Raw genomic sequence first — 136,386 nt, forward strand, 5'->3', positions numbered from 1 at the left:
TATGTATTTCGTAAACGCAAAAAAATTAACTTAACTAGCCTACTAATATCCGCCGTGTGAATATGTAGACCATCCTAGCCGCATCCATTGAGCTATCATAGAAATTATCTATATCTACTTACCTACATAGGCTACATAATATAATAAATCTGTAGAAGGGTCAATTCTGTACATTGAAAATATTGAAAAAATAAATAGCAGGGGGGTGTTACTGGATCGATACCAAGCCCAAATATGTGTTTAAAAAAATTTTTGTCTGTCTGTCTGTCTGTCTGTCTGTCTGTATGTTCAGGCATCACGTGAAAACTAACGGTTCGATTTCGATGAAACTTGGTATAATTATACCTTATTATCCTGGGCATAAAATGGGATACTTTTTATCCCGGAAAAATACGTAGAAAAAAAAATCTTAATTTTTGCGCGGATGGAGTCGCAGGCGGAAGCTAGTATTAAATAATCAAGTTTAATGAGGGTGTGCCCTGTACATCCGGATTAAATATTATACATGATTCTTATAAGAATTAAACCAAGGCTTTTTTAAACAGCTAGTCGCTTATAGTATCTAATTAAAATATGGTACCGTCAGAAACATAAGTCAGTAAACGTTCCATAATTATTAATAATCTTTACGATAAAAATTCTAATTATTCTACTTTAAATAGCTTTATAAGAAATTCAATAAAAAAGATAACTAAAACAATAAGTGTTTTTTGTTTGATATTAATTTTTACTACTCCACTAACCAATAAATACAGACATTATAAACTTCTAGACACTATTAAGACTTAGGTACCTAAATTAGGTAGTTACTTTTCGAATTGTGAATTATTAATTACCTTTCCTTTTCCTTTGCTGTCTGTACAAATCACCAATCGCCAAAAAAATCGGTTACGCAGATCCGATCAACGAAATTAAATAACGGAACCTAGGTGCCTTTGATAAGAAAATAATCAGAATAGGCGTAGCGACAACGTATTGAACTAATTAAAGAGAAAGAAGAAAATGAATAAAAAACAACATTAAAGCTTCAATTTAAGTTAAATTTAGGTTTACTTATATCTGTGCGAATGCAAAAAAAAAAAATTGACGAATAAAAATTGGTAATCATTGTAGGTACAGTGTAATTTAGGCTTTGGAATATGAAGAATGTTTGATAACGAGATGTTTGTAAAACTAGATTTTTCGGCACGTGCTCGCTTGCGTGTTGTTGTGCTAATACAGTAACTGTTGTACATAATACGTTGATACCGTGAGAATGGATTATTGATACACAAACTAGCTTACCGGTGCAACTACAATAATTATTCATTTCTACCTACTTTGTAGGATCGTAATCAATTTGCCCGCTGCCTAATAAAATTATACATCAATTATTAATCAAAATTAGATTGTCGGATTGATCAAATAGTAGGTACATGCAAAATATTGTATGATTTAACCCTAGATTACTACCCTTCGTCGATTCGACGACGCGTCACCAAAAAAATCGCTTTAACTTTTAGGTACGCGCGCGACCGTATGGTTTTCTGAATTCAGCTAATCTCGTAATCGTTGCGCTTGCGATGGACGGTAGTGCTTTGTGCGTGGAAGGTCCACACGCGCTGTTCCAGCCACCAGTAGTGATACATCTCCCCACGTTCTATTGAAGACGAGACCCCTAGTACTTCAGCTGACCCTAGCAATTACAAGACCATCGCATACCATTCTTCTTGGGAAAGACAAACACATATTATGGTCATCACAACAGTGAAGGTCAAAAAGCAGAAGACCTTCAAAGAACATAGATACATAGCAATGTACGCCTGTACGCTTTTTTCAAGATATTTTAGATCCTCTTCAATGTTTTTCAGGTATACTGGTGACATTACTGATACTCTGTGGGACTCAATTACATAAATCTTAATCATGCCAGGAAGAAATAATGTGAAAGTTATAAATGAGACTGAGCAAAGTAATGCTGCTAATGTGCCTCCATAGCAAACTAAAATAAACATATATGCTATATGTCCCTCCGTAAAGCAAAGGTAGACCTAAAAATAGGTGTACTAGGTGCAAAAATCGTTGTGTGGGGAACACAAACTTGATTTGAGTCACAAATGTTTTAGATCCTAAGCTACAAAATTATATTTTTAATTATATTTTCATAAATTATTTTTGTAATTAATAGTTTATTTCGAGCAATTTAGAGGTATATATTATATGTACGAAATTGTTCAAAAAATTTAAGAATGTTCATAAAGCGTGTAAACTGTGATCTCATTTTGATGACTGTTTGAATTAAAACTATGTTAAAATAAATATTTTAATGTTTTTATATGTAGATTATTACCTTGTCCTTAAAATAAAAACATAACTACAACTATATTTTTTTAATTAAACCCCTAAATCCCCTTCAATAAACAGTGTAGTCGAAACGACGAAGGTTAGTATTAAACGTCGAAAAATAAGGTTAGTGTTCTAGGGTTAATTCTTACCAGTGAGAGACTGCTTTGAAATAGGCATGACGACAGTATCCATAAATGATCATATTAGTGTTTTCAAGGGAAAATGTATACTAAATAAATTAAATATAGTGACTTAAAAATCTAAAAAACATTAAGATTAATGAGATTATCAATAAAATAAAACATTAAAATTCTGCAGTTGGCCATTTTGACTAAAACACGCGTGACGTCACGTTTAAATAAACAACTCACGTCAGATGTATTTTGTTGTTATGAATATGTTGAGAATACGCATTTTTATTTATTTTCTTTTGTTTCACGTATGCTTTATCGACTCAGAACAGAAATATAATTGCGAATTCACAATACGTGGTTTCGGGGTTCTCCGCGCCTACTTTATACAATCATTTCTTATTATTTTCTCGCTTGAAATAATTACTTACACATATTTGAGCATTATTTTTATGTGGATTCACACTGCAATACTGCACACCACTTATAAACTTTGAAATTCGTTTCTATAACACATATTAAATAAATATTTATTTAATTTTCTTCGCAATGCGTACAAATAATTACGTATTTACTAAAGAGTGACGTCACACCTACGCCATGACACCTGTGAGCTGTTTTGGCACAGTTTATAAATATTTTTTGAAAAATGGCTTTTATCTTCGTTAAATTTAAGTATATTACCGAAATATAGTTTTTCTTGTATAGTAAACGTATACACACATTATGGAAGAGGATTTCAAAATCTTTCGTCATGCCTATTGTCTCGGTATAATTAATTTAACTAACTATAAATTTGTAAACATTGAAAATTTCATTAACAGTTTTACAGACATTTTTATTAGGTATACTACAGTAGACACTATTTTATAATTAGGTACTAGGTATGATACTTTAAAATGTCCCCGTCCAACTTTGCTCTAAAATATTTACAGGCACGTAGTAAGTTATTTGGAAATCATAAATGAAGAAGAAATAAATGTTAACACGTTTCTTCGTAATGGTATTAGGTATTTTTATTATAAAAAAAAATTAAATGTGTTGAATATGAGTTATGTTATTATCTGTTCTAAGTTCATAGATATACCTGTTTCTATGTTAATCTGTAAGCTTCGTTTCTGAACGAACACCCTTACGTCAAATGTCAATATCATACGTCTTATTGTTTTCGATTTTTGAACGAACCAAAATCGAGTAGGTTTGTTCGCGGACAGGGTTTCGCAATAATTAATTAAATTATTATAACTAATAATCATGTTGTCCAGCCTAAGGTCTGGAGTTAGCAACTTGGTACGTGTAGACAAATTACCATAAAGTTTATCCATGTTAGTGTATTACATAATTATAGTGTGACAGTTTCATATCTTCAATACCTACTTGTTTTGTTGTAGTGGAGAGTGTCTTCCAGAGCCCTGCAGACATCATCTACCCTTCAACATGATAGCTTGTTCGTGCACAGAGATACCCCCGAGGACAACCCTAATATTCCATTCGAATTCACATCGGAAAACAAACAGGTGATTTTGACATTTGTAGTTTGTATTTAGAATGTTCACAGAATTCTTAATTCCTTCCAATTTTAAAACAAAAAACAGCAATTGCTTTTAAATTTGATATGTACCAATTGTACCATAGATAAATAATGAGAATAGTTGTATCTTGAAGAGCAAAAATATTCTATCTTTTTTAATAATTTTGTTGGTTATATTTTTCAGCGAATTGATGCTCTTTTAGCAATTTACCCTGAGGGCCACAAGCGTGGTGCGATGATTCCTCTATTGGATTTGGCTCAACGTCAAAATGGTGGTTGGCTACCTATATCTGCTATGCACAAGGTTGCTGAAATACTGAACCTCCCTCGCATGAGAGTGTATGAAGTCGCTACCTTCTATACAATGTTTATCAGGTAAAGTAATACCTGTATACTCTTATCAGCATTAACACTAAAATAAAAGAAAATGTAACATTTTTTATCAGAAATTCTTACAAGTGCTTGTAGAATATCTGCTTAAACTGAACCTGTATTTTAAATACGGCCAATAAATACTATTCTTATTCCCACAAAATGTAACATAGAACTATGTATACCTATATGAATTAATATATAATAATCATTTTGGAATTTTTAGCACTTTATAACTGAAACTTCAATGTCAGTTTGTGTAAATATAAATTTTAAACTAAAGAACAAGCTATATGCATATTTTATAAAAAAATATTCAACTAATTTCAGGAGGCCGATCGGCAAGTACCATGTTCAAGTCTGTACGACCACTCCCTGCTGGTTGAGGGGCTCTGATGCTGTGTTGAACGCAATTAAAGAAGCTACAGGCTGTGAGGTTGGTGGAAACAGCCCTTGCGGCAAGTTCTCACTGTCTGAGGTTTGTACACTATAATATCTATATTCTATACTAATTTTATAAAGCTGAAGAGTTAGTTTGTGGTTTTGGATAGCCCATTTATCGAGGAAGGCTATAGACTATATATCACACCGCTAAGAGCAATATGAGCGGATCCACAGGGGTGAAACTGCGAGGCGCAGCTAGTGTAGGACAAAGAACAAATAGGTTGATGGTAAACTACAAAGTTTAAGATTAATCAAGGATAATTTTTCATACTTATGCTTTAAATAAACTAGCTTTCATAAAATAAAAATAATTGATTAATTAAATTTTGTGTAAGTAGATAACAGTATGTAAATTACAAAGGACCTTAATATATTTATTTACTTTCATTTTGTATAATAGCACAGATTGTGACAAATTTCTTAAAATTTGCATTGTTTTTGTGTCAATTATTATATTATAAATGTCAAACACAATACGCATGTTGTTAATTTTAATGTTGTTGTTAAAAAAATGAAAATCGCTCTAATAATGACTGTTGTCCTTGAAACTTCTTTATCGGGGTTGGAAAAAAATTTAGTGTAACATTTTTTCGTTACGCGTGACATTTTTCCGTAAGTTTTTCCGTTACGCGCCATCGTTTTCTTATCCCTATAGTATTTTTTTTTAAATAAGGTCATAAAGAAGTTTCACTTCTTACGTGTGTACACTAGTACACGCCCACATCTTTTTAATGCATTACTATATGTCTTAATAGAAAACACTCAATTCTATTTCAGGTGGAGTGCTTAGGAGCATGTGTAAATGCACCAATGGTACAAATCAATGATGACTACTATGTAAGTATATTAAGTTATTATTGTTAATTAATCTTGCTATAGAGTTCAACTTAAAAGTTATGTTTAACTACAAAACTATAATGATAATAGACTTGGTTGTTAATCTGCCAATAAAATTATATTATCATGTTCATAAGTTTTCACAGGGCATGGCATGTAATAAATTTTTAGTTAAGATATTTTAATGCTCGATTCAAACAATAATACATATAATGTTCTATTTACAGGAGGATCTCTCAATCGACGATACTAAAGAAATTATCGAAAAACTCAAGAAGGATGAAAAACCAAAACCTGGACCAAGGTAAACAATCAGTTTTTTTTACTGTTTAGTATAAAATATTTACTTTGAATTAAAAACCTTATACTAAACAGTGAAACAACTTACTTGACTTTTATTAAACTTGCTTTAATCCCTCAGCCCCCGGAATCACAGACACATAGAAAATCTATTGTGTTGTGGTCTCATTGGGCCGCTCGGTGGTCAATGGGTTAATAAAGTTTTATTAACTAGCGGTTTGTAAATTCTACGGAAATACACTTAAGAGCGTGTATGCCGAGCACACGTGTCAAAAGTGAAACTTTGGCAAGATTCAAAATTAACGCGCCTAAAGAATTTTCACTTCAAAAATTAATAGAAATAGACCGAGTCTTTACGTCAAAGACTGTAAATAGCGTCAGGAGATTTTTATCTATATGAATATCATAATTAAGAGGAACAAATTGTTCTGTTGTCTTAACGTCGGTTTGCTGGTTGCGGTTGATTTTTACATACAATTTTTGATTTTTAAATATCTTAATATCATATTATAAAGGCGAAAGTTTGTAAGTATGGATGAAAGTAAGTAACAAACATCCATACGGATGTTTGTTACTTACTTTTTCACGTAAAAACTACTGAACCGATTACAATAAAATTTACACATATAGAGGGTAACTTGGATTAACACATAGGATAGTTTTTATCCAGGAAATCCCACGGGAACGGGAACTATGCGGGTTTTCCTTTGCAAACGCGGGTGAAGCCGCGGGCGGAAATCTAGTACCTAATATTTCCGATTGCAATGAATGAGCCCATTGTAATTTAAATATTTCACACATTTCCAGGCGAATGTAGAAATTATATACCTATGTAACTATACGATTATAGACACCATTATTTTTATAAAATAACTCGCGAGAATATTCTGTCATAAATCGACTTGTGAATTGTTCCAAACCATTTACAATTTAACGCATTAGTTTTCGTTGGTTAATAATCTACTGGTATTGTACAATAGTGTCATAAATAAATAAATAAATCTGTCTGATTGATGATGATTGGTCGGTTTAGCAATACCACATGACATTAGACCAATCAGCGCGCTAGGTGCGTTCCGTCGCTTGCATGTCACAATTTAACGGTTTGCTAAGGACAGATTAGAAACTAACCAAAAATAAAGCGTTACAATTTTATAATCTCGCGAGTAATAAGTAAAGCGTGTATATTCGTACGGAAACATTTACATTGCTTAGGAATTTAATAAAATGTCGGATTTCATAGATAGGTACCGTTGATATGCACACTAAAATTAAAATTAATGACCAATTCATTGACACAGGAGCGGTAGATTCGCATCAGAACCTCTTGGAGGACTCACATCCTTAACTGAAGAACCAACTGGCCCTGGCTTCGGAGTACAGGACGCGTTGAAGGCGTAAACTATTGTAAAATAAAGATATTTAAATAAATCATGTTAGATTATACTTGTTTTGTTTTATTAACACGCTTTTTATTCTAGATAAATTATTACTACGATAAGTATACAAAATATTACTACGATCTATTTTAAATCGTACTTACCTACATAAGTACATATACCTATTATTGAAGCAAAAAATTTGTACCCCTTTTTACGAAAATTGCGCGGAAGGATATTATGAAATTAAGGAAAGTATGAAATTTTGCACACATACTTTATTGCAAACTATTAATATATTTATATTATGAAGAACCCTAATATGTTATTGCCAACTCGTTAATAATTATGCATTTTTCTTAATAGCCTAACGATTCGAAAAATATATTTCAATTGATTTTAATAAAAAAAAAAGACCTAAGTATCATATACCTAGGCTACAAGCTTCTGTATTTAAAAGTATAAATAACTAGCGGTCCGCCCCGGCTTCGCCCGTGGTACATATTAACGTTTTCTCTACATAAGAACCATCCTCGTACTTCAAGGAATATAATAAAAAAAGAATTATCGAAATCGGTTCAGCCGTTCTCGAGTTATGGAATTACAACGAAAAGTGGCATTGATTTTTATATATTAGAGAAGAGATTTAATAATTATAAACAATAGAAATTAAAAAGTTAATAACGTGTTTGAGCATTGTTATTTATGTAACTGCCGGTTCGAACAGTTTCAAAATGAGCAATCTCGATTTGGAAAAAATGAGGAAACAACTGAATAGATACCTACCTACTAATAATAATAGAGACTCCTTGGCGGAAAGGTCATGTTAGAATATTATGAATAGTCAATAGACCATACTAGTAATACTAGTTACTTTGAATATTAATCTTTGTTCGTGTGTGAGAATCATCTATTTTATTTCCCGGCAGTTTATTGTTCAAAGTAATTTGATAAGCGGTTTAAATAGTAATTACAAGAACCCGGTAGTTATACTCTATTTAATACTATCAAAATAATATGTTATAAGTAAAACTACGAAATAACAACGTTTGGTACTAAAAATTAATAATAATAAATAATTAGTACCAGTACCTATCCCATATCCGGTCTTTTTTTAAACGTGCCCAAAGTTATGCGTGGGCGTTTGATAAGAGAAAAAAATCTCAGATTAAAATTACATAACGAATACAAACTTATGAAACCATCACCTATCAGTAAAACGTTTGTTGAATTCTGATAATTTAAAGACAACTCGAATGATAACGATAGTGTAAACGAGAGTCAGTGACGTTTGCATCATGAAAAGTTTTACGTTAAAAACCGACTGTTTATTTTATAAAACAGTCGATTAGAATGTGGCTGTGCGTTTTGTGGTACGTTTGTGTTTGTTGCGGAAAATGGATTTAAATGATAATTACTTAATCAAGTTTCAAATACCAAAGTGTTAATACGTGTGCTTGTGGGAAAATTATTATGTCCAAATGTTTCGTCGAACTAAAAATGAAAGTATTCAGGACTACGTACAAATCCCGTTATGGGACACAGAAACACAAAATACAACAAACAATATAAACGTGAGTACCTATATTATAAATTAACTACTTTATGTAAAGTTTAAGTTTATTTAGGTTAAGTTTATTTATTTAGGTCAAAATGATCAGAATAAATTCCGTATACTCCAAGTAGTAACTAAAAAAAAATGCAAAAAAAATGCCATTTAAATAATTTGTTTTATTTTTGAGTTATTTGCACGTGTTGAAAAAATATTATAATTTTACTTTTGCTGAAGTTTTGCTGAGACTTGCGATGAATCATGAATGCAGAATGATGCAGATGTGGAGAGCATTTCTGTGTCAAAGTCAAGTTGACTGATCTGTCAACTGTCAAGTCATGTTCCGACGGTCGACATTCCAGCATTTTCATTTCTCGTGCGTCAGTGCCTCAGTAGTCAGTGGCTTTGTGAATCTCGGTGTTCAGTGTTGCGTTTTCTATGTGAAAATGTCTTTTGTGGCTTAAAGCTTTTGAACATTTTGCGAAGATGAAAAGCAGCCCCACTCGTAAATATGAGAATTTCTCAGACCATCGAGGGAAGGAGAGCGATAAGTACTCTCTAGACAGCCAGGATACGGCGAGTTTGGTAAGCAACTGCACTTGTTACAATTATTGATTTTGTTTGTGTACCGCTCAGATGTTATTGATTTGCGTAGTCTTAGTCATTACGGGGGGTTTCTGGGATAGTTCAAAATAGCTCATTAAACAGATGTGTAATAGAAGCTGTCTAGACAGAGGCTTTATAAAATATTGTTATTACGAGATAGAGAGCGACCTAGTTTTTTTTAATTGCAGGTTGAATTCTAGATCATACTAGGTCGTGTTCCAGGCTTTTTCGTAAATGAAAAACCATACAGGTGCATATAGGGCGCGCGTAGTTATATGTTTATAGTTAGATTACAGTGTCTGACTTTATACTTTCACTGTACGTACTTTCTTTTTACCGTAAAAATCATTAATTATTAAGTCTAGAATGCTTTTGCTTTCTACCTGCATTGTATGACTAAAAAAATTAAAATAATGAACCAATTCAGGAAATATTTGTGAATATTTTTGAAGATAAGTGAAGGAATTGTACATTAAATTACTTAAGTAAATAACATAAGTGCAGCTCAATCTTTATTTCATGTACCTTGTAATAAAACTATTGATTGCTGTAAAACTATATTTATGAATAGTATTATACCTAACTATAAGGTAAAAAAGTATAGATTTTAAAATAGATTTACAATAGGATGAATTTTATTTGGTTCTTTTTACAATCACCTCATAATTCATTCATGCTATTCTAGTTATTTATTAATCAATCAATTATGTACTAAATAAAAATAATATTATTATGATGATTATAAATAAAAGAATATTATTAATTATTATAGTACTGATTTGTTTTATAATGTTAATTCCTTAAGAAATATATAATTTACATCTGGTATAAAAAATATCATATCAATCAGTTCAGTTGTTTTGGAGGAGATTTTTTGCAATAACAGTAAAACAGAAATTTTACAATCTAGCCAACTGTAAAAAAAATTTTAATCAGAGCTTTTAATATTTCATAACTGTAAAATATTTCTGATCTGATCAGTACTTCCGGAGATTACCATGCAAAGTTGAAATGGTCGAAACTTGAAACTATAACTATTATAGATGTGAAATAGAATAGATGAATTAATTACAACCACCACTACAGTTCGATTCAAACTTAATGGCCGTTCAGAAGCTAGGTGCGGGTCCCTTAAGTCCCGCTAATACCTAAAATTGTTTTCTGCGCATCAGATAGTACGATGTTGTGAGCCGCCATTAAGTTTGAATCATACTGTAATTATTATTAGATAAAAATAGGAAAACACTTTATCAAGGAGGAGTGTGAACTCTTCTCCTAGTACGGGAGCTAGCAACGTTAAAAAAAAAGTCATTTTAGTATAGTTGGGTTTTTGATATACTGTTTCTCTTGATATTTCGGTTAGAGTCCGGGCTGTCTGGCTGGCCGCAGTGGTTGCGTTTATTAGTGCGCATCTTATCTGCACAGGAAAATATCCTTAATTTAAAGTCATTTTTTAACGCGTAATTTTTAATCTTTTGCCTTTAGATAGATCCATCAGACATAATTTTTTTATTGCAAGACGTTTTTTTCGTTGTAAAATAGGTGCCATACGCAATTTTTATTTCAAACTAACTAAAATGTCATCGAAATAAGTGAAATTACATCAACATGAGTCCGCTTAAAAGGTAAGTAATAACTTTATTATTTATATTATATTATCCTTTCTTAATACTTATATTGAATAATTAGTAAACTAATATTTTTAATAGATGGTTTCATATTTATTACACTTTTGGGTATAAATATGAATTTGATGATATTTGTATTTTCTAGTGCTTGATTTTACGCGAGTATTATACATTTTGAAATTAAAGACTTGGGAAAATAATACAATGAATAAATCGCGTTTAAAATCCGTTAAAAAGTATTTAATTTCTTGATGAAATTTGGTTTTTATCAAGTTTACATTAACGTCCTATTTGAGGTTCGTTGGGAAAAAGGAGGCGATATGGTAGATTGTTGCAATAAAACTGTAAATAGTAAAATGAATATTATATATAGTATAAGTAACACAGTGATTACTTATTCTTCACTGGGACTCATGTTGATGGAATTTCACTTATTTCGATGATATTTTAATTATTTTGAAATAAAAATTGCGTCTGGCACCTATTTAACAACGAAAAAAACGTCTTGCAATAAAAAATGTATGTCTAATGGATCTATCTAAAGGCAAACGATTAAAAATTACGCGTTAAAAAATGACTTTAAATTAAGGATATTTTCCTGTGCAGATAAGATGCGCACTATTAAACGCAACCACTGCGGCCAGCCAGACAGCTCGGACTGTAACCGAAATAGCAAGAGGAACAGCATATCAAAGAACCAACTATACTAAAATGCTCACTTGTCAACGTTGCTACCTCCTAGAATACCACCATTTTCAAAGTATGTATAAAGAAAACCAAAGAGAAATAGAGCAGAATAAACATATTTATTTAATCTGTGGCTAGCTAATCAATATTGGCTACTAATGAACTATAGACTATAGAGTCATTTCAGTTTAAAATAGAGATTCAAAATTTGAGCTGATCAAGCCAACAATGACAGATTAATGTGCAATAAACAAAGAAAGAATTTAAAATCAGAATCTACTGTTGCTTTACATAAACTATGAACAATAGGCAATGTGGAAATGAAGCCTCCAATTACAAAGCAGCCTTATAAATTAACTTTCAACGAGTTTTCATCACCGCTGACAATGCTCTTTATTAAAGACTAAATAAGAGCTACAAAATTTATGTTGAAATAAGCAATCTTTGAGTTATTTATTTGTTTTTTAAACAGAAAATCTTTGTAAGGATTGAAATGTTTTCTCTAATATTTTCTCATTACTTGCTGCTTCTACTGTTGTGTTTATTTTAGATCTGTTTTAATAATCTTATCTTACTTCTTTTATCCCATTATAATAATTGTTGTTGTTTGTGTGGATGTTTGTTTTTTTTTCATGGGAAAACCACTGAACGCATTTTGACAATACTTGAAAGCAATGTAGCTTTTGTACCAGTATAACACGTCATAATCTATAGAAATACTTGCTTTTTCCCGTGGGTTCATCCGCGATAAAACGAAGCACATCACAGGTAATTATTTATTAAAAATTACGATTTTGCGCGTTATTTACATATTCAATTTATCTTACTTATTCCACGTAATCGATAATCTAAATCAGTTACCTATAAATCAATTAATAAGCAAGTGTTGATTTGATTTAAAATTCAATAGTTAATGCTGCAAAAAGTGCGTGACATTAAATTCGCTATTAGGTACTCGCGAGTCGCGAATGTTTGAATTTGTTTATTCATAAAATCGTTGTCGGCACGATTTTGCTTTACCGAAGTAGTAGGTATTAGGTGTAAAATCCCGCGGTTTCACTCGCGTCTGATTAACGTTTCACGTATGCAATTCGTTCACTATAATAAATATACACAACTAGCTTTCCGCCTGCGACTTCGTCCGTGTTTTCAAAGAAAACCCGCATAGTTCCCGATCCTGTGGGATTTCTGGGATAAAACGTATCCTATGTGTAAATCTCCGTCACCCTCTATGTTCGTGCCAAATTTCATTGTAATCGGTTCAGTAGTATTTGCGTGAAAGAGCAAACACCCATACATACTACTCACAAACTTTCGTATCTATACACAGAACAGTAAGAACATAATAGAAGTGCGATGTGGGCGTGGCCCACGTGTCACTAGTAAGGTAAGATCACCTAACTCGCTCTCAGTTGTGCGCAGAAAAATATTCGAGTCGGTTGTCAACTGTCAAACCTTATTTCCATATTTATTCATTATTTAGAGCGTGTTGTTCGGTATTAGAGTGGAAAAATGATAGAGACGAAATAATATCAGCAATCGAGGCATTTCATACCATCGGTAAGTCTTATTTTAATTTATTTTAAATATATTTTATGTTACAACTTCGCTTGTCGTAATTTGTCAAAAATTTATAAAAATATTAAGTCAAAATGAACCTTAAAATATAAGAAATAAGTACTAATATAGATTGAACGGCAAACAAGACTTTCTGGAATATTATTGCAATAAACAAACGAATGTCGGATTAGTGATGCATGTGGCGCATATCGACAGTATCGATACTTTAGAAAAGACAAACATTATAAATATTAAATTTTATTCTATTTTTCCTTAGCTTTCATTTGTCCTATTTATTTATAGATTTTCGAAAGAGGCTAATTTAAAAGAGAAATGGATAATAAATGCAACGTGACGAGTTAACTGGATGCCGAACAGCAATAAGCAGTCTAACAAAGGCCACCGATACATCAAACCTACGGCAGTTCCAAGATTTAAAATAATGCATATTTTCTGTTTGTTTTGTAAATATAGATTTATACTATTCTATTCCGTTTTTTATTTAAATATAATAATATGAAAAGACGTACTTATTAGTAATAAACATACTCCAAAATGTGACACATTATCCTATACTCATATAATAGAAAGAAAAAAAAAATGCACAAAAATATATTTATTGTGAATTATCGATAACAAGGCTGACATCCCTTAGAGCATAGCATCAGGTTAATGTCAAGTTAATGTCATTAATTTAGAATGACACAAATTTCAACCTTATCTTTATGTGTTGAGGTTCAAAGTTATATGTATTGAAAACCAACGCCCTCTGTTGTGGAATAGCTGAATGTTTTCGAATTTGGAATTTCTGAGCAAAGAGAAACAAAACAGCTAATATACCTAGGGATGTTATACTAAAATAAACCGTAACTTGGTTCGTTAGGGTACATATTGAAATGCTGAATTTATAACCTAAGTCAGTTTTTACTCAAATTAAGCTGTCCAATCAAAGGCATAGTTTACTTGTAGTGTACTGTATAACTATCGGTTTAAATGTGTGAGTTTGGCGACACTGGTTTTCATACTAATTATGACATTATAGCACTTCTATTATGTTCTTACTGTTCTGTGTATCTATAGGTACATATAATAAATCTGTAGAAGGGTCAATTCTGTACATTGAAAATATTGAAAAAATTAATAGCAGGGGGTGTTACTGGATCGATACGAAACCCAAATATGTGATTAAATAAATTTTTGTCTGTCTGTCTGTCTGTCTGTCTTTCTGTCTGTCTGTCTGTCTGTATGTGAAGGCATCACGTAAAAACTAACGGTTCGATTTCGATGAAACTTGGTATAATTATACCTTATTATCCTGGGCATAAAATAGGATACTTTTATCCCGGAAAAATACGGAGAAAAAAAAAATAAATCTTAATTTTTCTTAATTTTTCCGCGCGGACGGAGTCGCGGGCGGAAGCTAGTTTATAATAATTTTAGTAGTTAGGATTTATGGGCTTCATATTGTAAGGGAATTGATAAAGAACCACATTCAATATTAATATTAATAAAAAACAACCCAATATTCCCACTGGAAACTTATTGAATCTATTCTTTTTTAACCGACGACAAAAAAAAAGGAGGAGTTTCTTGTCTTTATTATTTTGTTCAATCAAACTTAGTCAGGCGTCTGATAATGTGCAAAATATTAGATATTAATAGTAGGTATTAATTGGGAACTCATAAAATAATGAAATGGATATTTGAAATCGTTGAATGTGTTTTTTATGTAAATGTATTGAAATTGGAAGCCTTTAATGATACTACTTTCTCCAGTTTATAGATAAGTGTGATAGTTACCAAAGGTAGCCTAAATATTATTCCAGGCAAAAAGTTGTTATAATTTATCAAATTCCAGTCGAATTTGTTAAGAATTTCCTATAATATTTTAACAACCACTGTATTGTTTAAAAAAAAATCTGAGAATCCACTTCATATGTAATTATTTCATCAGTTTATATCCGAGACTAGTTTAATAATTTTACGAATCTGGTAGGTATTTGGTCATTTTGTAATTTACGCGAACGTTACAATTTTAGTTGTTGACTGTTTCTATTACATAATATCTATTATATATATATTTAAATATAATTATATTATTTAAGTATAACATAAGGATATTTTCATAAATTGGTGTTTTGTATGGTTTCTCTGAAAATCATAAAATTTTCTGTTTGTGAATTGTCTACGTATTCTTTGCAGTATTTTTTAATTGTTTCATAAACCCTACGGTTTTCCCTATCGCGCAAATATCTATTATCTAATTTGTTTAAGTGAAAGATAAATCAAAGGCAAATAATATGGTAGTAAAGAATACAGTTTGCGATTTTTACTCAAGTTATTTTGTCCATCATATAAAAAAGATGATTTAATTTGACTCTAGTTTTGGAAGGCTTTGAATTTATATTCATATTGAGCAGGTTAATTTCCATACGATAATAAAACTATAATTATGTAATGAACTTGTATTTGAAGATACATATTTTTATCTATTTGAGACTTATATTGCTATAGCAATAGTTTCTACCAATAACTACTGCTACAGCAGATATCAACAGAAACTGGTTCCAATTTTATTACAATGATGTTTTTTTACGTTTTTAAACGACTATTCAATGTTTATTTTGAATAATTTATTTCCAGAAAAAAAAACAAACAAATAATCTACGACAATAGGAAAAAACCAAGCAAAAAGTAGACGTCGCAAAAACATTGAAATGGGAACAAAGGGAACAATACCTAGTATTGAATACTTTGCTTTCAGGTTTATTAGCATCAATGTCGTTTAATCTGATAAAAATAACACGATCTGATTTATATTATTCATTATACTGATTGCATATTATCGCTTCACATTCTAAGGTACGATAGGGAACGTCTATTAGTAAATAGAAATAACTCATAATTAAAAAACGTAATTGGTAATAACATTGTGATGTGAAGCTCTTAAACTAAGTATGTATTTGAAGTATAAGTCTTTAGTAATCTGTGCTTAAATTCTGTGTCAAGAGGTGCGTCATTTGTGTTCTAAATAGTTTAAGTTATAATTGAATCTGTGGAGTTCTTGTGGGATAGCAAGCGCCTAGATCTGTATCTGTTATAGGTAGTGATACAATTTCTGCTTCTGTTTTGCTTAAATTTTCTAAGCGCCAGCTGACTGCGACGAAGTCAGATTTTTATCTGTAGGTTTTGTTAGCTTTCTTCACAGAAGGTCTATCTTCTATTTGGAACGTTGGTGGTCAACAAAGTTTCTAGGTTCAGTCTAGATGAAGATGAAGTCGATGGTCTAACTTCTTTTCCATTATGTATTTAAATAATCCAAACATATCAGTTTTTGCTGTAATTAACAACCGAGAAGATAGATAATGATACTGGCAAGTTAATGAAAACATCTTTAGTGCAACAATTCTTTAATACATACTGTATTGTTCCAGCATTCGAGCCCTGAAGGTGGCGGGGGGAGGCGAGGCCTGAACGACGTGGGTCCTGGTGCCGGAGACATGTGGATCAGCGCTGTTGAGAGCTCCATACTGGGATGGGAGGAGGTGGGTAATAGATTATGATAATAGAAGAATCGAGAATTTGACGATGTGATAGTTTGTGGTTGCTTATATAAGAATCGAGAAATTAGTATGGAATTTGATGATGAGCAAGTCGTATTAGGGATGTTCATCATATTTTAAGCCTTGTATTATCGGCAAATATTCATTTGTTCAGCAACAGTTGATTAATAACGATACTGGAAACAATGTTAGTAAAGCCATAGATAATTTATGCTAAGGATAATCTATGAAACTTTAAAAGTACTGTTTCTAAAGGTGTTTTAAATGGACCCTAGGTTGGCAGGAGGGATGTATGTGATTTATAAATTCGCTCTGTCTGGAACGATAGCAATTATAAAATAATCAATTCCCTTACTCTAAATATTTATTATCAAAATTTATCTTTTGTAATTTAATTCTTATTGGATTTGGAAGACTTGATACGAAACAAAGCTTGAGAATAAACAAACAGGATAAATTAATAAAAGGTATTATGATTACTATATTTTCCGAAAAAATAACGTTCCAAACCAATGAACCATTATTAAAATCGCCTATATTATATTATTCGCCATATTGTGCTATTCAATTTAATCTAACGTTCTGTAGACATACTTGATACAAGTTATTGGTACAGAATACAGACAGATATACATATAAAGGCATCGTGGTGTACTTCGTCGTACATAACGCGCAATCTCACTACATATTGATTTTTATATTGTATTCTATAATTATATTTCCCTCGATCTAGTGGAACTTGACGCTGAAGAATAAATGATTTGCCGTGACTGGAACGTGTAGTTTAAAATCGATATCGTTATTATTACTATGCTCGATATTTAAAACGGGTTGTAGAGTTTTATGAGCATATAGAGGGTCAGTGGAAGTTCTGGTTCCATGTTAATAAGTAATTTAAAGGGCGATTATATGAGTTTTGGGCAGTTTATAATCGACGTTTGCAAACCCAAAAATTGTTTCGACTTTAACTGGGCGAGGGTCTATATAGCGACAGAATGTAATAAAAATATTGTTCATCGAAGCCTGCAGGAATTCAGGATTAAGACTTTAGTAAGATTCAAATTATCCTTTGAAGTTTAAGCCCCTTTTGTTAAGTTTTTAATGTACCGGGATTAAATGGGATTAATACATAATAAGGATACTTGCTTACTTATTGAACATTGAATTAAGTTAAAAAATAATATCAATTTATTATTAGATTTATTTTTATCTGTGTATAAAAAATGACCTTCAAAATATTGACCTAAAGGCTGTACACAATATACTTAAGTTTAATAACTCAATTTAATTCTAGAAAACCGTCTCGAGAATGAAAGGACAACATGTGCCTTCGTTTTTATATTTAATACAAAAAAATAGAAACTTGTTCGAGGGACAAGAAAACTAATTTTCTAAAAGAATTCTTCTATAACGAGTGTAATTTTGTTGTACGACGGAGGAGGTGGCTTACTTTGTTATTTATTGGACCAAAATTCAATTAGGAATTACCGTGGAAAATAACCATTTTAAAAAGCGTTGTGTATTTTGTTGATATACATAAAAGACTAGCTGTGCCCCACTGTTTCACTCGCGTTTATTTGCGTATCTTGGGCGACTTTTGTTGGCCGTAGTGTTATGTTATCTCCTTTCTAGGCTTTTCTAGATATTTGGACTGTGAAACACAAAATCAATTTTTTATACGAACTAGTACCTAGTTCCTGAGATAGTGGCATTCCACCAAAAAAAACAGAATAATCTTTCAGTGCTATAATATTAGTGTAGAGTGTAGACTGCAGATAGTATTGCGTTTATAATACTGGTGGTAAAATGCTGCTTTATTCAATGTTTCTGAATTTGGCATTTTGAAAGTTCAAAGGAAAATGTAAAATAGCACTTGACGATATTCGTACAAAAAGATGATGTTTGCTTTGGTAAATACCTACTAGCTTTCCGCCGGCGGCTCCGCCCGCGGTTTCAAAGAAAAACTCGCATAGTTCCCGTTCCCGTGGAATTTCCGGGATAAAACCTATCCTATATTACTCGTGAATAATGTAGCTTTCGAATGGTGAAAGAATTTTTAAAATCGGCCCAGTGGTTTATGAGCCCATTCATTGCAATCAAACAAACAAACAAAGTATTCCTCTTTATAATGTTAGTGTAGATAAACTGTACTAGAAAATACTAACGGCCAATAGTTCTTAATTTTTAACCTTTAACTTCAACCTTAACCTTTTGATTAGGTACTCAGATACCTACTCTAACAGGAGTAGGCAATCGTTATACATTTCACATATTCTAAATTACTTCTACAAAACATGTGTCCCAGCTTGTCATATACTCTATTGACTATTTCTCCATCATAGATATGAATACATAATGCTTTATGTTGGTAAATACTAAGAACATTGACCGTGACCTTGCATTGGACACGTGCGTCACTTATATTGACTGTTTTAAATTGAGTAAAAACACGCATTGTCTGTTTTTATTTATATTGTGAAAAAAGCGTGTAAAAATATCCCATTAGTATCTAGCTTTATATAAATAAAACTTTAGGTTGCTGCCAGGTAGTGGCCAGGCCTGGTAGGTACTGCTGTCGCGGAAGAATTCCAACCAATACCCGCGGCCCCATCATTAAAGCGGCTCGATGGAACACAGTGGGGTTTTAGTCGGTAAGAATCCGACATAACCCACGGCTCCTTCCCCGGGGGCCGTGGGTATCTTTGGAAGATTTCCCCACTATAAAAAAAGGCCTGGTACTGACAGCAGTAAACACAAAAGCACAAAATCGTTGTGACAGCACAAAAACGTGATATTTCACTAAAAACTAACCAAACCAAATTTTGATCATAACAATTAAGTAGAGTTATGTTTCAATAAATATTAATTGTTAGCCTTGATCACGTATTAACACGCAATTGCTTAGTTGACTTCTATCAAACTATTTAACACGAGAACAACCTTTAATGTAATGGAGTACTTAAAATTGCCATCTCGATTCTTGAGGTCATCGATCTTGACATACGCAAGATTTATTATTTCTAGTTTTTATTTCTATTGATATTCTATACTCGAGATAGCGGCATTTTTAAGGAGAAAGGAAAGTATGAGAAATGTCGAAACGAAAAGATCATTACAATGTAAGAATTTCGCGTCAATTCTGGTAAAAAGTAAAACAACAATTCTTTACAATACTAATTTACAATACTATTTTATGTAAAGACGTCCTTCGTCTTTCGTCCTTATCTAAGACTGGACTCCGTGGTACATTGGTTAAGGCATAGGTAGTCTAGCAAGACACAGAAGGCTGATCACCTATTTAGTATTTATCCCTAAAAAGAAAATCGATCAGTGAAACATGTATGCATAATGCATCTTCCCCTTACCTCCACGGGACATACTGACTTACATATCCTTCTCTAAAACACTTCCATATTCTTATATTACAACAATACCTTAAATAATCTTCTGTGCAGGTGGCTGAACGCCTACAAGTGGACGTCAGGCGCGGTCTAACATGGCGCGAGGCGAACGATCGCATGAACTTCGTGGGCGCGAACGAGTTCCAGGTGAAAGAACAGGATCCGCTCTGGAAGAAGTACATAGAGCAGTTCCAGAATCCGCTGATACTGCTTCTGTTAGGTATGTACACGATTATAGATGTTAGGTGAACGAATTAAGACGTAGAATCGTCTGACAATACTGATATTGAGAATGCAGTGTTTTGTAAGGGGGTAGAAATGATAGGTGCAGGAAATTGCGCTTTTGCGATGAATTTCTATGTCAGTAAATTCGACGTTGTCTTCGAATTGCATAGGTTGCCTCTTCATAAGATTGCTCCCTTCAGATTAAAATATAGATATAGGATAGAAGTACACGTAGAAAAACTAATAAAAGGCAGTAAAGAATTAGTTTGTTTATTCCAAGATTTATATGAATCCAAAGTTATTCTGTCACATAAATTATTCAAAGTTATGGAAAATGTAGCATAAATATACCTACGCGACCGTGATCAAATTTAATATGGTTTAATGAGCGCAACATAAAAAAAATTCTACGTTGAGGTTGCTAAATGAAAATCATAATAAAAAATTTGTTTATTCGTAGTTAATCAAATTAAATATTTAGAATTTATCTGAATTAAATGAGCTTGAATAAAAATGTTTCATTACATTCTAAAATCTAAAAGTTCATTTCTTTATTACATTTTAGTCATCTACCTATTCAATTATCGATACGAATAAAGAGAACTATTTTTACTTGTTTTTTTTTATGGTATTGTAAAATGAAGTCTTTTCATTCTTTTCTAAACGTTTATAATGACTCTTAACTTTTCTTTCATGTAAAAACGAAACCCCTTAAACCTAGTTTGATAATAATCCTAATTATACTATGTTTTTGTACCAAGTGATAGATGATTCATACCGAATACAGCACGTTCGTGTAGTTTAAATGAAAACATAATTTTCAACGGATATAAATTAAATGTATTGTGTCTCTAACTAAACGATTTGTTTCACTTTTATTTGTGTAGCTGTTGTATATTTTGTGATTTTTACTGTAAAATCATTAATGAATAATTAATATGTTAGTGTGAAATATTTTCTCTGCCATTTTGCGCCAGTAATTTAAATTTATATGAGTATTATTTTACCGATAAGATTCACAACATCATACGACCATTCCTTTGATATTTTTTTTGGTTCTATGAAAACATAACTTCACAAATACGTATAGTTAAATTGCACTGTGATATGGTGTTCTCTTTTTTATAATATTACTAGCTTACCGCCCGCGGCTTCGCCCGCTTTCTATAAAACGATTTGAGATTTAAACTATCCTATTACTCAAGTTGGATCGAACTGCACATGGTGCGCGAATTTTATTATAATCGGTTAAGTGGTTTAGGAGTCCATTGAAGACAAACATTGTGACACGAGATTTATATATATTATATACATATTAAGATTAAGATGGTCTTTACTGCCTATTGGTGTTTTGCACTATTCAAACACTCTCAGGGGTCAGCCATTCCTTGTTCTAGTATTACATACATACTAATAATATCCTCGCTTAGAAAACTGACATGTCCTCTGCGTGCATTTAAACAAGTTTTGTGACCGGTTTTTTTTCTATCCAGGCACCGTTGCACATGACAACCGCACACTGTTAACCTTACGGTACATTTTTTCTGTACGTCTGAGTAATTTGGTTTTGCATATTTTTGAATTTGAGTGTTTGTTTTAAACCATGTTTTGGGTGAACCGGTAATTGATTTTCAATCGCAATGATAAGTCGTATCATTAGTGAAAGGGCGCTGTCACCGGAAAATGCTTCTGGAAAATTCTAGACTTCAATTAATATATTACATTGAGTTTCTCTTCTTTTTAACACGCTTTTGTTACTTTCAACTGTTTGTAAGTGTGTATGTAACCGACTGCTTTAGTCTCGATTTTGACTCACTTTTAACGGATAGAATTAATTCATGCTTACAAGCATCTATGACAAGTGACAATGCAATAATTTCATGAGTTTATCTTATTACAGCATGTTTTTTTGTCAATATTTATAAATAATAGGACTTGGATTAAATAAATAAGACCTGGATTAATATTATAAACTTTGCTTAAAAACTCTATTTAAAAGATGAAGGATGTCTCAATAGATATTCTTATGTGAATGATAGACATGTAGTTCGAAATATGAGTACTAAGATTTGTTTTGATTTTGTTATCGTATATTTGTACTGTAAAGTAAATGTAGCTAGTTTATATAGTTCCCTAATTCATTATCATAATATGTGATGACATTATGTTAACAAAGTAAAGCTAAATAAGCTGTAGATTAGAACTGTATATTTTTAGAAGTGAAATTTCTTAAGAAATATCGCCCTTTCTTTCTCTCCCTTTCTGAGTCGTATTTTTCTTCTCTTTCGTTTATCGGAATATCACCAACCTGTGTCCTTAAAATGTTATCGATTTTCGTACACATGTCACGGCGGAATATCTTAATTTCGACCGCTTTCATCGACTATAAAATATGCCATTATAATCAATGTAAAAGTGACAAATAATGTATTAAATTTAGGTCATCAGGGACAGAAACAGCCCCTTATATAGGTATTGACTAGCTCCTCGTACTGGCTCTGACCGGAGTACCGGATTGATGTGGAATAAAAAGGAAATGAAATAAATTCTATGTATTTTAATTTGTGTTAACAATGCAATTTAAACGGAAATTATTGTTATTATGTTATTAACACAAATTAAGAAACAAAAAGACGTAGGTATGTACAGTGTAGGTACACGCGCTCTTTTTTAGCCATCTGGTTTTTAAACTAGTGATGCAATGCAGATAAAATTATTTTGTTTAAAACACGATTCTACGTAATGATACAATTGCGGAAGGAACGCGTAAAACAAGCAAAATCGATTATTTAAATAATCGATAAGTGAAATATCGATGTAATTCGATACGTATCTTTCTTAGAATTTGTTGCTACAATCGATGTTCAGAATTAATGCAATTACATGTGCTTCCATTTAAAAGTATCAATATTTTCAAATGGATACATAATTTAATTTATCTATCTATAAATATTTTAATAGATTTATGTGTGTTACTTAATATTTTTGTATACTCTTGGTTCGGTTAAAAATGAAATCCTACTATCATAGTAAAATTGAAAGTTTTTTACATTCAACTAGCGGTCCGCCCCGGCTTCGCCCGTGGTAGATATTTCACAATAAAAAGTAGCCTATGTCCTTTCTCGGGTATCAAAATATCTCCATGCCAAACATGCAAATTGGTTCAGTAGTTTAGGCGTGATTGAGTAACAGACAGACAGACAGACAGAGTTACTTTCGCATTTATAATATTATTAGTATATTAGTATGGAAGTATGGATTTTTTACGCAACGGATGATTTTTGAAAATGACGGCTCATTGGATCGGGATGAAATTTTAAATTTAGTATAGAATTTAGCTCAGACTACTTTAGATTATGGAACCACACGAGTGTAGGCGTGAAGTAAAGCTAGTAATCATTGAATAATTAAAATGTATAAAATAAATTCTATTTGTCTACAAACCACGCAGAGCAACACGTTCGCGGTAAACACATTATCTGTATTAAATACTAGCTGTTGCCCGCGACTTCGTCCGCGATTACGTCGTTTTTCGTCATTCGTCGTTTAAAAAAAAATACGTGACACTTTATTTTTGAATGTTCTTAATTATTGTCTCTTATAAAATTTAACTACATTAAAATTGAACACTGATAAGAAAATCTTAAAATCTAAAGACAACATGAATGAATGTGATTTAAATTCTACATTACTTAGTATTTCAAATAATAATCTAAATTAAATGTAGATTAACAGTTTGAGCGCACCATTATAGAATATGTACCTAAGTATTAATTAATTACGTCAGTATACATAGTAACTTTACTAAAAACACGATGACTTTCTTTCGCGCTCGGTACCACAAACTAAGCATGTTTGTGGTACGTGGCCCGCGTCACTTGACCCCCCGCGAGTTCCCCTCCGTTGCTATGCGAAAATACATTCGTTGCTCTACTGTAGGAAAAATTGTAATACTGTGGCCTGGGCGTTATAACACGTCCAGGGAGTTCCTGAGTGCCGATATCACCATCTTGAGGAAAAGCTTCTAATGTCGATTTAAAACTGCATACATACGAATTAACCTGTTCTAAAATAATTGTGAAATGAGTTCAGTTTTAAATTTGAGAAATATTGATTTCTTGTATTCCACTATTCGTTGTCAGTAGTCGAATACAAAATATATTTAAACAAACTTAGGTTGGCCTTCAGGCAAAAGGGATCCTATCAAATGGTAAACTTGACCTTGTATCTTAAAAGTAAGCATGAAAGGACCTTCTGATAATTATTGAGCACCAAAGGATCATTTGAAACGCACTACTATAAGAGCGAATATTGTCTAATAACAGTTTAGATTGCACAGTATGTTCCTCTAAAAGTAGTGATTTCAAAGGTTCCGGTGTATCTTCAAACGAAAGCCGTCCCCTTACTCCACTTTAAAGCATGTAAAGCATGCAAAGAACATACTACGTTAATATCGCCTATACAGAAGATGATCTGTAATAAATTGTGAGGTTATAAGCAAACCCACTTTTATATTTGTCGGACCACACCACCGAATTCGTAGATTGTTTACCTCTAAGTCATCAAGACTATGACGAAATCGTCTGCAGTAAGACGGGCCTCTCGCTATTCGTCCGTTTTCAGAGACTGAATAATTTCAATTCTTAATCTTTCATTAAACAAATATTAATCGTTCTTGTCTCAAATAATTGTAATATTCGCGTCCCTACTCTTGTCATTGCTTATGCTCATGTTCATCTTCAAGAGATCGAATAATATTATGATACACCCTATCATTTGTCAAACGGTCTTCATATTGAGTAAAGTTTCAGATTCTCGAGATAAAATATGACTGTCGTGATCAGTAGTCAGACGTAATTCCCTCTCAGTGAGGGTTTCGGTCTAACGGGATAATAGGGGAAACCGGGTTTGTTTGTCTCACGGGTTGGTTGTCACAGCGGTCTTAACACAAAACTGAACTATCGAATAAGACTGTTGAAAAGCGTGGCAAAAGCGATACAGTGACAACGCTGTCCCCACTTTGCGTCAGACCGCCCCGATCTGCCGTGAGGGCCTTTTTTTTTAGTGGGGAAATCTTGCATAGATACCCACGGCCTCCGGGGAAGAGGCCGTGGGTTATGTCGGATTCCTACCGACCAAAACCCCACTGTGTTCCGTCGAGCCGCATCAACGACAGGGCCACGGGTATGTGTAGAATTCATCCGTGACTGCCGTGAGGGCCTCACAAGTGTTTATAGTTTTCGCACAGATTTTTAATGATATGAGGACCGAATATGGTCCTCATAACATCACCATCAGAAAAAAGGAAATATTTTTAATTGTGAAAAAATATTAATATGATTAACACTATTTTAATATAAAATATTATAAGTCTGTGAGTGTGTAAAAAAAAAGACGGGTTGCACTCCGGGAGTGCCGGCAGATAGCCGGCAGAAGTGAAAACTTGATTATTAACGTTCAGCATGTTTGATATTTTGGAATGGTAGGTATCTGTCTTACGCATGGAATATAAGGGCTAAAAAAACTAACATCCGTCTTACGCTTTTTCGATGGTCACGTGTCCTGACGCGAGTTTAAGATTTTATACCCAACGCCGCTAAAAAAGTTTTCACTTCAATAAATCCAGCTAATAACACATCAAACTTATGTTTATAATTAAGTATACGACATGAAAATATATTAATTACCAAGCAATAATAATACAGATAAATACTGAACATAAGTATAATAGTTAGTATTAAGTAGTATTAGTTAAAATATACTTTGACTGTTAGTCAAAGTTTATTTTTACTAACAACATGTAAATGAAGAAGAAATAATAATTACCAACGAACTAACCTTTTCTATAATACTTAACACGGCACATTTTTCAAATTATCTTGCTCAACTCTGCTCAAAAATTTGAGGGTTTTGTTGGAACTTTAATGTGTCAAAACTATGATATATCTAAACTACGATACTACTTGAAATAACTTACATGCGGAAATGCTCATTACAATTGTGAATCTAAAGAATAACTAACAACATACTATTCAATTTTATTGAGCTGATGAATATCTTTTGCCTGGAAGAGATCACCGTCTCCTAATAAATATACTGTGTTTTCTTATAAAATCTTTACATAATTTATTTTACTTAGTAGTTTAGTTTTTGTTATTTTTATGTAAAAATGAGCTTGAGCAATGAGCTTATACATATTTGGCAAAAGTATACATAAATTTTTTTATAATTTCAGGACCGCAACTTAAATGGGGCGCTCGGAAAATATGCCTATGGGTTATTAATAGAGAAATGATACACAACAAAGTTATGTTGGATCCATTTTATTTATAAATAATGAAAATGATATATTTATAAAATATAAAACATATTAGTTATGTAAAATGATTAAAAATAAATAAATGAAGCAACTACGATTCAAAGAAAACATCTTTTTCAGTGTGAAAATGCTCTTAGCAATTCTGGATGATGAACTGTATATCATGTACTCTGATCCCAGTACGGTCGGTACCTCGATAGCCATAACGATAAATATTATAATCAGATAACCGCAAAGTCAAAATAAAAACATTACTTGTACAGTTGTGAGTGCAAAATTTACGTTTCATTTGGCAATAACATTTTTTCGGTACTAAAACGTAGTAGTTTGATATGTGGCTGGCTGCCCCTCCTCTCCTTCCTGAAAAATTTCCCGAGATACTTCCAATGATTGAACCATTATGATTAACACTATTATTGATATTGATCAATGATTGAACCATTGGACGTTGGACATTAACTTCAGTCAAAAATTAACGAAGCGGATGATTACTAATTTCCACTTAATCCTCGCTGCCACTATCTTTATCATCAAATCATCAATTTTCAAGTGGTGTTGTAAAATTGTCAGCAGAAATCGTCTTCCAAAGGCGATATAATTTTATGAGCATGGAATCTGTAAATAAAAAAATCAAAAGTTAACTGTAAATCTATAAAAAAAGCTACTTACAAATAAAATTTTATCAAAAACTACTGTTCCCAATGCACCTCAAAATCTTGTAAAAGTCATATATAAAAGAATAATACCAACAAAACACATGAATTGCTATCATTATAAAAAAATAAATACCTGTATGTAACAACTTACCTTTAGTGGGAACGCATGACGGTGAAAATTCACAAAACACTAAGATTGCATTTGATATTTTTGGTTTTATGGCATTCAACAGTCAAAAGTCGATTTCTCTGTCCCTATGTCCCTTTGTATGCTTAAATCTTTAAAACTACGCAACGGATTTTGATGCGGTTTTTTAAATAGATAGACTAATTCAAGAGCAAGGTTTTAGTATATAATTTATTAGGTTTTAGACAAAGCGGGCGAAGCCGCGGGCGGTAAGCTAGTAAATTTATAAAACACGAAGATTTTTAAAATTGTAACTAATGAACACAATCAATATTAGATTAATTACTGTAGATAATGGTGTCTAGTTTTACTTAAAATAATAAACATCTACCCTCACTTTAAAAAAATGTAGTATATATTTTATTATTTACACGAAATATACCTTATAGGGAAGGGAAGATATGGGTTAAAGAGTTAAATAAATAACATGATTATATTTAAATTATTAATTTTCAACAGTGTATTCAGTAGTGTTAACATGTAAATTGATTTGATTTTTACGAAATCTCATAGATGGCGCTGTTACAAAATTAACATTATACCTACAACTTACATTCTTTAAACTATGTTTCAAGAATGTAAGTTGTAGGTAAATAGTAAATGGCATAATTTTTATAGTTTCAATCTAGATATTGTCAAACAACATTTATATATGCATCATTTAATTATTAATTTCCAATAGTTAATGTGTGTTTGATTTTTATAACACTGGCTATAGATGGCGCTGTTTCAAATTTCTCTTTATACTGCTAAGATTCATTTAACTGTTTCTCTGCCAAAATTACATAAATGACGTAGTTTTTATAGTGTAAAGGTAGATAATAGCATGGCTTACTCAAAAACAACATTTAAACATGAGTCTTTAGATTGTACGCTGTCGTAGTACACGGAATATGTAAGAAAAATAAAGGTTCACAGCTCCTCCCCCGTAGGTGATAGCTTGATAATATGTAGCCTATAGCCTCACCCGACCTGTTAGTAATATTCATGCAAAATTTGAAGTCAATCTATGCAGTACTTTTCGAGATTAGCCCAGACAAACATACAGACAAACAGACAAACAGACAAACAGACAAAAATTCTAAAAACTATGTTTTTGGCTTCTATATCGATTATAGATCACGGCCCAAGTATTCTTTTAAAAAAATATTCAATGTACAGTTTTGACTTTCCTACGATTTTATTATATGTATAGATTAATGCGTTTTAATTACGAAATGTTATTTTATTAAATTATCCTTATTCTGTTGAAATTAACGAAGTGGAACGTGTTTTTGTTCAGAAACCTTTTGTTAGGTGTTCGAATAAATGTTTTAGTATAAATGTATTTTAAGATAGGTACAAGGTCCTTGTGTTTCTCTGGAAGGTTTATAGTAATTAATGGAATATTTTATTGTAACTAGATCGATTTAGTAGTTTTTGTAGAACGTTTGTAGGTAAGGACATGCGCAGATGTTAGCCATGTTGGTAACTCTTATACGCTTTTACACATTAGCTTTGCCTGTATGTTTGTATGTAACCGACTCATTAGGGGTCGAATTTGACTCACTTTAAACAGATTAAATGCAAACTTCGTACACTTATCAAGGATCATTGACAATCACGATTGAGATTGAGTAAAAAAGAAGAGGTTCATATTATTGCTTCTTATAAAACTTTTATTAAATATTATATACTACTGTATCCTTTTAATCTAGCTAACTAAATAACTAACATTTAAAACATGAAGTGCTAATAGACACATTGCGAAACATTTTGGCATATCTTCGCGTGTTTTCATTACATTGCCCTTTCGGTAAGATATTTTTGGTGACACTTAGCCTGTAAACGATCGACGGAATTATCTCAGGCACTGATTACTCAATAAATGTCTCAGGTGCGAATAGACTGTACTTCTAGTAAAGCTTTAAATATGATTTGGTTTTACGTCTCGTGCTGTTAAGGTTTCTTCTGATAGGATATTTTCAAGTTTCAAGTATAAGGTTGGAATCAATTGATAGTATCCTCTTTAGATGACCAATTGATAAAATATCTATACATATTATAATAAATCTGTAGAAGGATCAATTCTGTACATTGAAAATATTGAAAAAATAAATACCAGGGGGTGTTACTGGATCGACACCAAACCCAAATACGTGATTAAATAAATTTTTGTCTGTCTGTCTGTCTTTCTGTCTGTCTGTCTGTCTGTATGTGAAGGCATCACGTAAAAACTAACAGTTCGATTTCGATGAAACTTGGTATAATTATACCTTATTATCCTGGGCATAAAATAGGATACTTTTTATCCCGGAAAAATACGTAGAAAAAAAATAAATCTTAATTTTTCTTAATTTTTCCACGCGGACGGAGTCGCGGGCGGAAGCTAGTTATAAATAAATAAAGTAAAAATTCTTGTGTATCGATGTGGTTAATTTTGTTTAACATTTTTAAAATGTTAATTTTAAATTTAGAGGTAGGTAAACCAATTTTGATGAAATTTTAACTTGTAGGGTAATATTTTCATCAAAAGGCACAGTATCGCGAAAAGTCAACTGTTACGGAATGAAATAAGCAAGGGCAATCTACATGGTCTGTCAAGGAATAACGTAAATAGACAAGCGAAGCCGCGGGTGAAAACTAGTGTAGCCGTAATAAATGATTATCTAATGACATAGGAAATGGATTAAAGGAAACATCACGATAACGTCTATCGTCATTATTTATACACGCTATAAAATCGATTGTTATCAAAATAACATGCAATCAAATTCATATCATCGAAAGTAATTGCTATTGTTGTCTGTGGTATATATCGTGATAATTTATGCATATTATGTTTTATATTACTTATACGGTTTGTAGGTATATGAAAAGTCCAATGAATTTCGTCAGAAAAATGTATTTATCCTACTCATATTATAAATGCGAAACTTTATGAGGATGGATGGATATATTTGTTACTCTTTCACACAAATACTAGAAACTGTACTGATTACAATGAAATTTGGTGGTCAGCAGCTGATGACCCAGAATAAGAGATAGGCTACAACATCGACATAGGTTTTTATCCTGAAAATCCCACAGGAACGGGAACTATGCGGGATTTTCTTTGAAACGCGGGCGAAGCCGCGGGTGTAAATCTAGTATTTTTCTATATATTAAATTAATTAACTTGGTGGTCACTCATATTATACAAGTTTGAAGGGATATTTCGTTAGTTTATAAAAAACCACATCAGACTGGAACTGTCTTCGTCGGTTGCCGAATTCCCTGAGTAACCAGCAAGACCACCAGTAGACCAGCAAACAACTTGATAACCACTGAAGCAAAGCGTCAAAGCTAAAATAATTCAATTCATACTAATATTATAAATGCGAAAGTAACTGTCTGTCTGTCTGTTTCTCAATCACGCCTTAACTACTGAACCAATTTGCATGAAATTTGGTATAGAGATATTTTGATACAGGAGACAGGACATATGCTACTTTTTACCCCGGGAAATAGGATAGGTTTTATGCCGGAAATCCCACGTTAACGGGAACTATGCGGGTTTTTCTTTGTCTGCGCGGGCGAAGCTGCGGGTGGAAAGCTAGTACTTTCATAAACTAGAACAATGATATGACGCAAATACATAAAACCTTAATACAAATATATCACATAATATGCTATATTCGTTCAGTAATCCTTTCTGTAGCCCTGCTTGCGTACTATAAATAAGTATTATAATAGAATTTACGTATTATGTACGGTTAGCAAGGAAAGTAGATAGTTTTATCGTGTAATTTTAACGTTAAATAAATTTATTGACACATATGCAATGGCAGAAAAGTAATATTATAAAGAAAACATCGTTAAATTTATGTCATTACTTCAATAACAAGACGATTGGACAATAGAAATTCACGCTGAATCTTCATCGACTTTCGTTGCTTACTGTATTTATTGCATATTGTCTAATTTCAAACTAATGTAATAAAATAGTTGTACAGTAGTATTATTGCAATACAAGAAAATGCCAAGTTCTATATTACTAATTTCTTTCAGAAGATCTAATTGGCTCTCAGCTGATTGTTAAGTCCTTCGAAGTCCAATTTATTATGCTCCAAAGTCCAAAAATAATTTTCATTCCAGAAGTTGCTTTGGACACATAAAATATTGTTTTATAACTCTCTTTTTCCGGAAGAGTTAAGACTCTAACTATGGCGGCTCTAACTATAGAATTTCGTTGCTGACTCTACCAATCGTATGCGTGTATTTGTTATAAATTCAATCACTGATAGCGATAAAGTAGAGCAAATTTTTAGAATGAATTCTTAAGAATCAGCTGACGAGAAACACAACTTTTTACACGTCAATACAGGTGATAAGACACGTACGGAAATAAATTAATAAAAAATACTATCATTTCGCAATTAGTTTTAACGACACAGTTCAATAGTTTTTGTGAACGGGTTCATTAATTTATGTATAGGCTGCTATCTATGAATACTTTCTACTTTTGATTCAATACATAGAATGTTTTCACTATCAATGAAAATTCCTGATATTCTTCGTGGTCCTTGAAGTAGGGTAAATTATTTTCTACTGCTCATTGTTATTTAAAAGTAAAGACTAAGAACGAATCAGAAAACAAAATTCCAATGGCTTTGTATCAATTTCGTTAAAATTGTATGTTTCTTCTAAAGTAAGACTGCACAAATATAAAAATATTAATAAAAATCACTTTAAAATTGCCCGAATCGTTGAATATCTTGTAAAAATAAATATAATGATTTGCGAGCAGCTGATGTGGTCTAGAAGTTTCGGGCAACAACCTAGTAATAAAACCTGAACATAATATCGCGTGATCCAAAATGTTTAAAGATTTATACTTGATGCTAATACGGTAAAGTAAGCTTAATGATTATGTAAATAATGCACTAAATCGCAGATCAACTGCATTGCCACGATGTTATGGCTTGTTAAAGCTTCTGATTGTACGTAATTAGAAAACCAAGGACGTTTCCAGTGTGCTCTTTAGAAATTTCTTCGTGTTCTGTTTTAATTGAATACATTTGAAAATCATAGTTTTCAAAATAAATGTCAAATAAATATTAAATCTTAATATATATAAATCTCGTGTCACAATGTTTGTCCTCAATGGACTCCTAAACCACTTAACCGATTATAATAAAATTCGCACACCATGTGCAGTTCGATCCAACTTGAGAGATAGGATAGTTTAAATCTCAAATCGTTTTAGAGAAAGCGGGCGAAGCCGCGGGCGGTAAGCTAGTAACGCTATAATTATATAAGAGAAAATGAATACAATCGATTCAAATCTATTCCCATTTTTAGAGCTGTATGATTTTCAGAGCTTTTATCTGACCTTAAACCATTTTTTACAATGCTGTCTATTTTACTTTAATTCAATAGAAATTCTAGATTAATTTGCATATCACGCTTCCCTCTTCATTCTTCACTGCAATGTAGTCTATGCCTTTTTTCCTTCTTACCGAAGAATGAATTTCATTTCACTTTTCACTTCGAGTGTGATGAATGACAGAAAACCACATTCACGGATAAAATTGGCTCCTTTAGATATTGGAGAGTCGATTAAAGCGTTGAACAGCTCAGTTCTCCTATTTTACGAAATGCATAGTCTAGCAATTTTGTATTCTAACACAGCTTTGAAATTATGTCTTTTTCTTTAATTATTAAGTTTTTTCACATTAAGGAAAGATGAAGCCAACCGAAACCGCTCGTACTTTGTACTCATAAAAATGATAATACACATTTGTTTAAGATACAAATTACGTTATTTTAGTAATCATCAAAGTATCTTTATCAAAAAGGAATATAATTGAATAAGTATAACAACCTGGCTACGTGTATAGCGTGATAAGACCTCTTATTCACGTAAACCTACTTGGCCCGGCTTGGCGCGCACTGACCCGGGATAAGAAAAATGTCTGTCACTCTTGAGTAGTGTAACTTTCTGTTAGCGATATAATTTTCATGATCGTAAAGTACTTCAGCAGATGACCTCCTATAAACAAATGATACTTTACCTTGTAATATAAGTAAAGATTAAAATGATCACCTCTTTCCAGGTTCCGCCGTGGTCAGCATATGCATGAAGCAGTTTGACGATGCAGTGTCGATAACAGTAGCCATCATGATCGTGGTAACTGTGGCGTTCGTTCAGGAGTACCGGTCGGAGAAATCGCTGGAGGAGCTGAACAAACTCGTGCCACCTTCTTGTAACTGGTAAGGGTGATTTGGTATAGTTAGGGAAAGTAAGAATGGAATAAGTTCTATTTGCGTATGGGAAGTCGATGATAAAGTGCTTAAATTTGGTGTAGAAATCGGTTCCAGTGATGATTGAAGATCATATTTGCCTTGTAAAGATTGTTATATTATTTATCCTTATTGGAACGCTTGGCGAAAAGAAGAGTTTTTTTTAACAAATCAGTAACTTTAACGAATTAAAAACAACTTAATTACGCTTTACTATATCCAAAACAGCTTAACATAATAATTCCTTTTATTCCAGTCTTCGCGAGGGAAGCCTAGAACATTTCCTAGCCAGGAACTTAGTGCCCGGCGACATTGTTCACCTCAACGTAGGAGACAGAGTTCCAGCTGATTTGCGTCTTTATGAATCTGCAGATTTGGCTATAGACGAATCTTCCTTCACTGGGGAAACAGAACCGGCGGTTAAAAGTGTTCTGCCCAATAAAGCGTCAGCGGGCAGGGTGAATAAGGATAATATTGCGTTTATGGGGACTCTAGTGAGGTGTGGCAATGCTAAGGTGAGTGGTAGAAAAAGTTGTGTTTTTTCATAAATAGATGGTTTTGTTGGATAAGACGCAACTTTGATTGTAATGTATACTTGATTACTTAATTATTTTGAATGCGCAAAATAGGTACTGGTCCTAAAACAATTTTTTAACAATATAGATCATGTTTGTCTTCATGTTTTTTTTTTTGTTCATTCAGTATTTTGATATTATTTCTATTCTTCTACCCAATTCTATTTATTTAATGTCAGTATTCATCTTGTAGTTATCTTTTTCATCGCTTTTATTGTACAATTTAGCAATATTAATTATTTTCGTGAATTTCGAATGTCTATAAGCCTACGTTTAAAGCTTCGATTATTTTTCTAGGGTATAGTAGTCAGCACGGGTGAACGCTCCGAGTTCGGTGACATATTTCGAATGATGCAAGCGGAGGAAGCTCCCAAAACACCACTCCAGAGGTCCATGGACACCCTCGGGGCTCAATTATCGCTGTACAGCTTCTGCATCATCGGCTTCATCATGGTGGCTGGGTGGTTGCAGGGCAAGGCCATACAAGAGATGTTCACAATTGGAGTCAGTTTGGCGGTCGCTGCTATCCCTGAAGGTATGGAAGTTTCTAGAATGTTCTAGAACCTTTAGATATTTTATCGCAGACACTTCTGTAGCGAGCGAAACCACCGGTTACACGTGTGCGGTGCGTCTATCTACACTAATATTATAAAGAGGAAAACTTTGTTTGTTTGTTTGATTGTAATGAATAGGCTCATAAACTACTGGACCGATTTTAATGATATTTGGCACAGACAATCTTTAGACCCTGAGAAAGAACATAGGATACCTTTTATCGCGAAATATGTACCACGGGCGAAGCCGGGGCGGACCGCCAGTACAAAATAAATAAAAAATTTGTCAAGTGGCTGGCGCTGGTGACAAGTTGCTATGGTCGGTGGCCCATTTGTGCCGACCCATATACTTAACACTTTTGTCACATCAGTGTCGAAAGTGTGCAGAGAAGTGTTAAGTGCCACGTGTAATTTTATTTTCTTTATGCTTGTTGGTTCTTAGTTTTTGATCTTAAAAACAATTTTTACTATTCATTTATTGAATCAGCAGATACGAAGTAAATTGTAAAATTAAGGAGAAAAAAATCTTACGAACACTTTATTTGAATACATAAATTGTTTATCAATTTTATTGAGCTATCTCTAAATAACATATTCCACAGGTCTGCCAATAGTAGTCACTGTGACATTGGCACTAGGTGTGATGCGAATGGCTAAACGGAACGCGATAGTGAAGAAACTGCCCACTGTAGAGACTCTGGGCTGTGTCAACGTTATATGCAGTGATAAGACTGGTAATATATTATTGTGTGTTTGAAAAAAAGAAATGATTTTTTTGTTTTGTGATGACTTTAATTAAATAAGGAGACTAGGCACTTGATCATCTTAAAAATTTGCTTATTTGATTTTTATGGATTCACAAAGTCTAAATTAATTTGTCTATTTTTTAGATGGTTTCGAATATACCAAAATATCAATGATAACTTAATCTAAAAATATGCAACGTATATTATTCCCCTGCCGTGTTCTTAACCACACAACCATAACGGGTGCAAATATTAAAACAAAAATAATTTCCAGGTACGCTAACAAAGAACGAAATGACAGTCACAACTTTATCCACTTCCGGCGGCCATATTGCGGAAGTCACCGGATCCGGATATAGTCCGAAGGGAGATGTGCAATTGCGCGCGTACAAGGGTCGGGATTTGGATATAGCTAGAATGGGTGTTACTAGCATGCTGGAGGTGAGTTATTTTTATTATAATGTATAGAGACTTCTTATTTTATGATATTTTAAAATAATTGTCATATAATATACTAGCTTTCCGCCCGCGGTTTCGCCCGCGCAGTCAAAGAAAAACCCGCATAGTTTCCGTTCCCGTGGGATTTCCGGCATAAAATCTATCATATTATGTCCTTTCTCGGGCATCAAAATATCTCTATACCAAATTTCATTTAAATTGGTCTAGTTAAGGCGTGATTGAGTTACAGACAGAAAGGCAGAGTTACTTTCGCATTTATAATATTAGTATGGATTTGAATGCTACAAAACTAAATATCAAATGAATAGATTCGTTTAAAACTTTGTTATTTATTATGTGATTTATATTTATTATTATTCTCAGGTGGGTATCCTCTGCAACAACGCGCACATAAGGGACGACATGCTATACGGACAGCCGACAGAGGGCGCTCTACTCGCGTGCGCTATGAAAAACAACATGGACGACATACGGGAACAATATAATCGGCTCAATGAGATTCCTTATAGGTACGGATTGTGTGGTTATTAAATTATGTTAGATGTATAAAACAAACCGAACACGAAAACCAACAAATATTCAAACTAAACGTTTGATTTTGTGTGTGTTTGAATAAAGGTTATGTCACTCTCCAGTACTCGTAACTATATTGGTTATCTCTATAGGTTGTATACGAAAGAGAAACTATCATATTATATGGTTCAGATCGAATTAAAACTATAATTTTATATTCGCTAAAAACTATCGAAGTTTTTACGCTTTAAAACGTTGTTTGTGTGTTGAAAAACTTTGTTATATTCATTCGATGATATTATTTGTTTATATACTTTTAAATTAATTAATTATTATACTCTGACAAATATTACTACACACAAAGAACCATAACATTGACGTTATTGTCTACATCTTGAAAAAAAAAAATTGTTTAAAATTATTTGAGAACTCTTATGAGTAAGTATTAATTTTCCAAGATGTAATTTATTTTTTTGTCACGAACAGTTCGGAAACAAAAATGATGGTAGTGAAGTGCGCGCCAAAATTCAACGACGGCAAACACAAGGAAGAAGTGTTCGTAAAAGGAGCGATCGAGAAGATTCTACCCCTATGTACTCAGTATATAGACAGCGCGGGGAACTATGCGCCGATGACAAGAGAGAAACAGGCAGACTTTCTCAACGAGGCATATAATATCGCTAGGATGGGTGAGTTTTGGCTTATTATTGAGTTTTGTAGCCACTTAATACAGGGAAATGCCAGATAAATGGTCTATAGAGGAGATTCTGCTATGTACTCAGTATATAGACAGCGCGGGGAACTGAAAAAGCGAGAGAAACAGGCAGACTTTTTCTACGAGGCGTATAATATCGCCAGGATGGGTGAGTTTTGGCTTGTTATTGAGTTTAGTGGGTAATTAATACTAGGAAATGCCCGATAAATGCTAGAAAGAGAAGATTCGGCTGCTTTGCACGCAGTAAGTTGACTGTGTTTAAGTGACACTATTTTAGTTCTTTATGTTCTATCTAGTAAAAATAATCGCGGTCAAATTCATATCATTGCGGATTAGAATGTTTGCTCAAGTTATTATCATTGACCAGACGCTCAAAAGCAAAACTGCTTACGCGTAGGCAGAGTTGGCTATTGAGTGATATAATCGACTTTGAATATTACTGCGTACTATATAAGGTACTAATTGCAATAAATGTCTAAAGCAACGCTGTTTGGTCATTTTTTACGAACTTTATTTGGTCCAGTTGTTTACAGTATAGATAATTATGTATGAATGAATGAATGAATGAATGAAAGCTTTTTAGTGCAAGAAAATTTACATGTAACAATAATTGTAGCTCAACTAGGTTTCTTCTGGGTTTCTTGCCTGCCTTTCGACAAAAAGCTTATGTATGCTACATATTTAAATTTATCCAATCTATTCCCAGGTCTCCGCATAATAGCCCTCTGCCGGGGTAACAGCCTGGAATCTCTGACATACACCGGAGTGTGCGGTGTGTGTGACCCGCCGAGAGAGTCCGCCCGTACTGCGATAGCGGCCTTGAAGCGGGCGCAGGTGCAGGTGAAGATGGTCACCGGGGATGCTAGACCCACGGCGCTGGCTGTTGGTGAGTAAAATGGGGGTCAAGTTATACTGGACACGTGTATTACGTGTAGAATAGCCAGAGGTGAATGACCGGTGACGAATGAACCACTAAGTTGGCTGTTGGTAAGTAAGAGAGGGTTCATGGTATAGTGGTCGTGTATATAGTGGGGGTAATATAGGGTGTGGTCGTGTATATAGTCAGGGAATGTGCTCGTACTGCGATAGCGGCGCTCAAGCGGGCGCAGGTGCAGGTGAAGATGGTCACCGGGGATGCTAGACCCACGGCACTAGCTGTAGGTGAGTAAAATGGGGGTCAAGTTATACTGGACACGTGTATTAAGTGTGGAATAGCCAGGGGTGAATGACCAGTGATGTATGTCGTAAGTTAGGTACTTCTGTAGGGGGGTGTAAGTAGCTCTAGTGGACTCAGGTGAAGATGGTGACCGGATATGCTAGACCCACGGCACTAGCTGTTGGTGAGTAAAATGGGGGTCAAGTTATACTGGACACGAGTATTAAGTGTAGAATAGATCGGATAATAGGTGAAGAAAGATGTGAATGACCGGTGACGCAAGATCCACCGGGCTAGGTTTAAGTGAGTGTGGGAGGGGTCCGGTTATAGTGGTCGTGTATATAGTGAGGGAATCCGCTCGTACTGCGATAGCGGCCTTGAAGCGGGCGCAGGTGCAGGTGAAGATGGTCACCGGGGATGCTAGACCCACGGCGTTGGCTGTTGGTGAGTAAAGCAGGGGTCAAGTTATACTGTACCTTTACCATCAGTTGACATAGTTAAATCGTCTGACGTAACTACAATAGTAAACGTGAATAGTTCATAACTTTCACGAGATTATTTACCGTGAATGACGTATCTATCGTCGAATAGTTATAAACTATGACATAATATTATGTCAAAATTAAAACTCATGGTGCAAAAATTGTATTGTACTTTACTACAGCGAGTGTAGTATAGTTTACTATACGTTATCTACTGTACTATTACACCTCATGGTAGGCTTTTTAGTTCTGCTACGGCACACTAGGGGTGCTGTACGAAATTTTATACAAACCGCTTACTACAATCGCTGGCGAGTATCGTGTGCGTAAACTCATGGTAGACCTACTGGAAACGAGTATTAAGTGTAGAATAGATCGGATAATAGGTGAAGAAAGATGTGAATGACCGGTGACGCAAGATCCACCGGGCTAGGTTTTAAGTGAGTGTGGGGGGGTCCGGTTATAGTGGTCGTTTATATAGTGAGAGAATCCGCCCGTACTGCGATAGCGGCCTTGAAGCGGGCGCAGGTGCAGGTGAAGATGGTCACCGGGGATGCTAGACCCACGGCGCTGGCTGTAGGTGAGTAAAATGGGGGTCAAGTTATACTGGACGCGAGTAATAGGTTTAGAATAGATTGGATAACAGATGAAGAAAGACAGATGTGAATGACCGGTGAAGCAAGATCCACTGGGCAGGTTTTGAGTGAGTGTGGGAGGGGTCCGGTTATAGTGGTCGTGTATATGATGAGGGAATCCACTCGTACTGCGATAGCGGCGCTGAAGCGGGCGCAGGTGCAGTTGAAGATGGTGACCCGGGATGCTAGACCCATGGCGCTGGCTGTTGGTGAGTAAAATGGGGGTCAAGTTATACTGGACACTAGTATTAGGTGTAGAATAGCCAGGGGTGAATGACCTGTCTGTTAACCCCCGACGTTTAAGGCGATAGACGGCTACCGTTGGGTTTTAGTGGGTATGGCTTCGTGCGAGTCCCACAAATCCCCTTGGACAGTAAAACTGGCGAGGAGGATGCGTAAAGGCATTTCCCAACGTTAAAAAAGGGGTGAATGACCAGTGATGTATATCGTAAGATATTAATTAAGTTAGAAAATTGTAAATTGTTATTTTATGTACCTGGTTTATTGCACAATAAAGTGTTAAATAAATAAATAAATAAAAATAATATATTCCTATAATTGCAATCTTTATATTTTCTTTTTAGCACAAATGGTCGGCTTGGACGTATTACACTCGCAGTCGTTGTCCGGGGAACAACTGGACTCGATGTCTGATGACGAACTTGATGGAATTATTGATACTGTAAGTTGTTGAATAATAATGAGTCACAACTCTATAAACATAACTTTCTGTGTTATAAATATTCACAATTTCACAGTTAAATTTAACATTTTGTTTTTCAAGTTTACTAATGAAAACTTTCCATACAGAAATATTTTTTTGAGATATAGTAACATAATATCATTTATACTTTTCAATGTTAGATTGTTCACAAACCTCAATACAATGTAGTATTGTTTATTGATGACTTCATTATTTTTCTTTGAAGGACCAAATTGCCCACTCATTGAATAAATGTCTTTTTCAGGTAAGCGTGTTCTATCGTGTGACGCCGAAACACAAATTGGCCATTGTGAAATCGTTGCAGAGGCTTGGAAATATTGTTGGAATGACAGGTAATAAAAACCATGTGCCCTAATCTATGCATAGTAAAAAAAAACTATTTTCCATAAAATTTTTACAATCACAGATGTCTGCGTGTCTTTAAATTTTTGTTCGATAAAGTGTAATTTTTCAAGTGAAATTTCTTTAGGCGCTTTTAGAGTAAAATTTCATGGCAATACCGTCACGACATGGAGTAAAGCGACGATTTTGGTATATTTGAATCTTGCCAAAGGAGTTTTACTTGTGACACACGCTCTATTTTATACTGTTTCACTATTAAATAACAACTCTTTAAAAGGTGACGGAGTAAACGACGGCGTGGCGCTAAAACGAGCGGATATCGGTATAGCGATGGGTCGTAACGGTACTGACGTGTGCAAGGAAGCCGCCGATATGATACTCGTTGATGACGACTTCGCTACTATTATGTGAGTTTTTTTTGTTCATTTTAAGTTCAAGTTACTAGGTAGAGATTTTTAAAAATAGGAATTATTAGTTCTTCAGATGAGATCGATATATTAGTAGCATAGAGTTTCTTTGTTTGGTATAATAGACAATAGAATAGTTAGAATATTTGGTATTTAATAAGCTGTAGAATAGTAATAAATAGCACGGTATATATTTTAAATATTAAAAGAGGCCTGTGACCTATCAATTGACAACGTTATGAACTACTTTATATCACAGTTTTCTGTACCAAATATAATGAAAATAAATAATTTATCATTTCTTCTCAGATCGGCAATCGAAGAGGGCAAGTGCATATTCTACAACATACGCAATTTTGTCCGTTTCCAACTATCGACATCTATAGCGGCGCTATCGCTTATCGCTCTCGCTACTCTTATGGGCATACCCAACCCGCTGAACGCTATGCAAATACTGTGGATCAATATTATTATGGACGGTAAGTAATATTTTATATAGGTTTAAAAATCGTTTTCAAATGACGATGTGTCAGGAAAAGCGTGCAATAATGATAATTAAGGCCGGGTTACGGTCGGTATTGTAGTGTCATTTAATTTTCAACCAAAAATAAGTACATCATCTAAATATGGGAAGCATTTTGCATAGGATAAAATATGTAACAGCTGCACTTGCTACGCCGCTAATTATCTCGGACTCGTTGTTAGACACATCAGTAATCTTTTTATCTAATGCTATCCAATGTTTCTAGTTAAATGAAATGTAGGACTCTATTTTAATTCAGTCAAAGCTATTTGATAATAACCTTGTCTTAGATCCAAACGTAAAACAAATAAAGATGACGTCATGAAATGGGTTAGCTATGAACTATCTATTAATTTAATAATTACTTTTGTTCTTTTTTTTTTGAAGTAAAACTTCTTTAGGCGCGTTGAGATTAAAAGTTCAAGGTCGCGTCATAGCAATACCGTCCATAGAGTAAGGCGACGATTTTGGTGTCTTTGAATCTTGCGAAAGAAGTTTCATTTCTGGCACGTGTGCTCGGCACACACGCTATTTTTTCAAGTTTATAGCTAATTTAGCGAGAACGTTGATAGTTCTGCGAGTAACGTTTTAAGCGCGTCACACACGGTGAAGATACTATAATATTTTATGTTAAGATTCTCTAATATAAAACGTTATAGTATCTTAAGGTATCCGGTATTAGCGTTCTGACCATCATTTTTCTTTTTGTCATTGCGTACTAAGACCCCTGTAGAACCGCCCGAAATTTTGTGGGGCATTTGTAACAGGATGGCGATTACCGGATACTGGATACCTTAAGATACTATAGTCGAGCCAATTTAATAGGCAACATTTGACGTCTATCAATTTTATCTTCGAAGAGATGTAACTTGTATAAAAACATCGATTAAAGTGAATTAATCGATACGGATTTGTAACATTTGTCAATCGAATTTATAAATTTATGATAATTTTTATTCACAAGTAATCAATGCATTCGATTCTAGATGGCAGATTTCGATTTTTAGAGTAACATCTCTGGTATTTAAAAAGAAAAAATGATTATTGACACAAAATTGTAGCGACGTCAGTTCTTCAATTCAGAAATTGTTAATTATGTTTAGAATGATTTATCAGTAAAATGAAATCTTAAAATTACTTGTATTGGTCATTATTATTATAAATATGTAATCGTAATTGAAAAAAGTTAAGCAAATGTGCAGTTCTAACAAGACTAATTATCATGTTATTCTATGTCGTCGTTACTAGGTTACGTTGTTGAATTTTGTTGAACTGTCAAATGTTGCCTATTAAAATGGCTCTACTATATAACGTTTTATATTAGAGAATCTTAACAAAAAATATTATAGATTCTTCACCGTGTGTGACGCGCTTTACTGTATTAAGTTATTCTCCGCAGGCCCGCCGGCCCAGTCCCTGGGCGTGGAGCCGGTGGACCACGAGGTGTTGCGTCGCAAGCCGCGGGACACGTCGCGGCGGATCATATCGCGCGGTGTTCTACTTTCCGTGCTTATATCCGCCGCTATTATTATTGCGGGCACGCTGTGGGTGTTTAACCGTGAGGTGGGTGTGATAATTGTATGGGAATGGGAATTTTATTGGAAAACATACAGTGACATGAACAATACATAAAAAAATATTTTACTTACTTAGACGCATGAGTTATCTCCGTGTATAACGAGTTGATATCTTCTTACTTATTTACAAGTGATAACTGCGTTAAAAACAACCGACTTCAAACTTGCACTTGCAAAATTTACAAATACCTACAGACAAAAATGCTCATAAAATAAAAACTACTGGGCCTATCCGAATAAAATTTTTATGGGACCAATTCGACACCATCCCGCATCGAACAAAAAAAGAATCACGTAAATCGGTTCAGAAACCTCGGAGTAATCGGTGTACATACATAAAAAAAAAAAAAATATACCGGCCGAATTGATAACCTCCTCCTTTTTTTTGAAGTCGGTTAAAAATGAGAAACGTATTTGCTGCGGCAAATTTTCAGTTAACATAATCAATCATCACCTATTGTGCAATTTGTTTGTATCTTATTTTATATCATTTCTTTCATTTGGTGTGTGCAATGAAGTATTCATTCATTCATATTCATTCATCATCAAAGTCGGTACACCCTGTTGAAATTTCTCAGGTTTAAAACTCAAAAAGCTTTTTTGTTTATAATATTAGTCTTATCTTTTAATCGACTTAAACGTTGTTTTTGAATTTGGACGTTTCCACATTTTAATAGCTAATAATGTTATGATTGATGAAAGCCGCTAGGCTCGTTTTTTTCTGTTATTTTAATGATTTCGAAAATAATATACTTCCTTATTTTTTTACGATTATTGGCCATTCACCAAAATGCAATTCCCAGATGTCGGACAACAAGATAACCCCCCGCGACACAACAATGACGTTCACTTGCTTCGTGCTGTTCGACATGTTCAACGCGCTGTCGTGTCGCTCGCAGACCAAGTCGATATTCCAAGTGGGACTGTTTTCTAACAAGTGAGTGGTTCAAACACAAACAGTTATTTATTATCTTCTTCTAGATGCACTTTTGAATCGTAATTGAATAGTTATAACAATTATCACCGATTCGGACGGAAAAACCGGCAAGAAACTTCGTAGTTGCTATATTAAATCATGTGAATTTTACATTTTAATTTAACACAATATGTACTTGTAATAATGATGCTACGGAACTTTTGGTAATAAGTTGTAAATGTGTATTTTAAGCTATTGCATAGCTTCTATCGCGGGCCTTGAGCGCGGGGACAGCATCGAGAAATTCCGTAACGAAAAAACCTCACGCTCCCCACTCCGACGGGCGGAGGTGTGGCTTGAAGGCATAGCATGCAATAACTTTACCGCGGCAGTCCCCGAGTACCACACGTCGTTTTTATTTTTATTTCAAGAAAACCACGTGATTTGTAGCCAATTATTAATATAAAGTGTCATTTATTTACAGAATGTTCTTGATCGCCGTATCGCTTAGTCTGGTCGGGCAAATGTTGGTGATATATTTCCCGCCGTTACAGAGGGTGTTCCAAACTGAAGCGCTCACTGGACATGGTATGTGTTTCTTTATATTGATAATGATAATGATAATATATTGATTGTATTGAAGAAATTTTAATCTCTATTATTAAGCTAGCTGTAAAATTAGTGTAATAATATGCTACCGATAAGAATGGATGAATTATGGAATGGGAAATAAAGGAATGGTATTATATTATGTTGGTAAGAAATTGTGGGTGTGAATAGGTTACGTTTTAAATCTACAAAATTGCTTCAGTTAGTTGGTTTGGGCGCGTAGAGTCCGGGTAAAAGTTAGTTACGCAATTCTTGACTATAATTTATTTCCACTAAATCGGTCTAGTAACATATTTGCATAACAACGTGAATTTTTAACATCAAGAAGACAATCTCCTAAAATTCCTCCTACATCTATTTCAGATCTCATATTCCTAGTCTGCTTGACGTCGAGCGTGTTCATCGTCAGCGAAATTAAGAAGGTCGTAGAGCGCACACTGAAGAAGCGCGCCTTCCCAAAGTTCTCGACGAAGGCGCACGACGCGATGGACTTTGTATGACAGCAGCCCGAGACGAAGGCGGAGTAAGCGTGCTGGACGCGTGTCGGCGTGACACCTGTCACACTGACAGCTGTCACCGCGGCGCCCGCGCGCGACGCCTCCACACGTGTCAGGGTGACAGCTGTCAGAGCGGCACCTGTCAAACTGACATGTGTCAAACTGTTAGCTGTCAAACTGACATGTGTCAGGGGAATGCGCGCGCGGCCACGTGTCTTGCTGACGCTCCGAGGGGCTGTGTTGTACTCGATCTGAGGGATGTTAATGTCGGTGATACACGGCAGAGCGTTAGATTGTGCAAGCATTTTCCGTTCCGCGGCTCGGCGGAGACAGATGGGCGTAGAATGAACGTTGATGACGGTTGTCATATGACGGCGACGGGTGAGGCGGTGAGCGCGGTATATGACAACTGTCATGCGAACGTTACAGATGGAATGAAGGGGGAAGTGACATTTGACAATTTTCATATGAACGTGACGGATGAGCAGGTGGTAGGCGTCTTTAATGACGAATTTCAGGGTAACGTGACAAATGAACCAATAGCAAATGCGTCATATGACAACTGTCATACCGTTTCAAACCGGGTATCGAGAAACTGTCACGCGGGCGTGACAGACGGTCAGATAGCTAGATGTTTTTCATATGACAGATGTCATACTGACTTGACAGATATACGAGTGACAGATGACGCGTCACTTACAAGGCGACGGGTGGTTGGTGACGCGTGTCTCTTCAATGACAATTGTCAGTGCGACGGTGTGACGGACCAAATGCCATTCGCTATATACGATGGCAAGATTGATATCCCGATGCGTTTTTGATTTGTGGCCTATTTTATAGGGTTTTATGGTGGGTTATTATGTAGTAGACAATTTTTTGACTTGACTTTTGTTGACAAAAGTTTTATTGTACAACAATAAAGACCGAATAAACGATAATGTTCTCATATAAGTTATTATATTACTAGCCCAGATTGTGTATGAAGTCTATAAATATAATTCACCATTAAAATTATTTTCATACAAAAGAACATCGCAGTATTTATACCGGAATGCTTGTTTAATTTATTTTTGTATCGCGTTTATGTGATTTAAGTGAAATTAAATGAATTTAATTTGTATTTTTTACGCTTATTTCGATATTAAGTTATTGTAAGGTCGCGTTGAAAGCTAGAATAGTTATGGGAAGAGCTTGTTGGAAATTGTAAGTACCCTCAATTTTAGGATTGTAAAACACATGAGTAGAAACTTGCTTAAATTTTGTCTCAAAAATATAAGGAATATTGTCCCAATCTGTATTCCATAAAAGGCCTAAGTTATAGAATTATATATATTTTATTTTAAATATCTTTAAAATTATTTTATTTAAAACACATTCCAATACACATAGGTTTGTTTTAAATAGTGTTTGTTTGGTTGTATTTCCCGCAAGTTCTATTCATATACAAAAATGTGTCATTTTAGTCTTTTTTAATAAATTACCAAGTACAGTTTTGCATTTTTGAACGTTACGGTAAAAATTGCCAGTGTTGAAGAAAAAATGCCCAGTATGTATATATTTTTTTGTAATAATTATACATGACATTTTTTTTTGTTTCGTATAATTTTTATTTATTGTATCGTTGTGATTGTAAATATATTTCGTAAAATAGTCATCAAATGTCCATAAATATAGTTTTAAAGTTATTTTTTTAGTTTTTATTTTTTACCCTTTTTCTATTTTGTTTTGAGTATATAAGTAGTTTATTTATTATTCATAAATGAAACGGTTAGTACGAGTAGGCTGTGATAGTTTTTTTTTAATATTTTAAAGCATAAGTATTTGTTACATAATTTGTTTTATTATTAATTGCTTTGGTTTTTCTTATGCTTTTATTCCGTATTTTATGAAGTACTATTTACTAAAGAGTAATCGTTTTTCATACGAGGATATAGAATATTATATACGTTTATTATTAAAAATATCTCGTTAATTTTAATTCAGTTACTCTTTTTTTAAATCGCTGAAAATCACATAATATTTTACTTCATTCAATTTATTAATAAATAAAGTGTCAACGAACATATTTCATTCTTTTAATGGTTTGAGGGAATGTCCTCTTCATCGTCAAAGAAATAGTTTCGTTCAGAAATGTTGATTGATTTAGATAATGATCGAAGTCGACGAATAAAAAAATATATTGTATCGTATACTTCAAAGAAAATGACAAGAATTACAAAGACCCAAAATATCAAAAATAATCTTTGAAACAAGGTAACTTTTATATAGTGTAACATTATATGTATATAAAACTAACGAAGGCCTAAAAACCCAAAATATATATCAAAATTGTGATTAGAACCATATCTTATATAAAATATTAGGAAATATTGGAAAATCATAAATTATTTTGATTAAAATTATAATCCCACATAGAAATTGAAAACTTCAATTACCTAAAACTTATTCAATTTTAAACATATAGTAATCGCTCACTATGATACAATATATATGATGTATATAAAAAATCAATTTTCTCAAGAAAACTTGACAAAAACTTGAAACAAGACATGGTTTCTTTAGAGCTAGCGCGCAAGAGCAACTTTTGTCTCCGCAACTATTTTATCTCTCCCATCAACTCTATGGGAAGTTGCGTCGCTACGTGCGCGCACTTTCATACTAGCCCATAGATGGGAGAGACAAAAATAGTTGCGGAGACAAAAGTTGCTCGTGCGCGCTTGCTCTTATTAGAAAAATGAACCAAATTAACTTAAATTAGTACATTATTAAAAAATGCACATTATATAATAAGCCCTTATACGAAAATCTCACAAATATTTCTATCCCACTATCCCATAAAGTGATTGGTCATTGTATTAAATTGACAAGTGACAATCTTGCACTTGCCATATTTAGCTTAATATATGAATAAATGTACTTAGAAAATATATATCCCAATTATTTAAACTATACTAATATATTAATATAATTATTAAACATTTGCGTCGGACAACAAAAGCAGGGCAAGGTAGATAAACGGAGGTTGTATGTACATGATGCGGTAAGACCGTTGGTGTTTGAGGAGATGTAGAAAGTATAAAAAAAAAAAAACTTTTTAGTTATTTTTTTGCTGTATTAATGAACGTAAATTTCATATAAAATGGAATTAGAATGGCTAACAACGTTGGAGCGAGATGAAAGATCGATTGCGACATTGCTTCAATCTACTTTTAATGTAAACAATAGTAGTTTGATGTTTGTAGTATAATTATTAAATGTTTAATATGTATTATTGGACGTTTTTATTGAATAGTTTGTACTAGTCTGGTTTTCTTCTGATTATTGTCTTACTGTTCTATGCTGTTTTACATCTCTTCAAATTATTTGAAGCCATCTTTTGTATTTAATATTGTAGATAATAGTGCGTAGCGTTTGTCTCTCTATAGAAAGTAAGATATATAATATCTTAGTGTTTAATAAATTTGATGTTCATGATTATACAGATTTTATAAGTAGCGACTTGTAGTGTTTTATAATTTGCCTGGTGTGCGATGGTTTCTTTGACCATAGATTAAAAATAAAAAATCGACAGATTGTCGTAAAGACACATGTCACTGTCAATGTCAATTTTTGACAATTATAGTGACATGTTGCCAGATATATACGATGTTAATTCCTTTATATGAATAATCACATCCTTCACGCTTATTTATTCCTGAAATTTAACACTTGCAAATAGAAAATAATTATTTAATAATAATTTATTATTAATTAGTAGAAAATGTTAAGGAAACTATCGTATCATCAGTCAATATTTTATATCCTGTTTTATCTACAATTCTTCTTACTATTTTTCATGTCTGTAAATTATAATATTGATATACAAATAACTATATAATCAATGTAATTCGATGTACGAAAAACGTAATATTGTACCAAAAAAAAAGTAAATCACATTCTAATTTCACACGCTTGCTTATTAATGTATGCTACAAAAATAATAAAATGTATGGTAAACTCTATAAGGTATTCATTTAATGTAAATCCGAATGAATTACTTACTCTATTGGAAATGTTTTTTATTTGGATTTTAACTATAATATAGTTTGAAAACTTTGTTGGCATTGACTGTAATGGGGCATAGCTCGCCATAAATATTAATATTCCTACAATCTTTCTTTTATTATATTATTAATAGTATATTGTTAACCATTACTTCAAATGTTTAAAACAAACTGTTAAGCTTCAACATATTTATCCAATAAATATGTTTCAGATAATAAAACTTTATTTATTATATAAAAATTAAAATAAAATATTGCATGAAATCAAAAGAAAAATATAAGTTTGTTTTTACAGTGTTCACTTTTCTAAGGCTCTTTTGCTATTAAGATTTTTCATAAATTTTGTTTATGTAGGCTTACTTTTAAGTAAAAAATATGTGTATAAATAACGGCGCTATGTTTTTTAATATTAATTTTATTCCTGTCTTTCGAAAGTGACTATTACCTATATGATATATATTATGTACTATTGCTGTTTTATTATGCAAATAAAATAGTTATCAATGTGATTGTTAGTTTTATTTTTTACCTTACTTTTTCCTACGTAAGTATCAGAATTTCAGATAATGGTGGAAAGTAGGTATCTAAAAGGTAGATAATGTCTAGTTAAGAAAATTCTTAATTTATTTTCAATATCTATGGGATACTTTATATTTATTTCAATAGCATGCATAATTTATAAATAGACGTAAATTGGTATAAGTCGATTCAGATTTAGATCACTGAGCCGTCACTGTTCCGTTTTAAATGTTTAGGCAATGATATTTTATATATAACTAGCGGTCCGCCCCGCCTTCGCCGTGGTACATATTATTTCGCAATAAAAGGTAGCCTATGTTCTTTCTCAGGGTCAAAGATTATCTGTGCCAAATTTCATCAAAACCGGTCCAGTAGTTAATGCGTGAAAACCATACATACATAATAACAAACCTTTCCTCTTTATAATATTAGTATAGATATAATTGTTTTAGGTAGGTACATAAGAGATACATAGATAAGAGGTACCTAAGTTCGGTCTTACTAAACTTCTTTGATATATTGTAGGTTCTGTTTGATGTGTTGAACAAGTTTACTGAACAGTGCTTTTAAGGTCATGGAGTAAAAAACTGACTGGTTTTTAATTTATTAGATAACTAGCTTTCCGCCCGCGGCTTCGCCCGCTTTGTCTAAAACATAATAAATTATATACTAAAACCTTTCTCTTGAATCACTCTATCTATTAAAAAAAACCGCATCAAAAGAGAACGCGACTTTGTTTTATACTATGTACTTAGTGAAGTGATAATGGTAAAAAGAATAAAAAGATGGTTGTTTAATGGAATGGGAATTATTCTTCTCTATAATATTACTTTAATTAAGTGCATATTAAAATACTAAATACCTACGTAAGATTGTACTCGTATCTTTTTTTTTATAGTGCCCAGTCTAGTTATGTCGGACTCACCCTGCAGAGTGCAGGGACCTACCGACTAAACTCCACTGTTCCGCCGTGACGCTGTAGATATTGACGGAGCTGCGGGTATTCGGTAGAACGTAACCGCAGACCCGTCAGCGGCAGCCTTTCTCCGACGTGGGGCGTCGTGAAAGATACTCGTATCTAGGTTAAAGGTAGTTAACTAGTAGGAATCTAATGCTAATAATAATTACATTAATGAATGTAAGTATAAAATTGTATACAGTTAGGCTGTTGAACACAAAATATACTACTAGCAAGATTGCAAACTGTAGAGAAATTGAACCTATACAGTAGAATATAATCAAATAGCAGTTAGGTATGTAATGGGTATGTATTAGGTATGCTGGCAATTTATTTTTCCCAAAGGCCTTTCAGATAGGATCCTATTTATGTGTAGTTTTTCAATAAACCAAATCTAACTAATAACTTAACCCGTCATATCGACATATATCATGACCCCCTCAAAATCGTATTCTTTTCTGCTAATAATTTATATAACTATAAGACTTCCACATGTTATAATATAATTGATTTTGCAATAAAGTCCAATGCAGTTATTGTTAAATAATAATCTCTTGCCTTCCTCCACAAGGATAAGCCGTCACGTCTTATGAAATAAATTTCAATTGCACGATGAATGAGTAGGATCACTACAATAGTAGCCACTCATCTGCTAACATCAAGCTTCCGAACCAATGTAAGGAGAATTTTACAATAAAATGTTGACGAAAATTTTCAATAAAATAATATCACTAGAATTATTGCTAGCGGTAATATTTAGGTGTATTTAGTTTTTCACAATTTGCCCTGTTTTTCTTTCAGCTTTCTACGACACTTTTACAAAACTTGTTTTATTCGTAGCTGTATATTTTTAAATTATTTTCAATATGTATCGAAAAAGCTTAAATATCATTCAATTTTATAATATCAGAAACAAGAATTAAAAATCTACAACAGCTTAATATAAGTCTTCCTGTGTAGGCATAGAGCTCATAAAATCTGCCTACCATCGGGATATAACTACTTAATTCAAACTTTGTATTTTAAAAAATATTTTCTAGTTTTTTTTTATTAGGTATATTGACCACAATTCTTAATAGCATGCAAAATTTATAAATATAAAACTAAACTTATATATAAATGTTTGTTTACTAGTTTTATTATGACCATGACCTTAGATGCAGATTCTCTCGACTTGTCTGATTTGTCAGTCACAAAATGTATCTCATACGGACTGGTGTTGTTTTGTTTTCCTTATTTTATCTGATATGTGCAGAATTTGAGTTCCCTAAAGTTACTCTGCAAGCTCTAACTCCAAAAGGATTTAGAGCTATTATTCCAGGTAATTATTTATAGAATTTTACGTGAGATTTAATTTAATTAACCTTTTTGAAATATTATTGATAATATTAAGATTTTAAATAATAAAAAGGTTTATTTTTATAATTAATAATATTAATTGTAGGTAGATGATAATGATGTAGCTAATCATATCTACACATTTTTAATAACCTAAGTAACTAGGTATTTTATAACCTAAATATTTTTAACAATTAAAAATAGAAATTGGTCATTCATCATTGAGAAACCCTTTTCAAAATAGAACAATGATGCATGTAATTTCTACAAGTCATCCCACTTTTGGTATACCAAGCTCAAAGGAGGTTACCTATAGTTTTGCATACGCTGAGTATCTAAGTACTTAGTAGATACCTACGCAAAAAATACTTACCTACTTACAATTCCAGTCGCATTTTTTTTTTTCAAATAGATGAACTCTAAAAACTCTATGTGTAGGTACAGTGTACCCATAACAAGCAACCCGCCCAACTTTGCCACCACGTGGCACATGATCGTTTAAGATTATGTTTTCATAGACAAAATGCTCACATTAGAGAAGCGGTATATATGCCGGCTGCGCGAAGCTAGAGAAGAAAACATGAATTTTCAGGATGAATTGAACAAAAAATTTTTGACCTAACTAATGTTTTTTTACGTGATCAGTGTATCCAAAACTACAAGTCTCTTTGCGCTTAGTATACCAACAGTGGGACATAATTATGTAAATAGAGTTGTATAGCGTAATAATAATATGGAAGGAAAATTTTCCTTGAAGTCGACAGGAAATATCTACTTTAATATTCAAAAGGCATGCGTGTTATTGTGTATTAATCCAAGATATGAGATATAAATTGGTGTATTTCGCTCCTAACTGTGTTTAATAACATAATTTTGTGAGCAAGAGATTAAAAGGTCAATTGTATTAATTGTATAGGATACATTTTGAATTATACCTACTGAATATTTATCGAATATTTTAATATTCGATAGGTAAGTACATACCTAATATATATTAAACGGTTGTCAATTATCATTATTTCTGGGTTTTCCAAAACACCAGGGGTTTCCCTCTTTAATAAAATAATAATCATTCTTATCAGGCATTCATTCACACTAATAATATTATTATTGTAAAGAAAGAAGATTTTAAATAAATGTTTGTTGGAATACTGCCAAATTACCAAAAAATGAGGCTCCAAAACTACAGAATCAATTTGAAACATTCCTTCACCAAGAAAGTATTATTCCTTATATTGTGACTAAATCAATAATATCTACGACTACTTGTAACGTAGGTAATAGTCAGCATTAGGTATTAGTAAATGCATTGACCCCATCACATGTCGTCACGGGATTTCCACTTTAGGCGAAGCTTAACTTTATTATTTTTAACGGAGGTTCTTAACCTTACAATTTCTCTGGAATTTGTAAACTGTTAAAGATACGATACGATTTCTTTTACAATTAATAAGCTTTATCACTAACAATATGAGTTTGGCGAAACACGCGAGTTCGAATCCCGTCTCGTTTATATTTATAAAGTAATTAATGCCACAAAATATCAAATTCAATATAAGTTTATTATAAGTGCGAAAGTAACTCTGTCTGTCTGTCTGTTACTCAATCACGTCTACACTACTGAACCAATTTTCATGAAATTTGGTATGGAAATATTTTGATACCCGAGAAAGGACATAGGCTACTTTTTATCCCGGGAAAATGACGCAATCCCGGAAATCCCACGGGAACGGGAACTATGTGGGTTTTTCTTTGACTGCGCGGGTGAAGCCGCGGGCGGAAACCTAGTTCATTATAAGTTTACTATTTGGTCTATTCTCATCTATACTATTCTTTTCAGCTGATCCGAAAATAACAGCGTTCTACATAGAGGGTGCATTCTACCGTGAGGCGACATTCGCTGACGAATATGTAGAACAACGCGTGAGAGGTTTCGGTACGAAGCAAGATCATGGCTGGGTGTTCGAGGACCCTGATATAACAGTCAAGTTGAACAAATACATCGAGTATAAAGTGTTCGTATCCCTCGGGCATGGGACCATAGGACCTAAGGACGAGGATGGCCTTTCCAGCTTTTCTATGCGTGGATATGCTAGTCCTAAATTTACGCGAATGTTAACAGGTGATTCATTTTTCTTTTAAACTTGTGATAATAGACTTTGAATCGACAACTGGACCATTTTACTGTTATTCTTTATTTTCCAACGCAAGTAATTTACAGGTATGTATACCCAAAACATTACAAGGCAGTTACATAACTAAAATTACATCATTTTTTATAACCAACTAAGAAAGAATAAAATAATATTTTTAAATTTATATAAACTTAAACAAAATATATCGCATTCATTGCTGTGAGCGAGCATGTCTGAGCAGCTTTATTCCTCATATAAGGGGAGCATTCCTACCACTCTTCGTTCGCCCTCCCGACTGGACGGTGAACAAATCGCGAAGGCGTCGCAGGCGTCTAGACGTGGGGTCTAGAGGACCCGCCACGCTGTACATGATCTTAGGCGGAACGTTTAAACAGATCTGCTCTTGTGCGTCTGGGTTCTCCACGTTGTATTTGTTGTTGTTAGATTGGTAGTAATTTAACGGTGTCACGGTAGAAAGATTTAAATCATAGCAAATATCTGTAGAGATAAAGCTGTGTGTGTCGGTTTGCTCTGATCCTATTAGTTTGTTAAAATTCTAAAAACTGCATTTTTAGTGCGATATCCATATAAATTGAAAATAATACTTAGCGCGTGATCTCCAAAAATATTTTCAATAAATATTCAATGTACAGGTTTGATTTTCTTATGATTTTATTACGTCTAAAGACTGCTTGTTATTACATAGGTCCTACTAAATTATTTATTATATTTCAGAGTATGTAGACCCAATGGCCCACGGTATCTTGTGTCCCGAGTCGTTAACGAAGGTCCGGGGACGCCGCGTGTGCGCAGGAGAAACAATATTTGAGGATGATTTCAATAGCTTCCAAGAAGACAATTGGCAGATCTCTCATTACATACCTATAGATCACCCGGTAATAATATGAGTTGAGATATTTTAATATGTAGAAACTACAAAATATTTAAAGTACTATAATGATTGTGCGACATTATAAACATAAAATAACATACATTTCTATAGGTAGTTTATTCCAATTATGTAGTTATTTATTATTTATCATTTATTATCCAGACGCCTCTGTTACAATTCTTCCTTCAACTCATTCCAAGTTTATAGGATTAAAAAATAAAACATATGAAATTTGTATTATTTTGATTTTTACAGGAACATCCATTCGTATCTTACCAACGACTTCAGAAGAATCCAACAGTTTCAGTTGAAAATGGAACTCTCCGAATTTCTCCCAAACTCCAACAAGATTTATTTATGAATACAAACCAATCGATTTTCTCGGGCACTTTGGACTTGACCAGCGGGTACGTGATGTTATAGTTACTTATAGTCTATCATCTATTTCTTTTAATCATTCAAATAGTTCAGTTTTGTTGCGTCAAATCGAGTTGAGTGAGTTTGTAGAAAAAGCTGGACAGTTTCCGCAAAAGTTTTTTTTAATTGTTCTGATTTTGTGTCTTTTTGCCTTTTTTGCACGTTCACGAGAAAATCTTGTAATTAAAAAAAATCGACTTACAAGGAGTACCTGTATATTGCTCTTTTCGTTACTTATTTGGATAGCGACGTGTCTCATGTCGAGGCTAAGAACACACTGTATGATATTCTCAGGTGCACGGAGCTACGAATATGCTCAATGTCGTCTATCGGAGTGGACATAGTCCCTCCGGTGGTCAGCGGCCGCGTCACCAGCGCTCGCTTTGCGTTCACCTATGGGACTGTGTATATCCGGGCTAAGGTGCCGCAAGGAGACTGGTTGTACCCAGGTACCTAAACAGAATAATACAGCTTATAAGCACGAGGGATCAATTACAAATCGAACAGTGACAGATGTTTTTAAATACGTCCAGTAGTTCGTCAGATTAACACGTTCAAACAAACACACAAATTAGCTTTATACCTAGCTGTCTCGGCAAACGTCGCCTTTCTCTTATCACTTAGGGGTATGAAAAATAGATGAAGTTGATGAGTTGAGAGATGAAGAAATAGATGTTAATACCTTTGTACCTGGGTGTACCTTATTTTGATTTGTTTTTAATGTGTAATACGACTTAATAATGATCAAAAACGTTACAGAGATTCTTCTCGAGCCGCTTTCTAAGAAATACGGCAACCTGAACTATGCTTCTGGAGTTTTGAAAGTAGCCATGGTGCATGGCAACACAGACATCAACAACGAGAGATATAGCAATAATGTACGTAGAAAGATGATACGCAATAATCTTAATACATATAAATCTCGTGTCACAATGTTTGTCCTCAATGGACTCCTAAACCACTATCCGATTATAATAAAATTCGCACACCATATGCAGTTCGATCCAACTTGAGAGATAGGATAGATTAAATCTCAAATCGTTTTAGAGAAAGCGGGCGAAGCCGCGGGCGGTAAGCTAGTAATTTATAAATTTTTAGTGCTTTTTGACATTGATTACATACCAAGTCATACTCCAATGATGGTTTAGAATATAAAATTGCTTTTTACGCATTTGAACATTCGTAAAAAATTGCAGTTGTGTTAGACTTATAGTCGATGTTTAATATAGTTTTTTTGTACACGCGATGAAACTGGTTTTAATTGCATTTCAAATTTCAGTGGCTTACTGGTGGTCCAATTATAAACTCAAGATGTCGGACTGCACTTGAGTTTTATCACAAAAAGTTAGAAGGCAAATTCTGGGGAGATGACTTCCATGAATATGCTTTGAAATGGTCACCAGGTATGTGTACTCTTCATCAACTTTACGGTTCTCTTATTGTAAAAGTTATTTAATAATGTGTTTGGAAATAACAAGAAGGGACATGATAGAGCATTAAAAAAAAAGAATGCGATGTCTTATTAAATAAATAAGTGAAGCTTGATCTTTTAAACGATGTTACAAATTTTTGTAAATACCTTGGAATTGAATATTGAACATGTTCTGCTTGCATGGCTATTTTTATATTTTTAAAGTTTCATCTGCTTTATCTTCTAATAAAATTGTCCTTTTTATTTTCTTAATTTAATATAATTTAAACTTTGTATTGTTGGCTCTTGATGGAACAGTATTTTGATTGAAATAACGTATACCTACTTTAACATCGTTTACAGATGAAATAGTTCTATCAGTGGATGGGGAGGAATATGGTCGTTTTCAGCCAGGTTCTACGGGACTCAGGTCCTGGCTGCCGTCTTCCTGCAGAGGTGACTGGTACGACCTCCTCAATAATGGTGGTATCATGGCACCGTTTGATGATCATGTATGTATTTGTACTTTATATTTTTATTTACATAATATTAATACGAAAAAATAAACTGTAGTTTATGACACTTCTAGTTATTTTATATCCGTGTAAACACGTAAGAAAGAAACTGAGTGGAACGATTTGTCAATCATATATTTAGAATGTTTTATTACTATTCTCGATGTCATGATAGATAAGAAGAAAAAACATGATTGAATAATTCATGTAACTTTCAAAAACTTCTTTATTAATCCTATTGAGTTAATGACTATTTAATATAAGTAGTGTAAGGCTGAGCTTTCAAATTAATCATAAAAAATTAAAAACAATAGTAACTATTATAACCACAGAATAAATTATAATTATCAAAAAACGACCGTGTGCGTGACGTGTGTGTGTGTCAGAGGTAAAAATCCTTTGGCAATATTCAAAGATACCAAATCGTCGCCTATACCTACTCCATGAAGCTACCTTGAAATTTTACTCCCAACGCGCCTAAAGAAGTTTCACTTCGAAAACACTTAATAATCAATATACTTTCAGTTCTACCTAACCCTTGGTGTCGCGGTCGGAGGTATCATAGAGTTTCCCGACGGCCTGACCATCGGGGAACAAATAGCGAAGCCGTGGCGCAATCGCGGCAGGAAGGCCAGCTTCTCCTTCTGGCAGGATAAGGACAATTGGCACCCATCGTGGACTCAGCCTGATTTGATTATAGACTACGTGAAAGTCGTCGCTTTGTGAATGTTTCAACTATAGCCCTATATCGTCTGTATCTATATGATATTCAATATAAGCAAAGTAATGAAATAAATGATTATGTAATCATTTGATGTTTTATTTCTCTTATTAAACAACTCTTTTACATAATATAGCGGTTATAATATATTAATTAGAGGTTATGATATATTAGTGAGATTTTTAGCAAAATAATCGTAATATTCTTTATCAAATATAATATACTTGAATGATTTGTCAATAATGTGTCACCGTTAAATTTTACAAACCGATTATAATACAGGATATAGGATAGGATTGTATTCCGGCACTAAAGAAACGACATAAAAATAAAATCTTTTAATGTCCTACAAATAAGAGTTATAAACATAAGTCTCGGGCATATCCGATGTTGTTTTATTAGTAATAATCGTAGCTTGACAAGAATCTGTGGTCCTTTGAGCCAGCATTACATAGTTAGTTTCAGTTATAAGTTTAAGTCGCTTCGGTTCTGACATAGGGCCGATTTCGTCTCCTCTATACGCCATAACTCGCACCTCATATAGTTGGTATGGCTTTACAGATTTTATCCTTGCATAGTTGAAGAAGCCTCCCTTCACTGTAATATCACTAATGTTTTGGTGTGATAAGTGATCAGGCGTGAATGGCTGAAAACAGAGTTGAAAGTTTTATGTGCTACGGATATTTTATTATGTTCAATGTTACAAATAGTATCTAACTGATTAAGGGCCGATTTTTCAATCCTTGGTTAAAACTTATACGTCCAATAAAGTATTACACGATAATATTAAAATGTCACTTGTAAACTGTCAAATACAGGTTATTAGAACACATTTCTGAAATGGTAGTTTAATACGTTATTCAACGAATAAGTTATAACCAAGGATTGAAAAATCAGCCCTAAAGCAACATAATTTTAATTTAATAAGAACAAACCACTGCAGCGAAATTATTTTTTTCTAAACCAGGATATTGTTCGCCGTTAATCAATTTGTAGTTTCTTGTAGTTTCTTCTTTAATTTCCCATAATTTGACCTGTTAAAATATCATCATTTGATTAACATACAACAAAAAATATTTATGGATAAATCCAAATGTTTACGTAAATATTTATTTTAATATGTTAACCTAGTGCTGTTTCAAAATCAATTACTAAAGCACTTATTTAGAAAATAATTAAATTCTAGATGGGTATATTAAATCTCTGAAAATATAAATAATGGTTTTAGGCTATGCTACAAAAATTAAAATAAGTAAGAACATTAAAATAAGGAAACTAAAATATAAAAAATGAAGAAAAATCAGTTAGATGTTTACAGCACTACAACTGTACAACATGACCTCTTTAATTGTTATTCAACCTGCTAAGTTTCGGTAGGTTGTTAGGTAGGTATCATCACTACATATGTAGTATAAAACAAAGTCGCTTTCTCTGTCCCTATGTCCCTTTGTATGCTTAAATCTTTAAAACTACGCAATGGATTTTGATGCGGTTTTTTTTAATAGATAGAGTGATTCAAGAGGAAGGTTTTAGTATATAATTTATTAGGTTTTAGACAAAGCGGGCGAAGCCGCGGGCGGTAAGCTAGTATATTATAAAAATATATCGACAGATAAACATTCGAAAGTTTAATTCTGCATTCAATCATACATAACCTAGAATTGATTATGAACCAAATGCATATTAGAATCGTAAAATCTCATCCTAAAAAAACATAGCAAATGAAATACTGATTCCAGAATTCGACATACCAAACCTTTTATTTATATCCATAAAAATGTTAATATTATCTTAACATATATAAATCTCCTGTCACAATGTTTGTCCTCAATGGACTCCTAAACCACTTAACCGTTTATAATAAAATTCGCACACCATGCGCAGTTCGATCCAACTTGATAGATAGGATAGTTTAAATCTCAAATCGTTTTAGAGAAAGCGGGCGAAGCCGCGGGCGGTAAGCTAGTAATATATAGTTTACTTACAATAAATCCTATGTTTGGTTCATGAATATTATAACGTACTTCGTCCCACTCCACATAAAGTCCAGAAGGTTCTAAAAATGTAACTTTTACACCTGTAGGCGCATTTAGCGGATCAGCATAAATCAAACAGATTAAAAATATACAAAGAAAACTCAATCCTGTCTGAATGCTCGCCATGTTTAAGTGAATATAATATTATCTTGAAACTGTATGATAACCCGTAAGTATAGTTATTGGTGTTGAGATAATTTAGTTTTGCTTTTAATGTCGATTTGATTAAATTTTATTGAGGTTTAATTAATTTGTAAGTCTTATTTTAGAATTTTGGAGGGAATTTTAGAATTAGGGAGAAATCTATATTTATATTTTGCCGAATGGCTGGCACGCCATAGAAAACGTTAATTTAATTTCCGCACAAATGAAGAAGCGGACTATATGCGTTAGAATATATTATATTATATTCTATGCTTTATCTCTATATCCTGTATTTTTATACGATATGATCCCATCATCATATTTTGCATTACGCCTGCAAATTTATAAATTTATATTACCTATAAAACTTTGCATGAGTAATTATCATCAGTCGACCCATCAGACCCTTTGGCGAATAAATTAAGTTACTTACGTAGAGTTTCCGGAATGAACAAATTTAATAAAAAAATACGCTACAAATTGAGAGTCTCTTTTTTAAAGTCGGTTAAAATACTACGTGTTATATAATATATTATCAACAGGTTTTTATTTATGTAACTTTTACAGCGAAAGGTCATTGTCTCTTGGTTTGCGGGTTCTTCCCCTTTACTTTACTATCAGTTACTCGAGCAGTTCTTAAGAAAAATGACTAATGGGGAGAACCTTTTTTAGTGGATTTGTAAAATTTATAATGTATAAAACATGTTTCTAATAATAAATCTTGTCAATTGACATTATAGAATTGGAATCCGTATATGTGCGAAAGTTTATAAGGATGGATGGATGTTTGTTACTCTTTCACGCAAATACTACTGAACCGATTAGAATGAAATTTGGTATGTAGCTAGACGAAGACCCAGAATAAGGCATAGGCTATTTTTTATCCTGGAAATCCCACCGCAGGAATAGGAACTATGCGAGTTTTTCTTTGAAAACGTGATCGATGCCGCGGGCGGATATCTAGTAAAATGTAAAAGTCAGACAACCAAAAATAAATGCTTTTAGAGCCCACCATTGGATTTACCTACTTCTAAGTAAGATACCGATGGAAACAACAAAACAAATAGTACATTTTATACATTGGTGATTTTAATGTCAACAATTGCATACACAAAATATATAATCTTTGCTTACTCATCTTTGGCCTCAGTGGGAAAATGGCGTTTACGCTGTTCGGTCGCGTCTTAATTCTATTTTTAGTGTCAGCTGGTGCATCCGGACAGTTCAACATACCTGATGTGACGATACAGGCCTTAAAACCCAAGGGCATACGGGTGTCAATACCAGGTTAGTTATCTATACCTCAAACATTTATTTATTAAAGACTTCTTCCAGGTGTCAAACCGGGTCAGTAATATTAAATATTTATTAAATCAATTAGACTTCCTCAATTGTATGTAATATTTGCCAAAAATACACTAATTAATAAGCACCTTGTTGCTCTAATTTATCATACCTTTAAATTAACTATTTTTGTTAATATACATATAATCTGAATCTCGCAAACGGGTTCAACGATTTTCATGAAATGCATGCAGGTTTCGGAGGCAATAAATCGATTTAGCTAAAATTTGTTTAAAAAACCAGCTCTAATTTGCACAGCTAGAATTTGTCGTTTTGCTTAAACGTCCACGAATGTTTCCATATGATATCACAGTTTTTTATAATTTAGTAACATAATGAAATCTAGAAAAAATCTAGTTAATAAATATGTAAATACTTATTTGTAAGTATACAATTGACTGCCAGTTGAATCTAATTTATTTTGTACTAGCGGTCCGCCCCGACTTCGCCCGTGGTACATATTTCGCAATAAAAAGTAGCCTTTCTCGGGTATCAAAATATCTCCATACCAAATTTCATGCAAATTGGTTCAGTAGTTTAGGCATGATTGAGTAACAGACAGACAGACAAAGTTATTTTCGCATTTATAATATTAAATAAGCATGGATTATGTTCATTTAAAAATAATATATTTTATTTTATATAATGATGGTGGCGACATTATTGTCTCGTATATATCTAATTCTATTCGTCATATTATATTAACCGATTTAAATATCACCTTGAAGCAGACGAGTTAATCCTTAGTTAATCAAATACGCATAATTAAGGATTAACCCATTAATTTTTAGACCACACTGCCCATTTCTATCTGGTATTGAGAATAAATAAAAATGGCGTCAGATCTCGAAATGGAAGTACCAACCACTTTAGAAGTACCAACTCACACGAATTGGAAAGTTCTTCCTTTTTTGAAGTTGTTTAGAATAATAATAATAAAACTCTTTTTAGATGATTCCTCACTATCACTATTTGTATTCCAAGGGAATGTAAATAGAGGTATAAAAAACACCGATGTTGGTCAAATAACAGGAGAAATCACAGCGCCAAAACGCGGGAAATGGGTGTTTGAAGACCTCAATATAGACCTTAAACCTAATGACGTCATCAACTATTACGTTTATGTGGTTAGCAATAGAAAGGGCTATTTTAAAGATAACCTTTCATTTACTGTTAAAGGTGAGTTTATTTTAATACTAGTAATAATTAATTATAATAAAAGTACATATGACGTAAAAACTAAAACATCAAAAATACATTGATTTATTATCTTTCTTTCTCCGGAAAGATAATGATAATAAAAAAAGAATTAATAAAAGTTCGACTACAAGACTGTACCTAACTATAGAAATTAAAGACTTTTTAACGGATTTTAAACGCGTTAAAGCGTGGTCACGGGGAGACCACGCTCGCTGTAAAGTGTTCGAAACGTCGGGAAAATAATATAATGAATAAATCGCGTTTAAAATCCGTAAAAAGACTTTAATTTCTAAATGTATACTCGCGTAAAATCAAACCCTAGAAAATACTATGTACCTAACTATAGTCTATCGTCATTGTCATAAACTAAAAAAAGGAAAAAGAAAAGATGACGCTCTCCAATATGACCTTTTTATTTTACATAATAGCATTTTTGTGTTTCAGAACTGGTGGACCCATCAGCTCCAGCATCATCCCCAGGATGTCGCAGTACTCTGACACAAGTGAGAGATGGCAAAGCGTGTGCCGGCCAAGTTATATTTGAAGACAACTTTGATAGACTTAACGAAGATTTGTGGTACATCGAACAGTATGTGCCGGAACAACCTGTAGGTAGATTTTATTTTGTTTTTAGATGAGATTAAACATTTTGATAATAATTAGGGCATAAGTGGTAAAAGATGCTCAAGCAGATTCCTGAATTACGACAAATAATCAAGAAGTAGACGTAGACATTATAGATCAAAAAAAATGTAAATCGCCTTATTTAGTGGAAAGAATATTGCAACCATGTAAAATACTTCCCCAGATAGCTATAATTATTGTCCTGCACAATTCAAGCCTGAAGTTTCAATAATAAAAATTTAAACTAAATTAAACGATCCACGAAAAATAGTGGATTAAATTTTTGAAAATTGTGTTCTTTTTTATCTCGAAATCACAGTAAAAGACCTAACTCTGTTGTTATTTATCAGGATTATCCGTTTGTATCCTACCAACGTCCACCGAAAAGTCAAACAGTATCAGTTAAGAATGGTAATTTGGAAATAGCACCTCAACTTCTTCAAAACTTTCCTGGATTTTCGAATAACTCGATTTACTCTGGTACTCTAGATTTAATGAGTGGGTGAGTTTTAGTAATATTTTTTATTCAAATTTCATGATCAAATTTCGTTGAAAGTATAAAAAAACCCTTAATACTAATCTTACAAAGTTTATCCATATTTTATCGTAGCCTTCAGTATCTCTATACTAATGAGTATTCTTAGTTTTTTATTACCATTCATTATTCATTCTTCATCTACCAAAATGTACTTTTCCGTTTGCATCCCATTTCCGCGTAGAAAAAGGCGTCACTATTAATTCTATGATAATTTTAATATCATTTCTTTCCGCAATAAAATCTTGAATTATTTGTATGACAAGTTCCCTTGACAATTTTTAATCCTTTATTTATTCTAGCTGCACAAGTAGATCAACATATTCATCGAAATGTAGTACAAGTGCTTGGGGAGCAAATATACTGCCTCCAGTTGTCAGCGGAAGATTGACTTCAAAGCTGTCCTTTAAATACGGTCTCGTGGAAGTCCGGGCGAAATTACCTCGAGGCGATTGGATATTTCCAGGTGACCTTTTTTAATACTGTAGAAAATACACAAATATACTGTAGAAGTCTTTCATACTGTAGAAAATATTAGAATTTTATAGGTATATCGTGTAGAGTTAAATGAAGAAAGTAACTTTCTGTTGTCGGTATAGACCGAATGATGAGATAGAATGTTAAAATATAACATGCCCATATATTTACCCATACGGACAAGGGACTTAACTTACTGATATTAATACATTTCATACACTTATTACTTTCTTGGTTTTTATTAAATAAATAAATAAATAAATAAATAAATAAATAAATAAATAAATCATTTATTTCACTTAAAACATTTTACAAATTAGAGCGACCCAGGCTCCTAAGATAGTAAGAACTGTTTTTCAGGAGCCTGTGTCTTCCATTTACAGTTACACGACACGAAAAAAAATCAGAGACAAATTAAATAAAATCAAAAATAAATTAAAAATTTACATGCAATTAAAACTATAAAAAAATCAATAACAAATAAGTACAAACAGCAAAACAAAAAAACAAAATGTGTCTAGAACTCATTACAAATAAAGCAAGTCCAAAACAAAATTCGAAATTATATCAGCACATAAATAAATTCATCAAAAATTAAATAGGTTAGTAATTATAAAATAAATTGAGAAACAGATATTAAATCAGCAAAAAATCTAAATTAAATTAATTATTGCAGTATGAGTTCTATCATAATTAAAACACGAGGAGGGTTATACATACTTTCCTAATTCCTAAAAAGTGGATTCAAAAGTTAATATACCTACTCAGCTGTAGCTTTTAAAATTTAATCTGTTTTTCTCTGTTTTAAGCTATTGCATAGCTTCTATCGCGGGCCTTGAGCGCGGGGACCGAATCTAGAAATTCCATAACGAAAAAACCTCACGCTCCCCACTCCGACGGGTAGACACGTGTGGCTTAAAGACATAGCATGCATTATGCAATAGCTTTACCGCGGCAGTCCCCGAGTGCCACACGTCGTTTTTTATTTCATGTTGCTATTGGATCTTTCAGATATCCTGTTAGAGCCTGTATTGAACAAATACGGGTTCATGAACTATGCATCAGGAATAATAAGGATAGCTGGTGCACGGGGGAACAGTGAATTGATGTTTGGCAATGATAATATTGGAAATCAGGTATTGTATGCTATTAAATGGAAATAATTATTATCACGACCATGTACTAAGATAATGAAAGTTTGGCTAGTTTAATTGGAACGCTATCACACCACGCAAGTACATCAATCAAATCCTTTCTCTGTAAATATTTCAGATTTAAATCTTTTCTCCGTAATACGTATATATAAAATTCTCAAGTATTATTTGTTATTCGTGTGTATGTTAGTTACCAGCATACTCCTCCGAAACGGACCAATTCTCACGAGACTTTGTGTCTCTCTATCTGAGAATCGGGCAACATCTAGCAGAATAACGTTTGCCAGGACAACTAGTAAACTTTTATAAGTAACAACAGAAAATATGAATAACATAACAACTGTTACTGTTACAACTGTTATAATAAAGCATTAAAAATAATTTATTAAAGCAGTTGTAATAATAACAGTTGTTATGTTTTCAAATCTATTATCTTGATTAGCATTCATTGAATCATCGTAGTAAAAGACTATAAATTATTATTCAACGTGAATACTATATTGTCAATGTCTTGGCACTTCCTAAATTAAAATAATAATATTTTTATTAATTTTTTATTGTATTATCATTTTAATGTTAAGTCCATATTTTACTGTTTAATCGTAAGTTAATCTTTTTCTGTTGTAGGGAAGCCCTTTTTTGTTTAAAATTGATATTAAAGTGAAACTTCTTTAGGCGCATTGAGAGTAAAATTTCAAGGTCGCGTCGTGGAAATACCGTCACGACATGGAGTAAGGCTACAATTTTGAATTTTGTTTGAATCCTGCAAAAGAAGTTTCGCTTCTGACACGTGTGCTCGGCACACACGACCTTTTTTGTTCTTGATAACTAAAAACATGCATGACACTAATTTCAGGTTCTATATGGAGGACCGATTATGGATTTCAATTGCCGTCAATACCTCATCAGGACCAAATATTCTGGGAATCCTTGGTCTAACGACTTTCATCTCTATGCTGTACTGTGGGAACCCAGTAAGTTTCTTTAAAATAATGGTTCAGTTATGTTTTCCCTTTTTTCAGACATATTCTACACATAAAAAGTGTACAGTAACGTTATTTACATAAATAGAAAAAAATAGCTTGTTACGCATAATCATAATAATTATGATAAAGTACAAACATTAAACGTCAAGAGCAGTGGTGGCTCAGTGGTGAGACCTCGGACTTCGAATCGATAAGTCCGTGGTTCGAGACCAGGCGAGCGCGCAGGAAATAAATTGATTTTTCAATTTATCTGCGCATGTTGTAACATCACCACTGCTCGAACGGTGAAGGAAAACATCGTGAGGAAACCGACATGTCGAAGAATTAAAAAGTTCGACGACATGTGTCATCCGCCAACCCGCACTTGGCCAGCGTGGTGGATTATGGCCTGTACCCTCATAGGAGGCCCGTGTCCCAGCAGTGGGAACGTATATGGGCTGATGATGATGATGATGATGATGATTAAACGTAAGAATGAAAGGTTTGAATAAGGGAAGACTTGGTTTATTTACAAAAATAATTAATGTATAATTTTCATCGTTTATTAATGAGACTCGTAATCATTAGCTCTGAATTAAGTACCTAAGACATTCCACTTTCAGTCTCATTTTGTGTATGGTGCATCTCCCTCTGTAAATATTCATGGGTTATTTTTTATACTTTGGGATAGTAATAGAACTAGTAAATAATATTATCTGTAGTATTGTAGTAGTATAAGTCTACCATCAGACGACAAACCAGCTCAGTTGCCCACTCTGACCCAAGAAAATATTTTAACCCCAAAATGATTACGATCCTATTTCAGCTCGAATAACCTTAACAGTGGATGGTATAGAATGGGCTCGTGTGGAGCCCACAACAAATGGACTGCAGGGACAGCTGCCCCGGGACTGTCAGCTACCACGCGACCTCCTCAACACTGGGACCAGCATGGCTCCGTTTGATGATTATGTAAATATCTATATATAAATATGAATCCCTATTTCCCTTGGTCATGGCGTCACGCGTGAACGGCTAGAGCGATTTCGATAATTCTTATTTTGATGTGTTTATTGTCAGCATCTTATCAAAGAAAATCTAAAGAAACTTTCCCCTAAAGATTAAAAAAATGCAAAAACTTAACAACTAATTCACGGGTTTGTCTATTTTCATGAAGACAGGACGTCTGTTGGATCGTAGTATATATTGTGTATTAATTATAGTCTCTGAAAGAGCTACCCATTACTATTTTCATGAAGCCGTACGTCTCCTTCCTCAATGCGAGTTGGCCCCATTTGTGCCTAATTGTTTGACCCGTAATTTAAATAAAATAGCTTTTATAGCGTAATAGTTAAAGTACATAAAAATATGCATATTACGATAAATAGATCTAAACACATACATGCCATATCACGTACAGCTCAAAGTAAGAAATTGTTGTAATAATGTAAGGGACATTTGTCGAAATTCAACCATATCGCTATTAGAAAAGTTACTTATGAGTTATGACTCACATGTATTATACTAGTAGTAATACTAAACACATAAATTCCCGGATATTATAAAACAAGGTCCTCTGGTTTCAAACTAAGCAAATTTAAGAATACACAAATTTTAGTTAAATGTGAAGTTTATATTTTCTTTATTGTTAATTCCTAAGTAGGTACATCTACTGACCCGTCGGATTGCTATGACTATTTGACTACGTATAATTTTTTTGTAATTTGTGACTCTGTATACAAAAAATATATTGTACCAATTTCAATTTCAGTTCTATACAACATTAGGGGTGTCAGCTGGTGGAATATCCGAGTTTCCAGATGGCATCTACACATCCGGGTCTCGTTTGAAGCCTTGGAGGAATCGAGGTCGGAAGGCGATGCTCAACTTCTGGCAAGATATGGACGCCTGGTGGCCGACATGGTCACAACCATTGGTCATTGACTACGTACGAATTAAAGCCCTTTAGATTTACGTTAGGATTTAGTCGAATAGTAATTGTTCTTTATCACCTGTAAAGGATTTTTTATGAATGAAAAAATATGCAAAAATCTTTTTTATTTGTATAAAATACTTTATAGTTTTACAAATGAATTGTTATCAATAAAACATTTTGAAAAATATGATAAAACCCATTATTATTTTTATTGTAACCGACCAGTATCACACACTTCCTGTCCTTGTGTAATACGTTTATTACAAAGTTTTGTAATAAACAAATCTTTAAATATTTAAGAGTTCAATTAAAAGTAAGAATTGTAAATTAACGGAAAGACATCTTCTTCTATTTGTACGTTTTCTGTTTGCATTGAAAACTGACACCCATTCACTGTCCTCGTAACAACAGCATCATATTCTGTATCTTTCAATATTTTTATTCTTATTGGTTCTGATAGTGGACCATCCATATCACGTTTAAAGGCAAGAACTCTTACTTCATAAAGAGTATTGTATTTAAGGTCAGTAACAGTAGCTTTAAACCTTACTCCCGTTATAATCTCGACAGTCGGATCTATTTTGTTTGAATTGAATTTCTGGAAAATGAAATACTTGTAAGTAGAAATCTGAGGTAAAATTTTACGGACATATCAATTTATTTTATCATATTTAAAAAATGTATAGAGAGAGTTTTCACCTGTAAAGGTATGTCATTCTTCACAATTTCTGGGTGATTGTTTGTTAGTATTTTTACTTCTGTCTCAGATGACTCAGATATCTCGAAAATATGTATCTAAATAAATTGAAAAAAAGAAAGTTTATAAAAGTGTAGTTTTTTTACAACTTTATTTTATTTATTAAATTAAAGTTGTAAAAAAACTACACTTAAGTTAATTAAATTTTAACACTTAAAACTCAAATGTATGAGTTTGTGAGTTTCGCTTTACTATAAATTTTCAAAGGCGATATATTCAGTACTAGCGGTACGCCCCGGCTTCGCCCGTGGAACATGTTTACGTAATCTGTTTACGTCTTCATTATAAAAAAAAGAATTAACAAAATCGGTTCAGCCGTTCTCGATTTATGCGATTACCAACACATTTTGCGTTTCATTTTTATATTATAAATTCAGTGTTCAACCATTGAAAGTACGAATAACCTGTAATATATGTAATTCTTACCTTAAAGCCCAAGACAGGATCACGCATTAACTGTCTAACATTACTCCAATGGATGTATAGCCCTCGTGGCTCGACTGACGTCACGCTGATCAGCCGGGGGGCTTCCAAATTATAACTTACGTCTTCAGTTGCATTTGAGCACGATAGAATCATTACGATCCAAAAGCATTTACTCATCATTGTTTCCAATTTAACAAAATTAGAGAATACACAAGCAGAAGAATAGAATATACACAAACTGAAGGTGATTTCTTACTCAAAAATAAAGACGTGACAGAGATCTACAACTTGCCGTGAAATTGATGGGAATATCAAATCGTGCTGTTATCACAAGTCACTAGTGATTAAATGATTTTTGCTAGCATACATACATGTAATTTTACTTTTTTATTTAGTTTTGCGCGATCTTTTGTTTTCTATATATCTCCTCCAAAGATATTAATCACTATAGTCGGTCACTATAACCATATATCCATGCTTCTTTGATGTTTTCGTCCGATTTTAATTTCGAGCTCCTCTCATATATGTTTTAAAATGGTGGTCATCTGTGACGTGCCAGACAAAAACCTATAGGTATGCTATTAGTTCTATCTATAAAGAAAGTAGGTACCTACGCTAAAAAATTTTTTTACAACTGAAAAACCCGATTCAGTCCTAAATTAAATAACAAATGACGAAATTAAGGGAACAAACTGATAAATGAGAAAGAGAGAGCGGTAATATTTATAAAAATGTTTAAACAAAACGTCATTGAGTATATAAATTGAATAAATAGTTTTAAAATGATACCTACTATACTTTTTCCGCTTAGATAAGAGTATAAAATTGTATGCTGTGATAACCTTCTTGCAACGTATTTTACGTCTACATATAGATACGTAAGTAAGAAATTAACAGAGCTGTTAATTATTAATAATAGAAATATACAGCTGTAGGTCGCTTCTATATTGGAATATTCACTCTGTACACTTCTTGTTTTAAACACGTTGACAATTTAATTTAAGACTAGCTGTGCCTCGCGGTTTAACCCGCAGTCCTCCGCTCCCGTTGACATTAAGGAGATGAAATAGCCTTCCTCGATAAATGGGCTATCTAACACTGATAGAATTTTTCAAATCGGAAAATCCCGAATCCGGAATTTCCCGAGATAAGCGTTCAAATAAACAAACAAACTCTTCAGCTTTATTGTATTAGTGTACAATAAAAGCCACGAATCTATCGTGGCTTTTATTGTCTATTTTTATTTTATTTCTCATAAAGATTAAAATGTTACTCGATATTATGTTTATCTTGAATGTTATGTCTTGAAGTGTACTAATGACGCGAAGTTGATGCAATATACTGACTTCACCAACGTTTTTGATTAAGTCAGTTTCATTTCTTTACTTGAAAAGACAACAAATTATGATATTATAGAACAATTATTAATATGGCTAGAGTCATATCTCCACAAACAGCCTGAGTCGGAGGATTTGTTGGTCTCTTCTTCTGTATCGTACGTTACACATACCGGTGTGCCGCAGGGCTCTCATCTAGTGCCCCTAACTTTTCTTATATCTTATATAATCTTTTACATCTGTCTGCATAATGCATCTGCCCCTTACCCCACTTCCCCATGGGACTTCACTTATATAATCTTTTATATGTACAAACTATTGTCTCCCTCAAATACTATTCATATTCAAAACTATCGAAGATAATTTTAATAAAAATAAATGTTGTTATGATATAAATTATGATGCTTTGCTGATATTTTGTTTCTTGCACTCGAATCCACATAATATATTCTCCAGGTCACGAATCAAACACGACAAAATCTTTCACAATACTTTTGATCTGTGCTTTTGATCGATTAAAATCAGGTAAGAGCGTACACCTACCTTAAAGGCGGGAAACACACTCGCCATACCCCTGGTATTGTGGGTGCAAGTGGGCGACGATGATCATTTACCATCAGATGACTCGTCTGCTCGTTTGCCTGCTCATCACATAAAAAAAAGGTAAGGACACGCATGAAGGGAGTTATTACACACCACAGATGATAATTACGATTCTACATATATCACATTTGTTATACTATCATATATCATTTGCATTAACATTTGTCAAGTCAAATTTATATTGTTTTTGTACTTGTCCTAGTCAAAATGCTTATAGGTGATTTCGTTGTAAATGGACGTTTTCAATACTAACTATACAATTACATATAGCATTTTTGTTTACGTGTTAGAATTTTTCGTCGGAAAGAAATTAAAGTCAAAATCATTATTTGTTTCGTTGTACCACCGCGTTGTACAAAGGTTATCTATGTTTTAGTCTGTATGTTCTTATCAATGTATGTACTTGCTATATTATTTAACTTCAGTCAACTTCAGTCAAGAGTGTGATTTTATCAATTTTGTGCGAAAATCTGAATCAAAGGGTGACATTAATTGAACCTTGGTAATACGGAAATTGAGGATTTATGGATTTACATAAGAAAATTGACATTGGGGCGCCTTTCATTTTTAATTTGCTTATCTCTTGAAATACCCAATCTAGTAGTATCTTTAGTAGAAGTTGCATTAATTGCTAACATGTTGAGAGTATTCCTGAGTCTTATTTTGGTATCAAGCACGAAAGGTTTAGCGGAAAGTGAGAGATACTTAGATGCCCCCGAGAAAGTTTCTGTCACTGCGATACAGCCTTCACGCGTGTTTGTGCAATGGGACTCAGTGTCCCAGAGGAACGATGATCCTGTTATTGGTTATAAGGTAGGCTAAATCAAGTAATTATTTAAGCTTATAATATCCGTAAAAAATTGGTATGTGCGTTTGTCTATCTGATAGACATTGTCACTGATACGTTTGCAAATCAAAGATTTTGCATTATGCTGTTGGAAACAATGTTGGAAACACTTTTGTAACATCATGTCTTTGGAAACCTTGTTTGCCTTTTACAGTTATTTCCAAATTTCATTTGATCATAGATTAAACTGACACCCTAATGACAATCTGTGAGGAAATAAAAGACAGATAAAAATCTTGGGATTCCATTTTTCCTTCAATAACCTATACCTTTAGTCCATATTTATATTATTAACAAACACAAACCTCAACATACCCAATAACGGTATTTCAGATAATACTATCTAAGGTACCAGAGTCATCGGAGACTCAAGTAGAGCTGATAAACGCAGATGAGTTTCCGGCATTAGTAAGGAACGATAAATCGTTACAGGTAATAATATCTGAATAACCACTTATCCTACTGAAATTAATAAACTTGAGAGCCTCTATCACAAGGCTACATACTTATATAGAGCGTATAGCATACTGTGATGAAACTCAGAAGCAAGTAATACATAAATTATTCACGATTGCTATTGACTGTGATGTTTTGTTCTAGTTTCCGTTAATGTTATCAAAAAGTGCATTATTATCAATACTTACACAGTATGTTCACTGAGTTGCAAAGTAAACAAAATTTACAATTATATGTTATTTTTAGTTAAATATGTATATCTGGATCTCTATCAAACTTTGTTGAAGAAAACTAAAACAGAGTCAGAGCTATGACTGTTCTTATGAGACGCTTTACTAGTTTTATCCAAGATCTCTTAAATGCAATATACTTAATGAATGATAAAGAAGTACCTATCTAAAAAAATACAATCACTAGCAATGTAGCTGTGTAGCGTTAAAAAATCATCATCTTTTTTCAGGATTTCAGAATAAACAATACTAATGCAGACATGAGAGAAATTATCGTCAACGCTGATTCAAATAAAGCCATCGTTGATGTTAAATATAACACGCTTTACGAAATACGAGTTCTTGCCTTTAAAATTGACGTTAACGGACCTCTTTCAGAACCTATAAGGATTAAATTGTTAGATTATGCAGATTATTTCAGTTCAGTAACAAGGACTCTGACTGGATGTCAAATATCAGTACGTACAGAGGCAGTGGCAGGGAAAGAAAAAGAAACATATCCATTCATCTATAATTCGTTTTTTTAAGACACAAAATTTACTCGAACGAAAAAACTAGGATGAAATCGATAAGAAACGACGGTGAATTAAATTGTTAACCTAAGAATACCTAACGAATAGAAAGAAAAATAATTTATATATTCAGAATATATTGAATGTTTGTAAGCGATGCTATTCTGTTTATTAAAGAGGATATTGAACTCAATAATTTTATTTTTCACTATAGGTAATATGTATATTGGAATTTGGTGTCCGAAATATAGAATTTGTTTATGAGATACTCGGACAACGCTTACTCCGTTTATACACAAGGCGTGTCGTGTCTAAGCGCATGTATATGTCCGCAGGTCAATCGAAGGAAAAAATTCATATTAAGTATATACGTATTCATTTCTATCTTACGATACGACTACCCTAACACCTTGAATGCGAAGGGTCTCGATCCGATTAACTATTTGATGTGTAAAAACCAAATTGACATAATATTGTAAATTATGTTATGCCTATAAATAAACGCGTTTCAATGCTTTATATCTTATAAATATTGGCGGTCACCGGAAATTGGTAGGAAATATTAATCCTGCTTATTATCATACCGACAGTTCTAGACACATACTACATCATGAAACGCATATTATTAATTTTATATTTAAGTAGGATAATCGTTAGTGCTTATGAAATTGATGTACCAAAGATATTCAGCGTGTCAGCCTTGGATCCAGTAGGTTTCTTTATAAAGTGGACAGTTGTGAGCAGCAACAGCAGAGACCCAGTTCTTGGTTATAAGGTGAGCTAATTAATTAAGGTTCTCTCTTGGGTTCTCTATTACCAAAGAAAGAAATCGCATAAAGTGATAAGACTGCCAGTTCTATTTAGTTTTAAGAATAGTTCTTAGTTTAGCTTTATCATTCTAAAGTGCAAAATATTCTATCTTTTCCTACTAATATTATAAATGCGAAAGTTTGTGAGGATGTGTGTGTGTTTTTTACTCTTTCACGCAAATACTACTGAACCGATTACAATGAAATTAAGCACACATATAGCAGGGTAACTTGGATTAACACATAGAAAAGGTTTTATCTCAGAAATCCCACGGAAACGGGAACGGGTTTTCTTTGAAGATGCGGGCGAAGCCGCGGGCGGAAAGCTAGTAATTAATAAATAAGGATGTATTTTCACCAAATATCAGGCGTTCGTTGAATTGAACGAACTGAATTGATTTTCATAAAATTTAAAATGGAGATTTCTATTGGATTCAACGACTGTAAAATTTGATATTAAAGAAAATTTGATAATGTTGAAGACTTTATATTTTTTGGTTTTTTTATGGCATTCAAATGCTTTAAAAATATAAATTTATAAAGAGTTCGAGTCCCGCCTCGTGATCGAATTTTTTCTATTCTTTATAAATTTATAATGTTGAAGACGTTGTGTAAATTGAAATTCTGTAAAAAAATATTTTGTTTTAGATCAGACTGTGGGAAGTCAAAGTGGACAGTCAGGGGTATTTAAAGTTGGTGAATGGGGAAGAGATGCCAGGATTACTTTTAGAGGACAGGCCGTTAGAGGTAACTTTTGCATGATCGACCATAATAAGGAAGGGATAAGGGATTAAGGGGATCAAACTTTAAATCAGCTTAATCGAAATCTTTTAAATGGAATAACGTTTATTAAAAAATATTTTTTACAGCCGGTGGATAAAGTTAAACCGCCCAAAGGACAACCACGTGAGGTGATAATAAACGATGTATCTACTGAAAAGGCTAAAATCTATAATGTGAAATACAACACACTGTACGAGATACGTATATTAGCGTATAAAAATGACCAAGAAGGTCCGATGTCAGAACCAGCCAGGGTGAAAATAATGAAAGGCGACAAATATTTTGTTCTTATTCACAAGAGGCCGGACGAAGACTGCGTGGTGTCCATCGCTACAAATACAACTATTTCTGATGAATCGTATTATCACTTGGAGACTATGTATTTTTAGTTGCTCTCAGTTGAACAGCTTACAGGTGACGCATAGTACTGAATGTTATTATTTTATGGTCTTCTATCGTTTCTACGAGTCTCCTAGTGAATCATTTGACCCATCTATTTTTCCCATGCGGGTCAGTGGTGTATCTACGTCAAATTGGATTCTGTCAAAATTTTAGCCAGGTTGGCGAACAAGTTACATTAAAAACAAAAATTGTATCGATTCACTCTTACGTTGGTAAATATACGTATAATAAGAAAGACTGGTGGTTTGAATGAATCTAAAAAACTAACTTCGCCCAAACCCAACCTTAACTCTCAAAGCGGCGGCCATATCGCTTGTAAGAAATGATAAATTTTCTTAAACTAAATATTACTTTAAAAATCTAATATCCTACAGTTGAATCATCAGTATCAGTAAATTACGTTATCATCACAAGGCAGTGCCGGATTAGCCACGTAGCAAGAGTAGCAAATGCTACGGGCCCCGCGACTCGGGGGGGCCCCGCGGTCTAATACCTGTCTGACCGTAAAAAAATATCAATTTATAATACACGTACCGTAAAAAAAAATGCACGTACCTGCCACGAGAAACGTGGGTATCAAAATCTACAACAATAAATTAAAATTTTACCACGTTTCTACAATTGAGCGCTGGCTACACCAAAAATTGGTAGCACGGCAAAACTAACAGGGGAATCCCCTGATATTGTCATCGAATGAGCTAGTCGTAACAACCCGATCAAATAAAATAGGATTCTATCGACTATCAAACCTTAGATTACAAAATAAAAGGCAGATGGAGCATGACAATCATCCATCGCCCTTGTCAAAGAAAATACGAAATCAAAAACGAATACGAACCTCCGCCAGTGCTATAGCGATTATAGTGTCATGCAATACGTCAAAAAGGGTTTGCTATTTTAGTAAAAAAATGCTGTCTTGTGATATTAAAACGCTGTAAAATTTGTTCCCGAAAACAAACAAAAAGATAAAACATCGTTTTACAGGTTCTCTGTAGATTATTTGGCTTATTTAATTTTGTATACAAATAATAATTTTACATATACGAGGGAATACAAAACTTCAACGTATGCTGCCAGTATTTTGAAAATGAATTTGCCATTTTTATGGGTAAAACGGTAAAATGGTTAAAAGATCTTCGAGGTATAGGTAAACCAGAATCTGATGGCAATTGGTGAAATCAAAATTTTGAGTGTGCAACCCTAGGGAAAATGGACTGACCTATCTTGATACTGCTTATTTTTTATTTTGTCCTCAACATCATTAGTCACATTACATAAGTGAACAATACTGTACCAAATAATGAGATATCCACTTAATATTTTGTAGGCACTACTTACATGTATAATATACATATTACTTTTATCTATGTAATACATATTATTATTTACACATACCTATATTTGTATATTCATTATCATTAAGCCATGTAAAAATATGGATGTAATGATAATGCAGATCAAAACTAGATAATGCTAATATTTTTTTTTATAAAATAAAATAACAATAAAATAAAATAAAACTATGTTTGTTTTCGTAAGTATTAACAGATACACAAATAATTATAAAATTGACTTGGACAGCTTGGACTTGACGCATAGCCGTATTGGAAACTCCTGTAATAAGTTTTCATAAAATTATATTGTAATCAAAAAACAATATTATAGTTAGTTACCTACTTATAATATTTTTAATTTTAAGTATCAAAACGGGTAAGTCCAATTTACCAATAAAATATTCAAAATTGAAAATTGTGATGTGTTTGACCCTTCTTCATCGAATGTTTTTCTATACACATTATAAACAACACCTCTTGCTTGTGATCGCAGCGGCTTTTTCGACATCTTCGAAGATTTTTTAGACAAAATCCTAAAAATTATTCAAGAATTGCAAAGAAGACAAATAATTTGACAACCATTTTGATAGTTGTCAAATAAAATTGCCATATGAAAATCTTTTATTTCTTAAATATTAATATGCCATCAGATTCTGGTAGACCTATAGTGCTGTTGGATTTTTCGATCGTGAATGTGAATATTTATATAGTGCAATAAAGGTTCATGATCATTATAAGATAATTTTAATAAGCATAATACTTTTTTTTTTGTTACTTTTATGTATAGCAGTCGTTTTCGCCCGCGATTTAATTCATTTGAACTCCGTGATGGATATGGCAAAATTATTATTATTCAGGAATTATATTTATTTATTATCCAGTAAAGCATCTGACAATGTGGATGTCGTAAGGTATCACTGAATATCAGTGTAAGGCTGGTTGCAGAGCTTGACCGACCATCAGTGCGTATGTCAGTCGCGCTTGTCATATGTATGGAAATTCATAAAACCGTTATTGTCATGCGCATTAGTGTCATAGTCATACAATTGTTGATGCGTATCGTCAGGATCGACGGTACGCACTGACGGTCGGTCAAGCTCTGCAGACTGCAACCAGCCTTAAGGTATTATACCTCAGGTATCCTGAGTGGCTTCCTTTTTTAGCGCAAGCAACCATATTTAAATTTATGTTTTCTATTACCTATTATTCATAATTTACAATGGTATTGTTGTGTGTTTGTGTGTATTGGAATAAATGGTTTCTTCCTTCTTTCTTTCTAAAAATAAAATGTCCCGTGTTCTAGACTAAAAACTACCGCTATCCGCATTCATATATTTTGAAAATAAAAAATAATATAGGTAATCTTTGTTACATTGAAACATTTTTTTATGTAATTTATTCAATTAAAAATTTATCGTTTATGTAACAAAAGAATTTTTACAATATTATAAAAAATTATCATATACAAATATATTAAAACTAGCTTTCCGCCCGCGGCTTCGCCCGCGTTTTTAAAGAAAAACCCGTTCCCGTAGGATTTCCGGGATAAAACCTATCCTATGTCCTTTCTCGGGTATCAAAATATCTCCATACCAAATTTCATGAAAATTGGTTCATTAGTTTAGGCGTGATTGAGTAACAGACAGACAGACAGACAGAGTTACTTTCATATTTATAATATTAAAAATTAAACCCTGACAGCTAATTTATGTAGAACGTCACTAACACCACTACCATAATAATTCAGATGATTGCAATGTCACCTCATAAATCAAAATCGGTTCAGCGGTTTATACTGCAGGGCGGTCTTGAGAAACTATAGCAAACGAAGGGCCTCTTGACAGAATTTGCTACAGGCCCCGCGCTGGCTTAATCCGGCACTGTCACAAGGTACTATTTTCGGAGCACCTTTCGTCCACCTGACAAACAGGGCGATGCAATTAACTATTTGATGTTTAATAACCAAATTAACCTTTTGTAAATTGTCTTACGTTTATATATAAACATGTTTCAATGCTTTATATGTTATAAATATTGGCGGTCACCGGAAATTGGTAGGAAATATTAATACTGCTCATTATCATTCCGATAGTTCTAGACATTACATCATGAAACGCGTATTATTAATTTTATATTTAAGTAGGATAATCGTTAGTGCTTATGAAATTGAAGTACCAAAGATATTCAGCGTGTCAGCCTTGAATCCTGTTGGTTTCTTTATAAAATGGACAGGAGTGAACAGCGTCAACAGTGATCCAATTCTTGGCTATAAGGTGAGCTTCGATCAGTTTGTTGGGAAGAAATTGCTCTAAAGCGATAAGACCACTGTTGTATTTCGCCTTTAGTTTTACGTTGTTTGTTTTCTTTTGTCTCTCAAAATATTAATCAGTTATTACTAAAGGCTGTCGGGAAGAAATTGCTCTAGAGCAATAAGACCACTGTAATTGTACTTGGTCTTGAGTTTAAGTTGTTTGGTTTTTTGTTTGTCTTTCATAAAATATTACTTATATATAAATAGGGATGTTTTTAACCAAATATCACTAATTATTTACTTAAATTGTAATGTAATGCTAAAAGCTAAAAGGCAGAAGCCTTTTGCCACGTTTATGTTAATGAACAAATATTATCAACGAACAATATCCACTTAATATTATAAATGCGAAAGTAACTGTGTCTGTCTGTCTGTTACTCAATCACGCCTAAACTACTGAACCAATTTGCATGAAATTTGGTATGGATATATTTTGATACCCGAGAAAGGACATAGGCTACCTTTTATTGCGAAATATGTACCACGGGCGAAACCGGGGCGGACCTCTAGTACCTAATATAGGTGAACTGATTTTGATAAAATTTTGAATAGAAGTTTCTTTTAGCTTCAATATCATTGTAAAATTTGATATTCTAAAAAACTTGAACATGTTAAACTTGCAGCGTAAAATTTCATTGTATTAAAAACGTATTATGTTATAGATCAGACTGTGGAAAGTCGAAGAGGACAGTCAAGGGTATTTAAATTTGTTGAATGGGGAAGAGACGCCAGGATTGCTTTATGAGAGTAAACCTTTAGAGGTAAATACTTTTGCATTACAAACCATACTAAAAAAGAGAGATCAACCATTGCAAGTATGTCTTGCGAGTTTTTATAAGAATTTAAGTTAAGAATATTTTTTTCAGCCTATGGATAAAGATAAAGCGCCCAAAGGAGAACCGCGAGAGGAGATAGTCTATAATGTAGATACTCGAAAGGCTAAAATCTATAACGTGAAATACAACACACTTTACGAGATACGAATATTAGCGTATAAAAAGGACCAAGAAGGTCCAATATCGGAACCAGCCAGGGTGAAAATAATGAAAGGAGGAAACTATTTTGTTGTTATTCACAAGAGGCCAGAAGAAGCCTGCGTGGTGACCATCGCTACAAATACCACTATTTCTGGTGAATCCTATAACCACCTGGAGTCTATATATTTTTAGCAACTTGTCTACTTTCTTTTTTATTCCATTATATTATTAAATAAAATTAACTATACCTTAACTTTATTTTATAAGTAGAGGAGGCGATAAAATGTACGGAAATTTAGAAAAAAACAACCAATAAGTACTCCTTGGATTTATTAATTTTATAAGCCGTCCCAACTCTGACACATATTTGCATATTATACCCTATACCTCCCTATACTATCCAATTATCGCTTTTTAGTTTATATCTATTGTAGTATTTACTTAAACAATGATTATTAATTTGTACGAAAATACAAAAAAAAAAAAAACATAAATAATTTACATCGACCTTTATTTTAATCTTACAAAAATATATTCATCTATATAAAATATAACCATAGTACCTACTATCTTGACCCTTATTAACTACGTCTTCTTTAATTCTGCTGTTAAACAAATAAGTTTCTGCTATTCCTCGAACAGTTTCATACTAAACTAATTATTATAGCTATTTCTTCTACTTAAAGCTATAACTTTCACATAATCTATAACTAGTTCAGGATCATCCCACGAGTCGATCCATTCATCTCTTTTATCCCAGAAGTTATAAACCGCTTTGGGATCGCCATTATTCCACGGTTTAGGTGTTCCATCACCAGTCACCAGATCATCTGGGAATTCGAAGAAGCCGCCAGCAGCCACTCCGAAGGTAATGTAAAACTGGAAGAAGAGTATAGATTGAATGAAATAAATGAAACATCTATATTGAGGTAAAACTTATAAAATGTAGCTATTAAAACAATTATTTGAATTTGTTTCACTATTTGGTTGTGGTTAAAGCAAAAGGAGTCTGTTGTAATGACATAAAAATATCACTAATCTTTTTTTTGAAGATAACGCAATAACAGCTGTAGTCAATAACATGGCTCATAAATGTAAAATACTAGATAACATGCTATAAATTGCTTCGATATAAAATAGACAGAATTTAGAATTAATCATATTCTACAACTGAGTGAGACATAGTGGGTATAGAAAACATTTGTCTGGAGAGTGAAAAGGAACGTAAAAATAATTACGTAATCATCAAAAGGTGCAATTTTGGGAGCACCGTCCAACAGTTTGTACCAGTCCCCTCTGCAGTTTCTCGGTAGCCAAGATTTGAGGCCACCAGAGCCCGGTTTAAATGGGACCCAAGTTTTTCCATCCACTACAATTTTTATTGATGCTGAAACCCATTTATTTAACTTTCTTATAAAAGGAGGAGGTTCTTAATTCGACTCTATTGTCAGATTCTGTTGCTTCAGAATTTTTATTTTTATTTTTATTTTTATTCATTACTATATGAAGGCGGTAAACTGACGTTTTTCTAGAGAAATAATTATTTGACACATTCGGCAATACATCTTATCTTCTCACCGTGTGGACATACGTACCGAAATAATGTAATTGCAAATAAACGATGACATAATGTATTAGAATAAACGGCAAGACATTTTGATTCATTTTCCTGTGACCTTTTTGATATACAAATTTATTTGGAAGATGAGGAATAGGTTTTTCCACTACTATAAGTATTTTAGCATATCACGGGAGTTATTGACATTCTACAACATGGTTTCAAATAGAGAAATTGTTTTAATACATTAATTCTTAGATTACAAAATAAAGTACAGATGGAGCATGACAACCGCCCGTCGCCCTTGTCAAAGAAAATACGAAATCAAAAACAAATACGTCGCTGCACCAGTGCTATAGCGCATATAGTGTCATGCAATACGTCAAAAAGGGTTTGCAATTTTAGTAAAAAAATGCCGTCTTGTGATAATAAAACGCTGTAAAATTTGTTCCCGAAAACAAAAAAAAAGATAAAACATCGTTTCACAGGTTTTCTGTAGATTATTTGGCTGATTTATTTCTTTAATACGAATAATAATTTTACAGATATGAAGGAATACAAAACTTCAACGTATGTTGCCAGTATTTTGAAAATGAATTTGCCATTTTTATTGGTAAAACGGTAAAATGGTTAAAGGATCTTCAGGGTAATGCTGTTGGATTTTTCGATCGTGAATGTGATTATTTGTATAGTGCACTAAAGGTTCATGATAATTATTAGATTATTTTAATAAGCATAATACATTATTTTGTTACTTTATAAAGCTTAAAAACGTCATAGTCGTTTTCGCTTGCGATTTAATTTATGTGAACTCCATGATGGATATGATGAAAATAAAGTGTCCCGTATTCTCGACTAAAAACTACCGCTATTCTTATTCATATATGTCGGAGTATTGATTTATTCAGTTGGTATTAACGCCATCTATTGGTAAAGTTGTGAGTATTTTAAATGTTGACATAGTGAGACATGAAGTTTTAACGAATGAATTTATGACAATGAGAAGTGACAATGACATTTTCCTTGAGTCAGTAGTTTGGCAGGTTGGGGGGGTGTCAGTCCGAACGACACTTGCCGCCCGACAGCCAACCGCGCTAGTTGTGCGCACTGATTCTTTTTACTATTTTACGATCATGGCGGACGTTGAAATTAATCGCGAGGAATCTCCGAAAGCAGCGGTGGGATCTGACCATCATTCCTCCAGTGTACTTAACCGACACCCTGCTACTACGAGCGAGACATATTTCCGAGAATCGGCGAACCAATCCGCCGAATCAAACTGCGACGAACAATCTACGCCACGAGGCACCGAAAACCGTAACGTGCCTGATAATAGTGCTTTTCCTAATGTGCCTCCTGAGATGTGGGCTTCGTTTTTCCGTGGAATGGCGGAGACTTTTCACAATAACGAAAACCAAACTTCAAACTCCAAACCACCTGTGAAGAAGATGAAACCCACTGAAGTGTACATTCCGTCGTTCGATCCTGACGATTGCGAGTTTACGGCGGCGCAATGGTGTGCCGAAATCGACCACCACCGGACACAGAACTCATGGACGGATTATGAAACGAGAAATGCTGCTTTTACGCATCTACGCGGCCGAGCACGCAAGTGGGCGTCCAAATCATATCCTTTGTGCAATACGTGGGATGAAGCGAAGGAGCGGCTAACGAGACAATTTGCCTCCATCAAGCGTTTCCACGACCTTTTCCGGGACATGGTGCAATACACGAGTGACCGCGCCGCTAGCTACGTGGAATACTCCACCAACAAGCTGGCGATGATCGATCGACTGGAGACAGCGTGGAGCGAGGCGAACAAGATCGAAGTCGTCATATCAGGTATCTCTGAGAATCAGGTACGAACAGATTTATTAAAAAATACCCCCGCGGACTTTGTAACATTAGATAGACACCTCGCTACCTACCCTCAAATTAATAAAAATAATAAACGACCTTCAACTTCGAGCTCTTTTTGTAGTGACTTTAAGCAGCGTAAAATTGAAACAAATGACCATGTTAAGTGCCACAATTGCGGCAAAATGGGGCACTATAAGCGAAATTGTAAATTCCGTCCGCATACTAAGGTTTTACATTCGGAAACGTCTCAATTAAAACGTTCCCCGCCTGTCGATAAAAATGTTCAGTGCACTTATTGTCGCAAATTGGGGCATACAGAGCAGGTATGTTTCTCTAAACAACGCGACGAAAAATTTAAAAAAAGTAATGATACAAAGTCCGTTAATGTGTGTGTGTAGACAGAATCGCCGTAACTATCGCTGACGTTATAACCGGTGTACGAGATCTTGTATTTACGCGTTTAACTGGTGCTCCACTTCCACTCATTCTTTTTCCTTATTACTTTGCCTATAGAGATCGATGATTTTCACTTAGAGGTCGATTTTTTTGGTGGTAGACTCTCAGGTTTTACCTCATGACGTCATTGTAGGGCGGGATGTTTTTACGCGACCCGCGGTAAACTTAATTATTAATAATCGTGGCGTTCACGTTTCTCGCGATGTTCGTGCGGATGTTTGTGCTTTGCAAAGTGCCGATATAGAAGCGATCGATACCGACCTTACAGACATCCAAGATATTGCTCGTTTACGTTCTATTATTGAAAATTTTAATGAGAACTTCGTAAAGGGGAACTCTCAGACGGTCGTAACAAAAATCCACCGAGAATCAACGCGCTGGTTAATGAGTATGAAAAGCTGGACCTGTTCGACATCAGACGTGACGTCAAGGTCAGGATGGACGAGACGACAAAGCTCGGGAGCATATCTGGAGGACGTGCGCAACATGTGTATCATGAAAAGCTAAGGAATTATCCTACGAGTTTACCAGAAATGTCTAATCAACTTGTTGATTTGTAATAAGAGTGAGTTTTATTTTTCTAATCGGCTTTAAAAATTAATTATTAAATATTGAGTTATGTTAAAATGATTAGTCGCCAAAGTAAACGGCATTTGCTGAGATACACGATTGTATTAATTATGTCAACGGTTGCGATATTATGTGCTTTTTTTATTTTTGTTGTTTTGGTTAAAAGAAATGCTTAGAATTTATTTTGTTGATCGATAATAATAAATGATCGCATCTCTAGAAGCTTGTTTCCTTTTTCTTTCCTAAGGGGAGTCGATGGCGTAAATTTTGCATTGGAAGCTCCGCGCTTCGTGCGAAATTTTAGTGTTGGGAGCCCCGCGCTTTACGCGTAAATTTAGCATTGGAAGCTCCGCGCTTCATGCCAAGGTTTAGCATTGGAAGCTCCGCGCTTCATGCCAAGGTTTAGCATTGGAAGCTCCGCGCTTCATGCCAAGATTTAGCATTGGAAGCTCCGCGCTTCATGCCAAGATTTAGCATTGGAAGCTCCGCGCTTCATGCCAAGATTTAGCATTGGAAGCTCCGCGCTTCGTGTGTTTGCTCTATCTATCTACATTGGAAGCTCCGCGCTTCATGTGTTGGCTCTATCTACATTGGAAGCTCCGCGCTTCATGTGTTGGCTCTATCTACATTGGAAGCTCCGCGCTTCATGTGTTTGCTCTATCTACATTGGAAGCTCCGCGCTTCATGTGTTGGCTCTACCTACATTGGAAGCTCCGCGCTTCATGTGTTGGCTCTATCTACATTGGAAGCTCCGCGCTTCATGTGTTGGCTCTATCTACATTGGAAGCTCCGCGCTTCATGTGTTGGCTCTATCTACATTGGAAGCTCCGCGCTTCATGTGTTGGCTCTATCTACGTTGGAAGCTCCGCGCTTCATGTGTTGGCTCTATCTACGTTGGAAGCTCCGCGCTTCATGTGTTTGATCTATCAACATTGGAAGCTCCGCGCTTCATGTGTTGGCTCTACATTGGAAGCTCCGCGCTTCATGTTTTAACCTCTACATTGGAAGCTCCGCGCTTTGTGTAGGTTCTACGTTACAAACTTTGACGCAAAGTTGTGACCAGAGCTAAATAGGTTTAGAAATCGCGCGAGAACGCGCTAACTGTCAGAATGGCCGTGTCGGAGTATTGATTTATTCAGTTGGTATTAACGCCATCTATTGGTAAAGTTGTGAGTATTTTAAATGTTGACATAGTGAGACATGAAGTTTTAACGAATGAATTTATGACAATGAGAAGTGACAATGACATTTTCCTTGAGTCAGTAGTTTGGCAGGTTGGGGGGGTGTCAGTCCGAACGACACTTGCCGCCCGACAGCCAACCGCGCTAGTTGTGCGCACTGATTCTTTTTACTATTTTACGATCATGGCGGACGTTGAAATTAATCGCGAGGAATCTCCGAAATATATTATGAAAAATAAAAAATTATATAATTATTGTAGTTAATATTGAAACTTTTTTTATGTAATTTATTTAATAAAAAATTGAATACAATTTTTTTGTCCATATATAACTTTAGTAGGCAGGTACTTTATGTATTAAAAGAATTTAAATAAAAATTAAAACTTGACTTCTCATTTATGTATATACCCTACGTCACTACCGCCACTAACATAATAATTCAGATCATTGCAATGAAACCTCACAACTCAAAATCGGTCCAACGGTTTATACTGCAGGGCGTGTCAAAGAAATATTATTCATACATCCATAAACTCGAAAAACATAACCCTCTTTTTTGCGTAGTCGGGGAAAAATTTGGGAAATTTTTCAATATCTGGCAACATTACACGCACACAGAAGCACCGTGTACGTACAGTGCAGCGGCGAAATGACAGCACACATAGCTTTATTGAAAATGACGATAAATTATTCGGTTTAGTTCGGCAACGCTCCATCTGTCTTTTATTTTGTAATCTAAGCATTAATTAAACTTATTGAACAAAAAATTGCAAGTATCTAACCCCTTGCTAACCCCCCCATTATCTAACCGTAAAGGCGCATTAGACCTCTATACCACAAAAAACTACTAGATAACAAATTAAATATATAGATTAAATACCTGGTGAGCAAGTTACTGAATAATTGTGAAAGTCATCCCCCCACGATCGACCATCGGATGGTTTTTTAGAGTAAAAATCAAACGCACCCCAACAATGTGAGTTGAAAACGGGACCTCCTTTTAATACCTGTTAAATAATAACAAGAATTTATTGTTGAAAATGCTGAAGAAAACTGCTTTAGTCCATTTCATTTCTTTTTACCATAATATTGTTATACATACCTGACTATTAAACTTTGGTTTATTTTGCTCAGTATTACCTCTGACCATGGCTATTTTTAATATTCCAGAAGAGTAATGTAAACTTCCATATTTATTGTATAGCGATTCTAAAAGGATTTCTGAAATTTTTTGTTTAAATAACTTTATGTACATAAGAATTTTAGGCATACAAACCTACCGAAATGCAATATATTCATAATCAGCTGTGTTTTGAAATCTCGTAAGAAGTACTTTTTCAAAAATATAAACTTAAAAATTAATTGTAATGAAGTAAATAATTGTTTATGTACCAGGGTAGAGCCAATCGCCGATAGGTAGTTTTGCTCTAACATGCATTGTACCATATTTGAATGCAAATGTAGATTGACTGACAAATTTGACCCCATCATGGCCTTAGTTTTACAAACACGACCCGTACAGCTGAAATAATAACACTATCATCATTCACCTTCATTTCATTGCAATGAAAAATCTCCATATTTTCTAAAAAAGCAATGCACCGAAGCTTAAATATTACCTAAATACTGAATAACTAAAACCATCCTCGAGAACCACGCTACCTATCGGTGAAATCGGAAATAAAATTGACTGTGGCAATTAGTTTTTGCTTTTATCCCTGACAAACAGACAGACGAGCATTTTTTTACCGACTTCAAAAATAGTAGGAGGTTCTTGATTCGGTCAGTATATCATTTTTTGAAATAGAAGTATGTAGTGATTAATTTAGAACCATTTATATATCTGCTATTATAAATACATACTTACTGGTCAGGTCCAAAGTCCCCTTGTACAAACTACTTTCGTCAAACCCGGGTAAGTTTTGCTGGAATTTTGGCCGAATATAGAGTGAACCATTTTCTACAAAAACTGTTGAGTTAGCACCTTCCAACTTCTGATAAGATATGAAGGGATGTTCCTGTAACAATAAACAAAAATAATATACAAATCAGAAGGCAAAACCTATAAACAGTATAAAATGAAGACTGAAATCAAACTGAAAGATATTGCGTCTTAAAAAGAATTAAATTGCAATTCCTGAATTGTTTTTTATGTGATAATATACGATGAACACCATTAGGTAAACCTATTTATTTAAGGAGTTATAAAATATCACTTACCGGATGATCATAGGGAATATACTGATCAATGTTCCAGAAATCTTCGCGAAATGTGTCAAAGTTCTCCTCATAAATTACGTCATCAGAACATACATCTCTCCCAGGTACTTTGGATATGCCGAAACATTTATTTTTCTTAGCGGCTGGTTTTATTTCTTCCAATTCTGAAAAACTGGATGGTTTTTTAGTAATAAATGTATTTTAAAACAATGAAAACAATGCCGTGGTTTGCGCCGATTACGATTCACTATGAATGAACTTCAAATAATCTTCCATTTTTCGGCGAAATGCCTCAAGTCATAAATATCTAAACACACAAATAGTGTGAACCTGGCTATACATTTATTGGCCCTCTTCACAATGGGCAGCGTTGAACGAGTAGAGGCAATCACGATAGTGTTGAGGCCCTAAATATTATATGCCCTATGTCTATTATCGTCCGTCATTGTAGATGTTTATTCATAATCGCCGTAATGACGGCACACATCGACAATCATTAGTTGGGTCAACGCCGCCCCTTGTGAAGAGGGCCCATATTATAAAATAATAAATAAAATAAAAATTGTTTATTTCTTTTAAACAAGTTTTCATCTCGGGTTGGAGGTAAGTGCCTTCATTTAAGTGACAAATTTCACTTGTGTTAGAAGGCGCTTCTCTTCCATACCAGGTGTATGTGTGTTCGCATGTTATTGTTTGTGTAATGTACGTAAGAAATTAAGAAATGTGATTTTTTTTTTTATTTTATTTAACATCTTCATTTTACTCCCTACTATTCACATGTTTTTAAAATGTCTTCTGCTTCTGTATAACTAATTTCTTTAAGCCATTTTAAGGTATGTTTTTTACATTCGTTATATCGATTTCCATATATATTTAAAATTTTATTTACATTTTTGTATAAAATTTCTGACTGTCTATTGTACTGACGCTTACTAAATGATGTGTTCGTTTTATGAAATAGTGGAATAATGTCTCTTCTTCTACGATTCGTTATGTTAGGGTCATATGTAGTAGCCTTATGTTTTTTTAGGATAGTTGCAAGAATATATAGTTTGCGTACAGATAGTAGGCCCGTTGTGGAGTAAAGGAGTTCAGTAGAATATTTGTATGGTTTAAAATGCATAACCTTTATTAAAGCACGTTGTGCACGTTCTACTTCCAAAAGTTTTGTTTTTGTGGCTCCGCCCCAGACCGGTATACAATAGGTTAAAATTGATTGCGCTAGTGTCACATATATTTTGTTTAGCAAGTTCTTATCAGCAACATGGCGAAGTGTTTTAAAAGTCCATGTTATCTTCCTAATTCTGGATGTTATTAAATCTATTTGCGGATGCCAGGACAATCTTTCGTCAATTTGTATTCCCAGATATTTCGCTGAGGTGACTCTATTTATGTAAGGACAATGGCATGTAGTAAGATTACATTGGTTGTGGATTTGAATACTAAAGTTGTTAGAAGGTTGAGTTTTTTTAGTTATTGAAAAGCAAATGTAGTTTGATTTGGTTGCGTTTAATGTGAGAAGATTAGATTGTAACCACGTAGCAATTTTTGATAGACCTACTTCAGCTTTCTGTCGAACGGCATCCCATGATTTCTCCGAAAATACTACTGCGGTGTCATCAGCGTATGAGTAAATTTTTGCATCATCTAATTTTAGTTTACAGAGGCTGTTTATGTATACTAAAAAGAGAGTAGGGCCCAAAACACTTCCCTGGGGAACTCCAGTTGTTATATCTGTGTCATCGCTGTAGTATTGTCCAATTTTAGTCTTTTGTGAACGATTTTGTAGGTAGTCTTTAAATAATTTTAGTGGAGTTCCTCTAATACCTATCTTTTCTAATTTATTTATAAGTAAATGAACCGAAACTGTGTCAAATGCCTTCTTAAGATCAAGGAAGACAGTAAGGCATTTGTCTTTTACGTCTAATTTGTCAACTATGTGTGTGCTTAAGGCAGTAATGGCATCCTCTGTGCATCTTCCAGATCTGAAACCGTATTGGTTGTTTGCTAGTATGTTGAATTTATTAAGATAGTTAAGTAATCTGATGTTTAATAGTTTTTCTAGGACCTTTGAAATACAGGATAAGACAGAAATCGGTCTGTAGTTATTGAGATCACTTTTGCTGCCGCTCTTATATATTGGTGTAATGATCGATCGTTTTAGAGGATTAGGGAAAACGCCTTGCTGAAAGCATAGGTTTGCTAAATGACAAATGATAGGAGCCAGTTCTACTACAGCTAATTTTAGAAATTTCGATGGGATACCATCCCATCCGGGAGCACTGTCCTCTTTCAGATTGGATATAACTTTATGAACCTCATCAACATCTGTATCCAGTAAACAAAGTGAAGTTAAATTTGTATCTTCTTCCTCAAGCGTCTTTACACCTATGTTAGATATTCCTATCTCGTCCGCAAGTTTATTCCCGATATTAGCTAGGTAAGCGTTTACGTAATTTACTGATTCTAGGGGTGTGTTCTTAATTTTTAATAATGTTGTATTGTCCGACTTTCCCTGTTTTAAATTTGTAATTTTGTTTATGTTTTTCCAAAGATTTTTTGTATTTTTAGTTGATTTTTCTAAATTTTGTCTTTCGTAATTGCGTTTCAGTTTTTTTATAAGTTTGTTACAATGGTTGCGGTATCTTTTATAAGTAATATTCAGTATTTCGTTATGAGGATCCATTTTAAGTTTCTTTTGCATTTTATTTCTATTTCTTATACAGCGTAAAATACCTGCTGTTATCCATGGTTTAATTATTTGTTTTTGTTTTGATATAGTCGTTGTCACTGTATTCTCTTTTATGATGGTTGTAAGTTTTTGAATCAAATGACCAGTCAATAAACAAGGGTCATCACAGTGTAATAATTCTGAGATATTAATATTTGCAAGATCGATAAGAGCTTTATCAAAATTTATTTTTGTTAGAGTTTATGTATGTATATTATGATGTTGGATATTTTTTATCCCTCACAAGATGATCGTGAATTTCTCTTTAGAAACTTAATACCACGTATCTTTACACTGACCATATCACTATATCCTTTTGCCCAGGATCTTTGTTACATACGAAGCATCTGTTATATTATCATCGAAGACGACGTGAAACTTTTGAGCCACAAAGTATGTACACAGGATGGTGTCGTTAACGTTTACTATAAGGTTGGGCTTATCCATCAGCCATTTCCCATTTGTCTTGTAAAATACCTTGTCCCTTGTGTATCCATCGTTGTCTGAGTTTTTGTTGTAAAATACAGCTTCATACTGGACAAACTCTATTTTAGGGTCATCTGAAATATAAGCAAGAAAGAAAAAAGATTTTTTTGCCACATATACACTTACAACTACTTTTATCAACTTCCATAAATAATGTTGTTATGAAAGGGAGAAGATAATAAGTGCTCTTAGACTCTCTGAAATAGAGCTCGATAGGCTCAGTAGGAACGAAGAAAAATTGGTTGATTATACTCTCTTTTCTACCTACATTTAGTAAACTATAAAATAAAAAAGAAATGAATAATGATCACAGAACTGTTGAAACTTTTACCATTAAGAGTTGGTAAATTTTATTTTTAATCCGAAAATTTTAGGATTCCGCCTATTGATTACAGGATCCTGAATTATTTACAGTAACATAATATTATGTACCTTCCTCAAGAACAACTCTATGCATCGGTAAAACAGAATGAAAATCGGTGCAGCCCTTTTTGAATTTACATTATAGCAAACAGTCAGACGCGGCGGAAGACTTTCTACAATATGCAGTGAAGAAAAAAAGAATACATTTTTTATGACCATCTTTTTTAATTAGATTAATTGAAGGTATCTAAATAAATCATAGATGAATATTCATAATGTCCGAATTGTCAACAATATAATTTAGTATTGTATATATATTGCGATAACTGATTTAATAATGCTTTAATATCTACGTATCATTTACAAAACGAAAAATACAAGGAAAACACGTTTCAAATATAACACACATAACAAGCGTACTCTAGTATTCGTATTGGCTACTTTCATTGAGATAAATAAATGAAAAATCGTATTTTTAATAATTTTGCTTATTTTTTATGGTTGGCCAGTAAATAATAAACAAAAATATACTTTAATATTATTAGTCACAGCATCAAATACCTGGTACAGAAATTTTCAATCCCTTAGGTTTAACCTTTTTCATCCGTCACATTATCACATTCAGCACAAAGACTATAATAATATAATGTAGGTTATATTTAGCTTTAAAATTACGTATTTGATAGCCACATTCTAGCCACACGCTATCTGCCTTTTGACCTCAGTCGCAAAATGGCAGTGAAACCAGTGTGGTTGTTTTTTGTGCTGTCTTTAGCTCTTGCAGACGAACCTTTTGAATTTAATATAAGTGTACAAGCCTTTAAACCTAAGGGATTGAAAATTTCTGTACCAGGTATGTGTTGTAATAAACAATTATATTAACAAAAGTTGTCATAGAAAATAAACAAAATGATCGCTATTCTTTATTCAAAATACGATTATTTATTTATTTATCCAATGAATAGTAGCCAATACGCATACTATAGTACGCTTGTTATGTATCCATATTGGAAACGTGTTTTCCTTGTATTTTTCGATTTGTACATAATAATAATTAATGTAATATAGAAAATACGTATCCGTATTATCACTATTATTAAATCAGTTATTTTACATACTATAATTCTAACTTTTATTGTCAACAAATAGAAGATTATGATTATGCATTTATCTGTGATTAAATTATCTCAAAACTCTTTTTCTTCACTACATCATAAAGACAGTCTTCCGTCGCGTTTGTTTGCGATTTATTCAAAAACGGCTGTACCGATTTTCATTCTGTTTTATCGATGCATAGAGTTGTTCTTGAGGAAGGTAAATATTATGTTACTATTTTAATTCAGGATCCCGTAATTAATAGCCGGAATCCTAAAATTTTCGCATTCAGAATTACCAACTCTAAATGGTAAAAGTCTCAACAGTTCTGTGATCATTATACATTTCTTTTTCATTTTATAGTTCACTAAATGTAGGTAGAAAAGCGAGTGAAATCAACTAATTTTTCTTTGTTCCTTATGAGCCAATCGAGCTCTTTTTCGGAGAGTCTAAGAACACTTATTATCATCTCCCTTTCATATCAACATTAGTTGATAAAAGTAGTTGTAAGAGTATATGTGGCAAAAAATATTTTTTCTTTCTTGCTTATATTTCAGATGACCCAAGAATAGAGTTTGTCCAGTATGAAGCTGTGTTTTACGACAAAAACTTAGACTACGATGGATACACAAGGGACATTGTGTTCCAAAAGACAAATGGAAAATGGCTGATGGATAAGCCCAACCTTATTGTGAACGTAAACGACACCATCATGTGTACATACTTTGTGGCTCAAAAGTTCCACATCGTCTTCGATGATAATATAACAGATGCTTCGTATATAACAAAGATACTGGGCAAAGGATATAGTGATATGGTCAGTGTAAAGATACGTGGTAAGTTTCTAAAGAGAATTTCACGATAATCTTTGTGAGGGATAAAATATAATATCCAACATCATAAAATGGGTCCTCTTCACAATCTGCAATAACGGACGATAATAGACATTTAGGGCCTCAACACTGTCGTGATTGCCTCTACTCGCCCAACACAGCACATTGTGAAGAGGGTCCATAAATGTATAACCAGGTTTCACACTATTTGTGTGTTTAGACATTTATTATTATCTCATGCACCTTGACAAGAAATGGAAGATTATTTGAAATTAACTGAAATTATTTTTTTCTTGGCAGCAGATAATTGAAGTGAATTGTGAAACATTGAATTGTGATCAATCCAAACAAAAGCATTGCTTTATTTTTTTAAATACATTGATTATTATTAAAAACATCCTATTTCTTCAGCATTGGAAGAAATTAAACCAGTCGTTAAGAAAAATAAATGTTTCGGCATATCCAAAGTACCTGGGAGAGATGTATGTTCTGATGACGTAATTTTTGATGAGAACTTTGACACATTTCGCGAAGATTTCTGGAACATTGATCAGTATATTCCCTATGATCATCCAGTAAGTGATATTTTATAACTCCTTAAAATAAATGGGTATACCTAATGGTGTTCATCGTTTATTAGAACATAAAAAAAAAGCCGCGGTAAAGCTATTGCATAGCATGCCTTCAAGCCACACCTCCGTGTCTGTCGGAGTGGGGAGCGTGAGGTTTTTCGTTACGGAATTTCTGAATTCGGTCCCCGCGCTCAAGGCCCGCGATAGAAGCTATGCTTAAAAACAATTCAATTCACAACAATTGATTTGTATATTTTTTTGTTTATTGTTACAGGAACATCCCTTCATATCGTATCAGAAGTTGGAAGGTGCTAACTCAACAGTTTTTGTAGAAAATGGTTCGCTCTATATTAGGCCAAAATTCCAGCAAAACTTACCCGGGTTTGACGAAAGTAGTTTGTACAAGGGGACTTTGGACCTGACCAGTGAGTATGTATTTATAATAGCAGATATTTAAATGGTTCTAAATTAATCACTACATACTTCTATTTCTAAAAATGATATACTGACCGAATCAAGAACCTCCTACTATTTTTGAAGTCAGTAAAAAAATGCTGGTCGGCGTCTGTCTGTTTGTTAGGGATAAAAACAAAAACTAATTGTCACAGCCAGTTTTATCCCCGATTTCACCGATAGGTAGCGTGGTTCTCGAGGATGGTTTTAGTTATTCCATATGGTTGGTATATCCTACTAATATCATAAATGCGAAAGTTTGTGAGGATATTGTGTGTGTGTGTGCGTGTGTGTGTGTTTTTTACTCTTTCAGGCAAATACTTCTGAACCAATTACAAGAAAATTTAGCACACATATAGAGGGTAACTTGGATTAACATATAGGATAGGTTTTTTCCCGGAAATCCCATGGGAACGGGAACTATGCGGGTTTTCCTTTGAAAACGCGGGCGAAGCCGCGGGCGGAAATCTAGTATGTAATATTTAAGCTTTGGTGCATTGCTTTTTTAGAAAATATGGAGATTTTTCATTGCAATGTAATGAAAGTGAATGATGAAAGTGTTATTATTTCAGCTGTACGGGTCGTGTTTGTAAAACTAAAGCCATGGGGTCAAATATTCTACCACCGATAGTAAGTGGACGGATAAGATCTAAATTTGCATTCAAATATGGTACAGTACATATTAGAGCAAAACTACCTATTGGCGATTGGCTATACCCAGGTACTTAATTATAATAAATTATTATATGTATAATACACTAGCTGTGCCGCGCGGTTTCACCCGCGTGGCTCCGCTCCTGTTGGTCTTAGCATGATAATATATAGCCTATATTACTCGTGGATAATGTAGCTTTCGAATGGTGAAAGAATTTTTAAAATCGGTCCAGTAGTTCATGAGCCTATTCATTACAATCAAACAAACAAAAAAAGTTTTCCTCATTACAATATTAGTGTAGATTTGCAAATTGAAAAACAGCTCTTCTAACGAGTAATTTAAAAACTGCTGAAAATAAATGTTTTTGTAGATTTGTATGTTTAAAATTAATTTCCTCTTGTTTTAATGTTATTCTTATGTACATAAAGTTATTTAACAAAAAATTTCAGAAATCCTTTTAGAACCGCTACACAATAAATATGGAAGTTTACATTACTCTTCTGGGATATTAAAAATAGCCATGGTCAGAGGTAATACTGAGCTAAATAAACTAAAGTTCAATAGTCAGGTATGTATTGTACCTAATAGCTAAATTGAAACCATTAATCGTTAAAATATCTTCTGCATGTCTTAACGACACCTCAATTTAAGTTTTTAGTTTACTTTTTATAATATACCTTTTTTTTTATAGTGGGGAAATCTTCCAAAGATACCCACGGCTCCCGGGGAAGGAGCCGTGGGTTATGTCTTACCGACTAAAACCCCACTGTGATCCGTCGAGCCGCTTTAATGAGGGGGCCGCGGGTATTTGTTAGAATTCTTCCGCGGTATTAATTTATAGTGTTACTGTTTTATATCTGTATTAAAATAAATGCTTTCTTTCTTTTTGCCTTTACGTATAATTCAATGGACTAAAACAGTTTTCTTCAGAATTTTAAGAATAAAGGTATTATTTAACAGGTATTAAAAGGAGGTCCCGTTTTGAACTCACATTGTAGGGGTGCGTTTGATTTTTACTCTAAAGAAACATCCGATGGACGATCGTGGGGCGATGACTTTCACAATTATTCAGTAACTTGGTCACCAGGTATTTATAACTCTTATTATATATTTAGTATAGTGGTCTATGGTATGTGGTTATTCGCCTTGTTAATATGATCTTATGGTTAGAATCCTGATAATTGTTCCATAATTCATGGATTGAACCAATTTATTAATTTGCAAGCATGTTGTAGAATATCAAAACGTCCCGTGATATGCTAAAATACTTAAAGCACATTGTGGAAAAAACCATTCCTCATCTTCATAAATTCGTATATCAAAAATGTTACAGGAAAATGAATCAAAATTTCTTGCCATTTATTCTTATTACATTATTACACCGTAAAAAAATCATCATTTAAATCGGTTCTCCCAGTCGAAAAACAATACATTCGAATTAAGAACCTCCTCTTTTTATTGAAGTTAGTTAAATACATGGGTTTCAGCATCAATAGAACTGGCAGTGGATGGAAAAACTTGGGTCACATATAAACCTGGCTCTGGAGGTCTCAAGTCTTGGCTACCGAGAAACTGCAGAGGGGGCTGGTACAAACTGTTGGACGGTGCTCCCAAAATGGCACCTTTTGATGATTACGTAATTATTTTTACATTCCTTTTCACTCTCCAGACAAATGTTTTCTATACCTACTATGTCTCACTCAGTTGTAGAATATGATTAATTTTTAATTCTGTCTATTTTATAACGAAACAATTTATAGCATTTTACTTTTACAACTAGTAGGTATTTTACTATTTTGAGCCATGTTATTGACGATATTGATTATAGATATTACGTTATCTTAAAAATAAAGACGTGTGGCACTCGGGGACTGCCGCGGTAAAGCTATTGCATAGCATGCCTTCAAGCCACACCTCCGCCCGTCGGAGTGGGGAGCGTGAGGTTTTTTCGTTACGGAATTTCTGGATTCGGTCCCCGCGCTCAAGGCCCGTGATAGAAGCTATTTAATAGTTTAATATTATATGGTGTTTTTTGTCATTAACTAGAACCTGTTGCATGAACAAAAACCAAACAGTGTACCTACCAAATTCAATTATTGTTTTAATAGTTAAATTTTATAACTTTTAGCTCAATATAGATGTTTCATTCACTTCATTCAATCTATACTCTTCTTCCAGTTTTACATTACCTTCGGAGTGGCTGCTGGCGGCTTCTTCGAATTCCCAGACGATCTGGTGACTGGTGATGGAACACCTAAACCGTGGAAGAATGGCGATTCCAAAGCGGTCTATAACTTCTGGGATAAAAGAGATGAATGGATCGACTCGTGGGATGATCCTGAACTAATTGTAGATTATGTTAAAGTTATAGCTTTATAAGCGGAAGAAATAGCTAGAATAGTTCAGTTTATTACAGATATTATAAAATAATATTAAAATATATTGAAATAAAGTTATGTGAAAATAATATGTTTCTTTTTTGTTGCATTCTTGATTTTTTCGCCGATTCAAAATGAATGTTAAAGTTTTAATAGGTTGTTCGTGCGATTGATCTTCCGTTCGTTATAATTGGTAAGTAAGTATAATTTTTATTTGTTAAAAACTTTTATGGCAAAAATCTTTATCACGTTTTATGTTTTGAAGAAGTTCATCGGTGAATCGGTCCAAAAAGATGTTCATTAATTAGTATGAACTGGCATTTAAAGAATACGCGCTTAATCCTATTGAAATGCATAAATCGGATATCTTACTTATAAATTACTAGCTGTGCTCCGCGGTTTCACCCGCATTGCTCCGCTCTTGTTGGTCTTAGCGTGATGATAGGCTAGCCTTCCTCGATAAATGGGCTATCTAGCACCGAAATAATTTATCAAATCGGACCAGTAGTTCCCGAGATTAGCGCCTTCAAACAAATAAACTCTTCAGCTTTATAACATTAGTATAGATAGAATATTGCCAGTATAAAAACACGTCAATAAAATATGTGAGATGTCATAAAACGTTAAGCAATTGTTAACGGTTAACATAATCGGCTTTACATGATTTGACCAAGTTTGACGTTGGATAAATAATATTACGCGGGAAAAACGGAGCGAATATTAAAAATTATTTCCTAGTTTTCTGATGCGTACGCTAATCTTTTTCTCAATAGAGGATTAATTATATGGCCTTTTATATTTATTTACGAGCAATATTTTCGACTTTACTAAAAAAGTAAAGTCTGTTTTATTTAAAAAAATGGATTATTTTTATCCGTTTGTTTTTTCTTCAATAATTGGACTGCTTCTTTCTGCAATCAAGTTTTTTTTATAACCTTGAATATTTTAAATAAAATTAGCGCGTAATATAAGTAATGACGAAGAAGAAGAATGATTCTTTCGAATATGATAAATCTTAGGTACCTATTTAAAGAAGAAGCTTTTACACTTTATATCTAGGTATCTCAATTCCATAATACTCGGGTACCATCATAAGGAAGGTACCCGTTCCTTTGGAAGGCTTACGTGGGGACACGGATCCAACACGCAGAGGCCCTTTCGAGAACTTTACTGTGTTGTGGGACACCAGCCGCAGCCTGCCCATGATTGCACTATAGAGATACAGTAGATACAGGACTATTGCAGGGTATGGAAATTTAATAATTGGGCTATGGATTGGGATGCTAAATGGACTGGTACTAGGGACTATGGGAAACTATGGCACCTGCCTTTCTACTAAAAGAAAGTAAAAATATGTTGGCAGGTGGTGACTCGCCCTCTCACTGTATGGGCCCCCAAAATAAGTCGCTGCAATAGTGCGACAAGGGGGCAACATCAGTATTAGTATTATTGTATAGGTATAAAAAGGTCATTATCACTTATCATACTATACTTTTCATTTTTAACTTTTCAAAGGGTAAAACTTATTTATTATTTACATATAAATAAATCAATCCTGCTATTTATATATTTCAAAAGATTTATGGTCCAATTTTTTAAAATATCAATTCATTCTTAGGTCAATTCATAGATACTATATTCTAGTAATATTTATTTCCTTCTGCAACGGTGCATTTACACCACGTTGCATTTAAATCAAACGAGCGAATTCTCATTCTAACCCCACTATGTCAAATTATTTTAGTCCTAGATTTAATTGTAAACACTTATCAGGAATAAAGCATTCTTTCGTTGTTCTTAGTGCGTTCGAAAATATTCTATGCAATGTTCTAATACTGAACAAAGAGTTTTCGTTTACAGTAAAATATCACGCAATAATGATCTTGCTCTAGCTCTAGCACCATGTTCGTTTTATGTAAATGCACCGTAATACATACCAACATAAAACTATTTATGAAATTTAATTATTATATTGATCAAACTCAAAACTCAAACTCAAACATTTATTTATTCAATTAGACTTCTTCTAGAAGCACTTTTGAAACGTTACATTTTAGCATTTACCACCGATTCGGAAAGCAGTATCTATGGAGAAGAACCGGCAAGAAACTCCATAGTTGCTCTTAGATCGAAAGATCAATTGGATGAACAAACCATAAAATTTTAGTACTCATTTTAACTTCGGAGAAAAAATTCAAGGATACAACAAAAAACAAATACCTACAAATACACATAACTTTATTTCAATATAAATATATCACATTTATAAAGCGTATACTCTAACAGAATCTACTCTCAAAGCGCTCGTATCTGTGAACCAAGTTGGGAACCACTGGTCCCTGGCCTTCCAGAATTTGAACATGGCTCTGGTGGACCTGTTCCTCCAGGGCTTGTTTGGGCTGTCTGCGAAGTCGTGGATACCGCCTACTCGTAACCCGAGGGAGATGTAGAACTGAAAAATAAAAAAATAAAATTTTTATGGTAAATCCTACTCGTAGACCGAGGGATAGGTAGAACGAAAAAAAAAGTATGGTAAATGAAAAAAATATGTAGGTACATAGATGATGATGTACTTACATACTAGAATATTTGGATTTTTTAAAATGTTTGTTTATCAAATAATATTTGTACTTATCTGTAGAAAATTTTATCGAAAATATTATGATGAGTTGAATTTGAGTTAAACATAGCTAATAGAAATTAAGGAAAATGTAATTACAACTAGATAGAAAAAGAATTCTGTGTTGACAATTGCCGCCTTTTTTACCGTATTTTACGTTTTAAAACCAAAGACGATGCAAAGCAATCAAAACAACAAAATCGAAACTATTAATTTACATTCTACCTAGAATATCAAGGAATATAAAAATTACCATTTCATCAAAAGGTGCCATAGCAGATCCCTGCAGCCAATGATTAGCAGCCTCCACGTGGTACTTAGCTGCTTCCTGATAGAAACCCTCCCCGGCATCCACTTGCCCGTATTTATCACCGTCTACGTATAGTTCGATTGAATCTAAAACAATAAGAGAATATTTTAAAAATACAAAAAAATACTGCATTAGGGTTTTTTTTAACAATGTAGCCAATTTAGGTACTATTGATGAATACGTTTAAAAAAATTCCAGGTATTTTTAAGCTATTGCATAGCTTCTATCGCGGGCCTTGAGCGCGGGGACCGAATCCAGAAATTCCGTAACTAAAATAACCTCACGCTCCCCACTCCGACGGGCACGGAGGTGTGACTTGAAGGCATAGCATGCAATAGCTTTACCGCGGCAGTCCCCGAGTGCCACACGTCTTTTTATATTAGAGTTTAAGATATTCGTCACATGGACCGGTTTCAAAATTCCACAGTCCAAGGGAATATAAAATTAGTTCAAAGACGTTTTATAATTTAAATTTAATCACAAGCAGTTAAAATACCTGGTTTCCAAACTAAGGTGTAGTTGTGATATGCCTTGTTCCAATTATCGTATCCAATCTTTTCTTTTAAATACATGCTCCTGTAAAATAATTATTTAAATTAATAGCTACAATACCAAAACCGCAAAACGTTGATACAGATCAGACATCTTGGTATAATAACATAGTTTAAAAAACACACATGATATTATTTTCTTGTCACCGAGTTTTAATTAAATCTATTCATATAATTTGAGTCAATTTAATTATAAGAATCCATTACAGATCTACAAGTGAAGGTGATAAAAGCGTGATAAAATCAGTCAACATTGAAGTAAATAGAGCAAATGTTAACTATCAAAGTCGAGTAAGATATATAATATTAACCCTATAACGATAGGCTATTCACTATTCAAAAGGGTATTCAATTAAGATAATAATTAAGAGTGAAAAAATTCATCCGAGCTGCACTTCTTCCTAATGAGAGTTCCAGTGAAGGAAGCGATGGTAAAAATGCGACTCAAATTTACGTTAGGTACGTGAAAATATTCTAGTTAATACTAGTTTTAACCGACTAGACAAAAAGAAGATTATGGCTTAGGCCTGTATGTCAAAAAGTTAACTATTTCCTTCAGTAATTAACTATACAATTTTTAGTAATTTCGCATATAGAAATCGTTTTTCCTGAGTGACATACCTACTATTATAAAGTTTTTATCCCGGACTAGCGAGTAAAATTTAATAATTTATCGTTGAAAAAGGATTTGTCAACTGATTTTTGGCGTTCAGTGTAATCTGAACTAAAAGTTACATCTTTTAGAACATTTAATCGTCGCAATTTATTTCTTTTTTTTTTTTTTTTTTTTTTTATACATGATAGGCAGGCGTTTGACCACTATCCCGCCTGATGTAAAGCGGTGATGTGATCTATGAAGGAGCACGCCTGCCTAGAAGAAGCCTATTCACTCTAGACTTGAAGAGCTGCAGATTATAATGGTCCGGGAATACCGACGATGGAAGAGAATTCCACACCTTCGCAGTTCGAATGAAAAATGAATTCGCGTAACGCTGAGTGCGTGTGTGCGGTATATCGACTGTGAAGGGATGGAGTTCCATTCCACGCCTAGATGTCCGATAAAGAAATGGAGAAGGTGGAATAAGGTGGTGGAGTTCAGATGCACATTCACCAAAATGTATTCTATAGAAGACCGACAGACATGCAACTTGTCGGCGGTGATCCAGACTTTGGAGGTTACGACGAATCAACGAGGGATCGGCAATAATTCTGCAAGCTCGCCTCTCGATGGAGTCCAAAGCTCCAAGGTGAGTTTTGGCGGAACCCGCCCAAAGATGACTACAATACTCCACACACGACCGAACTTGGGCTTGATACAGTTTTAAAAGCTGTTCCGGTGTGAAGTAATGTCTTGGACTTGATAATTAATAAGTCCAAGATAATTATTAAGTCCAAGATAACAATTTATTTCTTGGACTTGATAATAATTAATAAGTCCTATAAATTGCGTGTTTAATAATTAAAAATTAATTAATAAAATGTATGTTTAAAGAAAAATTAATTTTCATTTTAGAAATTACCTAAACGGATCTTCGTCTGACATAATAGGGCCTCCAGTGAGTTTCTTGGCAAACTCAACGTTCCCTTTAACCATGGCTATTCTCAAAAGGCCAGAAGCATACTGCTGTCTTCCGTAGTCATTGTATAATGGCTCCAGTTGGATCTCTGTAATGCGAAATTGCAATGGATTTCGTGATTTGAATAATAAATCCTGAGACTTCGTATTAAAGGTGTTAGGGAAATCTCTCCTGTGTCTGGGAATGCTGGTTGAATATAATAAAGGCGTAGACTAATTGCAGAGAAAGATAAAAATTAAGACTGTCTCACACAAAATGCTAACTGAGCATTAAATAGGATATCATTTACTTTTGATTCAGACCGCATTTTTCTACTCGTAACAAAATCACAAATGAGGGAAATATGAGATAGACAATATAGACTACAAGCCCGCATAGGAAAAAAATATGGGTCAAATGAACCACCAGGGGACATATCTAGAACGATAGCAGAGCAAAAAATAATAAGATTCATCACTATGCCGTCACTTGTAAACTGTCCAACTGAGTGCAGATGAGAATTGAAAAGTACAGGTAGACTCGGTAAATTTTGGTCATTTGACCATGTACGGCATTCTTAACCATCGATAGATCCATTAAAAATAATAAGAAACCGCTCAGTGCCGTACAAAAATGGTGGTCCACAAAGTCGGAATTTTTATTTAATTTCCGAGAGTTACCGGGGGTAAATTTGGTCATTTGACCATGTACGGCATCTGTGTCATACTATGCCTATACTGCTTTTAATCCATTATTCCGCAACGCCGTACAAAAATCATGGGGACAAGGAGAAAAAATCGAGAGTTGCAATCCCCTCTCTTTCCCCACTCCAGGGGGTCATTTGACTAAGTACGGCTTCGGTTCCAAAACATTATCTAGCACTCAAAAGTACTATTAAAAGCAATGCCGTCAAAAAATAATTGTTCTTTTAAATGTATACCAATAATCATCTTAATTTCATCGAATTCTTGATATAAAGAGCTGTAAGGTCATTTGACCCTGTACGGGAACTTTTTTTTTAACATGATATTGTAAAATTCAATTGTTGTATAGTATTGCCGTTCAAAAGAAACCGTTCTAAAAAAGTTATAGAGAAATGCAAAAACAGAAATTTTGTAAAAGTTTAAACATCGTAGATTAATGAAATATAATAGTTTTCTACACTTTATTTGTTGTTTTAAATAGTATTAACATAGATAAATTAGGAAAAAACGATGCCGTACATTTTTGTGCAGACCACATCTTTTAGGCTGATGAAAGCGACGAAAGCTACAATTTTAAGGGTGCTTTATGGCCATTTGATACAGTACGGCATTAACATATTTTTACCCAACTACGGCAAAGCAAAAGGAGGGTTTGGATTTTGACAGGTCATGTATGTATGTTCATCTATTCCCTCGTAACTTCTAAACTACTTATCAGAATTCGACAAATGACATATCATTAGAAGCGTCTGAATTGTTCACTGGATAACCAGCGACCAGCTAGCTAAAGGCTATATGGGGTTTCACAAAATCTAATGTGGCGCCCTCTAGCGGACAAAACATACAGAGTAAAAAAATAAAGTTAAGATAAATATGCCGTGTTTGGTATCATTTGAAAGCGCTTTACTTGTACATTTTGAATATGTATATATTACTAGCATTTGCTTGTGACTTTACCTGTATTCATGGGCTGATTGCATATAATTCACATCTTTTCTTTCATAGCTTCTTTATTAGTTCATCAATTTAACGGAGTCCATTCCACCTGACTCCGACTTTCCAAGGTGATAATTAACCACCTCGAGCTTCTTAATATTAATGTATATGTTGGCGGGGGTTGGGGTTAATTATAAGATATGAGATTGAGATAAAGAGATATTTATTATTAATTCACTATAATGGGATGAGATGAGATGATCTAGGATGGAGCTCCGCCCGGTGCGGAATCCGAATGCGAACTAACTTATTGTGTGGTAAAATAATTAATACATTATAATAAAATATGCAACATCGACGCATTGCATTCCAGGAACATGTATATTGTCTGTACGATGTCTTAATCGTACATGTTCCCGGGGGAGGAAAAGATGAGGGTTAGTAACTTGATGAAAGATGAACTTAAAACTAACAAGGTGATAAAACAATTTATAGTCTATTTACTAAATGATTGTGTTAGTTATGAGTAAAAGATGAAGATACAAAAAGTATAAGATTTGTTCTTTACAATAGGGTTACAAGATTAAGTTACATTTGTTTTATATAAATAGCGTTACAGAGATTCACTTAAGTTTGAAAACACTCGAAAGATCTTGTTTATTTACGCGCACATCACACTCACTATTTCACTAACACTTATCACACAATCACTTGTCACCGGGGTTGGAGGTGGCCGGGCGGGGACTGCGACGCTGGTCGCAGCCTCCACCGCCGGCTCTGCTGAGGCTCGTCGACGACGCAGCTGTCTCCAATACGTTATTATTGCCACAACAACCAGAATTCCAATTAACACATATATTATGAAGTAATGATGAATGTCGTGATACGACAACTTCGTGCCCAATGGTTCACTCAGTTTTAGGAGGTCAATTTTTCTTTTTATTTCGTCAAATTGCTTAATATCTTCCGAACTGTTTGTATTGAGATCCTGATCTGTTAATTTGGAGATCGATATGTTTATAAGATGATTTATTGGAGCAATTTCTATTGCCACAAACTCGGAAGTGGTATTTATATTGCTTGACAGCTTTTTATGAGAAAATACTTGAAAATCTTTAGTTTTAATAGTACAACCCTCCATAACGCTTAACAAACCCGCTTTTGTTACCTTTGTAGAGGTTATTTTATCAGCACAGATAAATTTTATGTTGCATTCATTACAACAAAAATAATAATATACATTAGAGGTCGATAATTCTTGCCAACGATTCGTACAAGGTAATAATGTTGTTTGACAAATTCTCGTATTAGGAATTCTCTTACATAAATCATGATCATCTATTAAATGTCGAATAGGATTTCTGATGTGACAAAACATAGTAGTAGGATTCTGGTTCAAACATGCTTTAAAATCGCTTTCAGATATCGTTATATAAGAGTCCTTTTGTATGTTGATAGCCGCTAAATTAGAGGTCGGTATCACGTTCACCATGCTGCCGTTTGAAATACGTGGGATAGAAATGAGATTAAATATTTCATACATATTTCTTTCCACCAAAGGTATTTTTATTTCAATAATTAAGTATTTTTTAGTGTTCTTGGCTCTAACTTTTAGTAAACTATAGACATCTTGAAAATGTAAATTATCAACAGGCAACGCCAAATCGTTGGGTAGTTGAGTAGATATCAAATTTAACTCTGATCTCAGCTGTTTTGGAGATAACAAATGAAAGTCTAATTTGCCACCGTAAATATCCGTCACAGTATCTAAAATGAAGTCTTGCATTCTTCTAAGTTTGTATAATAAGATGTTAGTTATAAGCGCCGAGGATATAAAATCGGAGATAAGAGATGCGTTTTGTAGTTTTTGTTTAAAGATTTGGTTTGACTTTTCAAGGTAATTGAGTCTCTGGTTAATTATTTTATGTTGTGTAATCATTGTTTGTTCCATTCTTTTCATTAGATTTAATTCAGCTTCCACGATTGAAGTTTGATTTTTCCACAATTTAAATAAGTGATTTTCATTTTCTCTTAAAAGGTCGATATCGTTTTCATATTTTTCTGCAAATCTCTGATCTAATAATCCAAATAAACTGTTAGCAACGTAGCCTACTCCGTCTATTAAACCACGACGCGGGCGCTTAGCTCCCATATCAAATGAATCACTCATAAATAAAATGTTATTATAATATTCCAATTCGCCGAACTCGTGCTCAAGCTGTAATAGTATAGCGTCGCATTGTGTTAGTTGTTCTCTTATTATGGGACATATTGTTTTGAGATATTGTATGTCTTTTACGAGTGCGGCCGTTCCTTCTTGATAAGGGTATTTATCATAATAAACTATTAGCTTCCAATCGTCTCTAACCAGCCGCATGTTCGTTAATTTGTCAATATAAATGCTGTTGTTATTTAATGGTGTATACGTAAACTGTGCGTGACACGAACTTATTATTGAGAGGAAAAATAATGTTAACGATAACACTATAGCGGAGAAGGACATGCCACGGGGATTCTTTGTTTTCGATATTTTAATTTCTTCCTTATCATAGTCGGTAGATTCATTAATTGTATGTGTATTTGTAGGTAACAGTGATAGCTTAACAATAGGTCGTTTCATGGTAAGATAATCATAATCATCACATTATTTTATTATGTAATCTCTTGTAAAGGGATCAAAGATTTTCGATATTTCGGACAAAAATTGTCGCTTTGTAGGAATAGGATTTGAGATAAATTCAATGGGGTAAAAGATAAATTGATCTTCATTAGGATCCCAGCGTAAACCTAACGTTTTTGTAGACTCTAAATGTTTAAAATCAAATTCCGCCTTTTCAATATCATCCATATCATCCGATAAATCAAGCAAATTTGAACGCCATTTTCTAAGATTAAAACCGCCAGCTTTAAGAAGGCTTATAAGATCTAATTTTAATCGTTTCGCTTCTTCCACAGTGTGCGAACCGTGCAAAAGGTCATCCATGTAAAACGAATTTTCTAACACATGGGGTGCGATACTATTAGGATAATTTGACCGCTCATCATTAGCGAGTTTTTTCAGGGTCATCATCGCCAAAAAGGTGCAGCTTTTGTTCCATATGTCACAGTTGCTAGTTGAAACTCCTGTAAAGGTTGGGATTTATGATCACGCCAAATAATTTTCTGTAGTTTTTGATGTTCGTCGTGCAGCCATATATTACGAAACATTTTCTCAATATCAGCCGTAAACCCGTACTTAAATAGGCGCCATCTTAAGATTAGGATTTGAAGGTCTTGTTGCAGATTAGGCCCTCTATACATGAGGTCATTAAGGCTAAAACCACTCAAGGTTTTCGAGGAAGCATTAAACACAACTCGCAACTTTGTAGTTGATGACTCTGCGCGTAAGACACAATGGTGCGGTAGGTAGCAACTGGGCCTTAAGTCGGCGTCCGACATACAGGGTATCATATGTCCGAGTTCTTTGTATTCCGATATGAATAGCTTATACTCGCGTGCCAAATGATGTTGTTTTATTAATTTGTTTTCTAATTGCATAAATTAGGCGATACATTTAAGATTTTGACGCACCTAATTTTTCTTCGAAATTTTCTTTAAAGGTCTTCCTGAGATAGATTTAAAGTAAGATTTAGAGTAAGGTCATTTCCCATAACTACTGGATATTGCTATTTAAATTAAGATTACATTGATATATTCATTTTTACGGGGTATTTTTTAAAGTTGAGATTTGTGAGCCCTGATCTAGAAGCGCTCTCGTGTTAAGGTGAGATCCATCTGCTGCTTGAACCTTGATAATTGCAGTAGCTAGTAATAGGTATTTCCCTGGGGTCACCTGGAGTGGATACTAATGTGTTCATATTTTCTTGTTGTGGGCGTAAAGGTTTCGAACGAGGCACGTGGAACCTCGAACGTGACGCTTCCGGTGTCATATTTTGTGACGTGAAACATTCATGTAAAAGGGTATTATGATGTTTATTACATTGCTTACACAATATCCGTGAAAAGCATTTCATTCCTTCATGGTAATGTAGGCAGTTGAGGCAAAGTTTCATGTTTTCAACCGTTTTTCTTCGCTCATAAGGATGCATTTGTAATAACGTCGGACATGTATAAAGGCGATGTTCACTAGAATTGCACATCGGACACCGCTTGCGTTTTACATTTGTTGTAACATTACTGGAATACGTTCGTTGCGAAATAGCATGATTTGTAGAATATGGATTATTGAAACTCTGTTTAAATTTATAATTATAACTTTTAGAAAAGGATGATTGATTATTATAGTTTCTTAAATGTGTATGCTGATTGGATGGTTGATCAAATGCTTTTATTGTGTAGCTTTCATGCTTTTTTCGTGAGGTCTCTAGCGTCATAAACTTAGTTTCTAAATACCGTAAAAAGTCTTGCAATACAGGTATCTCTCTGGGCGACTTTAAGGATTGCATATAATCATTGTATGTCTCTGGGTCTAACTTCTGGGATAATATACAAACAAGAAAAGGGTCCCAAGATGACACGTTAATTCCAAGGTTTTCAATTGCATTAATGCTCTCATATGTAATATCATGAATCTGTTTAATATGTTGATACGACTGATATTGAAGATTAGGGATATTTAAGAGGTTATTAAGATGAGATGTAAAGATTAATCGTTTATTATCATAACGATGACTGAGAATATTCCAAGATATGAGATAATTGTCGGAGCTAATTTGGAGATGTTGAATCATTTTTTCAGGCTCGCCCTTAACTTTACTCTTGAGAAACTGTAACTTTTGTGCATTCGACAGTGACGGATTATTGTGGATAGTTTCTGTAAATAGATCTTTAAACGAAACCCATTGCATGTAATTTCCTTCGAATGTAGGCAGCTCTACTTTTGGGGTTGATTTCTCTATATGAGATAGAGAATACATCTTTTTATTGATATCTGTTTTTAACTTATAGTAATGTTTTTCATAATTAGTAAATTGTTCTTCATATTCAGCGTTCGTTCCGCTCAATTCATTTTCTAATTCCCAATGCAAGGTATCAATTACCGACCAGCGGATTTGCAAGGACTTTAGGATATCCTCAAATTCCCACTTTTCCGATATAAGATCAAGATTTATGTTTGAAACAGTTCGCAGAAAAGCCTTAAAATTAGTTGTTTGTTTTTTCATAAGCTCTTCCGTTTTATTTATATTGGAGATATTGTTAGGAGGTTTTTCTTGATATTCATTAGAGATTGACGGGGTTTGAAAGGTTGGAGGTTGTAATTCAGGGTTTTCTAAAGATTTATAATTCTGTAAGGCTGTCTTTATATTATTGTATTTTTTCTTAATTTGATCATATCTATTGAATGCAAAATACTCATGAGAGTGATCGTTGAAAGATAGAAGTATCATATGGTTGTTGTGGAAGTCTACAAAATATTGTTCTAACGTTTCTAATCGTCGTCGTATATAATCGGGAGTCTTTCGCTCCGCTCCATCTTTTTTAAAGTTTATATGTAGCTTATCCAATGCATCTATTAATTGCTCTTGGGTAGCTAAAATATCCTCCATCGACATGTTTGAAAATAAGAGATAAAATATAAGAAACCTTACTTGGTTAGCTTCAAGTTACGCTTACGCCGCGCCGAGATGTGAATTATTCCGTCGATGTGTAGAGATGCGATGCCTTTCCAGGGCACCAAGGTTGAGATATGAAGATGTGTGGTGCCTTCCTAAAGCACCGAGGTTGAGGTGTGGTGTCCCCCCAAGACACCAGGGTAGAGATGTGAAGATATGTGTGGTGCCTTTCCAAAGCACCGAGGTCGCGATGTGATCACGGAAACCAGAACCACGCACACAAACACAGCACAAACTTTATGCACACTTTTTGTCCCGGTCCCGCAATTCACCGTTTGCTCGAAGGACCAATGTTGGCGGGGGTTGGGGTTAATTATAAGATATGAGATTGAGATAAAGAGATATTTATTATTAATTCACTATAATGGGATGAGATGAGATGATCTAGGATGGAGCTCCGCCCGGTGCGGAATCCGAATGCGAACTAACTTATTGTGTGGTAAAATAATTAATACATTATAATAAAATATGCAACATCGACGCATTGCATTCCAGGAACATGTATATTGTCTGTACGATGTCTTAATCGTACAGTATATTTATATTTTATTATCAAAATATAAAGCAAACGGAGGAGAGAGGGTGCTACTGTGCCGTCGTAAACATTATCTCTGCCTAAAAACTAATTTAAATATACTAAAACAAAGTATTATGGTAAATAATCCGATAGTGTTTGTGAATTTATTGAGTGACTACTGTGATATATTGAAGACTTAAAGAAGTGGACACGGAAAAATTCATTTCACTGTAAAATATAATAGCGAAGACCTACCATTAGTGTTACTGTTTTTGTGGACTTATTCAACAATCTTAATCGTTCGAACTAAAACCGAATGCCGTTTTATTGTGCACGGAAGTGATTCTAAATAATTTAAACGAAGAACAATTACATATAAGGGTAAAATATATCAACATAACCTTAAAGTTTTAACATTTATTGAAGCATTTATTGTGATTCGTATCTATGATTCAATATCCTAGCGACACACAGCGCCATCTAGTATAAAGCTGAGGAACTTATCTGCTTGCAATCGATACGTATAGGTACGTATTTTTATTTTATCAACATGGAAGAGGTTTTAAATGCACTTAAATTTATACAAAAGGAATTGGATAACCAGAAAATTATTATCCAGGAAAGCGGGAAAAATATTACCGAACAAGTTACACAGAATATTAATACTATATTAGAAGAAAAATTTTGTCTTTGGGAAGAAAAGCATAATAAACTTAAAGAAGTCGTGGAAAATCAGGAAAAAAGAATCTATTTCTTAGAAAAGCAATCAAGACAAAGAAATTTAATTTTTTTCGGTATTGAGGAAACAGAAAAATCGTACGAAAGCCTGGAAAAGAACATTATCAAGTGGATAGATCAGTTCTTCTCTATTCAACTAAATTATTTTGATATTCAAGAAGCAAGGAGAGTAGGAAAGAAAGGCGACAGACCACGCCCAATAGTAATTACTTTTTCTACTTTAGGAATAAAAATAAACATTCTTAAGAAAAAACTGATGTTAAAAGATACTCCCTACTACGTTCAAGCGGACTATCCGAAATATATACTAGAAAAGAGAAAAGGATTAAAAGAACAACTGAAAATAGAGAAAGAAAAGGGTAACACAGCTACAATCAAATACGACAAATTAATTATTACCGAAAGCATGCACAAAAGAAAACTTTCTTTATCACCTGAAAACAGCACAATCCCAAAAATTGAGAAACCTACTCAAGCCAATAAAAAGAATAAACAACAACAGCTCAAATCGACGGACAAAAGATCAAATAGCATATCAGAAGGAGTGATAAAACCCGGCATGTTAAACTTTTTAGTAAATACAAATACAGTTAAAACAAATAACACTCAAAACGTAAATAATAAGAATATATAGCAACTAAGCCCCTCCTCCAACATAGATCACAGCACAACAAGAACCAGATACCAAGAACATCTTCCAACCCGGCTGGTCACCGTGGAAGATAATGACCACAACCCTCCAAATGAATACACACAACCAGAGATCAGAATTAATAAACTATCAACTCAATTGAAAGTAGCAACTTTTAACGTCGCGTTAGGACCTTGTCGACATACTATTGCTTGGGACGAGGACTGTCGGTCCAAACTAGAAACAGATTGCACAGGACAGGGACATTTGGGAATATTTTGGAGGAGGCCTTTACCCAATACGGGGTTTCTACATACAATCCTTAAAAAAAAAAAAAAAAAAAAACATTTAAAGAAATAAGAAAATAAATGACAATTCATAAACTTAAAATAAAGTAAAAATTTAATAAAGTTAAAAATACTGTTAACAAACAAATAAACTACAACTAACTTACTTTTAATGTAAATGGATTAACCAAGTGTGTATAACGTAGATATAAAAATTAGTCTTACTTAAATGATTGTAACTTGTTTGTAGAAAATAAATGGGCTTTTTTATTTTTTTATTTTTATTTTTTTTTATTTTTTATTTTTATTTAAAGCAAACATTTCGTTATATGGATTTTTTCTTTTTCAGATTTTTCCCCTTTGAACCAACGAAAATGTACGGCACATGAAAAAATATTATCTATGCATAAAATACTTTAAAAATAAATTTATTTCGTGTTGTGTCAAATGACCCCCTGGAGTGGGGAAAGAGAGGGGATTACAACTCTCGATTTTTTCCCCTTGTCCCCATGATTTTTGTACGGCGTTGCGGAATAATGGATTAAAAGCAGTATAGGCATAGTATGACACAGATGCCGTACATGGTCAAATGACCAAATTTACCCCCGGTAACTCTCGGAAATTAAATAAAAATTCCGACTTTGTGGACCACCATTTTTGTACGGCACTGAGCGGTTTCTTATTATTTTTAATGGATCTATCGATGGTTAAGAATGCCGTACATGGTCAAATGACCAAAATTTACCGAGTCTACCTGTACTTTTCAATTCTCATCTGCACTCAGTTGGACAGCTTACAAGTGACGGCATAGTGATGAATCTTATTATTTTTTGCTCTGCTATCGTTCTAGATATGTCCCCTGGTGGTTCATTTGACCCATATTTTTTTCCTATGCGGGCTTGTAGTCTAATAGACATATTATAAGTAAATTATTTGACAAATTAAAACTAGTTATAAGTTTATTTATGGTGGCTCAACTGATTAATCACCCTGAGGTGATTCCATCCTAAACTACTTGGAGTCAAGTAAAAAAACAAAAAATAATCAAAGAAACATACCTGGTATCAGCCAATCTCCAAGAGGTACTTTAGCTACGACTTCTACTTTACCATACTTGAAGCCGAATCGTTTTTTACTGTTAATTTTTCCGGTTATTATCGGCGGGAGGATCTCAGGACCAAATGCTTCCCGATAGCACTCCCTAGACCCAATTTTACCAGTGCATCTGAAATTATTCAGAATCTTGGATAACTGTACCAAATGGTTTGGCAAATGACAGATTCGTACGAGGTTGGGTAACAACTGTATTGGACATTTGCATTTCAACATTCAGTTTGGGACTATTTTGAGTTGGAAATTAGGAAGTTGGAACGCTGTATTTGCTAGATGAAAAGTTTAATAAAAATTAATATAAAAATGTGAACGAATTTCTTATTTAAAAATGATTTTTTGCTTCGTTGGCAACAACTTGTCATAATTTCCGAAAACTTAAAAAAATATTCGATTGATCTTATTTTATAATCTTGTGATCGACTTTTAGTTCAGAAAAATGTAAGTTAGGTTCAAATAAATGTGATAAGTTGGAATTTGCTAAAATAAATGTGCTAAAAAGAATACCTATACAAATACAAAAATTGTTTTAAATTTGATATAATATTATATAATTAATGAACTATCTAATGCTGACCTAAACTATGTAATTAAGGACAACGAATATGTACCTAATTAATTATCCTCTGTACAAAAGCCCAATTTTCCTAACTTGTTCGTTATTAATTACCATTGATGGAATATAATGAATAATCCACAAGCGAATTAGTCGCTAATTAATCACTTATTCTCGATAGTCATTTGTTATGAGAAAAATTCGCTACCCGTGTTACAGATATTCTTCATGGCAAACTTGTTACCATTAATTTTGATTTTTTGTAAGAAGATTAAATTGAAGATAGAAAGCAGTAAAAGGTCAATTCAATTCTTATTTACTAGCGGCCCGGCTTCACCCGTGATACATATTTCGCAATAAAAGCGCTTATGTTTTTTCTCAGGGTCTAAAGATTATCTGTGCCAAATTTCATCAAAATCGGTCCAGTAGTTTATGCGTGAAAACTATACATACAAACCTTTCCTCTTTATACCTAATATTAGTTTATATTATTCCACAATACTAGAGTAGCAAGCAACAAAAGAATCAATCTTTTGGGAGGTTTGGTTGAGGACAACACACAAACTAGGGTGATATATGATTGCACAGTGCACACACATTACAAGATACATTACATTATATTCATTATGTACAGCATATAATAATTTCTTACTTTTGAGTAAGGTCCAAAGATCCCCATATAAATCCATCTCCATACTTTGATTCCAAAGTCATTGGTTCTATAATTAATTTACCGCTGTCCGTGCGAACGTTTCTATCATATAAATACACATTGAATGGGTAATCCTGAAAATTTTGTAAAAAAAATAAGATGTTTGATAATAATTGGGAGCTCACTATTAAAGAGTCAGCTAAATAAATAGATAACAAAGCATTTTACATGTGGCTAGAATAATCATCAGAAACAAGAAGTGAAACAACCGACTTCAAACTTGCACTTGCAACATTTACAAATACAGACAAAAATGCTCATAAAATAAAAACTACTGGGCCTATCCGAATAAAATTTTTATGGGACCAATTCGACACCATCCCGCATCGAACAAAAAAGAATCACGTAAATCGGTTCAGAAACCTCGGAGTAATCGGTGTACATACAGAAAAAAAAACATAGGTACCGGCCGAATTGATAACCTCCTCCTTTTTTTTTGAAGTCGGTTAAAGAAACACATTCTTTAAACCTAATGTTAAATTTCAGGTACAATAATTTTTTAATAAGAAACTTGAATCAAAAAGATAGGCCAATAATGTTTATTTAGATCGAAAATTACATACAGGTGCTCCAGGCATTTTGATTTCCGGAGTCCAAACTCTTCCCTTATCCAGATCCCCATCGAAAGTGTCTTCGAACAGTAGCTGTCCTTGACAAACAAAGCCGGGAGTCGTCACTTTACTCAAGGATATCTTACAAGGGTATTTGTACGGGTCTGTGTTGAATTCTGTAGTTGGTGCTGGAGGTGTCACTGTGGTAGTGGTAATAATAGTGGTGGTAGGAGGTTCAATAGGAGGTTCGGTAGGAACTTCGGTAGGTGCGTCGGTAGGCGCGTCGATAGGCGCGTCGGTAGGCGCGTCGGTAGGCGCGTCGGTAGGAGGGTCTGTGAATGGAGCCTCTGTAGATGGTTCGTTTATTCTAATTGGATTGCCATTTTCGTCGACGTATCCTGGAAGAAATAGTAATTTAAAATCGTGTCATACTCTCTAGACGCCCGTGTCCCAGCAGTGGGAACGCATATGGGCTTTTGATGATTATTAAAATCGACTTGATATGGTTCTATGTGTTACGTATCTGCTTAAAAGTTATCATTAATGCTAATGAAAACGCAGCTTTGCATTAGGTAATGGAAATTAAACAATTGATGATTTAATGTAAACTTTGAGATTTTAGTTGTGTGATATATTGAATGTACATACTATTATGAACGACGAAAAATACTATTTTTATCACTGGATTACTCATTTCGCAATTCAATCATCGGAGATAATTATGTCAATAGTGATTTTATGTCTTTTAATAGAATTTTATGTTTGTACACCGTAATTCTCGTAATTGTAATATTTTTGCTAAACTCTTCATATGCAACTTCCCGAAAATATTCGCCAGGGCCCATACGACAGTCGAGTACATACATAGTTAACTTTATCGTTAGAGGAATGCAGCAATAAAGCGTGTCACACACGGTGAAGATTTATCTTAAGATACTGTAATATTTTATATTACAGTATCTTAAGGTATCCGGTATCAGCGTTCTGACCATCATTTTTCTTTTTGTATTCAAAATGATGGTCAGAACGCTGATAATCTTAAATCTTCACCGTGTGTGACGCGCTTAACATCTACATGTTATTACTCATCTAAGTACGTCTTCACACTTAAAAATACAAAAAAAGATGTTGTTCATTTAAATTCTTACCGTCAACAGTCCATTCGCCATCATCCTGTCTGTAACCCAGGCCATCCTTGATAGCATACGTCCAGAAGTATATTTTGTCACCAATCTTTAACTCGACATTATTATCTCTAAATACCCATTGACCGTTTTCGGGTTTGCTAAGATCAGCAGACCATGTACCGGCTTCTAAACCATCCATTTCTTCGTTAAGTTTGCCATGGAAGGCGACGAGGGTGAAACCATCATCTGAAATTTGTGATTTTACTGTTAGAATGTTTTAAAGTTTTCAACAAATTATATTATGTTTTAATACTCCTTCTTATCTATAGAGTACTTGATCGCGTTAATCTCAGTTCACTCACTCCTTTTTATCGAGTGAGGCTTAGGAAAAAATACCTATATCAAAGAGCGATTAAAGCAAAGAAATGCTGGTTAAAACGCGGGACATAGCTAGTTCCATCAATCGTTTAAATCTACTTCTTATAAATTATTTCTTTAATTTGTATAAAATATAGATTAAGTTTAATCGGACTAGTCATATTTATATTTTGCCTTTAATAAACTCGTAAACATAAACATGTTATGATAAACGGTATGGTTTTCAGAAAAAAAAATAGTGGAAGTAATTATAATATTTTGATTCGATTTGACCCTGGAGATATTGAAATGTTGAATTTAATATAGATTTTAGTATTTTGTCAGTTTTTAAAACCTTATGGTACTTAATATTAAATATATTGTGAATAATAAAGTTTTACCCATAAGCATGCCCTTACGTAAAAAAGAGTTTCGTCTTGTCTTAATGACAACCGAAATGTTACATTATTTCCTTTGCAAAGGTATTATTTATTAAATTAATAGATACAAATTACTGATGTTATTATCATACCGCTCTGTTAATTGCGTTCTGTGGTTTTATGGCATTAATTGATTTTGTATATGTTACCGGAAATGTATGTAATCCGTCATTGTATACAATTCCTAAAATCGTACGGAAATGTGTGAAATAAATTATTTTATACACATTTCCTAGGAAATCTATACATTTCCTAAATAGCTATCGGAAATGTAAAACATTTAAGATATTGATATGTCGTAGGCAAGTTGTATATAATATGGCCGTTTACAAACGGTCGGCATTTTGTAGTAACTATGCCGATAATCCGTAATCAGAAATTTTTGGTTTGGATAAGGGGGTGGGTTAGGTTAGGTTCGTGTTTTTTAAAACTACACAGAAATAGGAGCCCCACAAAGTGGGGCTCCGTCGGCTCGCGACCGTCTTTTTGTAGAATTTTGGAAAAAGACGAATTTTCGGCATTTAAAACAGCTAGCCGTAATGTAATACGGCGGATTGTACAATCCGACTGCGCCAAATATACGCGAGGACAGCGGGACGAGGGGTCTGATTACTTGCAAAATGAAAATTTGATTTTATAAGAATAAATATAAGTTGATTTTGTGATATTTACGTTTAAAGTTAGATAGTTGATTTTTAAAATGTTAATTAGTAAGATAATAATATGAACATAATATTATTACAATTTTACGGTATGACTGTTACCCGATTGTATCAATAAGAGCTATAATAAAAAAATAACAACGTGTTTTATTACAGAAAGCATTTACTTTACACATTTCCTAATACGATATAGGAATTGTATACAATTCCTAGGAAGATTATACATTTCCTAGGGTATGCATGTATTAAATAGTTTTTTAAACAATATTTTATACATTTCCTAAATGGTATCGGAATTGTACACATTTCCTAGGAATTGTATACAATTCCTTGATTTCATACATTTCCGGTAACTTAAACATTAAAGTAACAGAAATCGTTTTTAATTATTTTATTATTCGAAACATGTTATGCACTCGTGTTTTTAATTCATATACACTAAGCATATACACTATACAGCAACTAGCTGTGCCCCGAGGTTTTACCCGCATTGCTCCGCTCCTTTAGGTCTTAGCGTGATGATATAGCCTTCTTCGATAAATGCGCTGTCTAACATCGAAAGAATTTTTCAAATCGGACCAAGTAGTTCCTGAGAGTAGTGCGTTCAAACAAACAAACTATTCAGCTTTATAATATTAGTATAGATTTACCAGTATTTTTTTGTGTTATGACTCAACTGACTATATTGACTTCCTATATTGAATGAAGTATATATGTTTGTAATACACATCTATACATATTATAATAAATCTGTAGAAGGGTCAATTCTGTACATTGAAAATATTGAAAAAATAAATAGCAAGGGGTGTTACTGGATCGATACCAAACCCAAATATGTGATTAAAAAAATTTTTGTCTGTCTGTCTGTCTGTATGTGAAGGCATCACGTGAAAACTAGCGGTTCGATTTCGATGAAACTTGGTATAATTATACCTTATTATCCTGGGCGTAAAATAAGATACTTTTTATCCTGGAAAAATACGTAGAAAAAAATTAATCTTAATTTTTCAGTTTTATCCATAGACGTTGTTCCGTAGAACCGCGAACACATGTTGCGTATTATTATAGGCCTAGCCGTATTTGGGAATTGGGTCCAATAGATATTTATAAGATGTTATTGACAGAGGTACTCAAAATGGAGAAATAACCATCCACGCGAAGACCGACATCCGCGCGGACGGAGTCGCGGGCGGAAGCTAGTACAACATATTATTATAATTAATTGTGCAATATCATTCTATAAGTACCTACCTATTATTTATATATCATTACTTGTATTCTTATGATTTTGTTATATTATTGTTTGTCGTTTATAATGTTTTTTTTTCTATTTTTATGAATAGTAATGAATTCATGTCAGTGTACTATATATTCAAACAAAAAATCCTAAATAACATTGCAATTATTTGAAGCCTTAATTGAGAGCAAAGAAAGTTCAAAATACATTACCGGGAATAGAAACTTTTAATCCTTTAGGGTAAATAGCCTCAAACTGAGCCCGAGGCACTTCATAGCAGAACACGAAATTAAAACTCAGATACACTAATAAAAAACTTATTTTCATCTTTTTTTTTTGCTAAATTATACGATTTATTTATACGTAGACGTCGTGACTCGTGACCGATCTCTGTTATAATGACTAGAATGTATTTAAATATTTGTTATGGTAGTACCGGATTTCAATAGCTTTTTTAATTGGTCCTTTATTCTTAAACACGGTTCGATGGTCATGCTAATATCAAGGACAAGTCAGGTTTTAAGGGGAAAAACGGAGTAACGGGATATTTTAATATGTTTAAAATTTAAATGTTTAAGTGTATTAGAAAAACCAATTTTTTTTGTCGTAATTAAATCTGGGTGTGATAAGGTTTGCAAAATAATCAAAAGGAATATCTTTTATTTATTTTGACATGAACATTTAAATTTCAATATTCAACTCATATATTTTATTCCAATCTCTTGTTTTTTCGTTTCTTTTGCCTCACTTTGTTAGAATATCAGTGTTTGCCATATATATTTTTCAGCCAGAATAAAGTGACGTTTGAAACTAGCATCATTTGTTTACGCCATATTTTCGCGAGGAATTCGAACCCATTTCAGTTATATTATTCTTTAAATAATAGTATTTAGTCACTAATATAATATATTCTATTATGTACAAGTATAATTATTTATTACTTAAAAAAAGGAATCGTTTATTTAAACTAACTAATAATTCAATTAGGAATAGGTGCGTCAATAAACCTATAAATATCTTATGCTTTATAGGTATCTAATATACCTATCAAATAATAATTGTCATTTGAAAAATATGATTTATGTATAGTATGAACTTGTATTATATAAATTAGACTTTGTATACTAGTTGTCCCTGCGGTTTTAACCGAAAAAAGAATCCCCCTTTTCAACCATTTAGCGGTCAATTTATTTAATTTTCATTTAATTTATAATGTTAGTATAGATTCTGCAGGCTTAGGTAATGTGTATTGTAACACGATTCAATAATTTTATTTTTTAATCGTAAGAAGAATTAAAATTTCGTGTCTATTTTTTACTAAATAAAGATAACAATAATAAAATGTTATTGCCTTATTACACAATTAATCCAACGATAGAATTAATGTCGAGGGAGATTACCACGACGCGTCTTAAAGCAGTTCTAATTCCAGTGTAGGAAAAAGAAACTAGCGTCATCGCCTTCCACTTTAGAATTAGTACTGCTTTAAAACGCAACAGAAACATTTGGTTAAAATAAAACACAAAATATCACAGAGCGTATATTCTAACATAATCGACATTCATCTGTGTTTGGTACCACGACTGGTACCAGGTGTCCTTCGAGGTCCAGAAGTTATACATTGCTTTGCTAGCCCGATTCTTCCAAGGCTTTTCTGGCGCGTCTGCAAAATCGTGAACGCCTCCCACACGAAGGCCGAGACTCACGTAAAACTGAAACAGAAACGAGTATTTTTATTTCCTATGAGGTAGGCTAAATACGTTTTTTGATTACCTATCAAGACTTAATATTGATATCCACATGAGATATTTTTTCCTTGCAATAATTTGCATCATTAAATTTAATATAAAAAAAATTATACAGTGAAAATTATATATTGATGAATTGCACCTGATAAAAGCGTACGATTGAAATAATGTATTAATATGGTTCAGAAAATGTTGTTAAAGACGTGTTTATCGGATCTCGACGTGACTTATTTGATGCCAATGTGATAATAATACACGTTCTTTGCCTTAACCTGGTAAGCAGTTATTTCTGCGCCGAATCAAAACAAATCCTAACGGCTTGTTTCTGAATTAAGTACTAAGACGTCGCCACGGTAAGGCTGGTAAGGCGAAGGAGATTCGAATCCTGCCTCATAATCGAATATATTGCACGCCTCATAAGCGAAGCGTTGAGGTGGGTACTACTTCAGATGTAAAAAATCAGATGTTTTGAGCGAAGTGACACTTCGCGCAAAACATCTGATTTTTCAAACTTAAAATGTCTTTATGTATCATACATTGCACTTGTAAGATAATACATACACACACATATTAAGAAAAAACACTATTTTTAACATTCATGATATTTTTGATGTCATTTTTGTTATTTAAACTAGTTAAAAAACAGTTTAAAAAAGTTCTGTCTTGGACGTCCGTGTGTCTGTATGTGCGGAGGATTTTCTTGTTAACACGATAGCGACCGAAATACTTTACTAATCGAGTCTTTTTTTTCTCTTACGCTTGAGTATGCTCAGGAATAGAACCGATGTGGTTTAATTGTTATTAAAAAAAACAAAAAAAAAATATCGACTGTTCTCCATAATTTTAGTATATCTATATATATTCTTTATTTTATTTTTTTTATATTTATAGTGTACTCGAAATTCACCATTATAAACTCGATTCTTTATACTATAAGCCAAGGTTTAAAAAATAAGTTGGTAGTCAGTCCCTTAAACCTGCGCAGTTTCACATCTAGGTGGGGCCACAAGAAAAATAGCTCAATTATTACGGTACCGCTTTCTTTACTTTTCCAACTGTTTTATTTTATTTCTTTTTTATATATAAATTTTATTGTAAAGGATGAGATTATGAGGCGTGCACTTTTGGATTTTCCAAACTATTCCTATTCTTTAAAACATTCATGTATTTAATTAGCATTTTAATGCTAAAAAAATATTTTCGGAATGTTTTAGTAACAATAAATATTTTTGTATTTTGTATTTTATAAACTAATAATTTTATATACATACCATCTGATCAAGAGGAGCCATAACAGATCCCTTCAACCACGCAGCCGCATGGGGCACTGCATTTGCTTTAGCACTTGCAAAGAAACCTTCACCAGCGTCTATTGTACCATATTGCTCACCATCTACTGATAGCTCGATGCCATCTAGGAGGAATGTGGAGAAAATGTTTAAATTTATTTTTGTTCCTATTGTTTGTTAATTAGATTAGTATTTTTGTAGTTTCTTAACATATACTTCTTGTGTAAAGAGATTTTTGATATAATTTTTAAATGTTTGTCAGGAACTAACTGAGCACGTTTAATTTTATGAAATAATGAACCGATAACATTGTGTTGTCATTTGTCATTCATAATTATAGACACAAAAAACATTGAAGGTATAGAATTTATAATCTTTGACAAACAAAACTGTATTTTTATTTTTTAAGATATGAAAAGCAGATCTTTCTTACCTGGCTTCCAAACTAAAGTATAAATATGATAATCCTTATTCCAGTTTTCGATACCAATCTTTTCCCTCATTAAATAGGAGCGGTACGGTTCAGAATCTGAGAGGATTGGTCCTCCGTATAATTTCTTAGCAAATATCGGATTTCCTTTCGCAAAGGCAACTCGCATAAGGCCAGATTCATATCGGGGAATGCCGTAGACTTTGTCACGAGGCTCGAGATTCAATTCTGAAATAATAAATTATTTTGGATGTTTGACATAAGAATGAAGGCAATGTCGCTTTCTTAGTACATAATAAGTGGAAGTCAAAATATTTTACCTATACAATAAATGCAATTAAATAGTTGGAGCAGCTTTAAAACCGAGAAAAAAATTGATTTACTTTTTGAAATAAACTTTAGCTTATTGGACTTTTCTCTGATTATATTTCTACAATATTTTATCGGGATCGTAAATTTCTATATATGAAATGGTTAAGAAATAAAAATACCTGGTATCAACCAATTACCACTCGGCAATTTGGCGCGTATTTCAATTTTGCCGAATTTGAAACTGAACTTGTTTTTAGTAGTCATTTTGCCAGTTATAATGGGTGGTAGGATTTGTGCCCCAGATGCCTGTCGACTACATTCCGTAGTCCCAATTATACCCGTGCACCTATAAAATAATCAGATTACGAATAAACACTAAATTACGACATGTGGAAAAATAAATTGAAAAAAAGGCCTAGAAAGTTCTAGTTAAAGTGTTTGATAAAACAATTAAAACCAGTTTCAAAACATCATCCATATCTTCTGTTTGTATGAACTTTAAATTGTTTTAATCGATGATCGAATTCAATAAGTAGTATATTATCACAAAAAATCAAGATTATAAGCATGATTATTTAATAAATTTAAACTTATTGGAGAAATAATCAAAAGAAATAAATTTTTCTCACGTGCTGGATAAATCCAAAGACTGCATAAGGAATCCTTCTTGGTATTTATCTTCGGTAAGGATGGGAGAAATTGCCAAAGCACCATCTTCAATTTTCAAACTGTCTGGCATGTACAAGTTAAATGGATAGTCCTGTAAGAAAGTATTTCATTTCTTTAGCTATTTCTTCATTACCTTGGAACATCTTACGTTCTAATCACAATTAATGGGTTAAATATTATTGTATATCTCATATAAAAGCTCTCTCATATGCTTTGCTTCAGCTTTCAAATTTTTTAATCTTGCAAAAGACACTCAAGAGCCAGAGATTTCAAACAGACTACTTTAAATAAAACTCACGGGTCCTTCCGGAAATTTGACTTCCACCTCCCAATTAGCAAGATCCTTAACACTGGGCTTATCAAACTCTTCGTTGAACAGCAGTTGGCCAGTACAGATGTTGGTACGACCGTGGACAACGCTGGCCGAACGTTTACAAGATGGCGGCTGGGTGGGAGGTGGTTGTGTTGGTCTGGATGCTGGTATAACTGTTGGGCTAGGCGTTGGTGATGGCAGTGGTACTATGTTCGGATCCACTGGTGTACCATCTTCTGTGACGTATTCTGTGAAGATTATGTTAGAAATAAATGTAGTTTTCAGTCATTTATTTCATTTGTAATAATACAATTTTTTCTCATGTATGCTGTATTTTAGATTCTTTATAAATAATACGAAACCGAGTTTTATATAGGCTACGTTTATCCCAATACTTTTGGGCTTGTGATTGTAATTTTTTTTTTAATATTTCAAGATAACTATAATTTTTTCATTTATTTATATTAAAGTTATGGAAATTGTAATCGAACCAATTACCAATTGATAACAAAATTTTATAAAAAATAAAAATTTATATTCTTTCGTTCCACACGCCTATTCACGTGTTTTTGCCTGAAAACTTACCTGTAACAGTCCATTCTCCATTATCCTGCCTGTAACCCAGACCATCCTTGATAACATAAGTCCAGAAGTAAATCTTATCTCCAATATTTAATTTTGCACTTCTATCTCTAAATATCCACTTTCCATTTTTGGGTTTTAATATGTCTCTTGACCATTGTCCGGCTTCTAGCCCTTCCATTTCTTCATTGAGCTTACCATGAAATGCAAATAGGGAGAATCCATCGTCTGAAATCAATCAAACTGGTTAAATATTTTTCTGGGATACAATTATATCATCTATATAAGGTAGAAAATAAGAGGAGTATAATATCTTATTAAATATAAATCGTGTGTCACAATGTTTATTGTTTGTCCTCAATTGACTCCTAAACCGATTATAATAAAATTCGCACACCATGTGCAGTTCGATCCAACTTGAGAGATAGGATAGTTTAAATCTCAAATCGTTTTAGAGAAAGCGGGCGAAGCCACGGGCGGCAAGCTAGTATAATATAGAAACAAAAGAAAAGTTAATCAACTCACAAAAGATAGTAGGATTGGTTCGAACTTCGAAGAGTACGTGCCTTATGCCTACCTAACCATTTTACGTTACCTTATTTAAAAGGTAAAAAATTGAACAATAAGAACTGATGAATGAATGAACGGATGAATTTCACTTCAGTGCTTATGTAACAGTGACGAAGCTTTTGTTCTAAAAAATCCAGGTTTTAAAATAGTCTTGAATTTTAAGCATATATTAGTTTATAATCCTGTATTAAGTGTGCAATAAAGTATTTTTCATTTCATTTCATTTTCATCTATCTTAAAAAGGGTTTAGTTTATTTTACAAGGATTAAAATAGATTCATGAACATTACTGAAATAAATTTCATCGCCCAAAGCATGGTTCTTCTGATATAAATATGAAGCAGCTTATAAAATATAAATAAAAGTGACCTATCAACCTATTTTTTGCATGAAAGAAATAAAACATCGCTTTTCCACACCAATAATTTTTCATTGAACAGCTTGTTAATAAAGTTGAGAGAGAGTTGTAAGATTTTAAGATTTCTAGTACCTAAAAGATGTATCAGCAAAGTACAATAATGTCTTTTTTGTATTTTTAGTGTTGGATTATTGTTCATTCTAAAAGAAATTATTGAAAATCCAATTGAACCTATAATTTACTATTTATAATTTTATTAATAATTCTGACGATACTAATGTAATATTTTTATGACTTGGTTGAATTAACAAAAACTAAAAAGTTACCCATCGGGAGAAATAAAATAATGATTAAATCGTGTTCAAAACCCGTCTAGACTTTAATTCCTAAATGTACTCACAAAAATAAAAGAACAAACTTCACATTTCTACAAACATTTGAACTTTTAAAGCAACTCATTTTTGGCCCGACGTAAAGTGGTCCTGAAATTTTCTCGACATTTTCGGCATTCGTTCGCTAGTTCAGGATACATCGCCCATTTTTGCAAGTGACTACTATCAAGCTGATTTTCCGTTCGTAGCTTTATTTTGATGAGACACCGAATAATTTCGTGTACGAAACTCTCGATTGTGGTAACTAACAGAGATAACAAGGATAAAAATTTTTGATTTGATGGTTCTCAAATATTTATTACGCAATTTGTAGGACAATATGTCTGTTGAATTATATAAACATTAACTAAGTGAAAACAAAAAAATCAGCTTGTTAGTAATCATTTATGATGACCTCGTTATCGATACACTTTGGAAAGGGGGACTCTTTGAACAAACCATAGATTTTGTAGGACAAATATTTTTTCGAATAATTTAGGTAATTATCTTGAGATTGAACAAAAAAAAATATTCAGTTAGTAATAGAGACAATCGAGACTTTCGTACACGAAATTATTGGGCGTCTCATCAAAATAAAGCTACAAACGGAAAATTAGCTTGATAGTAGTCATTTGCAAAAATGGGCGATGTATCCTGAACTACGCCTGTTTCATTATAAACTACTTGACTTCGCAATCAACAAACATTGATTGGACAAAATTGCATTCCAAAACTTTGATTAGATCTCACTAACGTGTTATAAAGCTCGTTATTTTTTTTGTCCATCATGCGAACCAGTTTTTAAAGATGTATTGCTTTTTTTATAAATACACATAATAATAGTTTGTCTACTTTTGCTTGTCGTAACTTGGGATCAATATCCTCTTTTTCAATAATAATAAGATCCATAATTTTTTATGGGCGTGTCGACTGATGATTTAATATAATCTATTTTATTTCTGACTGAGTTAGACGTCAATGACCCTGTACTACCCATTTTTTTTTTTCGGAGAGCTTTCTTATAAAACATTTCATGCATGTATAGTGAACCGGAATAAAAACGTGATCGTAATTGACTGTACAAATGGGGTTAAATTGACATTATTATTTAACAATCTTAATATATATAAATCTCGTGTCACAATGTTTGTCCTCAATGGACTCCTAAACCACATAACCGATTATAATAAAATTCGCACACCATGTCCAGTTCGATCGAACTTGAGAGATAGGATAGTTTAAATCTCAAATCGTATCCGAGAAAGCGGGCGAAGCCGCGGGCGGTAAGCTAGTTAATCTTCTATCTATATATATAAAACTCAAAGGTGACTGATATAGTGATCTATCAACGCACAGCCCAAACCACTGGACGTATCGGGCTGAAATTTGGCATGCAGGTAGATGTCATAACGTAGGCATCCCCTAAGAAAGGATTTCCCGAAATTCTTGCGGGAACGGGGAAAAACGGGGATGCACGTACAAAGTCGTGGGCGGAAGCTAGTTATATGATAATTTACCACACAGTGTCAATTACAATTACTCCGTGATCTATTTACATCAAATTTAACAAAATCTATAATTTTAAATCCACTTTATCGGAGTTTACTAAAAATCGACTAACATCTGTTTTTGGCGTTAGTAAGTATTCTTTGCGAGAGTAATTTTGTGAAAATATAATTTTTATGACAATTTATGACAATAAATAAATAAATATAAATAAAAAGGCTACCAAAACAATTATTTATACAAGCCAATGTTTCCCTAGCTAGGTTACTGGGCAACCTGTGTTTAGAAGAAATAAAATATATTATAAATAAATATAATGCTATTTTTATTTAGTTTATTACGTAAATGAAGCAAGGGATAGGGCATTCGTAAACAAATAAAGAGATTTGAATTTATATAACTTATGTAAATAAGTCGTTTTCAAAGCTTTATTGTTTGAAATAGCACGAAAACTGACGTCAAATTATTTTACAATAGCACATTGAAAACCAATAAGCAGGAACATACACTAAACACAGTAAGTATCTAAATAATCCGAGTATATGCTTTCAACCAGACTCAATCATTATACGTATTATTTCATATTTACCACTATTACTGATTAATTTGACTTAACAACATTTTTCACGGTTCTACGGTTGAAAAATGGCAGGCCTTTCTTAAAAAAAACAGAATCATTCCCTTTTTTTTAAATACCCTCTAAATATTAATTAAAATACTACCTATATTTATTATCAACATTTTTATAAGAAATATATTATGATATTTATATCTATACTTTTTAAATACTGAAAAGCTGAAAAGTTTGTTTAATCGTGCTAATCTCAGGAACCACGTGTCCGATTTGAAAGATTACTTCGCTGTTAGATAGTCCATTCATCGAGGAAGTCTGTAGGCTATATATCGTCAAGCTAAGACCAGTAAGAGCGGAGCAATGCCGGTAAACCCACGGGGTACAGCTAGTAGGAATATAAAGTTAGAACTGTCAGCACTTTTTCGAATCTATACCTACCGTCTTTTAATCTTTCTCATTACTCGGCCTATTTGTTATTGATAGCAACTCCGCAACATATGGCTACATATTTGTAACTAGCTGTGCCACGCGCTTTTACCCGCATTTCTCCGCTCCTGTTGGTCTTGGTGTAATGATATATAGCCTATAGCCTTCCTCGATAAATGGGCTATCTAACACTGAATAATTTTTCAAATCCGACCACTATTTCCTGAGATTAGCGCGTTCAAACAAACAAACTCTTCAGCTTTATTAGTATATTAGTATTAGTATATGTAGATTAGTTGTTAAACAAATGTCTATCATGATTATGAGGCTCTATGTCCGGGTAATTAGGTATAATTGAATTTAGATGTCATATTAAAGACATACAGACGTTTAATCTAATAATAGTATCTATTATTTATCGGATTTGATTCAACAGATCTTAATGTATATTTTGACCTAACCTTTTGGATTTTATCGATTCTAAAGTAATCGATTTTCCTTATATTTTTATTAGTTGTCTGGAGCTTTAACCTGTTTATAAGGCAATGAATTTTGTTATCATTAATAATATTATAACTGCGGTCGATATCCAGACATTTTTTCTCATTAATTTAGTTGAAAAAGAAGAAAACGTACCAACATGTTTTTCGGGTTCGTTTCGGTAAGGTAGCATTTATTTCTGGATTAAACTTCATAATTTTGCAGAAGATATTAAATAATTAAGAATTACAAATTTCAGCATACATAAATAAGGATTAATTATCATTTGCTTTTCTAAATATAAATATAAAAGATAATGTACAGATTAAACAAAAAGATGACTTCATACTTCCAGCGCATATCAGTGACGCCAATACTATAAATACACATTTCCTAAATGTCCCTATCAATAACGCCGTACCAACGTCTTACTTAGCTTACTTCAACGAACATCGCTTTATAAGCAATGCCTCTTTCGAGCTGAAGCCTGTGAGCGAAGATACTGTACTTAAGGCATTAAAGAGTCTCAAGTCTCAAGCAGTAGGTATCGATGACTTGTCTCTAGATATGATTAACCTCACAATATCACAGACACTACCTATCTTGACGCACATTATTAATGTATCTTTAAAAAGTGGTACATTTCCGGCGATGTGGCAGAGTGCATTGGTGCGACCACTTCCAAAGAAAAATAATCCTGCATCTGTTAAAGATTTACGGCCTATCAGCATCTTGCCATGTTGCTCCAAAATCCTTGAAAAGATTGTTCACAAACAGTTAATGGATTATCTTGAGTCCAATAACATACTGCCCGACCTTCAATCTGGTTTCAGAAAGCGAAGAGGTACTGTAACGGCATTGACAGATGTGCTGGATAATATTTTATGCGAACAAGATTGTGGTAAAGGAACGCTTTTGGTCCTTTTAGACTTTTCACGTGCTTTTGACACCATAGATACTAACCTACTTTTGTCAAAATTGGTCTATTACGGCTTTTGCCCACAATCTGTTGCTTGGTTTAAGAGTTATCTTAGTGAACGTAGGCAAACTGTAGTGGTCTCTAATAGTGACGGAACTACTTCTCTTTCTCATTGTAGTCCAGTGAAACGAGGAGTACCTCAGGGTTCTATTTTGGGACCTATTTTGTTTGTCTTGTACACTGCAGATATAATATCGAAAATTAAGTACTGCCACTACCATATTTACGCTGATGATGTCCAATTATATACCTCTTTTAAACCTGATAATACTGACGAATTCATACAAAAATTAAACGACGATCTAGACAGCATTTCAAAATGGTCAATGAATAACGCATTAGTGCTCAACGCCGAAAAAACCAAATATATGATACTGGGTACTCCTCAAATTATTAAAAAAGTTGAGCAACAAACGTCGCTGTTGCATGTAAATGGAGTTCCGTTGGAACGTGTGCGTGAGGCTCGGAATCTAGGTGTAATTTTCGATGAAGCACTTAGATTCGAAAAGTTCATAAATACGACAATCGCAAACTGCTTCTATCGATTAAAACTATTGTATCGCATAAGAAATTATCTAGACCCTCGTCTACGTCTCAGACTATGTGAGTCTTTGGTTTTGTCAAAACTCAACTATGCGGATGTAATGTACGGTCCTCGTCTCCTGTCTCGTACTAAAAACGCCATTCAACGAGTGCAAAACGCTTGCGCAAGGTTTTGTTGGGATATTCCTGCTCGCACGCACATCTCGCCTTATTTAAAAAAAGCAAATATCCTTAACATGGACCATCGTAGGCGTTTACATCTTGCATCTCTTCTCTTTGATGTGATCAGTACCAAAGCCCCAGCGTATCTCTATAATAAACTGACATGGATGGGATGTAATAATGGTATAACTACTAGGGCGACTCTCGTCAAACTGGCAGTACCTAAACACCATAAATCGATTTTTAAAGGTAGTTTTAAATATAGTGCGACTAAGTGCTGGAATAATTTACCGCCTCCATTACGAAACTCGAGGACCTTATCAAGTTTTAAACATGGCTTTAAAAAGCAGCTTCTTACCGAGTTTCGTAACCAGCCTTAGTCGCATAGGATATTACAGGGTACGATTGTGTTTATTGTTTATTGTGTTATATTGTATTTCATATCTATATTACCTATATGTAAAATTATGTTATTATGTCTTGTTTATATTATATTACTATTATTATTAATATGTACTTGTGTTGTGTATTCTACTAATTATTATATATTTGTATATTACCTATATTTAAGTATACATGAGAAATAATAATACGTATATTTTATAATTCAAGTCTATTGACTGGCACTCCAACAAGGGGCTACTGAAAATCAGCGCTTCACAACAAGTGCAGCACATGCTGAGTAGCGACCCTTTTTAGCACCACACTGATTAGGAATAAGTTCTATTTTTTTTTTTTTTTTTTTCTTTTTTAATTTGTTGCTTTTGTTTTGTGTTTTTTTTTTCCTTGTATTATGTGTGTGGTGTTGAATAAACTTTTCTTCTTCTTCTTTCTTCTTCTAAATGGATGTAATTATTTTTCAGATTTGTATTTTTGTTCGTTACGATTTAAGAAAAAAAAAATTTTCGTTAGAAAGCTATATTTAATCAATCTATGTTCATGTACAACCTATGTATATGCCATTTTTTTTGTTATATCGGGTCAAAAATAGTCGAAGTCGGGAAGATAAGCTAGTATATTAAACGGAATTATTAAATACGAATAAGTATAACAGTCTAGAGAAAGTTAATGTTGAAATTGTAAAAATATGAAAAGTGAATTAAAACTTCACCAGATAGTTTTGAAGGAGCAAAATTTAAATTTAAACGGGGTGCTTGTCTTTTACAGGGAGCTTCGTAACTTTTTCAATTAACTTTTTGGCAAGTTGACAATTTTTGTCTCATTGAAATTTTTCACTTTTATGAACAATTGCTTTGTTTAACTTTTAATTAATTAAAAAGTTTGATAATTCGGTTATTAAATTAGGTCTGTTTGCATGGCATACATTTTTGTTAGACTCGTAAATAGGGAAGTTTTAACAAAAATATTATTTTAAGCCGCGGCTTTGTTCGATTATATATATAGAAAACCTATAGAAAATTGCTTTACAATTGCAATTAAATTATTGGGAGTATGTGAACGGACCATTCATTTGAGAGTTTGTTAACTGCATCAAAGTTTACACAATACATAGTTAGATACCTATGTATATAAAAAACTATATATTTAATAAGAATATAAAGAATATTTGCTACTTATTTATTTATTTATTTATTAATACTTTTTTGCTCTTACAAATTACAAATTGAGACTTAAACTAGGATACATTGTAACAAACGGCGGCCTTATCGCTAAATAGCGATTTCTTCCAGACAACCGGTTGTACAGAGAGAAATTAAGTAAGGGATAGGAGTAGGGCAGAGCATAAATAAATATATGAACAAAAATAAAAACAAGAAGAGTTATAAAAAATGAAATAAAATAACAACATAATATACAAGCCACAAAATTAAAAGATTAATTAATATACATACTTTCATAAATAGATTACATGCATATGAGAAGAGATAAAAATAATATAATATAATTATATACTAATAAAATATATAATATATTACACATAATATAAATCTTAGATATAAATATACTAGGGTAATTGAGAAAAATGATAATCACGAACCATATTTTTAAAAATATTCATATTCTACTTCTATGTCATAACTACATAGCGTCTATTTTATACAATAATTTCTTGGAAAGACGGCATTTGCCAATTTACAATAGGTTTACTTTTAATCTGTGCTATGGAATTTTATAACACACCTATATTAAGTACCTACTTCTTACATCTACACTAATATTATAAAGAGGAAAACTTTGTTTGATTGTAATGAATAGGCTCATAAACTACTGAACCGATTTTAAAAATTCTTTTACCATTCGAAAGCTACATTATCCACGAGTAATGTAGGCTAGGATTATCCAGGAATTCCCACGGGAACGGGAACTATGCGGGTATTTTCTTTGTAAACGCGGGTGAAGCCGCAGGCGGAAAGCTAGTGTTGGATATCTTAGATTTTATCATGGCAGATTATTAACTAAATCGATCACAATAAAATTTACCAAGATTTACTTAAAAATATGTAAATGCTAGGTATATCATGCGATTAAATGTTTAACGAATTCGACTACGAATATGAATTGCTTATATCTAAATTGCTTATGGAATTCAAGGAATAAATACTGATGTAAGCAGTTAGAATGCAGGGGAATCATTTAGTTTTTATTTTATCGAAATATCGGAACATAAAACTATTTTTGTAAATCATAAATCTCTAAGTATCATAATTATCAAAAACGAATACCTAGGAAATGATAGCTACCTATTTAAGAAGCAAATATTAATTAAACATTCTAGGGATTTCTTTTTCTAATAATAATAATAAATAAATAAATAAATCTTTATTTGCCAAAAACATTAACTTTACAAAAATACTCTGACGCTGACTCCTAAACTAGAGACTATCTATTCTTTTTACAAAGAATACTTAGATAGAGTCGTTTTTGGCATTATTTTTATAAATTGTAGGTAAATAGGTACCTACCTAAAATTAAATAAACTGTACAATTCACAGGGAATTTCATAAATAGAAAAATAATTGAAAAGTTCTTATTATTAGGTACTTTATCCCACTAATACAATGTAACCAGAAGTGAATTTATAATCGACTATTTAATTTCCGAGTACCTAAATCAACAACAAAAAAAATGGTGTAAACACAAACAATAAAATCCTTGTAATATTAGCGAATAAGTGTAACATATAAAAAGACATACCTGGTACCGTGACTCTGAGTCCTCTAGGATAAATAGCTTCTAATGTAGCCGGAGGAACTGTGTATTGAGCAGCTTGGACATAGTATAGGAATGTAGAAACTAATAAAAACGTAATTCTCCCCATTGTGACGTCCGTTCAATCTGACGTCTATTGACGGACTGAGGAAAACATCTTGATATTATGCGCCTGAGCATCTTTGATCTTGTGAACAATGGAATGAATGGACCTGGTAAAATAATAGTTTGTATCTATTAATTATATTCAATATTTTGTAGTGTAGTAAACGTACATTTATAATTTTATCCCAATAATTTGTGTAAATATACCATGATATTTTTGTTTTATAAGAACAAATAAATGATAAGTATGAAGTAATTTTTAATCTTTTATAATACTAATAGAAACTTATTAATGAATTTAAATAGTTAAATTCAGGCACTTTGAAAGGAAAATGTTCGCAATTCCTAGTCAAAACAAAAATGAGTATTATGTTGCGAATGCCGTGTCAATAGATTTTTTGTTCTCAACTTTGCGCTAATGACCTCTGGTTTTACTGGTTTATGTCATCGGTCGAATGTTTGTTTTCGTACCTTTTCATTCATAATAATCCATGATAAAGTTCGAATGTAATTTAATTATTAATGTTATTTTATTATGTAATTCATTCCTTAGAAGAATTTTCAGTATAATACGGGATTTTAAAAATAAAAGAAAGCAAAAGACAGAAGATTCTTAGTGTTGGTATAAAAAAGGATCGGTTATTTTTAATAAAATTATACCTGATTGAATCTAACGATCCTCAGGAAGGAGTAAATTTTATGTAAGCATACTAATAAGTTATCAGATTATATGTTAATTAGTTAAACATCATAATATTATAGAACTTAGTTAATTAATTGTTATACATTATTACAATTAGGGCTGATTTTTCAATCGTTGGTTAAAACTTATTCATCGAATAACGTATTAAACTACCATTTCAAAAATGTATTCGAATTGTCCGTATTTGACAGTTTACAGGTGACTTTTTAAAATGTTCGTGTAATACTTTATTGGACGGATAAATTTTAACCAATGATTGAAAAATCGGCTCTTAGTATAGTATTATTATATATTATGTAATTTTATACTTTCAATTTGATTATAGCGCCATCTATGGAGTTAAGCGCGAACTTGAGAAATTGTAGAGCAGGGTAAGAAAATGCAAAATTTTCTCAAGACGCATGGAATATAATTTCTTAAGGCTTATGTATTTAAACTATCAGCAAGGTTAATAAAACTAAAAAAAAGAAATATTTATGTCGTTCAAGAAAAACTTGTTTTCTTCTATTGAAATAAAAGATAAAGCTCTTCTTTTTACTGTAGTTGAGTAGAAATTTAATCACTGCAATTATTACATACTAGCTCCACCCGCGACTCCGTCCGCGCGGAAAAATTAAGAAAAATGGTGAAAGATTTTTTTTTCTACGTATTTTTTCAGGATAAAAAGTATCCTATTTTATGCCCAAGATAATAAGGTATAATCATACTAAGTTTCATCGAAATCGAACCTTTAGTTTTCACGTGATGCCTTCACATACAGACAGACAGACTGACGGACAGACAGACAGACAAAAAATTTTTTAATCACATATTTGGGTTTGGTATCGATCCAGTAACACCCCCTGCTATTTATTTTTTCAATATTTTCAATGTACAGAATTGACCCTTCTACAGATTTATAGACTAGTACCAAGCACAGTCGCTTCCCGCTGTTTATCTGTCTGTCTCTATGTATCTAGTAAAATTAAAAACTATGAAATGGATTTTGATACGTTTTATTTAATAGGTAGAGATAGGTGGTTCTCGAGGATGGTTTTAGTGAATTTTTATACAAAGCGGGCAAAGCCGCGGGCTAAAGTTAGCTAACATTAAACGATTTATATTTATATTAATTGAAACATTAACATAGAAATTAATGTTAATACTAGGAATCGTATTTGGCAGTGCACATGAGTTATTTGGCAGGTGAACATCTTCTTGTAATATCTATTAATAGATAAATTACCTGAAGTAGTGGTACAATTTATTATTAATATATATTTTTATTATGTACCATTCCATTGAAAACGAAACTTTATAAGGATTCATATTGTAACACTATGTAGGTCTAAATAAAAAAATAAATAAGGCAACGCTGGATGTTTGCGCCTAACTTATTTCTTAATTTTTAGTAGATAGGGAGGCGAGGTAGCTAAATGGCGTAATTAAACGGCGCCGTCGAGACTTATCAAAATCGATAGATAAAATAATTTCGAAAAGAAAAGCTTCTATGGTAAAAACCATTTTAGCGGTGGGTTTGGCGTGTACGGATTTTCAAAAATGTAAAAAAAAATAGTTACTTGGGCATTCTCGAGCGCGTCAGATATTCATACTACGTATGCCCCAAGTGCCTCTGATAACAACGGTATACTAATCTGCCGGTTTGCGTGGTGGGGCTAGGCATATTAATTCGTCAAAAATGCACAAAAAAAAATTTTACTCGAGCGCGTCAGATTTTCGGAAGGGGTGTTAAGTAGGCCCCAAGGAAGCTCCCCTTAAAAAAACTGACGATTTCGGCGTGACGATAAGTTACGATGAATTTTTGAAAATGCAGAAAAAAAAAGTCCTTTTGAAATACTCGAGCGCGTCAGATTTTCATAGGGGAGGTTTATCTCGGTATCCTGAAAGCAGATTTTCTTAATCTGACAAAAACGTTGGTGGGTTCTC

The 136,386-nt window shown here is 33.4% G+C and overlaps 11 protein-coding genes across 13 annotated transcripts; 6 read left to right on the forward strand and 5 right to left on the reverse strand.

Annotated features, from left to right (window-relative positions):
- The first annotated feature begins 3,584 nt into the window (after window positions 1–3,584).
- On the forward strand, window positions 3,585–7,386 carry LOC123694240 (NADH dehydrogenase [ubiquinone] flavoprotein 2, mitochondrial). Its single transcript, XM_045639619.1, has 7 exons — window positions 3,585–3,746; window positions 3,848–3,973; window positions 4,172–4,362; window positions 4,690–4,837; window positions 5,581–5,640; window positions 5,868–5,944; window positions 7,242–7,386. Exons 1-7 carry the CDS (start codon window positions 3,711–3,713, stop codon window positions 7,339–7,341), a joined length of 738 nt encoding a protein of 245 aa, XP_045495575.1. The 5' UTR covers window positions 3,585–3,710; the 3' UTR covers window positions 7,342–7,386.
- A 1,887-nt stretch (window positions 7,387–9,273) lies between these two features.
- Window positions 9,274–47,082, forward strand: LOC123694189 (calcium-transporting ATPase type 2C member 1). Its single transcript, XM_045639545.1, has 19 exons — window positions 9,274–9,456; window positions 16,787–16,897; window positions 20,371–20,536; window positions 33,781–33,937; window positions 34,224–34,482; window positions 34,840–35,077; window positions 35,699–35,830; window positions 36,117–36,283; window positions 36,665–36,810; window positions 37,301–37,503; window positions 38,236–38,415; window positions 40,387–40,484; window positions 40,771–40,858; window positions 41,146–41,275; window positions 41,585–41,754; window positions 43,198–43,361; window positions 44,179–44,312; window positions 44,776–44,879; window positions 45,264–47,082. The coding sequence occupies exons 1-19, from the start codon at window positions 9,358–9,360 to the stop codon at window positions 45,398–45,400; spliced, it is 2,883 nt and encodes a 960-aa protein (XP_045495501.1). The 5' UTR covers window positions 9,274–9,357; the 3' UTR covers window positions 45,401–47,082.
- Window positions 47,083–52,114: 5,032 nt separating this feature from the next.
- Window positions 52,115–58,435, forward strand: LOC123694526 (beta-1,3-glucan-binding protein-like). The gene is made up of 9 exons (XM_045639986.1): window positions 52,115–52,238; window positions 54,096–54,377; window positions 55,126–55,286; window positions 55,538–55,689; window positions 55,994–56,148; window positions 56,459–56,577; window positions 56,979–57,102; window positions 57,474–57,622; window positions 58,151–58,435. Exons 1-9 carry the CDS (start codon window positions 52,115–52,117, stop codon window positions 58,349–58,351), a joined length of 1,467 nt encoding a protein of 488 aa, XP_045495942.1. The 3' UTR covers window positions 58,352–58,435.
- A 234-nt stretch (window positions 58,436–58,669) lies between these two features.
- LOC123694447 lies at window positions 58,670–60,545 on the reverse strand. Its single transcript, XM_045639888.1, has 3 exons — window positions 60,332–60,545; window positions 59,282–59,380; window positions 58,670–58,992 (listed from the first exon to the last, which is right to left on the reverse strand). The coding sequence occupies exons 1-3, from the start codon at window positions 60,506–60,508 to the stop codon at window positions 58,693–58,695; spliced, it is 576 nt and encodes a 191-aa protein (XP_045495844.1). The 5' UTR covers window positions 60,509–60,545; the 3' UTR covers window positions 58,670–58,692.
- A 1,105-nt stretch (window positions 60,546–61,650) lies between these two features.
- Window positions 61,651–68,948, forward strand: LOC123694510 (beta-1,3-glucan-binding protein-like). Its single transcript, XM_045639965.1, has 9 exons — window positions 61,651–61,813; window positions 62,822–63,049; window positions 63,515–63,678; window positions 64,045–64,196; window positions 64,532–64,695; window positions 65,718–65,842; window positions 66,717–66,834; window positions 67,652–67,797; window positions 68,597–68,948. Exons 1-9 carry the CDS (start codon window positions 61,684–61,686, stop codon window positions 68,792–68,794), a joined length of 1,425 nt encoding a protein of 474 aa, XP_045495921.1. The 5' UTR covers window positions 61,651–61,683; the 3' UTR covers window positions 68,795–68,948.
- Window positions 68,867–70,250, reverse strand: LOC123694512. Its single transcript, XM_045639966.1, has 3 exons — window positions 69,945–70,250; window positions 69,461–69,556; window positions 68,867–69,359 (listed from the first exon to the last, which is right to left on the reverse strand). The coding sequence occupies exons 1-3, from the start codon at window positions 70,122–70,124 to the stop codon at window positions 69,069–69,071; spliced, it is 567 nt and encodes a 188-aa protein (XP_045495922.1). The 5' UTR covers window positions 70,125–70,250; the 3' UTR covers window positions 68,867–69,068.
- Window positions 70,251–72,263: 2,013 nt separating this feature from the next.
- LOC123694501 lies at window positions 72,264–80,773 on the forward strand. Of its 3 annotated transcripts, XM_045639951.1 has the most exons (6): window positions 72,264–72,697; window positions 73,065–73,163; window positions 73,648–74,704; window positions 75,387–75,485; window positions 80,231–80,329; window positions 80,435–80,773. In XM_045639951.1, exons 3-6 carry the CDS (start codon window positions 74,540–74,542, stop codon window positions 80,735–80,737), a joined length of 666 nt encoding a protein of 221 aa, XP_045495907.1. In that variant the 5' UTR covers window positions 72,264–72,697; window positions 73,065–73,163; window positions 73,648–74,539; the 3' UTR covers window positions 80,738–80,773. The 3 variants fall into 3 exon arrangements, with proteins under 3 accessions (XP_045495907.1, XP_045495908.1, XP_045495909.1); XM_045639952.1 differs by lacking the exons at window positions 80,231–80,329; window positions 80,435–80,773 and adding an exon at window positions 75,608–76,158 and having other exon boundaries at window positions 72,273–72,697; XM_045639953.1 differs by lacking the exons at window positions 72,264–72,697; window positions 73,065–73,163; window positions 73,648–74,704; window positions 75,387–75,485 and adding an exon at window positions 79,221–79,530.
- A 364-nt stretch (window positions 80,774–81,137) lies between these two features.
- On the reverse strand, window positions 81,138–92,064 carry LOC123694583 (beta-1,3-glucan-binding protein-like). Its single transcript, XM_045640050.1, has 10 exons — window positions 92,040–92,064; window positions 91,548–91,681; window positions 90,656–90,905; window positions 88,391–88,581; window positions 88,038–88,188; window positions 87,563–87,664; window positions 87,273–87,391; window positions 87,051–87,177; window positions 81,784–81,974; window positions 81,138–81,424 (listed from the first exon to the last, which is right to left on the reverse strand). Exons 1-10 carry the CDS (start codon window positions 92,062–92,064, stop codon window positions 81,200–81,202), a joined length of 1,515 nt encoding a protein of 504 aa, XP_045496006.1. The 3' UTR covers window positions 81,138–81,199.
- Window positions 92,065–92,693: 629 nt separating this feature from the next.
- LOC123694599 (beta-1,3-glucan-binding protein-like) lies at window positions 92,694–97,997 on the forward strand. Its single transcript, XM_045640071.1, has 9 exons — window positions 92,694–92,823; window positions 93,623–93,901; window positions 94,310–94,473; window positions 94,745–94,899; window positions 95,496–95,644; window positions 96,028–96,146; window positions 96,539–96,665; window positions 97,066–97,214; window positions 97,757–97,997. The coding sequence occupies exons 1-9, from the start codon at window positions 92,703–92,705 to the stop codon at window positions 97,955–97,957; spliced, it is 1,464 nt and encodes a 487-aa protein (XP_045496027.1). The 5' UTR covers window positions 92,694–92,702; the 3' UTR covers window positions 97,958–97,997.
- Window positions 97,998–100,177: 2,180 nt separating this feature from the next.
- LOC123694174 (beta-1,3-glucan-binding protein-like) lies at window positions 100,178–119,548 on the reverse strand. The gene is made up of 9 exons (XM_045639518.1): window positions 119,383–119,548; window positions 116,496–116,720; window positions 115,360–115,745; window positions 114,737–114,870; window positions 113,477–113,643; window positions 102,958–103,102; window positions 101,383–101,462; window positions 100,830–100,972; window positions 100,178–100,408 (listed from the first exon to the last, which is right to left on the reverse strand). The coding sequence occupies exons 1-9, from the start codon at window positions 119,495–119,497 to the stop codon at window positions 100,220–100,222; spliced, it is 1,584 nt and encodes a 527-aa protein (XP_045495474.1). The 5' UTR covers window positions 119,498–119,548; the 3' UTR covers window positions 100,178–100,219.
- A 1,149-nt stretch (window positions 119,549–120,697) lies between these two features.
- Window positions 120,698–133,801, reverse strand: LOC123694175 (beta-1,3-glucan-binding protein-like). Its single transcript, XM_045639519.1, has 8 exons — window positions 133,638–133,801; window positions 124,517–124,741; window positions 123,917–124,179; window positions 123,579–123,709; window positions 123,129–123,295; window positions 122,641–122,865; window positions 122,190–122,332; window positions 120,698–120,882 (listed from the first exon to the last, which is right to left on the reverse strand). The coding sequence occupies exons 1-8, from the start codon at window positions 133,759–133,761 to the stop codon at window positions 120,700–120,702; spliced, it is 1,461 nt and encodes a 486-aa protein (XP_045495475.1). The 5' UTR covers window positions 133,762–133,801; the 3' UTR covers window positions 120,698–120,699.
- Window positions 133,802–136,386: the final 2,585 nt, after the last annotated feature.

Source organism: Colias croceus, chromosome 9, assembly GCF_905220415.1.
Source record: "Colias croceus chromosome 9, ilColCroc2.1".
Classification (NCBI taxonomy): domain Eukaryota; kingdom Metazoa; phylum Arthropoda; class Insecta; order Lepidoptera; family Pieridae; genus Colias; species Colias croceus.

Coding starts and splice junctions, on each gene's coding strand:
- LOC123694240 (XM_045639619.1), top strand. CDS start 3,711: ATGTTGTCCAGCCTAAGGTCTGGAGTTAGCAACTTG. Junction 3,974..4,171: donor TCACATCGGAAAACAAACAG/GTGATTTTGACA, acceptor TATATTTTTCAG/CGAATTGATGCTCTTTTAGC. Junction 5,641..5,867: donor AAATCAATGATGACTACTAT/GTAAGTATATTA, acceptor TTCTATTTACAG/GAGGATCTCTCAATCGACGA.
- LOC123694189 (XM_045639545.1), top strand. CDS start 9,358: ATGAAAAGCAGCCCCACTCGTAAATATGAGAATTTCTCAGACCATCGA. Junction 35,831..36,116: donor TATATGCAGTGATAAGACTG/GTAATATATTAT, acceptor AATAATTTCCAG/GTACGCTAACAAAGAACGAA. Junction 36,284..36,664: donor GTGTTACTAGCATGCTGGAG/GTGAGTTATTTT, acceptor TATTATTCTCAG/GTGGGTATCCTCTGCAACAA.
- LOC123694526 (XM_045639986.1), top strand. CDS start 52,115: ATGTATCTCATACGGACTGGTGTTGTTTTGTTTTCCTTATTTTATCTG. Junction 56,578..56,978: donor ACGAGAGATATAGCAATAAT/GTACGTAGAAAG, acceptor TTCAAATTTCAG/TGGCTTACTGGTGGTCCAAT. Junction 57,103..57,473: donor TGCTTTGAAATGGTCACCAG/GTATGTGTACTC, acceptor CATCGTTTACAG/ATGAAATAGTTCTATCAGTG.
- LOC123694447 (XM_045639888.1), bottom strand. CDS start 60,508: ATGGCGAGCATTCAGACAGGATTGAGTTTTCTTTGTATATTTTTAATC. Junction 59,381..60,331: donor AACCAAACATAGGATTTATT/GTAAGTAAACTA, acceptor ATATTTTAACAG/GTCAAATTATGGGAAATTAA. Junction 58,993..59,281: donor AAAATAATTTCGCTGCAGTG/GTTTGTTCTTAT, acceptor CTCTGTTTTCAG/CCATTCACGCCTGATCACTT.
- LOC123694510 (XM_045639965.1), top strand. CDS start 61,684: ATGGCGTTTACGCTGTTCGGTCGCGTCTTAATTCTATTTTTAGTGTCA. Junction 63,050..63,514: donor CCTTTCATTTACTGTTAAAG/GTGAGTTTATTT, acceptor TTTGTGTTTCAG/AACTGGTGGACCCATCAGCT. Junction 66,835..67,651: donor TGCTGTACTGTGGGAACCCA/GTAAGTTTCTTT, acceptor ATCCTATTTCAG/CTCGAATAACCTTAACAGTG.
- LOC123694512 (XM_045639966.1), bottom strand. CDS start 70,124: ATGATGAGTAAATGCTTTTGGATCGTAATGATTCTATCGTGCTCAAAT. Junction 69,557..69,944: donor ATCCTGTCTTGGGCTTTAAG/GTAAGAATTACA, acceptor CAATTTATTTAG/ATACATATTTTCGAGATATC. Junction 69,360..69,460: donor AGAATGACATACCTTTACAG/GTGAAAACTCTC, acceptor TTCATTTTCCAG/AAATTCAATTCAAACAAAAT.
- LOC123694501 (XM_045639951.1), top strand. CDS start 74,540: ATGAAACGCATATTATTAATTTTATATTTAAGTAGGATAATCGTTAGT. Junction 74,705..75,386: donor ACCCAGTTCTTGGTTATAAG/GTGAGCTAATTA, acceptor ATTTTGTTTTAG/ATCAGACTGTGGGAAGTCAA. Junction 80,330..80,434: donor ATGAGAGTAAACCTTTAGAG/GTAAATACTTTT, acceptor TATTTTTTTCAG/CCTATGGATAAAGATAAAGC.
- LOC123694583 (XM_045640050.1), bottom strand. CDS start 92,064: ATGCATAGAGTTGTTCTTGAGGAAG. Junction 90,906..91,547: donor TGGATAAGCCCAACCTTATA/GTAAACGTTAAC, acceptor AATTTAAAACAG/GGAAAGTCGGACAATACAAC. Junction 88,582..90,655: donor CAGTGCTCCCGGATGGGATG/GTATCCCATCGA, acceptor AAAATACATTTA/TTACTAAAAAACCATCCAGT.
- LOC123694599 (XM_045640071.1), top strand. CDS start 92,703: ATGGCAGTGAAACCAGTGTGGTTGTTTTTTGTGCTGTCTTTAGCTCTT. Junction 92,824..93,622: donor ATTGAAAATTTCTGTACCAG/GTATGTGTTGTA, acceptor CTTATATTTCAG/ATGACCCAAGAATAGAGTTT. Junction 97,215..97,756: donor TGGCACCTTTTGATGATTAC/GTAATTATTTTT, acceptor CTCTTCTTCCAG/TTTTACATTACCTTCGGAGT.
- LOC123694174 (XM_045639518.1), bottom strand. CDS start 119,497: ATGAAAATAAGTTTTTTATTAGTGTATCTGAGTTTTAATTTCGTGTTC. Junction 114,871..115,359: donor TCAAAATGCCTGGAGCACCT/GTATGTAATTTT, acceptor CAAAATTTTCAG/GATTACCCATTCAATGTGTA. Junction 101,463..102,957: donor TCAGACGAAGATCCGTTTAG/GTAATTTCTAAA, acceptor ATTATTTTACAG/GAGCATGTATTTAAAAGAAA.
- LOC123694175 (XM_045639519.1), bottom strand. CDS start 133,761: ATGGGGAGAATTACGTTTTTATTAGTTTCTACATTCCTATACTATGTC. Junction 124,742..133,637: donor ACTCAGAGTCACGGTACCAG/GTATGTCTTTTT, acceptor GATTGATTTCAG/ACGATGGATTCTCCCTATTT. Junction 123,296..123,578: donor TCTTTGGATTTATCCAGCAC/GTGAGAAAAATT, acceptor ATTATTTTATAG/GTGCACGGGTATAATTGGGA.